Source organism: Ananas comosus, linkage group 6 (genome assembly GCF_001540865.1).
Source record: "Ananas comosus cultivar F153 linkage group 6, ASM154086v1, whole genome shotgun sequence".
Lineage (NCBI taxonomy): Eukaryota > Viridiplantae > Streptophyta > Magnoliopsida > Poales > Bromeliaceae > Ananas > Ananas comosus.
In genome coordinates, this window is record NC_033626.1 from 11,033,506 (window position 1) to 11,153,972 (window position 120,467).

General features: G+C 35.9%; 12 protein-coding genes and 3 long non-coding RNA genes across 26 annotated transcripts; 5 read left to right on the forward strand and 10 right to left on the reverse strand.

The window, feature by feature from the left end:
- On the reverse strand, window positions 1,472–4,528 carry LOC109711986. Its single transcript, XR_002216742.1, has 3 exons — window positions 4,362–4,528; window positions 3,931–3,988; window positions 1,472–1,509 (listed from the first exon to the last, which is right to left on the reverse strand). It is a non-coding gene; the product is annotated as an uncharacterized LOC109711986 (long non-coding RNA).
- On the reverse strand, window positions 5,681–7,656 carry LOC109711837 (blue copper protein-like). Its single transcript, XM_020235115.1, has 2 exons — window positions 7,381–7,656; window positions 5,681–6,100 (listed from the first exon to the last, which is right to left on the reverse strand). The coding sequence occupies exons 1-2, from the start codon at window positions 7,562–7,564 to the stop codon at window positions 5,841–5,843; spliced, it is 444 nt and encodes a 147-aa protein (XP_020090704.1). The 5' UTR covers window positions 7,565–7,656; the 3' UTR covers window positions 5,681–5,840.
- Window positions 13,293–18,470, forward strand: LOC109712063 (armadillo repeat-containing protein 6). The gene is made up of 8 exons (XM_020235492.1): window positions 13,293–13,617; window positions 14,230–14,544; window positions 15,368–15,651; window positions 16,342–16,470; window positions 16,655–16,777; window positions 16,873–16,980; window positions 17,058–17,236; window positions 18,100–18,470. Exons 1-8 carry the CDS (start codon window positions 13,455–13,457, stop codon window positions 18,221–18,223), a joined length of 1,425 nt encoding a protein of 474 aa, XP_020091081.1. The 5' UTR covers window positions 13,293–13,454; the 3' UTR covers window positions 18,224–18,470.
- On the reverse strand, window positions 19,988–27,943 carry LOC109711855 (MADS-box transcription factor 22-like). Of its 3 annotated transcripts, XM_020235164.1 has the most exons (10): window positions 27,800–27,915; window positions 27,562–27,664; window positions 27,213–27,451; window positions 23,357–23,435; window positions 21,975–22,036; window positions 21,769–21,868; window positions 21,643–21,684; window positions 21,235–21,276; window positions 20,989–21,134; window positions 19,988–20,404 (listed from the first exon to the last, which is right to left on the reverse strand). In XM_020235164.1, the coding sequence occupies exons 3-10, from the start codon at window positions 27,392–27,394 to the stop codon at window positions 20,380–20,382; spliced, it is 678 nt and encodes a 225-aa protein (XP_020090753.1). In that variant the 5' UTR covers window positions 27,395–27,451; window positions 27,562–27,664; window positions 27,800–27,915; the 3' UTR covers window positions 19,988–20,379. The 3 variants fall into 3 exon arrangements, with proteins under 3 accessions (XP_020090753.1, XP_020090754.1, XP_020090752.1); XM_020235165.1 differs by lacking the exon at window positions 27,562–27,664 and having other exon boundaries at window positions 20,989–21,125; window positions 27,800–27,943; XM_020235163.1 differs by lacking the exon at window positions 27,562–27,664 and having other exon boundaries at window positions 27,800–27,943.
- Window positions 37,703–39,017, reverse strand: LOC109711861. The gene is made up of 2 exons (XR_002216696.1): window positions 38,931–39,017; window positions 37,703–38,771 (listed from the first exon to the last, which is right to left on the reverse strand). It is a non-coding gene; the product is annotated as an uncharacterized LOC109711861 (long non-coding RNA).
- LOC109711860 (mediator of RNA polymerase II transcription subunit 6) lies at window positions 37,707–46,874 on the forward strand. Of its 3 annotated transcripts, none has more exons than XM_020235176.1 (6): window positions 37,707–37,796; window positions 42,989–43,315; window positions 43,389–43,563; window positions 44,226–44,295; window positions 45,817–45,926; window positions 46,223–46,874. In XM_020235176.1, exons 2-6 carry the CDS (start codon window positions 43,056–43,058, stop codon window positions 46,385–46,387), a joined length of 780 nt encoding a protein of 259 aa, XP_020090765.1. In that variant the 5' UTR covers window positions 37,707–37,796; window positions 42,989–43,055; the 3' UTR covers window positions 46,388–46,874. The 3 variants fall into 3 exon arrangements, with proteins under 3 accessions (XP_020090765.1, XP_020090766.1, XP_020090764.1); XM_020235177.1 differs by lacking the exon at window positions 37,707–37,796 and having other exon boundaries at window positions 42,207–43,315; window positions 46,223–46,411; window positions 46,503–46,874; XM_020235175.1 differs by lacking the exon at window positions 37,707–37,796 and having other exon boundaries at window positions 42,208–43,315; window positions 46,223–46,843.
- LOC109712227 (beta carbonic anhydrase 5, chloroplastic) lies at window positions 47,198–50,341 on the reverse strand. The gene is made up of 9 exons (XM_020235678.1): window positions 50,042–50,341; window positions 49,880–49,947; window positions 49,477–49,632; window positions 49,345–49,393; window positions 48,714–48,827; window positions 48,573–48,626; window positions 48,389–48,471; window positions 48,159–48,264; window positions 47,198–47,704 (listed from the first exon to the last, which is right to left on the reverse strand). The coding sequence occupies exons 1-9, from the start codon at window positions 50,150–50,152 to the stop codon at window positions 47,507–47,509; spliced, it is 939 nt and encodes a 312-aa protein (XP_020091267.1). The 5' UTR covers window positions 50,153–50,341; the 3' UTR covers window positions 47,198–47,506.
- On the reverse strand, window positions 56,097–56,705 carry LOC109712127 (AT-hook motif nuclear-localized protein 17-like). The gene is made up of 2 exons (XM_020235551.1): window positions 56,586–56,705; window positions 56,097–56,396 (listed from the first exon to the last, which is right to left on the reverse strand). Exons 1-2 carry the CDS (start codon window positions 56,703–56,705, stop codon window positions 56,097–56,099), a joined length of 420 nt encoding a protein of 139 aa, XP_020091140.1.
- On the reverse strand, window positions 62,607–67,564 carry LOC109711757 (protein FAR1-RELATED SEQUENCE 9-like). Of its 2 annotated transcripts, none has more exons than XM_020234965.1 (4): window positions 67,361–67,564; window positions 65,757–65,905; window positions 63,089–65,369; window positions 62,607–63,012 (listed from the first exon to the last, which is right to left on the reverse strand). In XM_020234965.1, the coding sequence occupies exon 3, from the start codon at window positions 65,359–65,361 to the stop codon at window positions 63,112–63,114; it is 2,250 nt and encodes a 749-aa protein (XP_020090554.1). In that variant the 5' UTR covers window positions 65,362–65,369; window positions 65,757–65,905; window positions 67,361–67,564; the 3' UTR covers window positions 62,607–63,012; window positions 63,089–63,111. The 2 variants fall into 2 exon arrangements, with proteins under 2 accessions (XP_020090554.1, XP_020090553.1); XM_020234964.1 differs by having other exon boundaries at window positions 63,089–65,366; window positions 67,361–67,563.
- Window positions 70,097–73,454, forward strand: LOC109711430 (peptidyl-prolyl cis-trans isomerase FKBP12-like). Of its 3 annotated transcripts, none has more exons than XM_020234456.1 (5): window positions 70,097–70,239; window positions 70,977–71,013; window positions 71,587–71,648; window positions 72,801–72,853; window positions 73,148–73,454. In XM_020234456.1, exons 1-5 carry the CDS (start codon window positions 70,152–70,154, stop codon window positions 73,259–73,261), a joined length of 354 nt encoding a protein of 117 aa, XP_020090045.1. In that variant the 5' UTR covers window positions 70,097–70,151; the 3' UTR covers window positions 73,262–73,454. The 3 variants fall into 3 exon arrangements, 2 of the variants coding, with proteins under 2 accessions (XP_020090045.1, XP_020090046.1); XM_020234457.1 differs by having other exon boundaries at window positions 70,980–71,013; XR_002216600.1 differs by having other exon boundaries at window positions 70,119–70,239; window positions 71,587–71,736; window positions 73,148–73,171.
- On the forward strand, window positions 76,367–77,786 carry LOC109712095 (mitochondrial uncoupling protein 5-like). The gene has a single exon (XM_020235526.1). It carries the CDS (start codon window positions 76,685–76,687, stop codon window positions 77,669–77,671), a length of 987 nt encoding a protein of 328 aa, XP_020091115.1. The 5' UTR covers window positions 76,367–76,684; the 3' UTR covers window positions 77,672–77,786.
- Window positions 77,791–78,767, reverse strand: LOC109712096. The gene is made up of 2 exons (XR_002216780.1): window positions 78,666–78,767; window positions 77,791–77,882 (listed from the first exon to the last, which is right to left on the reverse strand). It is a non-coding gene; the product is annotated as an uncharacterized LOC109712096 (long non-coding RNA).
- LOC109711558 lies at window positions 88,835–94,010 on the forward strand. 3 transcript variants are annotated; one of them, XM_020234686.1, is made up of 6 exons: window positions 88,840–89,270; window positions 90,754–90,844; window positions 91,159–91,334; window positions 91,955–91,991; window positions 92,118–92,226; window positions 93,608–94,010. In XM_020234686.1, exons 1-6 carry the CDS (start codon window positions 88,971–88,973, stop codon window positions 93,687–93,689), a joined length of 795 nt encoding a protein of 264 aa, XP_020090275.1. In that variant the 5' UTR covers window positions 88,840–88,970; the 3' UTR covers window positions 93,690–94,010. The 3 variants fall into 3 exon arrangements, with proteins under 3 accessions (XP_020090277.1, XP_020090275.1, XP_020090276.1); XM_020234687.1 differs by having other exon boundaries at window positions 88,848–89,270; window positions 91,964–91,991; XM_020234688.1 differs by lacking the exons at window positions 91,955–91,991; window positions 92,118–92,226 and having other exon boundaries at window positions 88,835–89,270.
- Window positions 94,214–104,281, reverse strand: LOC109711557. 3 transcript variants are annotated; one of them, XR_002216639.1, is made up of 24 exons: window positions 104,101–104,281; window positions 103,739–103,847; window positions 102,915–103,664; window positions 101,604–101,794; window positions 101,427–101,501; window positions 101,211–101,345; window positions 100,623–100,741; window positions 100,099–100,401; window positions 99,939–100,026; window positions 99,664–99,769; window positions 99,469–99,582; window positions 98,469–98,632; window positions 98,112–98,232; window positions 97,450–97,674; window positions 97,178–97,368; window positions 96,639–96,806; window positions 96,446–96,551; window positions 96,086–96,226; window positions 95,819–95,983; window positions 95,529–95,729; window positions 95,162–95,356; window positions 95,012–95,083; window positions 94,658–94,873; window positions 94,214–94,578 (listed from the first exon to the last, which is right to left on the reverse strand). XR_002216639.1 is itself a non-coding variant. In XM_020234683.1 (23 exons), exons 2-23 carry the CDS (start codon window positions 103,784–103,786, stop codon window positions 94,721–94,723), a joined length of 3,831 nt encoding a protein of 1,276 aa, XP_020090272.1. In that variant the 5' UTR covers window positions 103,787–103,847; window positions 104,101–104,281; the 3' UTR covers window positions 94,214–94,720. The 3 variants fall into 3 exon arrangements, 2 of the variants coding, with proteins under 2 accessions (XP_020090272.1, XP_020090273.1); XM_020234683.1 differs by having other exon boundaries at window positions 94,214–94,873; XM_020234684.1 differs by having other exon boundaries at window positions 94,214–94,873; window positions 96,086–96,223; window positions 104,101–104,280.
- On the reverse strand, window positions 110,929–119,936 carry LOC109711225 (glucose-6-phosphate isomerase 1, chloroplastic). The gene is made up of 14 exons (XM_020234163.1): window positions 119,339–119,936; window positions 118,436–118,558; window positions 117,318–117,416; window positions 117,107–117,190; window positions 115,724–115,867; window positions 115,580–115,645; window positions 115,414–115,482; window positions 115,199–115,306; window positions 114,378–114,430; window positions 114,160–114,298; window positions 113,000–113,156; window positions 112,790–112,868; window positions 111,852–111,918; window positions 110,929–111,271 (listed from the first exon to the last, which is right to left on the reverse strand). The coding sequence occupies exons 1-14, from the start codon at window positions 119,870–119,872 to the stop codon at window positions 111,146–111,148; spliced, it is 1,848 nt and encodes a 615-aa protein (XP_020089752.1). The 5' UTR covers window positions 119,873–119,936; the 3' UTR covers window positions 110,929–111,145.

A 120,467-nucleotide genomic window follows, 5' to 3' on the forward strand; every position in this document is an offset into this window, starting at 1 on the left:
GAATTATTAGAAATAATCGTTATTTTTATAAAATTATTAGTTTATCTTTTCAAATATATACTTCCGTCGTTACCAAGTTTTTTTTTATTTATCCTTAAGTCAAAAGGTAAGATAGATATTTTAACTTTTTTTTAATTCCGATAAAAATTTAACCTCTGCTTAATTCGAGATAACTTAACTAATACGAACAGCAGGGATATTTTTGAATAATAGAAAAACTTACTAAAGCATCTTTGAAATAAAAAATAGAAACATATCAGATATTTCAAAACTTTTGAAATGTATATAGGCAATTAATTATCCCAAAAAAAATATGGATGGTTTTGATAGAGTTTGCTTTAAACTTAGAATGGATGAGGGGAAATAAATTTATACTTTAGAGCGGGTATGGTTTCAATCAACTAAATTCGAATTTAAAATCAAGCTCGTGAAAGATAAAAAAAAAAAAAAACAAAACAATACTTGATAAAACAAGAAATCTGCGTTATGGCTTGTTTTATAATCTATCTTCTTTTTCTTTTTTTCAAGAGATAGGTAGCACGCTAACCGCTTTATTATTTCATTTAGAAATAAACTTAGTTAGAAATGTGAATCAACGAGAATTCGAACTTGGGTCTCGGGTACCAGCTATCAAACTCTTTGCCACTTGCGCTAGGGACGGTCGGTGTTTTATAATCTATCTTGTCTCACTCATAATACGACTGCTATGAAGAAAAGTCTCAAGGATTCTCCTTTCATTGCATTTAAATTTCCTAGTATTATGACTAGAAAATAATCGGATATAATGCTTTGTTATGATCTACGTTTTATTAAACTAAGATGTAACAAATGACCTAAAAGAAGAGTGGCGGATCTACAATAGTCACCGACTCCTCCCCAATAAAAACTAGTGCAGGAACCGTGCGTTGCTACGGAAAATATTATGAAAGTAAAAATTTATAGAGAATAAAAATATCAAATACAGTATCAATAATTAATTTCAATACTCAATTGACGATCGATTAGATTCAGTCAGATAAAAATCCTTGATATTGTCGTATAATATCATTGATGTCATAGTAATAAATCAAAAGAATTAAGGAAAATAATATTCATGAATCAGTTATAGAAGCCGAAAAAATGACAAAAATCAAAGAAAAGGATTTAAAAATAGAATTTATATAAGTTGGATCCAAAGCATGAGCATGACATGAGCATGAGCATGAGCATGAGTCATGAACATTTTATTGTTTGGATCCAAAGCATACCGAGTGCAACATGGCCATAACATCTTTGACACTACTGTTGCCCAAGAGCATAGTTTGAGACAGAAAAATGTTCAATTGGTATTCCATTGAATATACAAAAAAAACAACCAAAACTTCCTCATATTTCCTCCCCACTGAGAAAAAAAGAGAAATCCTGCGAAAGAAAGAGCATGGATGATGTACTAAGAGAACGGCAAAGTGGGATGACAAAGTGCGCATCTCTACCTCATACATTGTTCAACTTCATTAACAGCAAAATACACTGCACTCACAAATACGCCAAAACAATATCGAAAAGTAAGAAAATAAGACAGTAAAATTAATAAATAGATGTATAGAAAAGTAAATTAGCAAATATTAAGAAATGGCACCTTCAATCTCTAAAATCTCACAACCTAATAAAAATATTAGGAGACTCAAAGATCATTATAGTAAATAATATTTCAATAGACAATGTTAAAGACACCACATGTTAGAATTAAAGCAAAACAGCTCAAAAGAACACAAAAATACCAACAAACATTAAGAAGAATTCTACACTTCACCATATATTTAGAAGAAATAAAGCAAGTAAAGAAAGGTCAATTAAAACACACAAAAGAAGAAATACCAACAAATTAGTAAACAAACATCTTTTCAATGGCTAATATAAAGAGAAAAATCCCCAATATAGTTCTATGTAACAAACCAAGATATAATTTAAAAGAAAAACAATAAAAAATAACACATATTTCCATATGCCATGAACCTAGAAAAGAAAACACATAACTATCAGCACAAATTAATTTATATTTAATGAAAAAAATATTAAAAGCCCCAAAATTTTTTTATGTAAACAATCGCACTCAATTAAAAAAAAAAAAGAAAAGTCTTTTTCTATCGACACATAGCTCAAATTTTGTGAATGTCCAGCAACTACTAAGGATTTTTGTAAGGCGAGCCATCTTCTTATACCTTTCATCAGATGCCTTTCTTGACTGGTAATTCAAAAAAAAGAAAAAATTAAAAGAAAAAATGTGTGAGTAGAAGAAAAAGGTCCTTATTATCACCTCTTATATCAAAGAGTGATAGGGGCCTCAAGAAAACTTATATAACTCAACCCACGAAGGTAGCAGAGAATGGACAGAAGAACAAAAAATGAGCAATCTTTTTTAGAACATTAGCCTCAAATTCATACTTCAAAATATTAGCTCATAACAAAGCCATTTTGCAAAATAACTGAAGCTACAAATAGTTGTTCACAAGGAACAGACAGTCCAAATATATTCAAGCCATCTATTGGATAATTAAAAGTCTGAAATGTATCCTAAAATCAACACTCCCAAATCAGATAATTACAATCCATTTTGAGAAGGGGCATGTCATCATGCTTTAAGAAAGACTATCCAAGGACACAAGATCAAAGAGAAGAGAAAGAAAATTACTTTAGCTTACATCTTCGCTAACAGGAAAAGTCATGTTAACAGAAAAGAAATGAAAAATAATAAATTTCAATATGAAGCATAGAGGGAAAGGTTCACGATTGTAAAAGAGGAACATAAATATTCATTAATAAGGTAGGCTTATTACCCCAAAAAATATAAAAAGAGCTCCAAACTCATTTCAGGATTTGGCTTTCATATAACTTTAATCCCTTCTCTTTCTAACATACTATTGCAAAGTAAAGATTTCATATTTCTATTGCTCAAAGCACTGTTGATTCAAGGGATTGAACAAAAAGGGAGAAAGAAAAGAAAAAGATAATTATAAAAACATTCTAAAACAAAAAATGATCCTTCATTTTTTTAAAAAAAAGAGCAAAAAATATTTTCATCAGGATTATAGATTGAGGAATCGAAATTTTGTTCATTAATTAACCTGCCGAGCATATAAAATGAAGTGATGTCATACAAAAAATATTATATGATGAAAGTTCTCCACCACACATCGGTAAATTGCATCAGTAAATTGCATGTACATCAAAATTAATAACTTTAGCAATTCAGTGCAAACAATTGAGTGAATTGAAATTTCAGCCAGAGAAAAAAAAAATAAATTATTTGCAGCCATAATTAGGTACATTACAAACCAAAAAAGTTAAAAAGAACCCACATCAAGCATAATTTTAACTTCGAAAAAATGCAGGAAAACATAATTGAATAGCGAGAAACAAAATTTTTCGATAGGAATCAGAGAGAATTTGAAAAAGAGCGAGATTTCAACTCTAGGAAAGAAAAAAAATTACTCGAACAGCAATCTATTTTGGCTCCTCCCTTCGTGCTTTTGTGGATAATTTTTTGCGTCTTTGTAGGTTTTTGGTGCTTTAATATTTTTTGTGCTAATTTGGTAGCTTTTGCGTCTTTCGTATGATCAAGAAATTTATGTAGCGAACTCCAAGTAAGACCAAGAAGCTTAACCCAGCCCTCTTAAGCATAGAAATTGTGTGGGAAAGATAGATGTATACAAATAAAAAACGAGGGCCTTCTAAAATATAGCAATTGGATGGTCAAAATTAACACAAATATATGCATGTATATACACATCCATATATGCATGCATGGAATGTTAGTCAAAAGTTGCTCTACAAAGCAATCCCTTAAATGATGAGAAACAACCATTTGAGAGCTGTAATATGCAAATATAGAAGATATAAAAGTACTAATGAAATTTCCTAATGGCTAGAGAGGATGAAATAAAGGCTCACCTCTATATTCTTACTTCATATCTCTTCCATATAAATTTGTTTCCAAATCAATTTGTACCTAGAGAAATAAAATTAGATTAGTATCCATACTCAATCCATATAGTTCATTCTTTCCAGTATAAAATTACCTTCCATCAAATGAAGAAAGAAAAAAGATAAAAAAAAATCATAATAATTTGAAGATAAAATTTTAACTTGTAGAAACAAAAGAATGCTTGTTTAAAAAAATTTACATATAAACCCCTGCAGTTTTATCTACTTATATGTAAGTATGAAGTGCAAAATTTTTCAACTTTATAGTAAGAAAATTTTTATAAAAGAATACTTACCTTCCATCAGATGAGGACAGAAAAAAGATAAAATTCATAATAATTTGAAGAGCAAATTTTAACCGATAGAAACAAAAGAATGTTTGCATAAAAAAAATTTACATATAAACCCCCTGCAGGGGTGGCAGGGCGACGTGGAGGTCGATGGAGGCAAGGGGCGGTGGGACGACGTGCACGCGGTCGAGGCGGAGGCGGGCGACGTGGACACGGTTGAGGCGGAGGCGGCGACGCCGAAGTCATGGTTGCAGGTTAGAGAGGGAGAGGGAGAAAGAGAGGGTGAAAGAGATGAGAAGAGAAGAGGAGGCGAAGGGATCCATGATGAGCAGCCTGAGGGGCAGAGCACCTAAAAAAAAAAAAAAAAAAAAAAAGAAGGCGGAGGGATGCCTCGTATGAATTGGAGTGGAAATCAAAATTAAATAAATTATTATTGTAAATAATTTGAGAGGAGGTGGGTCCCATCTCTTCCTTAAAATAAGGAAAGAGCTTGAATCCCACGGGGATTAATAGATGTTATAGATCCCCACATCTTTGAAGTGGAGCCCATTTTGCCTTTAATTTTACTTTGTTGATTAATTGGCCTTAATTTCTTTTAATAAATGAGTAAAGGCCACTCTTTGCTATCATGTGGGTCTGTGACATATTTTTTTAATATTATAATTTTAAATCCCAAGTAAAAAAAAGGCACCTATTAAAACATTTAAAAATGGTTTTACACTTTTTTTTAAATAGGATTAATTGCTTACAACTTTCTATAAAAATATTGAATAACAAATATATTTCTATAAAATTTAGCTTTTCATATTTTTTTTTATAAAAGTCATAATATTTTTAAATATATCCCTACTGTTAGGATCTGTAAGAAAATAAAGTTAACCATAAGTAAAATATTTAATCTTAATTAGTGAATGAGTTAACTTAGCTTTTTTATCCCTATTATAGTATTAGATAAAATATTTTTTTGGAAGGACATATCTGCATAATTCTAATAGTTGAAACTTTTGGAGGGATATATTTATAACGGCAAAAATATTATCTTACTTATCTGCTATTAAAAAATAAACAGTTATCTAACGATAACAAATCAGATGAACAAATATGAATATTACTGAATTTTTGGAGGGATAAAATAAAATATTAAACTTTGTAGGGATATATTTGCTATTCGATAGGTTTACAATGAGCTATATGCAATTAACCCTTTGAAATAATAGTGGTTTGAGTGGAAAAATAATAATATAATGATACCATCATGCATCTTTTTTAAAATATAAAAATACATTGAAAATATTTGTAATTCAAAATGATATATATTTCTACAATATTTCTTCATAAATATATATTATTTTTATATTTATTATATATTTTTTTATTTTTGACTTCACTAGAAAAAATTTCTAAATCCGCATCCGCTAAAGATTCAATTGACTAAGAACCAAAGCACTTGATTTCACTTAAACACTTGTAACGTGGGATACAAAGGTATCTCCTCTGTTATTTTGGAGCCATACCTGTATAACACTCCTATTACATTCTAACAACATCACAAATTAAAAAAAGAGGAGCTTAATACTTCAAAAAGGTTTAGGCCTCGCAAGGTCGTTTAGGAAGCACGGAGAACTTCATGAGCCCGATTTTGCAATGGGTGCCGTTACTCTCCCCGCACGCAAAGTAGTGAGTCTTCCTCTTCTTCAGCAGAAACTCGAACCCCTGACCGTCCCCCTGCGTCACGTTCCCGACGAGTATGGCTTTGCTGAGATCGCATATCAAAAAGCTACGGAGATTTTTCATCAAGTACACACTGTGTGGAAATGTTGTGCTATTCGGAGGATCATACTTGAACACTGCATTTGTTATTAAGTAAATGTTATATCTTCAACAAATAATTTTTACACCTTACAACTAGAGTTTTCCTCTTTTTTTTTTTTTTCTCTTTCCCTTTTCAGCTTCAAACTTGTCCCAAGACTCCCAACACATACACTTTGGATCAAGAATTTAAATACTCATCAGCACGGATTGTATTTATCGTACCGTATCGTGTCAATAAGATTTCAGCACGATACAGTCCCCGTACCGATGGTACAGTTCAAAACCCTCTATTTTTCAAATTGATAAGCTAATTTTTTTCAATAAAATTCAAAAGTTTTGATGAAGATATATAATAAATCGTTAGAATATTTTATTGCTAAAAAAAATAAATATTAATTTCATACCATTATGTGTCAGCACATATATATTTTTTATAATCGACACGCACCGTGCCGTACCGTATCGGTATGTTTCCAGCACGACCAATGCCACAGGACTAAAATCGATACTTTGGATATATTGAAACGAAGCCACTTATTAACAACTATGTAAAAAGCAAGAAAATTGGGAATTAAAACTGAGTGATTCATTGAAATATGCTAAATATTTATACTATTTTTTTTACCTTTTTTAAAATTTGCATGATAATTTATATATATATATATATATATATATATATAGAGCTAGGCTGGTATACTATCGGTAGCACGGAAGCCTCCGTGCTACCAAGTTGTTTTCAATGATGCGGCTTTCAAATTGACGATCAGCTCCGTTAGACTTGATCTACACTATTAAAAGTATTTGGAAACTAAATTTCATAATTTTTCGACATCATTTGGCTAGTGATCAAAAGGTTCCAAAATTAACAATTTTAATGGTAGATATGATGCGTTTTTAAGTTCAACGGTGTAGAAGTATCCAAATTAGATGAAAATTTAATAGAAAATTCTACTTAACATCAATAGCAAGACCAATACTTCCGATTTGAAATTTGGATTCTTTATCACTGTTTTTTATGAGATTTTCATTTTCAGCCGTTCATTTTTAGACTACTCGTTTGATAGGTAAATGATGCCGAAAAATTATGAAATTTAGTTTCCAAGTACTTTTAATAGTGTAGATCAAGTCTAACGGAGCCGATCGTTGATTTAGAAGCCGCATCATTGAAAACAACTTGGTAGCACGGAGGCCTCCGTGCTACCGATAGTATACCAGCCTAGCTCTATATATATATTCACACTAAATTTGTTTTGAGGATCTCAATAGTTGCCATACCAAAACACTACCCAGTTAGAGAGAGTGATAGAGAGATTACCCAGTGTGTCATATTGAAAGAACGGGGCATTGTTAATAGCCCAATCAGTATAGTTGTAGCCAAAGCTCCAGCGCGCAGAATCACCAACAATGAATCTTGCTGCAAGTGATCCCTCCGAAATATTCAAAACTACGACCAAGAAAATGGCGACTCCTACGATACCAACCCCAGTTCTTAACGCCATCTCAAACTCAAAACAAACACACGCACGCGCGCGCACGCAGACACACGGAGAGCTAGTAACTAATAGATCAAATGAAGCTGAGGTTGGTGACACTAGAGCGAACGAGAGAGGTTTATATAGTGGACGTGAAGGTGTGTAACCGTCGTGTAAAAATGGCTTAAGATGAGGGTTGGTGGGGAGTCGGTTTTCAGTTAAAGTTCCACGCTCGATTTGGACCCGAGAAGCGTGGATTTGGTGCGCCATTAAGGACTAAGCGTGAGCTAGTGGGTCCGCAATTTGGGTTGTTGCATGATGGTCCCGTGGACTTCAAAACTTCGTGCTCGTTGACCTGGGTGATCGTCTTCGTCGTTCGCAAACTTCGCATTTGCTCCTTCTCAACTAGATCGCCCTTTTAAGAGGATAAAAATTCTATGGACACCGACTCCAAATTACTTAGTTTGGGGTCAGTCCCTGATGGGCGCCGCATGGCACAGACGCCATGCGGCGCCCATCAACCACTGCTCTCTCAATATGGGGAGAGCTGTGGACAGTGACAAAGTTAGAACTTGATTGCGATCTTGTGCCATGCGGCGCGTATCAACAACTGCTCTCCCAATATGGGGAGAGCAGTGGACGGTGGCAAAATTAGAACTTGATTGCGATGGGGGCCAAAATACATACAAATTAAAATTTTAACAAGTAAATAAAATATACCTAATCAAAATTTTGATAAAGAAATATATTGACTAAATTGTTAGTATAAAAAAAACATTATCTTTTTTTATTTATACTTAACTTTTAATTATTTTATTTATATTATTTTACTCGAATAACTTTAAAATTTACTAAATCTAATAGTAATTCAGTTAATAATTTAATTTCTTAATTTTTACTAGATACAATTGTGTTATTAGTTGACTGAGCTATTAACTTTAATATAATCCTTTTAATTAAATAAAAAGTTATCTAAAATAATTAGAAATTATGAAAGTATGTACTAAATAACAAAAATTAAAATAAATTTAGAGTTGAGAGAGTATTATGTTCGCACCAAGAACTTTTTTAAAAGATAGGTTGGTCAATATACTTTTGAGATTAAACAAAAATAAATCCTTTATATTTTTGGGGCAATTTCATGGATACCCCTTCCAAAGTCTAAAATATCATAGATGCCCCTATAAAGTTTAAAATATCACCCATACCCCTGTAAACACAGAAAATTATCATCAATACCCCTACTGTTAATTATGTTAGCTTTACCATAGTTATTAAATGGTTAAAAATGGGTTAAATTTTAAAATGACTTATTTACCCTCAAGTTTTTCTTAAGTTAAAATATATGGAGACCCCCTCAACTATATGCCATTTTGAAACAGGTCTCTCAACTTTCATTTTTTTAGTTGATATCCCATTAGCTTTTAGTTTTTTAAAAAATTAACTAATTTCAGTGTATGAAAAAATAAGAAGTTTTTAATTTTTTTTGATAATTTTACCAAATCTAGTGGCTCTATTTATATTTTATCAAATAAATAATTATATATAAAAATTTAAATGAAAATAATGTTAAGGAATTATCCGATCTTTCTTTAATCTTGAAAGCTTAAAAATTTTTTTTAATCAAAATATTCTTGATAATTTTATCTGCATTAAACGCATTAAAAAACTGAAATATAATATATTTTAGCTTTTGAANGAATATAAATTGATAAAGATACGCAATTTTATCTGAACTCGATTTAAAATGAGGTAAGCTTAATTAATGCTGAATAGGAATAGTTTCAGTTATAGATATCGAAAAATAAAATCCCATCTTATGTAAATTCAATTATGCGTTTGGTCTATATTTAAACTGAACTTGAACCGAAATCCGAAACTAAAAACAAAACCAAAATTAGATAAAAACATACTATATATAAAATATAATTTTTATATATTTTTTAATAATTAATATATATTAATGATTTAATTTAATATGTATATATTAAATACTCAAATTTAGATTTACAAAAAATATCTTGAAATACCTATTAGTATTTCTACTATTAATAAGAAATAAAAGGTAAAAATGGTATTTTGAAAATTTAACTCCTTTTCAGATGGGACTTAACGGATTTTAACTAATGAGGGGTATTTATAATAATTTTTGGAGGGTATTTGTGATATTATCAATTATAGAAGGGTATTGGTGAAATTAATAGTTTTTAGAAGGGCATCTATGAAATTATTCCTATATTTTTTATATGAAAATGACTATAATGCAAATTTTGAAAAATTTGGGGGGGCCATGGCCCACTCAGCCCACACATGGCTCCGCCCCTGGCAGTGGAATTTCTGGGTGGACCTGATGCATCTATATTAGGTGCACCATGAAATTAAATTTTTTTTTTGAGAGATAGGTAACTTAATATGTTAGTATATATGTTATGATTTAGGATTATATGTTCTATAATTCATGGTTATTGATTTAGAAAATTGAAATTTTAAAATAAATTTATTTTTGGTTTCATGAATAGCGTGAATAATTTTTATTATTCCTATTTTTTTTTCGAAACCAATTGGAGTTTAAACTTTTAACCTCTACATGATAACTCATAAAAAAATAAATAAATTATTACATAAAATTGTATTTTGAAAAATTAAAAATTAAAAATTAATTTCATGATGCACCCAGTATAAATGCATCAGGTTCGCCCAAAAAATCCCCGATGGCTGCCATGTGGCGCCCATCGATGACCGGTCCCAAACTAAGTAATTTGGGGTTGGTGTCCATAAAATTTTTGTCCCTTTTAAGAAAAATCGGTCATAGGAGATTTATTGGTCCATCCTTTCAAACTTATCTCGACTATCATCTATTTTAATCTAATTATCTAACTTCTAAAAAATTTTGATTTTACCGGCCAATCTTTAATTTATTTGATTTGAGTAACAACAAAATTGGAAAGCATAGGTTATCTTCACGAATTTAATTAATATATATTTTTTCGCAATTCACGTTACAATAAATTTATTAAAGTAAGCAATTAGCGTAAACTTTGTATCCGAAAATTTATCAAATTACTTAAATCTAACAAATTTAAATGTTGAGTACTAAAACTAAAATTTAAAATGACGAGTAATCAAATCAAAATGATCTATTCCGAAAAATTTTATACATTTTTACCGACTTTTACTTAGAACTAGACCTATGCTAAAAAAAAAAAATTTAAAACAATAAAAAAAATTAATTAAAAAAAAAAACTAGTGCGGGATGGTCTCGACAATATTGTTTCCGGGTTGGGAATATTCTGAATGGCCCGACCCGACCCGCTAAAAAATTTTAATACAATATTTTAGGCCAGGCTCTGTGGATTTCAGAAAATTGGGCTGGACGACCCGGATTGAGCTCATCTGATCTGATGAGACACAAATTTGAGCAATCGACCTGACACCTCAAAACTAAATATGGATCCAACATTTTAATACTTTGTAGTTTACAGTGTATCACTTTCGTACCATGTGATTTTATTTTTCTCTTTTTGTTATCCACTTCACTAATTTTTTCGTTAAATCAACGATAAAGTTAAAACTAGAGGGTACTAAAATAAATATTTGATAAATTATAAGTAGGGTATCTGAAATATTTTGTATGTGATTTAATAAAAGGCCAGGAGGGGTTGACAAAAAGAAAAAAAACAAACTATAGAGTACTAAATTGATATACTTTAAACCACGTAGTACTAAAGTGAGAACGTGCGAAACCACAGGAGTTGTATTTGAAGCTTACTTTCTTTTTTTTTTATTTGTTTTAATCAAATTTGTTCAAACTAAACACTGCATAGATTTTGTGACTCCTAGGATACGAGGCGTGTAAATTTTATATTTATATATAAATGTAAATATAATATTTTTTATAAAATCTCTACTGTATTACAAGAAGAAGTGTAGGAGAGCTTTTTTATATTCCCATGATCTCATCAGTGTCTAAAACCTTATAAACGATTCGCTTTTGTAAGTTACTGAAATTTAGAGGTATACTCAAGCTATATTAAATTTTGCAAAGATGTTTCAGTATATATGTTTTTAGAGTTTGATTAATACAACTGAAATTGACCTATTATAGTTTTAAATTTTAAAAGAAGTCTTCTTTTGGCATAGTTGCCCTTTTTTATTTTTTAAAATAAAGTTTCTATGTTAAATAGTACGGAAGAGAATGATAAATTATTTACATTTTTGTATTTAAAATATTCATTTGATAATAAATGATAAAGATTCAAGAACAATATTTCTTTTACTTTTAAAATATTTTGTAAAGGCGTTACCAACCAGTACTTCGCTTAGGGCATGTTTGTTTCGGCAAAAATGGACTTTGGATTGAAGTGGAGTTCGGTGAAAATTACTTTTTCTCCGTTGTTTGTTTTGTAGTTATGGAAGTAAAGTTCCATAAGTTCTGCTGTTTGTTTAGTAAGAAGTGTATAATGTAAAATTATAATTTATATATAAATAATAAATAATTTAATAAATAAAAATAATACAATTATATTTTTATATAATTAAATTTAATTTAAAGCAACTGAATTATTTTTTTATACACAAATTATAGTAATACAATAATAAAATTATAAAGTAAAAAAATTAATATTTAATTAATTAATTTTTACTATATTTTAATTGTACAAACTAAATAAAAAAATATTAAAATTTAACTAATTAATTTTTATCATATTTTAAATATGCCAAATGAATAAAAGAATAATTAGTACCATAATTAAATATATTTAAATATAACTATCTTTACCTAATATATCATTTTATTATTTTTTCTTCACCTCTCTTCACCGTAATTGACTTCGGCCCATGGTCCGTAATTGACTTCGGCCCTTGGTGGGCCGAAGTCAATTACGCTGTTTTAGTTAACTGAAGTTTCGACCGTAACTGTTTTACGACGAATCAAACAACAGAAATAAACAGTTTTTATCGAAAATCTCTTCCTCCCTTCCGCTTCCTCTCCACTTCCTTGCAGACAAACTGGGCCTTAACCAGCCATGCTCACAAAAAAAAAAAAAAATTTCGTCAATATATCAAGTTATATAAAATTATTGTTTATGAAATAAAAAAACAACTACAAAATCAAACAAGATGTAAATTTTTATTTTATACTACAAATAGAAGGGTACAAATTAATTTCACTAAAATTTATCGGCGTGATTACACCGATGCATAGATGCTGTTTGGTGTGGACTGTAGAGCGAGTAGAGAAGGTGAAATTTAAATTTTATCAATTACAAATGTTTGTTATGATTTAAGTAAAAAAAAATAATATAATTCAAGTTACATAAGAACTCCACTTTATCTACTTACTGATTTTCTTCTCTAAAGTTTCAAATTTAAATTCCACCACACTCAACTCTCGCTAAAACAAATTATTAAATATTAGAATTTAAACTCTATTTTTTTTATAATAAGTTAGTATTTCTTTCTTTGCAATAAATTAGGACTACCTCCAAATAATAATAAAAAATTTAATTTTTTAATAGATCAAATTTTATAAAATAAATTTATTGTCGTATTCTTGACATAACAAGAGCTACTTATTTACACCAAAACAAATAATAAAATTTTAATAACTAATTATATTAGCATCAAATTATATAAAAATAAATAAAAAGATGATTGAGTTTACCTTAGACCATATGGATTATATTAAAATAAACAGCGAAAAAATAATTACACTTAAAAAACTCAAACACTATTAAACGTCTTTGAAACATGCTTGGCCGAGTTTCAAATATTACGAGAACAAATAATCCGAGAGCGGCATTGTAGATCCCTCCACTCTTCACAAGTGACGAGCTCAAAAACTCCGTCGCCGAACCAGAGAGAGAGAGAGAGAGAGAGAGAGAGAGAGACGCATCTCGCGGCGGCGGAAGCGATAATGGCGCCCACCGCCGCCGCCGCGGCCTCCGCCGTGCGCGGCATCTCGCAGGAGGCCTTCGAGGCATTGGTGAGGGAGAACATGGAGGATCTCGGCATGGACCCAGACGAGGCCCTCGACGACGCCCTCCAAACCCTAACTCTCCAGGGCGTCGATCTCTCCGGTGACCCCTCTCTCTCTCTCTCTCGATCTCGATCTTTTGATCCCTATCTCGATCTCTCGATCTCTCGATCTCTCGATCTCTCGATCGTGATTTCTTTTTGTTCGTTTGGATTCGATCTGTAGCAGTGGGAGCCGATTCGAGTTCGTTGATAATTTGGATCTAAAACCTCCGTGGAAAGTAGCCTAAGTGTTTTTTTTTTTCCTCCCTTCCGTTTGCTTTATCCAACATTTGAAATGGCTAATGTAGAAGGAGCTAATGATAGATCTTTAATCATATGATACTGATCTTGAGAAAAGAATGTGTGTTCTTAGTGTTTCGATTTGAATTCGCCATTTGTAATCTGGATTTGTATTTTAAGGAAAAAAATTCAGAAGAAAAATGAAGAATAATCGTGAGTTTTTCAATTATCGAAAGTAGTTTAGTGCTTTTGACTCGAAAGGGCATATGTTAGTAATAAAATCAACAAGTTTACTTTATGGTTATGTGCTTGTAGTACGTTTTAACTTGAATTTCTTTAATGCATGTTCTTATAAACTTTTGCCCTAGTGTGGACTGTAGAGAGAATCTGTTCCTCTGATTGATCTTTCCATGTGTGATATGAATCTGTTTTAGGAATCGTCAAGTGCATTCCTGGGGTGACTAGCGTGAAGGATAATCCTGTGATCCAGACGATTGATAGGTTAAAAAGCATTATTACTTCTTTGGTGTCTTCTGAATCGAGCGATTCGCCAGATGAGAAAGTTGATGAAATTGTTGAGCTTCTTGACAAGCTATGCGAGCTATGCTCTGCAGAAGGATCGGACGGTGCATCCATTGTGACAAGGAATGGAGGAGTAGAACTCCTCACCAAACTATGCTCTTCACTTGATGTTAAATCTGAGAGAGCACTTGTTTCAACCTTGAAGTCATTGAATTCTATCATCCGTGGTATGATTGTCGTAATTATAGCTGTTTACTTCAACCGAATGTCTTTGTTCTGCTTTTTTTATATCGTTGTTTATTGTGGTAAATCCCTGTTCTTAAATAAGCTGGGTAAATTTCTGTTCTTAAATGCGTTGTAAACTTTCATTGTATGCATCTGTATAACGGAAACTGTTATATTGCTTATTTCAGAGAAAACAACAGCAAGATTTTCTTATTCTAATGCCTCACAAAACAAATGTTCACTTTAACACAATTAACTGCAAATAGTGGTGGGTCAAGTAGTATATAGTTGTACAAAGTAAAAACATGAATGTAGGAGCTTTCTTTATCGTTTAGCTAGAGATCTCAGCAGAAAAAGTGATAACAAAAGTGGGGTTGAACCTGAATTAATTAAGATATCGAAGATTCACATTCCTCACTCTTATAAACCTACTAGTTCTGTGGCTTCTGTATCTGGATCATACAAGTAATGTTTTCCAGGTAATGTTGTGTTCAATCTTGTTCCTGTATTTACGTAACTTATGAAAGGTGGAGAGTACTTCAACTACATTTCTGTGTATATTGACATAAGATCAATAGGTTAGTTTGTGGTAACTATTTTGTTTAAAGGTTTAGGGGAGTTTATTTTTTCATAAGTGTCTACAGACATAAAAAGAGAAAATCTCTTCTTTGGAATAAACTGGAGCTCAACCATGCAACATGGATTTGACTTTTCCATTATCCAAGTAATTACTTCCCAGAATAACTCCTTTTCCTGAACATGAACAAGGGTAAGTTCTGGTGTCCAGTTGATTGAATGATTTTAATATTTGATTTCATCTAACAGATGTTCAAAGTACAGAAACATTCCGGCAATGTGGTGGGCCCAAAATCGTCATGGATATTCTACATAGGAGCCGTGAATATCCAAACCTCTTGGATAGCGGTTTTGCTGTCGTTGCTGCAGCCTCAAGTGGTAATGAAGTTGTAAAAGAATCATTGATGGACTTGAAAGTGGATGAACTTATTCTAGAGATTCTGAGGGAGCCATCCAAAAATGAACTACGCAGCTTGTATGATGCCATACGCGTCCTTTTAACACCTGATGATAGCCGTGTTGCAGCATCTCAAGTAAGTTAACACATGCATCACAGCATATTTGCATGCCTCTTAGTTTTACATTTTCCTTGAAGTCTTGTGCTACCTCAAATGTTAACACCTGATGATAGCCATGTTGCAACATCTCAAGTAAGTTAACACATGCATCACAGCATATTTGCATGCCTCTTAGTTTTACATTTTCCTTGGAAGTCTTGTGCTACCTCAAAAGTCAATGAACTTAGCATGCTACCAAGAGTGACATCTCCAAGTTATGCATCTTTCAAACAATTTGGAACAATATTAGTATATTGTGTTATCCGCTGTCTCATAATGTGACCAAGTCAGAAGCTATGAATAAATGCATTCTTGGATTGATTATTTTCTTAGCTGCTGCTTGTTAAAGTTACCAGTAATTTTTGGAGAACTAAAGATCTTTGAATTATTCAGTGCCTGGATGGCTTGACAACGGTCTACAGGACCTGTTTGTTGCTTCAACCTCTGCATCACAGAACTTGATATCTCAGTGGATATATACATGTATTTCTGTGCTGATATTGCTATTACTCGATGGGCATAACCAGATTATCTTTTCCAGTGTTTGTCATTTTGGCTATTCACTGACAGATATATAAACTTGCATTAATCTTCTGTCAATGATATCAGGGATTGATAAAGATATGGTTTTAGCAACATTTGTTGTAACCAGAATTTCATATTCAGGTGTATGGATATGCTCGAAGATTTGCAAAAATTGGAATTCCAGATGTTCTTGTGAATGCACTTCGCAAGGGAGTCAGTTCTTCTAGTTTGCCCTCCGCATGTGCTGCTTTAAAGGCTATTGCTGTCAATGTAAGCTTGTAGAATAAAGAACTGGATAGTCAATTTTATATTTCCAAGTATATTATAACATATCCCCGATCCTTATTACGGTGAGCATGAAAAGAAAGCAATATTCAACAGATGGAGAGTCAGATTTGTCTGTGCTTATGATCTCCTCAATGGAAACTTCTATAATCGTCTTTCTTTTCTACAGGATGAGATTTGCTTGTCTATATCTGAAAATGGTGGGATTGAGGTCACTCTCCAGTTCATTGACAAAAGTGGTGAACAAAACAGCAAAGTTGTAGCGAGAGCTTGTTGCTCTCTGTTGTCTAAGGTCTGATGCTTTACTAAATTATTAATTGTGGCATCAAAGGGATTCGTGCTTTTCATTACTTTTGTAACTGACAAGAAGTTTTCCTCTGTTTAAAGCTAGCAGGAAGTGATGCAAACAAGACTGCTATTGTCCAGCAGGATGGTCTAAATAGACTAATTAAGTTATCATCCAGATTTTCTGAAGATCCGTCTGTCATACAAGAGGTTTTATTCAATAAGCATGACTAATTACAATCCTCAATGGAACAATCTCAGCTTTGAAACAACTCTTTATGATGCAGGTTATGAATGTTATTACTGTCCTTTCACTGAGGTTGCCAGAAAATGCAGCCCGTGCTATTGAAGCAGGTGCCGGAGATCTTGCAGTACAAGCGATGCAAAAGTTCCCTGCTTCCAATCAGATGCAGAGGCAAGCTTGTCTCATGATCCGCAATCTTGTGGTTAGAAACCCAGAAAACAGGTGTGCTTTTCCAAACATTAGAAAAATAGTTCGTTAGGCATGCTTGAGAAAGTTTTCCTAAAGTCAATCATAAGTACCGAGACTGTGTTTAGTCCTGATGATATTATAACTGAGGCAAGTAGTTGTCCTTTAACAAGTCACCCATCCTAACCTAACTTTTATAAGATTTTCCCAACTGCACAACGGTTTGAAACCTATAGCTTAGCAAGTGTCAAAATCTTCTTATAGGACCAGCCATGTGCTCCGTTGCTCCTTCCAATTGCTTTCCATTTTACTGTGTCTTTACATTAGGAGCTGCAGATACAAGTTGTCTAAAGATGTACGTGATGTCTCCCTATTAGTTTTCTCCATGGAGGCGACAATGTTACGACTAGGGGCTTGCATTTAGCTCCTCCTTTTCTAGTCAGGTTAGATAATCAACTAGGGAGATTCAAAATAAATGAATGAAACCCTTTCAATGGTTCCAGAGAGAAATCTGAGACGCACACCTGAACACCACAATTGTGGATGTAAGTACGGTAGAAAGTAAAGGATCCTTTTCTGCAGTTCTTACGAATTCATCTTCGTCATGTGTAGTTTTTGACAGTTTTATGGATCTAACTAAAGCAATCTACCTTTGGCTGCAAAGCTGAAATTTCCAACACAAACCATGCTCATGTACTCAATTTTCTTTCAATTTCCAACATAATCCTCGCTCAATTTGGATTCAAGATGGCGGTATTTGCTACACTGGCAGCACAATAATCAGTTTATAATTCTCTAAATAGTAAAGTTGCAGATTTATCTTGATTCATTAACAACACTCACCTAAACTTAAATTCTTCGATATTTTCTTTTTGACCTTTTTTTTCTTGTTGCCGCAGGACGATCCTTCTAAACAATGGCATTGAGAAACTCATTAGGAAAGCAAAGGGGACCCATCAGAGTTGCAAGGATGCTGCAACTGCTGCACTGAGGGATCTAGGGTTGGACGACTACAATGCGTAGTCAAGGTCTTATGCCAAGCTAGATTGTTTGTAACTAGTCGTTTTTGTCAAGGTGTCTCGTTGGTATGTTTTTCGCAGTTTTTTAATGCAGGTTTTATTTACTGAATGATCCCTCAAACACCCTTGCAGGGCCATTGATCTATTCTCCTATTGAGATGGAACTTAAATCTTCAGAGGGAGTATTAGTGCTAACTAAAATTGTCATTACTAACATCTTTTGGAAGCATTTTCAAGCTAGAAAGACATTAGTCAGAACAGGAGCAGTTACAATTCACTCAAATGGAAGAAGGAACAAATGGAAGCAACCGACCGTCCCTAGAGCAAGTGGCAAAGGGCTTGGTGGTCGATACCCGAGATCTAAGTTCGAATCCTAGTTGATTCACATTTTCAGTTAAGTTTATTTCTAAATGAAATAAACGAAGCGGATAGCGTGCTACCTATTTCTCAAAAAAAAAACAAAACAAATGGAAGCATGAAATAAATAGCGACATATTAATTCCCATGTTTCCAAAAGTTAATTTAAGAAGAGTCATTGGTATAGTTCATATATGGGACGACATTTTCAGCTTCGAGCTGGTGTTGTGGCAAAAGCACTGTCGATGGTAATCACGTGAGCATCCCCGGGGCACAGCGCCTACTGTACAAATGGGAATAAAGTGGGACAAAAATTTTATGGACATCATCTCTAAATTATTTAGTTTGGAAATGATACGGATAGAAATGGCGTGGCCCATCCGACGAGCGTCCATGGAACGGAAAGGAAAAAAAAATTTGTGCTACATGTTTTTACAGAGGGAGAGAGAAGGGATACCTTGGATGGGCCACGTGGTGCCCATTCATATTATCCCCAAACTAATTTGGAGTATTTTTTCCAAACTAATTTGGAGACATTCATATTATCCCCAAACTAATTTGGAGCATTTTTTCCAAACTAATTTGGAGACATTCATATTATCCCCAAACTAATTTGGAGCATTTTTTCCAAATTAATTTGGAGACGATGCTCATAAAATTTTTGTCCCGTAAGGAGTGGTGTGGGTTTATTAATTTTGGATGGATTATTTATTAAAGATTTTATAGGATAGGAGATTTTTATTTGTGCTGTGGTAGGTGGACCCCATTTGAGACTGGGTATTTTAAACATTTCGCTAACAATAATAACTAATGATGAAGGTTTTTATTTTAACGTCTATGAAATTATCCATATATAATAATTTAACATTGGAATCAAACACACGCATTTCATATAGCCCTTTCAGTGCGTACTTTGTGACGGCCCCAAAATAATTCCATACACTGGGTCCAAATGTGGGTCCATCTCTCCACTTATTTTTTATATTTTTATATTTTTTTTGTTTTCTAGGGACCATCTCTCCTTGACGTTTCCCTACATTGTGTTCGGGTAAAATGAGGTTGGAGCAGTGCATCATTGAAACTGCTCAAACATGGTTATTGCATCTACGCTAATTTAAACAATGTATATTACAATGAAAAATATAATGCGCTTTGAGTAGCATATTAACTAGCACAGCTTTTACTTTTGTTAAATGGTATATAATTAATCCAAAAAATTAAGCCCAATTTTAGCCCCACCAATCTTTCTGCTTTTGCTTAAAAGAGATATTAAAAACAATTTTAATATTACGCCATTTCTAGAAGTATTACTCAAACAATACTTTATAACCCGTAATAGGAGGAGACCTCGTTCCCAGAACAAAGTAAAATAAGGTTGCATAAAATATTCACGAGTCTATAGGTGTTGAAATAAAGTAAAGCTTTGGCTTAAAAGTCCAGCAACCAATAGTACAATTTTTCTAAAACATCATAGCGCTGGCCAAAAAAATAAAACGAGAAGCAAACATAAAATTCTTAGAAAAAGGAGGATACCAGAGATGATGAAAAGCAAAACACATCAAGTACTAGCAAAGTGTACAAAGGACATAGAGTTACAATATGATCCTGATAGTATAATACTCACATGTTCTAAAGTATCTTCAATAAAGAGAACCAGCATTTGTTGATGTGCATAGTTTGGCGATACAAAGGATGAAGCATCATAATTGTTAAGCCATTAGGATGGCCTCAGCTAACCTCTCAGGCTTCTCAATTTTTTCTGCATTATTTGTAGTCCTCATTTCTTCTCAAACTTAGTCCACATCATTTCCAGCTGCAACAAGCCAACCTGAACAAGGTAGAGACAGTCAAAATATGGCTTCTCTTGTCTTTTTTTTCGTAACCACATTTAAGATGGGTTAATATTAATATAATAAAAAACATATTCAAGATCATAGACAAGGATACTCTGTTGAGATAATCAACTAAAATGATATTCACCGGCTCGAATTGTACCATCAAACCATCTGCAGAACTAAGATTTTATCCTTCGGCCACAAATTGTAGACACGTCGAACATCGACAAATTACAGGCCTCGACAATTGGCAACTTGTGTAGTGCAGATCGTATATCGATCTAGGTGAAATTGGCATGTCTTACAGAGATCGTTAATTCCAATAGTTTCGGTGCATGACAAGCTTTAGCATTTCCATAAGTTTCAGAGACAAGTCGGTGAACAAACATAGAAAGGACCTTGTAAGTTTGTAGGCGATGCCCCTATCGAGAAAGGGGTTGACTAAATCTTACATTAGTGTGAAATAGCACGTGGATTTTGTCTTGTTATGAGAAGCAGCATTAGGTTTTGCGAGAACCCCAAGATCCATGAAGATCAAGTCTAATAAAACAATGGATATCCACAAGCATAAACTTACCCTAACTTGAGAGAAGTGTCGGAACTGTCATCATAATCTAACGAGCCCCCCGACTGTGATGCAGTCATCACTGATTCAGCGGACAGCCCATCTTCAGCGAGAGCATTTTCAGAATGATTTATCCCAACCCCGGATACCTGGAGCATCTGCATATTTTGAATGTGCTCATTTGATGCAACCACATAGGTTGAGAAGAAGACAGAAGAAATAAATTCGGATGAACGAAGAGCATAAACGAAATCTTACTTGGTGTCTCAGCCGCGTATTTTCTTCCACTAAATCCAGCCCCTGTAACCACAGTTAAAAAAAAAAAGAAAAGGAATTGAAAGTAACTTAGGCTATTTAATTTCAATGTTTATCTCTATGATTTTGTCACATTTCCACGTGTTGCTAATTTGCTATACTGCTCAGTTTTGAGCTAAAATCTCTTCCAATCTTGTAAGAGCAATTATTCAATCTCCACACCTCTGAGCAGTTAGCAATCCTTCGACAAAAATATAACAAGTAGCAGGTTTACTTTACTTGTTTTCCTCTTTTTTAGTTTTCAAAAGATTGTTTATATTTCTGGAGGCTTAAATGTGCACCCTCCTGCTCTAAAAGTGAAGCATTTGCAAACTAAAAGTGAAGCACGAAAAGCACTATGTCATTCCCAACCTTTTTCCGGAGATCACTGATCTGTTCCATGATTTTTGCTTCCTGAAATTTATTGACAGAAAACATGCATTAAAACTAAAGCAATTTCCAGTAGAAATAAGGAAGTGAGAGACTTGATTATTCTACCTTCATGTCAAGGACGCGGTGCAGACCTCCTTCAAGCTTCTTCTCTAGCAGCTGCAGCTCTTCAACAGTCAACCCCTCAAGATCCTCTCCTCTCATTTGTCTGAAAATAAATCAAAGATTTGTTTTTTTTTCTTTTTCAATATACGCATTTATGTAAATACATGTAGCTTAAACATAAGATTTAGCAAGCACAATGTATGACAAACCTCAGTTGAAGGCTTGTTTCTGCAACTTGTTTGCTCAAACTAGCATAGTTGCTATCCTCCATCTAAAAAATGGATGAAAATACTCAAATTTATCTTGTACATTCATCAAATTTAGTAAATAATAGCAGCAAAATTTTGTCTTCCCCAATCTGCAACAAGAATCTAACTTATGACAACTCTGCTTGGAAAAATCCAGCTAACTATATAGCAGTTAAATGTAGTTGACTATCAGTTAATAAAAGAGTACGAAGTAAGTTAATTATGTGTAGAAGTATAGAAGAAATTTCAGCCTGTGTGATGAAGTAGAGTTGAAATATGTCTACGGATAAGCCTTTAAGGAGAATGCTATTTGAAACTTCGCAACAAACCATGAAAGTTAGAATAAAACTACTAAAAGAACACATAGACTTTGTCTTAAAAGAAGGTGAAAAATCTCCCATAGTATTCTTGGTTTACCTAGTATTGCAAACGGCTTGACTGGCACATAAAAGGTGCATTTTAAGAGATTTTTTTTTTTTCCTGTTCCATTTTCAAATCAAACAGTGAAAGTACAAATTGAACTATACATACAAATAAAATGGACTAGAACAAACAAAATTCTTATATATCCTAATTTGAGATTGTGTCCCTGTAATATGCCAAGGTCAAATCAGAATATATAGTTGGGTTAGAATACTATTAATACTAGAAAAATAGTTGCTACTATCAACTTTTTGGGTTTAGGCTTTGGTGGTGGTACTATTATGGATCCAAGGGCCAGAAAGTTGATAGTAGCAACTGCTTTACTACTATCAATAGTATTCTCGCTGAACTCTCTATCTCTCTCTATATAGATAGAGATAGAGGCTAGAAAACTTCTAGAAGTATTATAGAAGTAAGGCTAGAACATTGTGTCGCTTTTACTACTAGAAGTACTCTAGCTAGCTCTATATGAGTAACGCTAGAATACTGCTAGAAATAAACTACACCGGTTTCTTGCACGTCGTTTTCGATCATGGGACATCCGAATCGATAATCAATATCATTAAATATGATCTAAACTATTTGAATATTGTAAAAACTAAATTTCATAATTTCTAAACATTATTTATATATAGTGGTCAAATGGTCTTAAATTCACTGTATTGACTCTTAACATTTGTCAATTTTGAGATAGTTTGAATACGAGACAAACACTGTCATAAAACTATAAAATTCAAAAGCTAAGAAGTTTAAATAATGTAGATCAAGTTAAATGGTGTCATTCATTGATTCGGATGCCTCATCGTCGGAAATAATGCGAAAATAAACAGAACCATTTACTACTAGAATACTTAAACCCCCCCCCCCCCNCTCTCTCTCTCTCTCTAGATATATATAGAAGATAAGTTGGAAGTTCTTACATTCAGGTCAAGAGTGGGCTGATCTGATTTCTGTAAATTCTTTGAATGCATACTGTGCCTCTTGATGATCTCCTTCATACTTGACAATGAAAAGAGAACAGATGTTTTAACAAAGAAAAAGATAAAAGAAAATAAAGCATCACAAATAAAAGGAGCCAAGCTCGAGAGAACATATAGTACACAGCTGTATTTTCAAATGAACTATAAAGTTACTCATAATGGTAATTCCTTAAATTTTATAGTATTTTCGTTTTGAAAATTATTTCTAAAGCCCTGGTAAAGCACGATACTACACGACTTGGTAAGCGAGCAAGTAATATGGTGCAAATATATGTTTGTGGTAGAATATGTTGGACTACACAGTTGGACTACATTCTTTACAGTGAAACCTCTGAAAGAAGATGTGAAACTTTTGTAATCAATCAGAAGCAAACTATAAACTTCCTAAAATGGATCAACAATACTAAGTACTAACTATGACCCAAAGCATTTAATCCAGCTAGGAATAAGAAATCATTTGATTTGAAGGTTTTTTCAATATGCGTTTACAGCCTGGACTTAGCTGCGCAGTTAAGCAGGTTCAACCATTGCTTGTTTAATAGCCAAGAACCATCCAAATCTTAACAAGCTACCCGATAAAACGCCTACATCTAATTAATTTTGACTACCTTTTACAGTTCTATGAAATCTTATAAACTTTAGATATTGTTGTCATAATTTGCAGTGTATTGTAAATATGCTATACTTATTACAACATGATGTTATTATTGATTAATCGCGTGTTGCCCGAGTCAAAGCAATAATCATTAAACCGATATGACATTTCCAGGTCGCCAAGAGGTTTGGTAACTTTAAAAAACATTGATTTTGGCAATGCTTCAAGTAGTAAAAAATAAAATGGATGTAATGGTTTGCAAGAGTTTACTAAATTTATGCTCTACAAATATCAAAGCTTTACAAAATTTTGTTAGCAAGATTGTTTAACTAGCAGCTTGATGGCTAAATAGTATAATTCATATATAGTTAATACTATCTAGATAACACATATATGTGTAAGGCCATTGTGTGTGCGTGTGCATGTGTGTCCATGCATGAATATACACGTGCATGCGTGTGTGTGTTTATGCAAATATATTTACGTACTTGTATGCCATTACTTTGTGGAACATGGCCATGCAACTGTACAGCTTAAGTTTAAGTCTTGATAGCAACCCGCTTCGTGCAAAATTTGCTGAAAATGGACAATCTTTAGATACTACCTCGCACGCATATGCATGTGCGCGCACACACACACATGCATATACTAACCCTCATAATACACAAACTGGGCATTGAACTTTCTCGAGTTCCTGACCAACTTATTTTTATTTTGCTTCTTTCAATTTTCTTCACATTGGTTCATTTTACGTGTCAATTGCTGTGTCATAATATAGGCAGAGATAGCAATGAATCAGGTGGCCCAAAAGCTAATTTTGCTGCACTATTCAAGTCCATTTATGAGACTATAACAGTATAAATGAAGGTATATACGTACGACCCTTCTGTTCCTACTAAACCCTTAACATTGAGGTACTATTTTAGTGTTTACCTTTTTTATGATCTTCTTTGGCTTTGTGTTGAATAGATAAAGCCAAATACAGAATAAGGTCTTTGCCCAAGTGATGCTGCTGTTAGCAAGAGGCAAATATAATGGTTAACAAATGGGTTGCAATTTAGTTTGTATTGGTTTCTTATGGGAGAGAACGAGTTCCCTAAGCTTTTTTAATTATTACATTTAAATCCCTAATCTTAATATTTTGTTATAGTACTGCACTTAAAATAAAATTCCACCATCAAGTTGGACAAAATTATCAATAATGCAATCACCAACTGAACTACACTGTTAAAAATAAAATTCCACCATCAAGTTGGACAAAATTATCAATAATGCAATCACCAACTGAACTACACTGTTAAGTTCTCTTGGACTTTCATATGGCGAATTTTGTAGATTTTTTAAGCCAATACAGCAAAGGAGGGTATGGATGCAACAAAATGCAAAAGATTAAGATACAACTAGAATACCGACCGTCCCTAGCGCAAGCGACAAAGGGCTTGGTGGTTGGTACCCGAGCTTTCAAATTCGAATGCTAGTTGATTCATTTCCAGCTAAGTTTATTTTTTAAAAAAATAAACGAAGCGGGTAGCATACTACCTTTCTCTAAAAAAAAAAGAAAGATACAACTAGAAAGATTGAAGCATGGGAACAAAATAAAATTTCTTAAATTGAACCTGAGTTGATTCGGATTTATTAAAATAACGAAAAAATTCTGCTCATTTTGAGAGCATAGAGTAAAAAAATATTTTAGCTCATATTTTGCATAAGAATAATCCGGTACAAGCTAATGAATTACAGAAAAGCATGAAAATAATTGTGCATCATTAAGTTTAAATGATCCAAAAGATTGCATGAAAAAAGGAATAAGCATTACTATAATTAAAATGTTTTATAACGCATGACGATCAGGTTTTTGGGTTGGATTCAACCTTTGTCACCTTACAAGGATTAAAGGTCAACACGATCTTTATTTCAAAAGGCATCTCTAGGGAAAATAAGTAATTAAGGAGGTGATTAATTAAAGGGTAGCATATATTTGTGCACTTGCTCAACTTATGAGGGACCTTAAGCATTCACAATTTGATTCCTTGAGCAATCATTATCTGGTCTGCACAAAGGAGACAATCGAACCAATTGATACGTTTCACAATATTCTGCAGTCCAACTATGCCTTTATTTACAACTATCACATTGACGACGGTACAGACTATCAAATCTTTGGCGCTAACCATTAATGTCAAAAACTTGAGCTGTTAGAAATAAACAATCAATTTATTTAAAGCGTACAGATGCAGCGCCCACGGGTACATTCATTCTAAAGACTCTTTGATACTTTCTAATGCTTGCTTAATCATGACCGCACCTAGCGCTTCTTGGAGTGATAGATTCTCAGATGTGTATCTAGCAAGACATTAAGGAAAATGAATATTTCAAACTAGGCCAATATATATATCTACTGATTTCTAACAGCTTACAGGTAGAGAGGACTCAGCTTCTTTATTTTCCAAGGAAGAGAAAATCGATGTAAACTAACAAGAAACATGATCTTCCTCATATTCAAAGTTAAGAATAACTACTGCAGCTTCATATCTTTACATGCTCAGCAAAAGATAATCATTCTCATATTGTGAGAAGAATAAGTACGAATAGATCTCCTTCATTTATATAGATCATTTCAAATCGTTTCCTACACTACAACCAATACAAGAAATAACAATTACCGACAACACAAATTCATAATCGACAGTTTAATCTGTAGCTAGAAATAAAAACCCGCTAGTAATTTGCACTTCCTATATCGACGGCTTTATTTCTTGCACTTTTTAAAAAAAAAAAAATTTTCATCTTGTTTAATTAGCGGCATCCCCAATAAAAGGCGTCAAAACCCATTTATTCTCCACAGCGATCAAACATATTCTGATATTCCCACAATTATTTTACAAAACATCCCTCCTAAACAAAACCCTAATCACACCAACGCCAACCAAAATACATCGGGTCGCTCACAAACAGTAACAAAGATCAATCTCAGGAACCAGAAACCAAATCCGCACGCATTAATATGATAATATCAGCATATAATAATAGTGGCGACGATGAAAACCGAGAATACTTTTAGAGGCTTGAGGATTTTTATATCTTGAGATTAGAGGAAGACGAGAACTTACAAAACTGGATAGCCAACGTATGCAGAAAACGAAACCGGATCACGGGCAACATCGATTAGCAATACTGTAGTAGTAGTAGTGGGAGTAGTACCTGGAGCTGGAGAAGTGGAAGAGCCTGCCGGTGGAGGAGAAGACGATGAGAGCGACCTCGGCGTCGCAGAGGATGGAGAGCTCCTCCGCCTTCTTGAACAGCCCCCGCCGCCGCTTCGAGAACGTCACCTGCCGCGCCGTCGTGTTGTCGATCTTCCGAATCTGTATCTTCTCCCTCGCCATAATAGTAATAATAATAATACCTTCTCCTCTCCTCCTCCTCCTGCAGCTCCTCCGCAGCTTCAAAACCCCCATTTTTATTTTCCAAATGTCAAATAAATAAATAAATATTTATATATATATATATATAAAAATAAAACATACAAAAATATAGAGAGAGGCTCCGGTACTATATTATATGAGCGGAAAGAATAGGAGCGCGCAAATAGATGCAGCTCCTTTGGGGGTTTGTTTCCAAATTAAGCAGGGGCGTATCGCAAGCCCTAGGTCATTCTAGGGTGAGAGAAAAGGAATAAGTCACCAATCGAAATGGAAAGTGGGTTTGGAACTCGAGATGAGTAGAATAATTAATAATATTATTTTATGCATTCATTCATTTATTTATTTACTATTTATTTATTGGCTCACCTCGTGCTTCTTTGATCCAATGGGTTTCTGAGGAAGTGGAGGAGGAGAACAATGGGGTGGGATTGGGGAGGGGAGAGAAAAAGTGTGAGCGTGGAGGGGGTCGAAGATGCGCCCCTTTTTATGGCTAGGCCCAGGAGGAGCGTCGCCCTCTCTCGCTCAATCACTATTCCCTTTGCCCCCTTTCACCAACAAAGTTTGGGTGCACCGAGTTCATAGACCGCCTCAGATGATTTTTTTTGTTGTTGTTTTTTGGAAAAACTTCAGATACCACCTCCGTTGTTTCACACTTTCTCATGTTAGTATACTGTGATTTAAAATATACTCATTATATTAATTTTTTGTTGATTCAGTGGCAAAATTAAAACTAAAGGGCACTAAAGTAAATATTCGATAAACCTAGGTCGAGTATCTGAAGTTTTTTTTTTACATAATTTAATAAAATATTAATAGAAGAGTCGAAGAAGAGAGAAAAATAAAATCATAGAGTACTAACTGGATACATCTTAAATCACAGGATACTAAAACGAGAAAATGTGAAACCACATAGGTTGTATTTGAAGTTTACTTTTTTATTTTTTTTATTTTTTGTTGATAACATCGCAATGAAAATTGAAATGAAATATTGGAGATCATACATTGAAATGAAATATTGGAGATCTTTGATCGTAAAAATTAATAGTACAGGAAGTAAAATAAAAAAATTTGAATAAAGGTTAATAAGAACTAATTTTGTAATTAGACTAAAAAATTATTAAGAATACAGTCCCTCGCTCTTTACGTACAGGGCATTTTAAAATGACTAGCGCAACTTTATAATTGCCGAACTTCTTTTTTAATTTGAGTTTGTCAAGCACGTTAAGCCGAAAATTTTATTAAATTTTAATTACTCTATTTGTCACTAATTACTATTTTTTTATTTTTACTTACTAAAAAAGTTATTAAATAACAATTATTTATAAGTTTTATAAGCTAAAAATCAGATAATAAGCATACTTGGAAATGTAATTTGTACACCTAAAAAGTTGATGTAGATCTCATGCCCTTTCATCCAAAAGCCTATTATTTTTTTAGGTTGATTTCATATAGATCCCTCTAAATATAGTAAATTACAAATATATTCCTACAAAGGTCAACTTTTATATATTGTTTCTACAAAAATCTAGATGTTTTCAAATATATTCCTACCGTTAGGATCCATTAGAAAATTAGCTAACATAGGTAAAATACTTAACCCTAAGGGTGCGTTTGATTCGCATTATGAAAGATTACTAGGAATAAAAGATATCCGAGAATCTTATTCCTATTCTTCCTATGTTTGGTTCGCACGGTAATATTAATTAGCCATGTTATTTAATATTACAAAAAATATACAATTAATTAATTTATTTAATTAATTAATTTTAGATAATGTTACCAAAAGTTTCAACATCTTTTTATAAAAATGGGAGAGAGAGTATAAGTTAGAGAGAGAGAGCATAATTAAAAAAATAGAAAGAAAAATATAGTCGAAATTAGAGAGAGTGAGAGAGTTGAAATTTTAGAAAGGGAGAGAGAGAAAGCTTAGTTTAGAGAGAGAAAAAAAGTTGAATTTTAGAGAGAAAAATAAGTTTAGAGAGAGATATAAGGTTAGAGTGTAACGAAAAATAATATCAATTAACCGGCGGGTAGAAAAAAAGAAAGATATTAGACATATTATGATTACCCCAATCCATTAATATGAAAATACCCATCCTCCCTCAAGGGAATGAGATTAGTATTTTGGGATGAATCTTATTTCTAAGTGAATCCAATATTACCAACTAGATTACTTAGTGCGTTTAACCAAACACCGTCATATTTTTTTATTCTCATTGGATTACTAGAAATTTTTAAAAGATAGCGCGAACTAAACGCACCCTAATTAGTTAATAAGATGAATTGGCTTTTTTTACCCCTTTTCAATTAATAGTTGGAATTTAGAAAGATATATTTATGTTGGCAAAAGGATCATTTTATTTATAAAATAAACAGTACTTTAACGGTAATAAACTAAAAAAATATATTTGAAAATATTAAAATTTTATATAAATAATACATGAAAATTAAACTTTGAGATGGTCTAAGTACATAAGAAATAGTCCCTCTCTCTCTCTCTCTCTCTCTCTCATGACTTTTACCATTCCGTTGAGCCGCTTGTACAGCAGTAGAGATGGTTACGCGGCGTCAACGGCAGGTGGACGGAAAAAGGACGGCTTTTGAAAAAAAAAAAATCTAGAATGTACCTTTTATATTATTAAAATAATATTTTAAATTAATAAAATTATTTTTTGAATTTATTTGATCTATCATTATTAATAAAAAAATATATGATTCGCTTATTACTTATAATATGGTGTAAGTGTGACCGTAGTTATTATAGTATTATTTTATAGTTTTCATGTTTAGTAGTCCAATGTTTGTCCAAATTTTCAAAATTAGTTTCAAATTAATTTCATATAAATTTCGTACCGTACTTTTGTCGTGCATTATTCTAGGTGAACAAAAATATCTTGCTCTTCCATGTTTCTAAGACCATGTTTGATCTAGAGCTGGATATACAATAAATAGTAGAGGAATAATGCGTTCAATAAATTTTCTTAATTTTTGGGTGCTTGGATTTCACTATTTGATGATGCTAGTCATATTGATCCAAAAACTTAAAAAGTGTATAATAATACATACCATTCTTCTTCTATTTATAGTATAGTAATTCAATATATTCAGATATTCTATATGGAATTAGCAAATATATGGAATTAGCACATACTCAGTAGAATATTGTCATCTTGCATAATGGTGTATAAATAATATTTTATTATTACACTTATATTTAGTTTAAAGTTGATTATTATTCTTTGTTGGATCTACATAAATTTGTATGACGTAATAGGAACAACTAGGTACAACACATCTAAAATACTAATAATAAGGGTTTTTTTTTTTGCATTTAGCCCCCTAATATAAATTTATTTTAAAAATAGTTTCAGCAAATTTATATTTGCACTTTTGGCCCTCATTCTGCCACGCAGACGTCACGTCAGCGCCACGTGAGCGGGGCTAGGTTAGGGTGTTAAGTTGAACGCGGTGAACCATTCACCGTATCCAAATACGATAAATAGTTTACCCTGTCTAGAGAAAATACAAATATATGTATTTTTTGTAATATAAATATCGAAAAGAGAAATAGGGGGTAGGGATGTCAATGGGTATAGATACCCGAAATATTATCCGAATCCAAACTCGAATAAATTATTTATATACATAATTTATTTTTATTTATTTATACAATATATAAAATATTTAATAATTTTTATCCCTTAAATCTTCATCAAATTGTATGGATTTCTAAAACCTGCCAGGTTCGGGTTCGGGTTCGGATTTCGGGTTTTTAGTTAGGTATGGATATGAGTATGAATTTTTAAAACCCACCGGATTCGGATCCAGATTCGGATTTTAATTTGATTTTCGGGTTCGAATTCGGATTTTTGAAAAGGAGAAGAAGATGAATATAAATATGGAACGCGCCCATGTGGCACTTGCGTCGCGCCTGTGTGGCAGAAATAGGACTATTTTTGTAATTATAAATTTATTAAAACTAATTTTAAAATAAAATTGTTTCAGGAGGACGTTTGCAAAAAAAAAAGCCCTAATAATAATAAAGAACACTAAGTCCTTTTGCATTATCATATGTCGACAAATATTATGTGGAGAGCTTTAAATAGTTTATAAATACAACAAAAAGTGCATCGAATGTTTGACGATCGATGCATTAATAATTTATGAAAAAAATTTTACGATTTTATAAAATTGGCCGGTATATTTTTATCATTGAAATTTTTTTTTGGATTTCTCGTAAACTGTCAAATATAACATTCATGAGTTACTTAGCTCTTCCTTTATATCTTGTTTGCTAATTTATTGGCAAATTGTTATGGCCTGCTATGTTAATTTTTATTGGGTTTTTGGTGATGTAAAACTTGTCGGGGCTCTTGGACAGCCCAATATATAATTGATGAATCTTACCTGAGAGTGCAATTAAGATTTTCATATATGAGATTTAGTTCCACATTGAAAACTAAAAGTATAATATTGTTATTTATATACTCCTTTATTATTAAGTTAGTTGATTGGGAGAAAATTAGAGTTATATTTTCGACTAAGGGGCTGTTTGGTTTGACGTAAAATTGCGAAAAATAGTTTTCGATATGGTTATTTGATTGAAAAAAAAAGAAAAAGTAGATGAAAACTTATATAATATATTTTTTATTATATATATTATTATTATATAATAAATAATATACTATATATATTATTATTATAATTTTTATATATAGATTAAATATATTTAAAATTATAATAAATATATTACATAATAGTATATTATATTTAGTACTATAAAATAAATTATTATATATATATATATATATATAAGCACGTATTTCAAATTTCGGTCTGTCGACAGATCCATTTTTTAGCGGGAAAAAAAATTGATTCCTCTTTCTTTACGTAAAATAAATAACAGAATTAAACAAACTGTTATTTCCTCTTTATTTCTACAACAGAAAGAAATTTATGCTTATTCAAATTTTTGCCAATCGAAGAATATCTACTGTGAATTTTTGTTTAATTCTTCTTTATCTCTATCTGTAATATAATATTTATACTATCTATCTATATCTATATTATCTATACTATTTAAAATAAATTAAAATAATTATTACGTGCATTTGCACGTACGCTCAACTAGTATATATATATATATCTCGCACACATAATGAATGAGGGAGAGAGTCCACGGGTCACGTGGACTCTCCCTCACGCGGTCCACGATGTGAAGTTCACCTCGTGGACTGCGTGCTCAAATATCCATGCGTCGCGATTTTTCAGGGTGAGTTTTTCATTTTCCACTCGTCTTGAGCGGAAAACGAAAATCTTTTGTTTTCCCAAAATATGTAAAACAAGTTTTCTGAAAAAAAAAATTTACAGGTAACCAAACAACAGAAAACTTTTTTTTCAATGGAAAAAAATTTTTCGGAGTGATTTTCCGAGGATCCAAACACACCCTAAACACACGAGTACAAGTCGGGTCAGGCGGGCGGTGGCGCGCGCAATCTAGGCACCTGATTCACTTAATTTTTGACTTTATCTTTATCTTTATTCTAACCCTTCACGCAATTGATGCATGGAATGTGAACGTTGTATCACTGAAAATAATGTTTATAAGTCTCGCACGTAAAGGAGCAATTTTGTTTCTAGAACAATACTCTGCACGTCTCAATCCACAGATATTTTCTAATTATTTTCTCTATAGTACTTATTAATTTTTTTTTAATTTTTTTTTTAAATTAAAATTAAAATTTTGAATTATTTTCAAGAATATTTTACTACAAGACCAGAAAAATTTTCCAACATGCTATTTGTCTCCGATAACATTTTTCATATAAGTTGTTAATACATTGGTACTATAATATAAAAAATTTTAATTAATTAATTTATGCCGTTAAAAAAATCACATAAAACAAGTAATACATTTACCTCATATTTGCTTATTGGATCTTCTCAAGTCTACTATAAATTGCGTACAATGCTGAACTTTGGACAATAAAATTTTTATATTTGAATAGAGGTATACGATTTACAGTAAAATAAATTATTCCCTATTAAACTGTCTCAATAACACACTATCTATTTATTTATATTTTTTAAAATAAATTTAATTAAACTGATCGTCCTTAGAGCAAGTGGCAAAGGGTAACGTGCTACCTATCTCTCAAAAAAATAATAATAATAATTTAAAATATCTATTAACATATATAATTTTTCAATAATCTTGCTGATGTGGCACAACCATATTACTTTAGAAGTTTTTTTTTTTTTAAAATTCAGCCCATGTTTCGTTGTAAAATAATTAAACTTTAAAATTAGTCTTTACCGCTCCATAAAATTTCGATAAGAAATTTCTCAACAAATCTGCACTCCAAGTACCACCATCCGATCCAACTTGAGACGAGGCGAAAGCGGAGCCGGCGGACAGCGGGTATTCCCCTCTGAAATTACGGATTCACCTCATTCTCTTTCACTCTAATTTAGACAAAAAATTTTAGTATACAGCAATCATGCTAGATAATTATAATCAGTCAGATATTCCTTTATTTGAAAGAAAAATAATATATAGAACGGATGAATTTAAAAGAAATAATTTAATTGATTGACGATACCACAGTAGCAATATAATTATTGCATTCATTATTATTTATTATTATTATTATTATTATTATTATTATTATTGATCCCAGGCTAGAATTTTGCATGCTGTGCATATTTCAGCTGCTGTACAGTTACTGGGTCGGGCGGCTGCGCGGAGGCGGATAGCCAACTCGTTGTCTGACTATAAGATGCTTGATGTATTGTCGTTGTGGAAATCCTTTCATGACAAGAACGTCCCTTGCGGTTGTTCGGATGATGAAGTTGGTACGCGTGTTTCCGGTGGATGTGAATATTGTTGTCGAAAGAAAGAGTTTGTAAACAAATTGGTATGCTTTGGCCGTATAGTTTTAGGCTTTTGGTTAGAGATAGACTCTCGCTTTTTGAAGAGTTGTCGGCTTTGTCTAGTTTAGGGTAGATGGACTCTAGCCTTGATTTTATTGTAGAATTTTGCAGATAAGTGTTTGACTTGCTTTAGTTGTTGGTTTGGGGGCGGTGCGGAGGCTGATACTTAGCTCTCATTTCTGGTTGTGAGTAAGATGTTTGATTAGTTTGCGTCACGGAAACCTTTTCATGAACAAGAATGGCTCTCACGTACATTTGGATGGTAAGTTGGAATTCAATGCTTTGTGTTGCAGTTGCTCCTGGATTGGCAATGTTTTTTTTTTTTTTTTTTTTTTTTTGAGAAATAGGTAGCGTATAAAACGCTACCCGCTTCATTCATTAGGGAGATGAATTAGGCTTACAAAATGGAGACAGTGAGAGCCTCCGTAAGGGAGAGAGCGACAAAAGCGAAAAACAAAGGCAAAGACAAAGGGGAGAATAAAGAAAAAAGCGAGAACGAAACCACGAAAAAAAACAAACTCAGCGTGGGATATTCCAGGTGGCCAGCAGAAGCTTTATCTGTTCCAAGCACCGGATAGGGTTGGGGGCATAGTCTCGAAAGATAAAAGCATTCCTTTCCGTCCAGACTACCCACCAGATAGCAGAGAGGATGGAGAGGAAAGAAAGTCTCTGGTTGGCATCTTTCAGACCAGAAAGTTTAGACCAGAGATCTCTCACGTCAGTCGAGGGCTCAGCCAGATCCCTTTAGCAGAGAGGATTGGCAATGTTACTTTGATTCCGATAGTTTCATAAGTATTTATCAGTGTTGCCCATTCATGTTAATCTTCTGTGTTGTCTTGATCTTATTCGATCTTCTACACTTTACCGATACACGTGCTGCACTTGATTCAGAGCTACGATTTGTTGATTTATTAAATTAACCAAATGGAATTCTGATGAACTGTAGTAACTAAGGAAGTGTTTGCCTATTATCCTAAGCTTCTTTAGTCTGCTTGTAGTAGTTATAGGTTACAACCACTATTCATTCCTAGTTTTAGTTGATTCTAAAGGGATTACAGTCGGTATCGGCATAAATTCTACAGAAACGAAGATAGCATCATTGCTTATCAGTTCAAGAATCTCTGGGGGGCAGTTTTAACATGATTGTCCCACATTCCAGGTCTTGGCTTGACTAGATGAAATCTAAACAGATAAAGCATGGTCAGGAATCTCAGAATCTGAAAGGCTTGTGAGGATTTAGGCTATCTTTTTGGGCATAAACTCGACAAAAGGCCCTTGGAGCTTTCCAGTTGGTGAATAATCGTGGAGTTGTAGTTGTATGTATCTCCTGGATGGGGCTCTGCTCCGAGGGAACAAATCTGGTTTAGTTGAAGTAGATGTGACCTCAGAGAGACCAAACTTGATTGGGCATAGTTAGAGCAGTTTCAGTATCGTCCCTTTGCGGGAGACCTTTTTATCTTCCTCTCTACTCTCATCTTTTTGCTTTTCCTTGCTCTGTCGTTTCTCAATGCGAAGATTGAGCTTGGTCATCTAATGAGCCCAGCAATATATAGCGACAATTGATGCGCTTGGCTACTGAAACAGAAGACATATGCTCCCTTACTTCTATATTTGTGCCTGTTTAATTCGCTAAACAACTTCTATTTACAATTGTTTAATTTATGGTGTAATGCTACCTTTTTCATATTAGTTTATTCTAGAATTTTTCTGCCATGCTTCTCTCCCCAGAAAGAAACTCGTCTTGTCATACAAAGTTCTGATGCTGTGAGAACCTCTTGGGCAATACCTTGGTTAAATATTTCTATAAGAAGGTAATGATGGATTGCTCATTGAATTCGCCACACATCTAATATGGAAGCTTCTGAGCCACATACATAGAAATTTCTTCTATTTCTGGTTAAAACTAGTATCTTTACGTAAAATGTGGCTCGTCTCTGTTAATGTTCATCTATTGCAGTTCGTTCTTGGAATGTATGTCTTGATTGGTGTTGCACTATGTGTAGAATTTTGTTGAATTCTTTTGTGAATAATATGCAAGCTATTGCAGTCGGATTACAAAAACTCACCAACTGGATTAGTAAGTGATTAGGTTATAATGTACTTCAGCTCTGCATTGTGGGTGTCATCGGTGCTGGATCCTTCTCACATGCAACTTTTGAAAAATTTATCTGATTGTTGGATACATTAACTTTTTAATTATGTATCTTTTCGGTTCAGAAAGTTTAGATGTTGACCTGATACGGTTATTGCTTTACATAAATTTATGGGATCTTTGTAACAACTGCGAGGGTGTGTAATGTGTGTCTTGGTGAATGTTGTTATTTCCTTCACTCCTTATTCTCAGAGTACTTGGTATCATTCACCTCCTTATTGTTGTCTCCCTATTGTTCTTTCCCTTGCTTATGCAGTAAGGGGCCGTTTGATTAAATGTAATTATAATGCAGTGTAGTTAGAGATGCATGCAGTTGGAAATACAGTAGTTATAACTATATGAATCTTGCTAGGTTGGATGTAGTAGAAAGCGCTGCAAGTATAAATAATTTGTTTGGTTGCATGCAGTTGAGAAATAATTTTTAAAATTTTATTATTTTATATATATGATGGTGAGATTTACTCCAATACAAAAAAGGAAAATAATTTTTGTTTTAAAAATATTGAGGAGGTAAGCATACCTTTTATTTAAAGTTACTCTCTCCAATTGCTGTAGTTGGAACTACGGCCAATTTGGGCGTAGTTCGAACTGCTGCAGTTGGGCTTCTTCTTGCAGTTCCTACTACAGTTGTTGAAGTTAAATACATCAAACCAAACACAAAATTTGCATTTACATACAGTTACAACTGCAATGCAATTACAACTACATGTAACCAAACGGCCCCTAAGTGTTGGTTATGTACTGTTGTTAGAGAAGAGCTGACAATTTTTCTCTGAAATCTTGTTAAAATCTTTCTGCTTAAGTTCCTGGGAGCTCTATTTTTTCTTTTTTTATTTTTTGGATCAAGAAACTTTAGTTTTCCTTCTGGTTTGCTTAGCACGTTCAGTGATCAGTTTCAATACTCTTTTCTTTTTCTTTTTCTTTTTTTTTTAAAAAAAGTCAAACGGATTAAGTTGAACTAGTGACTAGTTCAGGATGACGTTTGGAATCTAGTCAAGAACAAGAGTGCATTTCTCAGTTTATTAACTATTTAACCGAGATAACTAGAGTAAATTCCTTTTTTTTGTTTTAATAACCTAAAATCCTATTAATCACTACCATTAATGAATTTTTTTAACGTGATAGAATCTGAAATTTAAAGTTTAATTATTTTTTAAAAAAATAAATAAAGTGGTACCATGATATGAAATATAAATTACAATGACTTCACCAAAAGTGTTGGTTTCGTCTATTAATTGTCGAACCCGAACCGACTCTCGGGCTTTCGCATTAGTAGTTGAATCTGTAACAACCCTGGTAGAAGTAGTAGTAGTATTAGTAGTTAGATGTAGAAGAGGAGTAAAGGTAGCAGCTTTACTAGCTAGAAGAAGAATAAGTGGCAGCAGCAGGTGGAGAGGAGGAGGTGCGGCAGGTGGGCCGACGAGAAGCGTCTTCGAAGGGCTCAGGCGAGCTTGACGGAACAGTCAGGCGAGAGGTGGTCCGGGCGGAGCTCTGGTAGGGACGACGGAGCTAGGGCATCCTCAAAGCTCGGAGAGGGCGCTGGGATGTCCGACGGAGTCCATGGAGTTGGGGCGAAGAAGAGGACTGGCGGATCGAAGCTTCAGGATCTCGGAGCGGAGGCAAAACGCGAACCCAGTACCCGCCGGGTAGCGGATGATGCGGATAAGGTCGAGCCGACGCCCGATTGCCCGTTACAAGCAGCTATGAACCGGAAAGCCCAGAAGAGGGCCCAACTACCCCGAATGGCAGCCCAACCCGACAACATCTTATTTTGTCACTTTGTTGTTAACCCTCAGAGAATATGTAATTTTCATTTCAGTATAGAACCAAAAGTAGTATAAGTACGAGAATGTTAAGCATTACAAGGGTAGGAATGGAAATGAACTAGCTTGTCTTCTTCCCCAATTATCCTCTCTTTCTCATTCCCCAAACCCTATTCTAATTCTTCTAAAACCCTATCCTCTTCCTCCCAATCTCTCGCCTTATCTCTCTTTGTTTTCTCTACCTCTCCTTCTCTTTCACAAACTCACCTCCAAATCACCCCAAATCATCCGGTACATAACAATTGGTATCAGAGCAGTTTCGATCCCAGGGAAGGGATGAAACTGATACTTGCATCATGGTGGGATATCACAAGAATGGAGCAGTAATGGATCTCGAGTAGTACCTGGAGCAAGAACTGAAGCGGCTTGTATATTGCTGTTCTCGGTGCTTCTGGTCGTGGATCCGAGGTAACGTAATCGGTAACCGAGGCTAGAGGGGTAAGAAAATAGAGATAGAAATTGGGATTGAGTTAGAGGGAAGAGAAATAGAGGTAGAGAGATAGACAGATGAGGATTGAGAGGTGAGGGTTAGGGAAAAGAGTTGGGATAGAGATAAGGGATAGAGAAGAAGAAGGGTTTGGAGAAGAACCTTTGGGGGAGAAATAGACTATTTCATTTTCCTTGATGATCTTCTCATTACATTCTGTTAGCTATATATATTCCTCTACAACTGGTATTGAAATTAAAGTAAACTATCCTATAAGGGCTAAACAACAATATGTAAACTGGGTGAGAGCAGGCTGGGCCGCGATTCACTCGCAGGCTGGGCCTCCGCTGGGCTTGTTCGGTCCGAAGTTGTCTGGTAAACGGGCAAGCGGGTTGCGGGTTCGCCTTCTCCGCACTATCCATTGCCGGCGGGTCTTGGGTTCGCGTTTTGCCTCCGATCCGGAAATCTGCCGATCCGACCCGCAAGGCTTCCATCTTCCCCAACCGTAGATGCTGTCGGACCTCCTTCTCCCTTCGCGTTCCTCCCATTTCCCCCACTGCCTCCGTCTACTCGCAGATCGCCCACGCCGCCGATCGCACCATCGCCGCAAGGCTCAAGCAGGCCTGCGGCGGGTTCCAGAGCGCGGCCGGCGCCTTCGCTTTCTTGAGGGAGACAGTCGCTGGGAAGGCTGCCGCGGCCGCAGCGCCACCCTTCCTCGTCGCCCGCCTGAGTTCCGCCTGAACGCCCTTGCCGCCGGTTCACCCCACTGAGCTCGCTCCTTCACCATTCTGCTGCTGCCACTTTTATTCTCCATTTTAACTAGTAAAGTTGCTATTTTTACTATTCTCCCATGCTAACTATTACTACTGCTACTGCTACTTCTACCATTTATTCTCCAGGGTCGTTACAATCCCCTCCCCTTAAAATCATCCTTGTCCTCAAGGATGGAACTTGTTGAACTGGTTTGGGGCTCTCATTTGCTTCACTCGCGGCACATTCTTCTTCTTCAGAATTGTTTCCTTTAAGCCATATTGAAACCTCTGTTCTGTTTTCTTGCGTCACCTTGTGCTGGTGTGAGGTGTTTCCAATTCGTGTCCACACTCGCCTATCATCTCTGGTTGGCAGCATGGACGGCGGTACCTGTTGGGGCGAGGGCTCACCCTCGGGACCTTCAGGCAGTCGCAACCTGCACGCCGCCAGTCTTGTCTGCTCCGAGATGTGGTAAAGTGCAAACTGACTCCATGATACTTATAGCCTCATAGACATTCCCTTCATTTACTTCTTGTGGCTCACTTGCTTCTTCTTTTGCTGTTTCAGATTCAGCACCCATTTCAATCTTTTTCTGGGCTTGTAACATATGCCCTAAACGCCTACGCAGCTTCAACAAAATTTGGAAGTACTACAGAAGCTGCCAAGAACATAGCCCATAATTCTAAAGAAAACATTGATCATGATCTTATAGAAGGGGCTGTTGCAAGTAAGCAGACGAAGACGCAAGAGCTATGCTATGGATACGGAGAGGAGTATATTACAGGAAAGCCAGAAGCAAAGATTCTGGCCCTCAGTTTGCAAGAAGGAAGCCAGGTCACAAATTCTTGGCTGATAACAACCCACTACCTCAACAACCCTGGTTGGATCAAATTCATCATCAGCATCAACAGCATAAGCTCTGGAAGCGATCTATTGGGCGTGGAACCTATCATCATTGTCGCCATCCAGTTCTCAGATCGAAGTCATCATTGAAGGTTACGACTCAGCTCGGAACCAAATCGGGCCTAGATCGACCCTTGGTAGCACCTCAATCATCATCGCAGCCAACCAAATCTCCGAGATTACAATCGGCGATGGATGCTACTCAGATTGGGCTGTTACGAATTGGGTGCTACTCAGGTCGGGCTGATTTGAAGACTGGGTTATTACAAGCTGGAAAAGCAAAGGCAGAAAAGCGAGAAATTGATAACTGCAAAGATAAACCTCCTTGGAAGAAAATTACTGCAGAGAGGTCACAAGGGGTAAGGAGCAGGGGCTTAACTGATGAAAAGCCAGAGAAAGCTTATCAAGCAAGATCTGAGGACTTCAGGGTCCACAAGTTAATCCAAATCTCTAGCCTGGCAGAAGCCAGCATGGTGCGCAGCGTTGTGAATGGATATAAGGAGCTTAGTTCTATGCTTGAAAGGCCTCATCCCTGTTCACTGGCATTGGCTTATGAACAAACCAAACAGAAAGAATCCAATAAAGAATGGGAAATTACACTACTTGCAGAAGGCAAATGCAGGCCAATTACCATTTTTACGCCAAAATGGAAACAGGAAGTGCAGGATGGTGATGAGGAAGGCTCCCAGGTCAAGCAAGTTACCACAGAGCTAATAGTGTATGCAATCTCTAAACCCAATTGTAACACCAAGCCTACCAACACAGCTCCAAGGATAAATCTAAAGCTTATCTCAAAGTATTATGGTCCACTGAAGGTATTAGAGAGGATGGACATGCAGTACAAGGAGCTAGGGACTGTGCTTAAGAGGCCTCACCCATGCTCGCGATTTCTGGCCTATGAACAAGACAAGCTACAGGAATCTGATAGAAATTTGGGTGTTACCTTGCACATAATAGGGGAATGCAAAGCGCTTACCATGATTATATGCAAATGGATGCAAGCTGTGCAAAATCGAAGTGAAGAAGACCATCTGTTAACTGAATTTCATACTCCCAGGGCGTGGCAAGTTGATAAGGGAATTGAACAGTTCACTCGATGGTCAGGAATCGAAAGGGATGTGCATCAGTTAGTGCCAAAATGTGAAGTTTGCTTAAGAGCTAAGGGAGAAAATAGGCCCACACATTGCTACAAGAAGTTGAAACCTGAAGAGTGGTGGTCCTACACCAGATGCCAGTTCTCAACAGGAGAGAGAGTTTTACAGGGTAAATATACCTATTACCCTCCAACTAATGCCTCGATTACTATTGGAAATATTATGAAGGACTCAAATTTGAGTTGGTTCAAGCGAAGGGGACAAGTACTATACATTTTTGAAGGGCAATCAAATAGAGCACAACAGAGAACACATATCATGCTGATAGAAAAAGGAGTAAAAGTCTCTCTAGGAGAAGACATGTACACTGGGAGTCAATATTCCACAAGCAACATAGCGGAGCTGACAGAAGGAGTCCAAAACTCTAGTTGCATTTCTTTGAACCAACCCAGTTTTTTGACGAGGGGAGACCCGGCAGCGCGCAGGTTGCGACATCCTGAAGGGCCCAAGGGTGAGCCCCTGCCCCAACAGGGCCGCCGTCCATGCTGCCAGCCGGAGGAGGTTTCCAAAGGTGGCTTAAAAGAAGCAACTTTGAAGAAGAAGAATGTGCCGCTGGGGAAGCAAATGGGATCCCCCAAACCAGTCAGCAAGATCCATCCTTGAGGACAAGGATGATTTTAAGGGGAAGGGATTGTAACAACCCTGGTAGAAGTAGTAGTAGTATTAGTAGTTAGATGTAGAAGAGGAGTAAAGGTAGCAGCTTTACTAGCTAGAAGAAGAATAAGTGGCAGCAGCAGGTGGAGAGGAGGAGGTGCGGCAGGTGGGCCGACGAGAAGCGTCTTCGAAGGGCTCAGGCGAGCTTGATGGAACAGTCAGGCGAGAGGTGGTCCGGGCGGAGCTCTGGTAGGGACGACGGAGCTAGGGCATCCTCAAAGCTCGGAGAGGGCGCTGGGATGTCCGACGGAGTCCATGGAGTTGGGGCGAAGAAGAGGACTGGCGGATCGAAGCTTCAGGATCTCGGAGCGGAGGCAAAACGCGAACCCAGTACCCGCCGGGTAGCGGATGATGCGGATAAGGTCGAGCCGACGCCCGATTGCCCGTTACAAGCAGCTATGAACCGGAAAGCCCAGAAGAGGGCCCAACTACCCCGAATGGCAGCCCAACCCGACAACATCTTATTTTGTCACTTTGTTGTTAACCCTCAGAGAATATGTAATTTTCATTTCAGTATAGAACCAAAAGTAGTATAAGTACGAGAATGTTAAGCATTACAAGGGTAGGAATGGAAATGAACTAGCTTGTCTTCTTCCCCAATTATCCTCTCTTTCTCATTCCCCAAACCCTATTCTAATTCTTCTAAAACCCTATCCTCTTCCTCCCAATCTCTCGCCTTATCTCTCTTTGTTTTCTCTACCTCTCCTTCTCTTTCACAAACTCACCTCCAAATCACCCCAAATCATCCGGTACATAACAGAATCTAAATAATCTAATCGCCTCAGCAACCCTCAGATTCCGTCCTCCTCCCGCTCCGGCGACGGCGATGGCGGCGACCCCCGCCCCTCCGACGGGGCAAAACCCTAGCCTGGACGCGGCGGCGGCGGCGGCGGCGGCGCTTCCGCCGCCGCCGGGGACGGACATGACGGGGATCTGCTTCCGCGACCAGCTGTGGCTCAACACCTACCCCCTCGACCGCAACCTCGTCTTCGACTACTTCGCCCTCTCCCCCTTCTACGACTTCTCCTGCAACAACGAGACCCTCCGCGCCCGCTCCATCCACCCCCTCGACCTCTCCCACCTCTCGTACGACGCCGATCCCCCTCTCCCCCCTTTCCTAGGGTTTCTTTTCTTAGGGTTTCTTGTGGTGGCGGTGCAGGAAGATGACGGGGAACGAGTACATGCTGAGCGAGGTGATGGAGCCCCACCTGTTCGTGATCCGGAAGCAGAAGAGGGATGGCCCGGAGAAGGTGACGCCGATGCTCACGTATTACATTCTCGACGGATCGATCTACCAGTCGCCTCAGCTTTGTAACGTTTTCGCCGCGCGCATTGTGAGTTCCCCCTTCCTCAAGAGATTTTCTAAGATGAATGTGTAGTTGTTACATGTGTAAATTAATTCTATTGTGTCAATCACAATGTTGAGAAGCTCAATAATTAGGGTAAATGATGAGGATAGAGTATAGGGATTTTCTTTACAGCAGAAAATGGCTTAATTCAGCTAGTGGATTACTTGATTGATACTAGAATGAGTTTTGATTGAAGAAGCTAATAACCTCGTTTTCTTGAGATCTCTACTACAAAAGCTTTTTTAATAAGTTTGCTAGTTAACAGTACTGTCCTTTTTAGAACTCCGAGGTAAAGCAGTTATCTTTTTCCAGTTTGAAAGATGATTGAAGGAAACTTGGGAATGAGCATGACTTGATAGTGTTTGAACTTTGATGATCTACTTACTATGGGAAATGCTGCTAATACTTGGGAATCAACATGATTATGCTTCGATTGTTGTTTCGTTGCTTTTAACTATCACATTATCTAAACTCAAAAAAACTGTGGAAGTCTTCGAGTAAAGTGATGCGATCGGCTGTTTGAGTGTGAGCTGTGGTAGAGTAACAGCGTTACTATGGTGCTCGGAATATCATTTCTTTATTTGTTTGAGCTCACCCTCTGAAATCCTTCCTATTATTTTATGATGATCAGCAATTGCATGTTGCAGGGTAGGGCTCTCTATCACATATCAAAAGCTTTTAACATCGCATCCACCAAGTTGGAAAAGATTGGACACGGTAATTGTTTTCTGAAGTTCTTTTACTTGCGTAGCGAATCTTTTGGGTAATATGGAATTTTTTAGTTAAAATGCCTGGTGCAGAAAATGGTGTGCTATCTATTCACAAGGGGGTAAACTGGCTTTTATGCATAGAAATCTTTTTACAGATCAAGATGAGTGCCCAGTGAACGCTTTAGTGAGAACCTGAAATAAGAGATCGAGAGAGAGATCTAACAAACTATATTATCACTTTGAGCTTCATCTGACATTACTTATTTCAGAGGCTTATACATTATAGGGTTAAATGCATACAGGTCCCTGCAAATATAGTCAATTGCGGAAATATCCCTGCAAAACGGAAATTCCATAAGTTATCCCTGCAAAAGTCTAAAGTTATGCAGATATGTCCCTGCCGTTAAGGACTGTTAGAAAATTTTCGTTAACCACGGTTAAAGTACTTAACCATGGTTAATTATAAGGTAAATTTACGATCCTACCCTTCTTCTTCTTCCTCATCTTCTTCTTCCCTTTTCTTCGTCGCCGGCGAGGGCGGCGGCGGCAGCGACGGCGGCGACGACGGCGGCGACGGCGAACCCTCTCTCTTTCTTTTCCTCCTTCTTCCTCTCCCTCTTCCCTTTTCTCCCTTCTTCTTCCTCTCCCTCTTCCTCTTCCCTCTTCTTCATCGTCGGCGAGGGAGAAGATGCGACGGCGGCCGCGAACCCTCTCCCTCTCCCTCTTCTTCTGCCTCTCCCTCTTTCTTTTCCTCTTCCTCTTCCTCTTCCTCTTCTCTCTTCTTCGTCGCCGGCGAGGGAGGAGATGCGGCGGCGGCGCGCGGCGACGAACCCTTTCCCTCTTCATCTTTCTCTTCCCTCTTCCTCTCTCTCTTCCTCTCCTTCTTCCTCTTCCCTTTTTTTCTTCCTCTTATTCTTTCTCTTCCCTCTTCTTTGTCGCCGGCAAGCTCGACCTGCGCCGTCGCCGCCATCCGCTCCGGCGGCCCGAAGAGGAAGAGGACGAGAAAGAGAGGGGGAAGATGCTTTTGGAGGGATATATTTGTGAGGGCAAAATGGTCATTTCATATGAAAACTGTTAAAAAATAAACAGTTCTCTAACAGATGTTAATCAGAGGGACATATCTACATAAATTAGGACTTTTGCAGGGACAACTTATGGAGTTTCCGTTTTGCAGGGATATTTCCGCAATTCACTATGTTTGCAGGGACGTGTATGCAAATAACCCTACATTATATATTCTAGGCTAATTTTGTTTCATTGTTGCAACTGTATGGCATTAGTGTTGTTAAGATTCATTATTTCTCTGTGACCCACTGGTAATTCGAAACTTCAAAATCCAGTTTATAAGGCTGGGGCGCTTTTAGAAGCACTAAGCCCCTGATATGTTCTACTTAATATTGATGCTAGGATTTTTGAATCCCATTAGACTGGTTTTGTCCTGTCTCCACAACGAACTTGTTTAACTGGTTTTGTAAACTTACAAAACTATTCCCACAGTAGCCGAAAATTTACACTTTGTGTGTCGCAGCTGAAGCTGAAAGTGAAGCAGCCAGCTCGGAATCAAAGACGACGAAGGAGACAATCAACATAAAGGAATTAAAGCGAGTTGATCACATTCTTGCTTCGTTGCAAAGGAAGGTAAAATTGATTTGTGCGACGAAGGTATCTTCAGTTGTGCACAAATAGTTCGGTTGATGTAGGATGATAAGAAAATAGAGGTCCGTACATTCAAAATTGATTGCGGCTCTTGAATCTTACAAAGAAATCCTTTTTACAAAAGAAAAACATTTTCATGTGTACCATGGAAGCTATTGGCGACCGTATGAACTTATTATATTGTTGAAACATTTTTCAATCATCTTGTACTTTACCTAAAGTTTCTATTATCGGGAAGCGAGGATTTTAGTTCCATTTTTTTTTCTCCCTCGGTGCAGCTACCTCCAGCCCCTGCGCCACCACCATTTCCAGAGGGCTACATGCCTCCACCAACGTCCGAACCCGAGAAAGGCCCTGAAGATCAACAATCCTTGGAGACGCAGCTTCCGCCACTGGACCCAATCATCGATCAAGGCCCGGCCAAAAGGCTCAGGATTCAGTAACACATTGTTGTACATGAAGCGGCGATCCATGTTAGAAATTGATTTACCTTGTCTAAGTAATTTCCCTATAACAAGTCTCAGGATTCAGTAACACATTGTTGTACATGAAGCGGAGATCCATGTTAGAAATTGATTTACCTTGTCTAAGTAATTTCCCTATAACAAGTCTCATAATTCATACAAGATAACTTGACATTATCCTAGTGGTCCTCATGTTTGTATATATGTTAGGGTAGACCTCATACATGCATACATATTAGGATGCTGAGTTAAGTTCTATTTTTTTTTTATTTTCCGTTTTAGTGCGAGAAGTTTCTGAATTGTTATTGACGTCCCTCTGCGAGTGGAGAAAGATATAGACAGCAATCAAGTGGGAACTAAACTATAGCTGGTTGTGACCAGTTGTTGCTTTTCCCCTTTCGTTTGTTTTTCTTTTTCTAAAAAAGAAATTGTGCATGCGCTTATGTAAAAGCTTTACTATGGTTGATACGAAAGCTTGATTTAAAGCAGTTCTGACCAACTTCCTTTGCCAAATTATGTTGTGCTCAGCCTAATCGGATGGCAAACGTTTTAATTGAGCTTTGATTTATTCCGTTTGGTTTCTTTTCGCCAAGAAATCTGACTAGGTATACTATACGACCAGGCGGCTGTTTCGATGTAAGATAAATGGATAGAGAAGCGAGATAATTATTGTAATTGACTAAAGAGTTTTAAAAGAGAAATAAAGAGAATCGGAGAACGGGTTAAGGTTACTCCATGAGCGACACGCTATTTGATAGCAGTGGAGACGAACTGAAGGGGGAAAAAAAAGAGAAAAAGAGAATATGCAGGGTTGATTTAAAGAGAAATAGTCCGAAGACATTTACGAGGATTCACATAAAATATACAGGATTACAACATGCAGAATACAAGTTATACAACTGCAAAGGGGATGTTTTAATTTAAACCACAGAATTATACCCAGAACAAATTTTAGAAAGAAGGTATAACTATTGCCCACATCTGGCTGATATCGATCCCTACTCCCGGCAATGATAGAGTCTGGATGAAGATGGGCTGGACAGGTTGGTCAACAGGCGGAGCGCCGGACCCGGTACTGGTGATAAAGTTCTTACATTTTTAGGACCACAAACATCGATCCTTAATGGCATACTTGCTACCCCCCTCTAATCCTTTCCTGTACACGAGGGTCCACTTCTCAAAGTTGCAATTGACAAAGTCATAGTAGCCCCCATGCAGCGCGAGGGCTCCCTCGGTTACCCTTTTCTCAATCCACGGGTATGTTAGCAAGTTCAGCAATGACCCATTGATTGATTCCTGCATAGAGAATAACACTTTTCTGCAAATTGGCACTGAACAGAAAGACAGAGTTGGAATTGCATGCGTAGGCTTAGTTTGGTTGAAAGCATCAAAAAAAGCATTCAGCATAGATGCTATATATTCATAGGAAGTTCCCTGTTTCTCAAATCACAAGAAACATGGACGTTGGCCAACAAACCTAACCAGAAACTGCTTTTATTTGCAAAGGCAACTTGCCACTCTTCTATAGAATTATATTATTATATATATAAAGAGATAAAATATGTGTAGGCAACCATATCTATCTGTGTTCCTCCTTGTTGAAATCTAAACAAATTTAGGACCAAATCTTTATAATACCTATATCCTAGACGAAATGATAAATGAAGAGAAAAATAATACAAGTAACTTGCACCTTTGTGTCGTCATGTTCATACAAACCTATGTCTTAGTAAAGGAAGAGAGGCAATACCTTTTCACAATGCCTGCATTGCATTTCAAAGCTCTGACCCCCTGCTGCAGCTTTGGTGCTTAATCTTGCACTCTTCCCAACTGAAACCCAATCTCTGATGAAGCTCCTGGTGAAATTAAACCACAAATGCAAACTATGAGAATAGCTATAAAAGAAACCAGACAAGGAAAAGCAACGCAAGTGGAACCAAACTACAGAGAAATATGTGTAGGCCTGTAGTTCTTAGTTACCTCGACTCAGCATTCTCTTTCATACTCATGAGAGCCTGAATGCCCCCACAACGACTATGACCAATGACTAGGATATTTGGAACCTACATATAGCAACAATCTTTCCTTCTTCAGAATAAATATTGCCGTATCGTGCAAATCGATAACAATTCAAGTGATGCTATTATCATAATAAATTACTTGCCTCAAGAGAATTTACAGCAAATTCAAGTGCCGCATTAGTTTCTGAGGCCCCATGCTGCAATGTGATATGAGTTCATTATTCAGTGAAATTACACATGCATGATTTTATTGCATACAAGTTCCACCAGCATACACAGAGTACCTCAAACGGTGGAACCAAGTTTGCTACATTCCGAACTGTAAATGCTTCTCCAGGTTGAAACCCCAAAATACTGGTAGGACAGACCCTAGAGTCTGCACATGCAACTACCATGAACTGCACTTAAAAAGCGTTAGTCGGGAAAGAATACTTTATCACTTTAAAGATGGATGGCCAAAAACTTGTGAAATTTAAAAAGTGAAGGAATGGCAACAGATTGTAGTGGTCCTCGCTAAGCTTGTCTTGAACAGGCATTAAATTTTGGATACTTGAAATCACAAACAGCATAACATCTTGTCAGATTTTTTATAACCAATATATATTATGGTTGACTACTGATAATTTTACTCAAAAATGATTGGTTTGGGTCAGGGTATCGAGCTCAATTGCTACTGGTTAAGTTTTAGATCACAAATTGACTACAGACCTCTAAGCGTATTTATAAAAGTAACAGAAATGAAAAAGTCAATACGAAGGTTGGAAATAAGCACCAGGTATACAGTCAAAATAAAATAAAATGTTAATGGAAGATCCGCCGAGGATACATATTAATGACGAAAGTACCAAAACAAGCAAATATGGCTAAGAGGCAATTGGTATCTTTGAGACAAATGATTTTAGTTTGCTATATTACCTTTGGTGCTTGCTGCTGAGCAAGATTTTGATAATTAACCAGGTTTTCCCTGTTCATGATACAATCTCGATTAATCAAGAGAACTCGTGTTTCCTTTTCAAGCAAAATAGGATAGCATGAGACTCATCTTACACATAGTTTCGCCTTTTGAAATCCAGAAACCTGTACTCCAACTCTTTGAATGGATCAAGCACTGTATCTCTCTCAGCAAATCTTTGTTCACTATCTATGATTTCTTGGCTCAAGCCAAAAGGCTCTTCTGAAGCCTCTGTTACATAAACTCTCTTCCTGCAAATAGATATAAATAAATCTTACCTTGTACAGAATGTTCATAACATAATTAAGGAAACAAAATCTCATAACTACGATTCATAATTGCTTCCACATAAATGATGCATCACAGTGTGACAAACTTATTTATTTGGAATCCGCTGAATTCATAGATCCAGCAATTGAGAAATTTATACCATCCAATTCCATCTTTGTACATCAAATTGAATTATTTGTATTTAAAAACAGGAGAGGACAAGCTTACTCATTGGATCTCAGGATCCTGAGATATGCATTTCGTGGTCTCCGCAGAATCAACGGCGAATTGGAGATCTAATATCAAAAGGGAAAGAAATTGAGCTCGACAAAAGAATCGCACCCTCCAAATAAGAAAGAGCGCGAGAACGAATCGATCAGAGGAGCTCACCTTGAGAGCTCTCACAGAGCTCGCGGAGAACCCGGCGAATGCTTCGTGATCGGAGGTCGAAGCGGTGAGGTTGAGGCCACAGGGCAAAGGAGATCGGAGCAAAGACGCCATGGGAGGAGCACGGGGTTAAATTTAGGGTCTGAATCGGATTTGGGATCTAGGGTTTCTGATCCGTACATTTGAGAACGGGGACGAGGAAGAAGAAGAGGAGGAGAAGGGCTTAAAGACATTTACGGCGTTACAAGAGACGGCGATTTTGACGGAGATTACGAGGCGAGCGACGTGCCTTGCAAACGCTCTAATGGCGGAGTCTACGAGGGTGGAAGGGATTCGATTTTGCTCGCATACGAGTTTCTATGCGCGAAATAGATCTTCCGTCCATTCTCTCGTTGAGTTCATCACAACCGTCAATTGTGTCTACTCATAGTTTATGATGGTGGGACTATCCGGATGATCTATATCCGTTCACATCAGACACGTGGCTTCCACTAGGCCAAGCCAAGGAAGCTGGGACAAGTACAATGATTAATCAGGTGTGTTGCACCAAACAGGAAACACTAGTTTCGACCAATAAAGAAGAGCCACGTGGGAGGGATTAATGTCGTGACCTGTTTTGTGCTTTGTACGGATTATTATATACGGGTTTAATGCCAGGATAATGGGAGTGCGTTGTCAATTAATTGTCACCTAGTAAGCTCGATGTTAACGACACGTGTCCGCCAAATTAGTCTTTTATTTTTTTAAAAAAAACTTTAAATACCACCCCCATAGTTTCACACTTTCTTTCTCACTTTAGTACTCTATGATTTAAAATATATCAATTTAGTATTCTGTAGTTTTATTTTTATCTTTTTATTATCATTTCACTAATTTTTTTTGTTAAATCGGCAACAAAATTAAAACTAAAGAGTAATAAAGTGAATATTCGATAAACCTAGGTAGGATATCTGAAATTTTTTGTATATAATTTAACGAAATATTAACGAAAAAACTGTCAAAAAAATAAAAATGAAACCATAGGGCACTAACTTAATACACTTTAAATCACATAGTACTAAAGTGAGAACATGCGAAACCACAGGGATGGTATTTGAAGTTTATCTTTTTTTTTTTAGCCTTTTTAAGAAAAAAATAATATGTCATCATCCTTTTTACCCTTTTTTTATGAATTTAATTAGAAATATAATACAATTAAGGTAAATCTCAAATTTGAAATTTTAGATATTTATTATCAATGTTTTTATTATAATTAGATTTTTAATGTTTGGTATTTATTTTGATCAAGTTTTTATCATTTAGACTACTGTTGATTCTAATAATACACATTATTACTTATTAAAATTTTGAAATTTATGCGGCACCAAAGTAGTTTGATTAGATTAATAATATTTTTAATGATAAAAATTGAACGTAGCTTCGGGTATTATCATACACAAGATTTTTTTTTGCGCCCACTATTCTGCAAATACAATCATATATAATATAATTAATTTATGTAAAATCAGTATATAAGATTGAGCTAGATATAGAAAATGTGAGCTTTGTAGAGGGACATCTAAAATCTAAAATACTTTATAAATGTAGTTTCAAAATCGGAAAAATTTTGAACCCTCAGTCTCTAATCTTCGGTGACTCTTATTCAAATATATTAAAAATAATATTACAAATAACTAGTAAGATATGAAGAAATATAACATTCACTAATAATTGAAACTGTAAATTAATTAACTAATTAGATATTCTAAACGCCACTTGTGCCCCATGTTTGAACGGGGCCAAGTTATTTGAAACGTTCTGTTTTATAGGAGGAATTCTACATTATCACACTTGCACCATGTCATCAATAACAAGCCCATCACATTCCTTCTTTTCAACCAAAAGTATAATAAAAATATTTTTTTACAATCATGATGGGACATATACCTCTAAAAGGAGATATTTGATTGATTTGTTACGCCACGTCACCAATATACCCGTTGCATTCTAGAATTTTTCATTGTATAGAGCTGATGTCTCTTATATACGGTAGATAACTGTACAAAGCAGTTTTGAGAAAGTTATTTTGGATACCGCGGGAGGGGGATTCACCATTACAGAAGTGGCTTGTTAACCGATCGTTTCTAGCGTAAGTAACAAAAATTTTAATAGTCGATATCTGAGATTTCAAATTTAAAATCTAGTTGTCTCATATTTTCGACTAAATTTATTTTTTAAAAAATAAGAAACAGATAGCATAGTATCTTTCTTTCAAAAAAATAAAATAATGGCTTGTTAACGGAAAAAAATCTTTAGTGGGGAGTTCTCTAATGATGCTGAGTTGGGTAACCCAACTTCGTCGTAACGGATTATTCTTATCTCTATCAAAAAATTTAATTTTTTTTAAATTTTTTATTTTAAATTTTGAGTAGGGTTATTACACTTTTATAAGTATATAGCTTTTTCTACTCATAAGTTGTTATTAATTATTATGGAGCTTTCGAATCGACGATCCATATCGTTAAATATGGTTTCGAGTATTTGAAATTTTAAACAAAAAATTTTATAATTTTTTAAAATTATAATAATGTCTATAAAACGGGTATAAAATGAACAGTTGAAATTGAACGACGTCTTAAATATAGATAATTAGATCCTTCAATATAAGGTTGAAGTTCTTGATATTTATCTAGACAATAAATATAATTTTCTATCAAAAATCCAACTAATTTCAACTCTTTTACACTATTAACTTAGCAAGTATTTCAAACCGGCCGCTAAATTTTTTTTTTTTGAGAGATAGATAGCATGCTATCCGCTACCTTTATTTTATTTTTATTAATTTATTAATTTTGAGATCTTATAATTATAAGATAAATGATGTCGAAAAATTATAAAATTTTATTTTTAAAAGTTTCAAATGTTCTAAATTATGATCATTAATTCGGAAGTTCTATTATTGAAAATGACTTATAAATACGAACACGATATATAATAGCCAAACTCTTGAATTTTAGTATTTAAAAACTCTAAATAAATTTTTAATAAAGATAAAATTAATATTTATCAGTGGATCAAAAGACACTATTTGAAAGCTCACCACCGAAAGTTTTATCTTATTTGGCGGCCCTACCGCTCGCCATAGTGGAAATAAGAAAGCACGAAGTTTGATGCAATGTTGGAAGGCAAAATCTTTGACTGTGTGCCATCACCGTACTTCGAGTCATAGGGCCATTTTAAAAATCTAAAACAAAGGGCCTTTTTTGCAAATAGCCCTCTTACAAAAAATTTTTTAAATTTGGTCCTGTCAAAAATTTATTTGCAAAAATGGCCCTGATCTCGCCACGCAAGCGCTACGTCAGCGCCACGCGGGCGGGGCTGGGCCAGATGGTTAAGTTGAACACGGTGAATCATTCACCGCGTTCAATACAAAGTTTTGTATTGGATACGGTGTCCAATACAAAATAATTAAGATCGAAATATTTGTATTGGACACGGTGAACCATTCACCGTGTCCAATACAAATAATTGGACATGGTGAATGGTTCACCGTGTCTAATACAAATACCTCCAACTTAGTCATTGTTGGAGTATTTGTATTGGACACGGTGAACCATTCACCGTGTCCAATACAAAAATCTTGTATTGAACACGGTGAATGATTCACCGTGTCAGCTTAAACATCTGGGCCCGTCCTGCCCGCGTGGCGCTGGCGTGGCAGGGGCAGGACTATTTTTGCAAATAATTTTGGATGGGACTATTTTTGTAAATAAAATTTGTCAGGGGGCTATTTGCAAAAAAAGCCCTAAAACAAAGCAATGTTATCTATACATCTTCTTAAGTATTTATGAGGTCTTTATTGGTTCACTTACTTTATGAAAAAAAATTATTTTACTAAAACTCCTACTAAAGAGTTTTCTCAATATAAAATCTCCTGATTATAAATATACTTATCTATGTGTACACCTAAGAATCCAAAGACTAAGTTATTTTTAAACTTTTTTGGAGTTTGCCTGAACATAATGTGCCAAACTATTTTTTAAAACGAGTAAGATCCTATTGAATAATTGTAAGAGATGTGTCTTCTCAAGATGCATCTTAAGTACAACTACTTTGTTTATGGCATGGTCCAAAAGGACAGCCACTCTCTCTCACAGCCACATCTAGCTTTTATATTTTGTTTTGTATTGTCTTGCTCTTTGAATCCTGCTTCAGCTCTATATTATCTGTGTCTTCATTCAGTCAAATTTATTTTAAAATTTTTTTTTATCTCATCATCATCATTCTTTTCTACAAAATTATTATATTTTTTAAAAAAATAATTAATTTGAGATATAGTAATATATATAGTACCGCAGTAAAGAAAAAAAAAACTTAAAATGTGGCAGTTAGATGGATGATCTAATATTTTTAAACCCATCTCATCATAATTTTTTCAAAAAAATATTTTTATTATACTTTTTAAAATAAAAAATTAATTTAATTGAATATAAATAATAGAAAAAATTTCAAATACCATCCTTGCGGTTTCACACTTTCTACCTTTAGTATCCTGTGGTTTAAATTGTATCAATTTAGTGCCCAGTGGTTTTATTTTTATTTTTTTGTTATCGATTTCACTAATTTTTTTTCGTTAAATCAGTGACAAAGTTAAAACTAAAAGATACTAAAATGAATATTGGATAAACTTAGATGGGATACTTGAAATTTTTTTGTATATAATTTAACGAAATATTAATGGAGAAGTTGACGAAAAGATAAAAATAAAACCGCATGATACTAACTTGATACAATTTAAATCACACGATACTAAAGTGAGAAATGCGAAATTATAAAGATGATATTTAAAATTTATCCTAAATAATATGATATAGTTTCTACATAATACATTTTTTCCACTGCATGCAAGACAACCTCCCCGCCCATCTGACCCTGATTTGGCACACTCCCCGTTAACGCACCATCCAAAACTTTCCACAAAGCTCCTTTAATTAGCTCTTCAGCGTCTTTGCTTGCACGAGCGAAGCAGATGCACCAGAAACCGAGAAAGAGAAAAGATTATTTACTAGATTAGAGGAGCACAGGTGGGACTCAGCAAGGTCTACTGTATCATAGTTACACCATATTATTAATAATAAATTAATTATATTTTTTTTAATTATAATGAAACGGATGAATCTAAAGAGAGTCATCTTATTAGTTACAAACATCAAATCAGTAATATAACTTGCGTATTTTTTATTATTATTATTATTATATATATTTTTTTAGGCGTGGTCTTGCTGTGCTGTACTTTCTCTGCCACCCTACTTGTCTTATCTCTGACCGGAAAACCCTAGCCATTAATTAGCAGAAATTATTGCCTGGACCCGGCAGCACTGGAATTAATGTGTGCTCTACTAAATCCCGACTGCAGTACATAAACATCTCTTAAAATTAGAAATGTTCGAGGCTATTGTTTAACAAAATTTGATACAATCATAAAATTTACTAATTTTTTGTGCGCACATTCTCTTGACTAGAAAACAATTTAATTAGCCATCTTTTTCCATGCACCCATGCACCAGGTGCACGAATGAAATCATAGCCCACCGGGGTTGAATGCGATCAACCATATATATCATCAACATGTGGACCCTTTTTACTTTTAAAAAAGAATAGAACATATATACATGGACCATTTTTAGAAAACGTATTCGACTATGGAGCCATCAATTGCATAATAAACATAATGCACTGGATAACGTATCTCGAATCGCAGTATAAATAGATTCATACTCTAATTATTTTAAATTACATCTAATTCTAATCTTAGTAAAATTTTACTTTATTTTAGATATCTATAGCATGTAAGCCTTTTTTATGGGAACCTTTTATTAGACGGCGAAAAATTGAAATTGAAATTGAAATTGTTCTCGATAAGTTATGAGGATCCGGCGTAGAGAATAAATAATCTTTCAACCATTTGTTTTGATTGCTTCGGTAATTTTCGTAACTCGAGCAAAAGTGAAACATTTAACTAAATGAAAACATGCACAGAGAAAATTAAGCGCCGGAAGAGATTAGCTTTAATTGGCGATCAGTAATGAGGCGGGGGCGGCGGAGGAGGCGGCCGCGCGGTGGGCGCCCAAGCGACCTCCGAAGGGAAGTGGGCGCCGTAAACGGACGTCACCGGCGCCCCCGCAAGCGCCGCCGAGCGCGGCGGGGCGGGGCCGCGGCGCTGGTGGTGGCGATCCTCCTCCGGCGCGGCGGCGGTGGGGTCGTCGTCGTCGTCGGCGGGGACGCGGTGGACGGCGGGGTTGGAGAACGCCGCGGCCACCACCACCACCGTCTCCGCCGCCACCATCGGGCCCGCCACCGTGCCCCCCAGGACCTGCCCCTGCGGCCCCGAGAGCGACACCGTGAGCCCCGCCGCCGCCGCCGAGGACGCCGACGCCGACGCCGACGCCGACGCCGGGGGGAGGAGCGCGCCCGACATCGACAGGACCTCGAGCCGCCCGAGGAGCCGCACCGCCGCGCCGCCCTCCGCCGCCGCCGCCGGCGGCCCGCCGCCGCTGCGGAGGGTCACGTCGGAGACGGCCCCGTGGGCGGAGAGGACGCAGATCCCGACGCCGCGGCCGCGGACGAAGCGCGCGAGGGCGTCGGCCACGTCGTGCCCGGGCCGGATCTCGAGCACGTGCGGCCGCATCGCCGGCGCCGGCGACTGCTCCGCCAGCGTCTGGGCCCGAGTCTCGGCTTGTTCATTGATCCGCGGGCGCCCGCTGCGGCCGCTTCCCCGCCGCCGCCGCCGCCGCCGCCGCTTCCCCGCCGCCGCTTCCACTACCGCCGCCGCCGCCTTCTACCTCCTCATCTCCTCCCTTCGACACGTCGTCGGAGAGGCTCTCCCGCTCTTGGCGGTGGAATCGGGTGGGGAAGCTTCTAGAGAACATGGAGATTTGATTTGATTTAGCTTCTCTATAAATGGTATTTTGGAAGAGTAATATATATATATATATATATATATAATTGGCCTGGATCTGAAGAGGATGCCGCAGCAGGGTGGTGGTGGGGAATGGAATGTGGGGAAGGGGGAGATGGAATGGAGAGTGGGAAGCTCTGCGCTTAATTTGTGGGCCCACTGCCACGAAGCTAAGACGCACACTACTTTCCTTTCCAAGCTAGCTTCAACTTGTTTCAAAGTTGAATCTGTTTGCTTTGAAAATGAGCACCAAACCACTGATGTGTTTGTGGTGTAAGATGCCCAATATCGATTTGGAATGCCGTTACCTAGTATACACCATATTACATTTAAAATTTTAATTTCTTCTATAAAAATTATCTAAAAATAAAGGCCAATTTGCATAAAAAATTTATTAGTTTTAAATTTTTATCAGAATAGATCATTTTTTTATATTTTGGTCCGGATTTTTAAAAAACTGATCAAAATATTCTCTTTTTTTTTTTTTTTCTCTCCGAAGAGGGCGGCACAGGCAGAGGCAGAGGCGGCCCGCCTCGCCTTTGTCCCGCGTGCCCTCGCCCGTGCCCGCACACCCTCCCTTTGCCTTCCTCACCTCCGACCTTGCCCAGGCCGCGCCGCGACCTCAATCGAAATATCGCCGTTCAAAGAGTGCAATTTTCATTCAAAATGTACAACTTTCGTTCAAGAAAGTACAATTTTTATTCAAAAAGTATAATTTTTCTCTCAAGAAGTATAAGTTTTTTCTAGAACAGTGCAATATTCCTCTAAAACAATGCAACGTTCTCTTGAAGCAATGTAACTTCATCATTTTCTTTTTTTCTCTACTTTTTCATTTTTATTGTCAAAAAAAGCACATTTCTTTATATTTTTTTATTTATTCTTTTATTTTTTTTATTTTCTGCATTTTTTTTCCTCGGCTCGACTCTTATCGGCACTCGCTCCGAGTCCTCCTTCTCTGGCGCAGGTGTCGGTGCCCACGTCGGCGAAGACAGAGGAAGAGAATATGGCACTGTTCTCGCTACCGTCGTGGAGGGTCACGAAAACGGTGGAGGAAAGTCGAAGAGAAAAAAAAAAAACGAGAAAAAGAAGAGGAAGAGGACTTGACGCTACTCTCTGTACTATTGTAAAAAACTGGGAAGACGGTGGAGGAGAGTAGGAGAGAAAAAAAAGAAGTCGCAGCATGGTCTTAGCGGGGTCGGAAGCTAGGAAGGCGGAAGAAGAGTGCGCAGGCGCAAGCGAAGGCGTGCAGGAGAAAGGTGAGGCGCGCAGCCTCCGTCTTCGTTGCCCTCTTCGGAGAGAAAGAAAAAGAAAGAACGAGAGAAGAAAAAAAAGAGAAAGAAAATGGAATAAAAATATTTTGATTAGTTTTATGAAAATTCAATCCGAATCTGTAAAATTCAAAAAGATGACCTATTTTTACAAAAGCTCAAAATTAATAAGTTTTTTATACAAATCGGCCAAAAATAGACAACAAAATTACACTTTTGGTTCCCAAACAGAAAGCGTGATATTTTAATACTTAAATTTTAATTTATATAATTTTTTATTTAAATTTTTTAAATTATTATGATTAGATTTTATAATTTATTATTTTAACAAAATATTAATAAATTATTAATATAAAAGTTATGTACTATTTTATTTATTATATTTTTATATTAATAATTAATTAATATTTAATGAAAAAATTATATTAAATTTATTTATAATAGTTTAGAAAGTTCAAACAATTACAATGTCACGCCCTACAGTTTGAGGACCAAAGAAAAGTGTAATTTATTTTAAAAAAATTGATAACTAAAGAGAGTAACTTTAGTCACAAAAAATTCTTGAATATAAAATATATATTTTTATTATAATAAATGTACGACTAGTATTGCTCTATCAATTTTAGTGCAGGAGTTTAAACATCCACTCTAATTTTAAGATTAATATAAATATATGTATTACAAAGTGAAGTATTTTCTCTGTTAATTTTAAGGGTAAACTTCAAATATCATTTCTATGGTTTCACATTTATTATTTATTTTAGTATCTTATAATTTAAAGTGTATCAAGTTAGTGCTCTGTGGTTTTATTTTTATCTTTTTATTATTGATTCTACTATTTTTTTGGTTAAATCCGCGACAAAATTAAAACTAAAAAGTACTAAAGTAAATATTCGATAAATTTAAATAAAATATCTAAAATTTTTTTATATACAATTTAATAAAATATTAACAGAAAAATTGACGAGAAGATAAAAATAAAATCACATGACATTAATTGATATATTTTAAATCACAAAATTTGAAACTAATATGAATGGTATTTAAAGCTTTTTTTAATTTAAATCATGAGCTGGGGAATACATTTTCTGTTGATTTGACGGCGAGATGGTAGTGTGCAGGAGAGGTGGGTGGGAAAAAAAAAAAGAAAAAAGAAAAAAGAAAAACTACAGCAAATGAGTCTTCTTTTTCTGTTTCGTCTTTTCACATCACACTCGTATCTGTTATTTAATGGCATGTCGACGGAAATTATTTCCTACACCCTGTGTATCAACATGCCTCGTGCACCTCACACGACTTTTGATGATTAATTTATTAAAATTTTAATTTAATTCGATAAGTACAGCTAAAATCATCTTAAAAATAAGTAATACGCACCTGCATTCAAAATTTAAAGTCTTTTTTTTTTATGGACACATATCTAATCTGAAAATATTTATCTATTTAGTCAGATTTTGATTGTAAATATTTAATCTGAAAATTATCAACTTTCTAATTTATTTTTTTAGAAGATTAATATTAAAAATATTTTTTTTAACGTTTCAACATATTGCAAATATATTTTTAAAGTTAAATTTTGAGCAAAATAAATGGAATGTACTAAGCAAATTATATATTTTTATAATTTTTATTCTTACTTATTGCTCGGCAAACTCGAATACATTTGCATCCCCTGTAACTTGCATAGAAATTGTGGACACTCGATAGAAAACAACACCATCAATGCATTCGTACCTCTCTGCAGCAACACACCCACCCACCAAACGCTCTATTACATGTCTGACTTTTAACTCAGGCCGATTTGGCTCGCAATTTGCGCGCCCTTCAGTAACGTGGAGGATAGGAGACACAATTGTAGCCAAATAAGCAAATTAGGTACAATATATGAAAGCACTGCAGGACAAATTTTTAGGGCGTGTTTATTTTACCAATAAATAGGGGTGGCAATCCAGCTCGTGGTTCGCGAATTAGCTCGTGTTCGATTCAAGATGAGCTCGAGATTGGCTCGCTCGTTCAGCTCGTTTAATAAACGAGCCGAACACGAGCTGGGATCAGCTCGCTCGTGTTTAGGGGTGGAAACGAGCCGAGCTCGAGCGAGCTTACCTCAGCTCAAGCTTGGCTTGAAATTAATTTCGAGCCTAAATTTAGGCTCAAGCTTGGCTTGAAATTAATTCGAGCCGAGCTCGAGCGAGCCTAACTTCGAGTCGAGCGAGCTCGAGCTCTAAACGAGCTGCTTGAAATTCTTAACATCATGCAATCTATACTTTAATTTTTATAAAATATTATCTAAAATTTGATATAAAAAATATCTAATAGTTTAACATATAAAATAAATGCATGAAATACGATATTATAATACTAAAAAAATTAGGAAAAGCGACTCTACGAGGAAGGGATAAAAGAGAAGAAGAGGGTAATTAGAGTAGGATTTTGCTGGTTTGGTTTTGTGGGCCCAATAATCTAAATTCTATTATACATATAATTAAAATACATAATATATATTATTTTATATAATTAAAATATATATTATATATATTATATATATATATAAGAGTTGGTTACTATATATACTTTTATGAGTATAAATCCCTTTATACTCATAAGTTTTCGACCCGTTAGATCTATTCTTTTGACCATTTTATTCGTTAAATCATACTATTCAACTAACCACCCACTCAATCTTACGGGACACTATCATTCTAATCGCATATTTAACGGCTGAAAATTTATAAGTATGAAGGGGTTATACTTATAAGAGTATAGTAGCACGAGCATATATATATAGAATTAGGCTACCATACTATTAATAGCACAGACCGCTTGCTATTAGGTTTTCGGCCCTTGAATGAAAGAATGTGCGGTTAATATGATAGTAGCCTCTAGGGTTGAGTGGGTGACTAGTTGAATATTATGATCTAACGGATGAAATGGCTAAAGAGATAGATCTAACAGCAGAAAACTCGATAGCACCATATGCTTGGTACTATCGATAGTATAATAGCCGAACTCTATATAGATATATATAGCAGTCAACGGCAAAAAACTCAATAGTACAAAGCGCTTAGTACTATAGATAGTATAGATAGTATAGTAGCCGGACTATATATATATATATTAGAGAGAGAGAGAGAGTCCGACTACTATATTATCGATAATACTAAATGCTTGGTACTATCGAATTTTGTGCGTTAGATCATATTATTCAACTAACCACACGCTCAACCCTAGAGGATCATTTCATTCTAACCGCACATTCCTTCATCCAAAAGTCGAAAACCTAATAGCAAGGTTGGTACTATTAATAGTATAGTAGACTATATAATATATATTAATATGTATATATATTTCGAGCTTTTCGAGCTTAATTCGAGCGAGCGAAATAATACTCAAGCTCGGCTTGAAATTAAATTTCGAGCCTAAATTTAGGCTCAAGCTTGCTCGAAATTAATTCGAGCCGAGCTTGAGCGAGCCGAAATCGAGCCGAACACGAGTCGAACACGAGCCGGCTCGCTCATTTCCAGCTCTATCGTGTTCGGCTCGATGACAGCTCGAATACATAATATTTATATTTATATAATTTATTTAATTTATATTTTTTTATAAAATAAATAATTATATATAATATATTTTTTTATTTTATTTTTAGCAAAATAAAATAATAAATACAAGCTTAATTATAAAAAGACTCATTTATATGTAAAATTTCAACTATTAGATCAAAATCTAATAAATAAGATTTGACCTAAATTTATTTTTTTATATATATTTAATCTAATTATTTTTAATTTATTATTCGTTGGCCAGCTCGTGTTTGGCTCGTTAATAAACGAGCCGAACACGAGCTGAAATTTTCGGCTCGATACTTTAACAAACCAGCTCGTGTTCGACTCTTTTACACGGTAACACCCCTACCAATAAGTGAGGAGGGATGAAATTACCTTCAGTCATAAACATCCACTTCTATAGTTTGATTTCCTGGAACTTTACCTTCTCTTCAAACTCAAAACTCTTCAAAATATCATAAGTTGATTTTGACCCACTCCAGACAGAAGTGACTTAAAAGAAAAAAAAAAGGTTAAGAACAGATTAATAAAATATAAACCCATCTCTCACGCTTTAAATTTTTTATTTTTGTTTTATGCCAAAAAAACAACTGAACTGAAAAAACTTCTGTTCCGTAGCTATACAAACAAATAGCAGAAGAAAATTACCTTTTACCTAAACTCTCACATTCAATCTGAATTTCATCTTTGGTGAAAGAAACAATCCATGCCCTCAATATGCAATGCCAGACTAAACCCTTAACAGCAAGCAAGATGTGATGGAGGGTGAATGACTGAATGCGACTCAGCTTAAAAGTGGATTAAAATATGTCAAAATTAAGCAATATGTATGCTGAATTTCCATAAATGAGGCAAGTGTAGCAACATTACAACTTTCTAAATTACCTCGACCTGCACTATGTTTCTATTGATCAGATTTATAGTGTCGACGCGAGCTCTTACCTGTTACTAACATAGAACCAAATGAGACAACAAGAAATTAGCTTCTATTACAGGCTAAAACAAAAAATTAGTGCATTTAAGGTCCTTCTATCGTGTTCTCGGATATATACACCAAGCCAAACAAAATCTTTATACATCTCACCAGAGTTGCCCTCGATCAAAATCTTTTCGTGAAGCTCGGCACCTGGTAGGAGATTAATGCCATTTAATAAAAGCATCACCGTGGCTATAATCAAAACAAAATCGAGTCCTGAAGCTCGGCACCTGGTAGGAGATTAATGCCATTTAATAAAAGCATCACCGGGGCTATAATCAAAACAAAATCGAGTTGGGAAGTTACCAGTATCAAAAGAAGATAGTCGATCATAGCATCCGAAAGGGAGGGGGTGGAACTTGAGGAAATCCCAGCTGTGTCGCCTGAAAAATGCCAGGACGTGACATTTGAATAAGACCAGGTTGAGGCATTTGAATGGTGGCAGGTTGCGACATTTGACTCGAGCAAGAATGGAGCATTGGGTTGCATCGCGGTTGCAGCATTTGAGTATCAGCAGAGCCTTTCACCTTCTTTTTACTCTTCTTTTCCAATTGATTTTTCTTTCTCCCACGTGTGGGATCGAATACTTGCATATTCTCATCAGACCATTGCATCTCATTGTCAACGCTGGCTATATTGCTTTGAATCGATTTCCCATTAACACCTTCGACCATGTTTAAGTTCCCTAAATCATTTTCGATTAATTCCAATGCCTCCATCAACTTCTCTTTAACAATTTTAGCTGCTCTGGCTGTCGATGATCCTTTCTCGAAAACAAAACGCCCAAAATGGAACAAATCACTAAGCCGAGAAGCGTGAGATGACTTGCTAGCGTAGTTCGATGATTCAGTAGGATAACATATAGCCTCTTTTCTCGCATTGTTAGTCCATCTACGCAATATATACTGAGCCGGTATCTCATTAACATTATTCACAAGAAACACCCTCAAAGCATGGCAACATAACAATCCCAAAGTCTCAAACAACTTACAACTACAAGAGATGGTATAATCAGATTTATCAAATTTCACGGTGAACACCTTTTTCTCACCATGCTTATAAAGCTCGTAGGTGGCTACTCCTTCGCCATTGCCCTCAATGTAACTCATCTCTAAACCTTCAAGAAACTCCTCTCTAAACATTTCAAATAGCCTGGTCGTGTAGACATTAGCTGCATGTTGAAGAATTCCGCCATGAGGAACAACATTTGAAAAGGCGCTGTTCTTGCAATTTAGATCATCATCCCGCTCCCCTTTACGCATATCTTCTGCCTTTCTCTCATAATGTTCGATAACTTGAATGAGAGATAATGATGCGCCTAAAAGTTGACGGAAAACACTATACATACTCTCACTTCTTAGGGTTGTTTTCATTTTAGCCGAAAAAATATCTACTTCAAAAGCAGTACACCATTTTGCTCGAGTCTCGTAAAGTCGATTAAGCCACACATTGTCCTCAAGATTGAATGTCTTGATCATGTCTTCCCAGGTTGATTGGAATTCCATTTCATCCAAACATCCATTAAGGCACTGACTGAATTTTGCACCGAAACTTGGATTGCTGTAAATCTCAGCAAGATGTTTCTTAGAGTTATTAGGAATATGCCAGAAGCATAGTCGATGACGTGACTCGGAAAACACAATCTCAATGGCATTTTCCATTGCCTGATCTTGCTCGGTAAAGATAATTTTCGGTTGCTGGCCTCCCATAGAATCTAAAAATGTCCGAAATAACCAAATATATGACTCTGTGGTCTCATCCAATAGTAAAGCACAACCAAATAATATATTCTTCCAATGATGATTGATACCGAGAAATGGAGCACAGATCAAATTGTACTTGTTAGTTCTATATGTAGTATCGAAAATCACAACATCCCCAAACATATCGTAATCTAGCTTTGATCTTCCGTCTCTCCAAAAGAAGTTTGTCATTCTGTTTTCTTGGTCGACTTGAACCGAAAAGAAAAAGAGGGGGTCCTCTACTTGCCTACGACTAAAATGATTGATAATACCTTGTCCATCCCCAGGTTCAATTGCCACTTTATTCACACTGTGCAAGTAACTGGGCGAATCTTTTTTCACAACATTTTTTGCATCACCAAATTGCTTGTCTGAATGCGGAGTCGATCTTGTATGGGCAACTAGTACTCTCCTACCGGATCTTAACCTATGCCTCTTCTCTTGGCTCGCGAACTCGTGATTGTGCACATCATTAAAATAAGTGACTTCCCAAGTACCATCAGTTATAGTGAACCGGATTCGAGCTGTGCAACCAGTTCTAGTTTCTAAACGATTAACTTTTTTAGGGTTGCATCGCTCATATTCACGAAACCCGGCTTTTGAGCAAACATATTCTCGTTGTCGGAGAGCCCCATCAATAAACCGCCTATTCCCTTTTCTAATGCTAAAGCCCTTTCGTAAAGCATGTAGGTTGTAGAGATCATATGCTTCATCTTCTGAACCCACCTTTATACCAACTTCGAGCTTCTCATCACAATCATCTAGATTTACAACCTCGGCATTATCTCCATTATTGATTTTGTCAGCCAAAACCGGGTTGCCAGCTGATTGAGCCATTCAACCTGCTACAGGAGCAAGGACATGCTTATTCCAGAAGAATGTACAAATACTTTGCAAACCAAAAAAATCAATACATGGGGAGCGGGACGAAAATTGGTCAGACTTAAGTCCATTACCTTAGGCCCAGACATTCAATCAAAACTAACACAGTATCAAAGTTCAAGACAAACAATAATTCAAGGATTTTGTATGCTGAGAAAAAGAAAAGGAAATCAAAATACATCAAATCAAATAATAGCAAACTACAGGAAATCAAATGTACATCCTCATTATCCAATAAAAGATCAGTTTCCGAAGCTGTAGCTTCATTTTAGACCGTTCAGGTTCAGTTTGTTAGAAATAGGAGCTCCGGACAAAAATGTTACCATTTTATGACTTTAGAACATTCTCACCTAGGAAAGTTTTAGGAAAGCACCATGTTCCTTCCTCATTAAGTACTTTACAAGGCCAATCCGGTGCTGAATTCTGAGGACAGCGGTGGATTAACTTGACAAATTTTTAGCAGGTTTGATGAAGCATAAGGTACCAAAATAATGGCCAGCTGCAGAAGCAAAATAATTATCATTAGCACTGGAGAAGGGAGAAAAGAGTCAAAGCAGTATCTAAAGCGTAATCTGGGAATGTTTGCCCAAATGCACCAACTTTGATGCTTTACAAGATATGAAAATTCCAAAAGCACATTAGAACATTCCTTCTCCAATGTTGTGGCAGTTCCTACCACCATTTCATAGAAAGTCTAAAACATTCTGGACTTTTTAGACCCTCTAAAGCATAAAAGCGAGTGTGTTTGAGTAACACATTTCCAAACTAGTCCTGAATTGTAAAAAAGGAGGAGAAAAGAGGAGGAGAAAAGAGGAGAGACGGAAAGAACAATGAGACAACAACGGACAAAATTAGCTAAGTGTAAAATAGAAATGCATAAGCAAAAAAGCAAGAGAGGGCAAAGGTGGCAGGTGTCCAAAAGAAACACTTGAACCAATTGATCTTCGGTCATATAGAGAGAAAAGGAGACTCAGAATAAGTTTCTTGTCGTAAGATCTCAGCCAAAATCAATATGAATTCATCTAGCCCTCTTTGGAGTCTTGACTTAGACGGATATATAAACTTGTAGTTCCTATCAATTCCAGCCCCTAACTTCAAAAGAAATAGTGGTAAATATGCCAGCTAAAAACACGATTTCTGGGAATTTATTCAGAGAATTATGTAACAATTAATTCAAACCGAACTAGTGCCTTCATGCTGCTGGAGTCATATTCAAATTATTACTTCATAAATAATCGGAATATTAGTTTCCCAGGTTGTTTGGTTTTTTTTCTTCGAGGAGAAATTCGGAAACCGCCCTTATTGTAGGGCAAAGTTTCACCCTACAGCTGTGTGTTTCAGAATGTGGCACTTTGCTACCTAGTAGAAACTATTCTAATTCCGTGAAGACTTGCCATCAAATGCAATAGGCGACTCTTTCATTCCCTAATCTGTTAAATACCTAATTAATCTAGTTATGATAAGTAATGTTCTTATCATTTTCTCACTTGTAATGAAAAAACAGAGGCGATAAACACAAGCTAGCAAATTGCTACAATTTGAACCCCCATCCTCTCTCTCTCTCTCTCTCTCTCTCTCTCGCCCCACAATCATAATAGAACATCAAAATTACTATAGTTCTGATAATAAATCTAGCAAACAAAGAGGCCTCGAAGGCCTTTCACTCAGATCCTGATCAAATCCGAATGAAAAAACAGATGTTCTACGCGCTAAAGAAGCCATTAATCGTAAAAAAAAAGAAGTAAATTGAGTGTTGAATCATAAACTCTACTGATAAAAGATGGAATAATTGAGTAGAATAGCTATTAACTGCAAATTGCCCACAACATAACATACAAAAATCCTCACAATTAAAACATCAAAACAACACGGAGGTGCGCTTAATTCACAATTACACAAATTTCCTCAAAAAAAATCACAAAATGTTCGGAAAAATCCCTAAAAAAACACATACCGCAACAGAGAACGGGATCGGAGCTCCGTTTGGATTCCTCTACGCGGCGGCGGAGGGATTGATGATGGGGACGGAGCTCGCGATGGGGAACGGTCGCGCTCCGCGCCGGAGAGGGCGAGAGGGGGCGAACGTCCCGGTTCCAACGTTAGGGTCTCTCCGCTCGTAGCTTCGCCGCTACAAAAAAAAAAAACTCGGACGTTTATTGTGACGACTACACTCGACCGTTGGATCTACGATCTGATGATGTATACATGTGATAATCATCGTACTGGTGGATCAAAAGGAACAAATGCTGAGATAGACACCACTTTGTCCTAAAATTTAATTTTTTTTTCAAATTTTTAGTATTAAAAAAAAAACGCAAGATAAAAATCTAATACGAACCCTATAATTTACATTTTTTTTTTTTGACTAAATTACAAAAAACCCTCCTGTAATAATCCGCTTTTTCACTTTTCCCCCCTGACATTTAAAAACCTACACTTTGCCCCCTTGTAAAATAAAAAATGTGCACTTCATCCCCTATCGTTAGGATTCCGTTATAAAATATTTTTTTATGTCGAAAATATTCCTCCGCCCTCTTCCTTGTTGCTTCGCCTCCCTCCGGCTCGCCGCCGTCTTGACGCCTCGCCATCCTCCACTGCCTCGCCCTCGCCTACATCCCCTTCGCCCTCTTCCGCCACCTCGCCTTCGCCCTCGTTGTCCCTACCTACCTCTCCATCAACACCCATCTCGATTTTCTCCCTATTATCGTCGAAATCGAGGGGCGGCGAGGGTGTAGGAGGAGAAGGGGAGCAGGTGGAGAAGGAAATGGAGAGAAATCGCGGCCGATTGAGGTGGAAATTACGGCCGATCGAAGGGACGGCTGAGAAAGATGAGGAAGAAGACGAAAATGGCGATGGGCAAAATGATCATTTTACACACCGTAATCCTCCTGTAAATATTTTTCATTTTACAAAGGGGCAAAGTGTAGGTTTTTAAATGTCAGAAGGGAAAATTAAAAAAGTGGGTTATTACAGGAAGTATTTTTATAATTTAACTTTTTTTTTTTTTTTNAAAAAAAAAAAAAAAAAAGCGATATTATTTCAAACTCGATGAGTTAGCCTGAATAAGAGCCACTACATTATAAAATAACTTATTAAAACAATTTTTTTGTGTCCATTATAGAATATTATGCAATTTTTGATAAACAATTGATGTATTTCTAAAGACTAATAAGTGGCATATTTTTACTGTAATTTTTTTTTCCCAATTTTGTCCACTGGGGGAGTCCAAAAGAGTAAAATTCAATTTCTTCCAAAATTTAGTGATACATTATTCTATTAGTAAAAGACCACTAGATTAAAATTATAATCTTTTAAGTAAATAAGATATATTTTAAGGCACAATTTGGAAAGAGTTCGTTCTTTCTCTCATATGGGACATATTTAGGAAAGAAAAAAATAAAACAAATAATTGGATCAGCTTAGAATTTTGCTCGAACTAAGTAATTACCTTACTGAATCCACCTCGTAATTCCACAACTTTCATAAAATCACCACCATTCAATCAATTTTACTCCTCAACTGTTTTAGGATTAATTATACAGTTGTCTGTAAATATATCGAATAACAGATATATTCATATAAAATTTAACTTTTTATATTTTTTCCTACAAAAGTCTTAATATTTTTAATATATCTCTATTGTTATGATCTATTAGAAAAATATAGTTAATCATAAATAAAATACTTAATTTTGATTAGTGAATGAGGTAAATTAATTCTTTTACTCATCTTATATTATTTGTCATGGTAGAAAGAAAAAATATGACTGTTCAAAATTTTTGAAAGGATATTTTTGTATAATTTCAACTATTAGAATTTTTAAAGAAACATATTTGTGATAGTAAAAATATCATTTTATTTATTTTCTGTTAAAAAATAAACAATGCTATAACGGTAACAAACTAGATGGACAAATATAAATATCACCGAATTTTTATAGAGATAAATATACAAAATTTAAACTTTGGAGGGATATATTTGTTATTCGATATAATCATGGGAACTATATGAAATTAATCCAAAATTTTAAAATTTCTTATCTTTTAAATGACGAGAATTGAAATAAGTTTATCATTAGGCGGTCCACGGATCCACGTGGTGGACACGGGTGCAAGCATAACTTTCCCCGACCTAGCTGGCAACTATTTACTTGCCTAGTCTCTTTACAAAAAAATTTTCCTGTGAGCCTTTTTGAAAAATATTTCCAATTTAGCCTTATTTTTATATTTTAGAAAAAAATAATAAGTTAATAATAATTTTTATGTAAATTAATATGTTTTTTTCTTTTCTTTAAAATTAAGTGAATGTAATATGATTTTATATATGAACACTTTTAAATTATATTGACTTGTATAATAAAATTAAGTACTAATAGTACTAATAAAAAATTATAATTTAGAAATATTATTATTAATAAATAAATTTTTTATTAACTGTTTATATAAAAAATTACATTACATTTACTTAATTTTAAAGAAAAAAAAAAATAATCTCCACCTACTTAACATATTAATCAATGTAAAAATTATTAATTTATTATTTTTTTTCTAATCTATAAAAGTAAGATTAGATTGAGAATATTTTTCAAAAGAAGAGATTAGATTGAGAAAATTATATATTTTTTTAAAGAGGCTAGACAAGTCAATGAGTCTGCAGCGCACGGCTATTAAAGTGCTTTCCCGAGAAGCCGCGAACAAATAATCTAAAACAAAAAAAAAAGAAAAAAAGAAAAAAAAGATCAGGCGATGGGCGTGGAGAAGCGGATTCTGAAGGCCGGCGAGGGCCCCGAAATCGTGAAGGGCCAACTCGTCACCGTCCACTGCACCGGCTTCGGTTTGCTCACATTTTCTTCTTATTTATTCCCCTTTTTTTTGTCTATCTAATAATAATTTGTGCTATTTTGTAAAAAGAATATTTGTGGCGTAGCACGAATCATCGTTAGCACACAAGATAAAAGGGATTAATGGTTTTTGTTAAAGTTTTTCTCTAGGGTTTGTAATATAGGCAAGGATTTAAGTGCCAATCTATGGCACGATACAGCCTCCGTGGTGACGTTACAGTTTAAAACTTTTTATTTTTTAAATTAGTAAAGTTAAAATGATTTAATAAAGATACATAATAAGTAATTGAGATATTTTGTTGCTAAAAAAAATAAATATTTTATATCATTATTATGCGTTGGTATATTTTTTTTATGTTTTGTTACCGTACTGGTAAATTTTCGGCACGACCTCATTGCCACGGGACTTAAATCCTTGAATATAGGTTTGGTTTTAATTGAAACCCTAGGCTTATACATTGGAAATAATTTGTAGAGGGAATCAACAAATACCTAGGAAAGCTATATAGTGCACAATCTTTGTTGTTTTTTTCTTTTTAAAGCGTAAATCCAGTTACTTCTGATTAATGGTTAAAATTTTCATGTTTTAATTTGTATTGGTTTTGTATTTCTAGAGAGTTCGTGCTATCAGTGGATGTATTTTTGCTGCTGTTTTCAAGTCTTCATCTGAAGCCAATATTTGTAAATTGCGTGCGAAATTCAATTTTGCTAACGCGATTGTGATTTTCAGCAGGAAAGAAGGGTTCTTGCCGAAAAAGGTTTTGGAGGTAAATGTTCTTCTCCGCACGAAAAAAAAAAAGAGAAAAAAAAAATGTGCTAAGACACTTTGAACTAAAAGTACTTTTGCAAACAGACGCCTGAACTTAAGACACTTTGACACTTTGAACTTAGTAAAATGTACTAAGACATACTTTGAAGTTACTATTAAACAGCTGTTTTCGTCGCATCTCTTGCACATAATTTTGTGTGATTTCAAGACACATAGAAATCTATTTTTTCGTTTTATAGTCACGATAATTAAACATCGGGGTTGAAGAACAAAGTGAATATATCGTCTTCATGTGTCAGAATACAAACAAATATATTTCTCTGTCTTTTTGAAGCTTTACAAGATTGCGGAATACAAAGCAATCATAACCGTTGTAGTAGTAACTGCGATTGAGGAGAGGGCCTATTGAGCTATTTGATAAAGTTTAGGGGGATCCAATTGTCATAACTTAAAAGTTCAAGCACCTGTTTGCAAAAGCGGTAATGTTCAGGGGGCATTTGTAAATTTTTCTCAAAAGAAAATCGATCGAGTGCACGAATATGACATTAGTTCCCTCAATTTCACTTTTCAGCACTAGAGATGCCGGGCAGCAGCCGTTCAGGTTTAGAGTCGGTTTTGGTTCAGTAATAAAAGGTAGTCTCTTCACACAGTTTGAATATTGAGGATTGATTTTCTTGCGACTTTGCATGGTGAACCATCCATGTCTTTTCAAATTTGCAAGGTACTTTTTTTAGGAAATTTGTCAGCGTTCAAATTCTTAAGACTTCTTCGTATGTTAGCTAATATGTTCTCCACGAGGTTTTTTCTTGTTTTGCTTTGTCTTTTATTTTTTTACATGCTGCACCACTTATAAATTGTCGTATTATAATAATGAGACGTAAATGTTCTCTAAAGTTGCCTTTTGTTTTCAATTAGTAGAATGTAACTGCAAAATCCAGCCGCCACATTACCAAACGCCTTAAGCATTCTGTGATTTTTTTAATCTGAATCTGAATTTTTGTTTCTTATACAAGGTTAGCTCTTCAAATTGATCTTTAATTAGGTCTTCGATGATCAGATTGTAAAATTGAAAAATAATTGCTTCCGAGTGATGAAAGCAAGTCGGAGTTTTAGAGTGAGCTAGTAGTATAGCAAGGACAAAAGATGATAACAGTGACAATCGTCCCTTGAGCAAGTGGTAAAGGGCTTGATGGTTGGTATCCAAGATTCCAAGTTCGAAGTCTAATTGCTTCATATTTCAAGCTAAGTTCATTTCTAGAGAAAATGAACGAAGCGGGTAGAATGCAACCTTTCTCTCAAAAAATAGATGAAAACAGTGTATTGCGCAACTTAGGTCCAATGCCTAAGCATCTACTGCCTATACATGATCTAACCAGAATTGCTATTCCAAGTGATATTTTGCCTACATATCAGATTTTTCATTAGCTACAGATCTAACTTATTATGGTAGTATTTACAATATTCTTTTGACAGACTTCAAAATGTCAGTTGTGCTTCCCTTGGTGTCTTTATATTCTTGGGTGTTTGTTTATCTTCTCTGTTGACAAGCAGATGAAACTAACTATTCTTTGAAATACTATATGATGTTTAGATAGCTGCTATTTTCGATGTATATAATGATGTCAACAGCTCTTAACATTTCTAGATAAGGTAAGCTTGAACTTTGTAGTAGATTAATGTCATCCAGCTCTTAAGATTTAGGTATTTAACAGAAGATTGTGTTCTGTATCCTTTAAAAGATTCGTAGGCAAGAACGTCAACTAAACTGATACCTTCTCTCTGTAGGATGGGACGAGGGAGTGATTGGCATGCAGTTGGGGGAAATTGCATTTCTTCAGGTAGCGTTCTCAAATACTGAAAAAGCTCTTCCATTTTTGTGCCGCTTTGCATAGACTTGCTAACAGTGTCAATCCATCATCGACCTTTTTGCATTTCGCAAGTGAGCCTGTTTGATGAACATAATTTGCGAAACACACGTCAGTTTTCTGTCTATCTTAGTGCTTGTTACTCTTCTTAATTTGTGCAATGGAACTGCTCCATGTTTTACTCCTGTGACTCCGTTTGGCCTTGTTTATTTCCAATTGTCTAGTTGATTTTAAATCGAGTATTGACCTATTATTCTGATTTCACAGTGCACTCCAGATTACGGTTACGGAGCTAATGGATTTCCATTCTGGGGGATTCCACCCAACTCTGATCTGGCATTCGAGGTTGAAGTCCTTCGAATTCTTAATGTTCATTCTTGAAGTAGTATGCAATTTGATAGGTGGACCTTAAGTTAATAGGTACATGACAAACAATAGTTTTGGCTAGAATGTTAGATGACCTTGGCCATCTTATTTTACCATATCATCTTTTTCTTTTCCTTTTATTCTGACATAATATGTGAACAGATGAGCAAAATTTTATGCATTGCATTTTGCTGCTTTTCTACGGTTAGCTATTTCCTACTTTTCCTCTTGAAAATTCAAGAGTTCACAGGTTTTTGCTGAACTAAATTGCTGCTAAGATTCAGGTAAAGCTGAAGCAAATAAATGATGTGATGTGAATGCTTGTTTTGTAACTTTGCTCTGTAAACTCCAGAAATGCATCTGAATTGGACAAATAATAAGTCAATATTAAATAATTTTATAATGTTTGGAACTGTAAATCTTAGTGAGTTTCTTTTTCTTTTTTTTTTGTATAATAGTATAAACACACAATTCCAATCATCCTCATAATCTCAGGTTCTTTTTAGATTTAGTTTTAAGTGGTACCAGTTATTCATTGATGAATGCGATTCCTTTTTGAACTTAAAATTGTGTCAAAGTGATCTGCTTAAATCGAGGTCCGCCTTGCTGGATTAAGTAGATCCCACTCCTTCATCAGCTGCTTAAAAAAGAACGGTATTTTTATATTTGTTTTATATTTAACATTCTTCCTCACGCGTGCGTTCGAAATTTTTTGATAGACTCAAAACCCAAAATGTGAATTTAATTAAACATGAAAAAGTTAAATAATAGTAGAAATCTGGCGGGACTGTTCTGATACCATATTACATGATATCAAACAATCTTTTTTGATTTTCTAACTTTAGCCGAGTGTTGGTTTATTCCGGCCCCATAGCGCTTGAGATGTTTTATTTTGATATCATGTTAAATTATTTAGAATAATAGCTGGTATTCAGAAACTTAAACAACTAAAGAATAATAATTTTATATTCAACTGATATCCCCTGTTAAGATCAAAATCTCCTAATACTTCTGGAAGAAAGGGTATTGGTCACAAATTTAGAACTAGTCAACTGGTTGGATTTGGACTTGACCAACTTTATACTAATTGCTTGGCTGGGTATGAATCAATTCCTACCAAAACCTATTTCATTTCTATTCCTTTCCACTTAGAAGATTTTTTTTTTTTTTTTTTTTTTTCGTTCCACCAATTCTCGAAAGTTCAGAATTCGAAATTGATAGAAAAGTAAGAATATGGGCCCATGTGTGTAGGCAGGTCGACTCATCAAGTTTCTATTGAAATAGAATCTACACAAATTTATTTCGAAAATTCATTTTTCAATATCTTTCCTATAATATGACACTTGGATTGAAAAGATGTAAAATATCCGACCGTCCTTAAAGCAAGTGGCAAAGGGCTTGGTGGTTGGTACCCGAGACCCAAGTTCGAATCCTAGTTGATTCACATTTCTAGCTAAGTTTATTTCTAAATGAAATAAACGAAGCAGGTAGCGTGCTACCTATCTCTCAAAAAAAAAAAAAAGAAAAAGAAAAAAGAAAAGATGTAAAATACTTGCTCATTTTAATGTTACTGGATGGTGAAAATAATTTATTTAGCAAAATTCCTCAGCATTGGTATTGTAACAGAGCTGCTTCCACTACTACATCAAATTTCCTAACACCTATTCAATTTTAACAGTTGTATGATATTAATTTGAACATTTTAATTAAAAAAAATACACAAAAAATCTCTATTTTTTTGAGAATTTCTTTTTAAAAAAATTACTGAAACTTTAAATACCTCCCGTGGTTTCGCACTTTCTCACTTTAGTACCCTGTGGTTTCAAGTGTATCCGGTTAGTATTCTATAGTTTTGCACTTTCTCACTTTAGTATCCTATGGTTTCAAGTGTATCCGGTTAGTACTCTATGGTTTTGCACTTTCTCACTTTAGTACTCTGTGGTTTCAAGTGTATCAAGTTAGTATTTTGTGGTTTCGCATTTTCTCACTTTAGTACCTTGTGGTTTAATATTTCGTTAAATTATATACCCCGAAGTGGATAATAAAAAGAGAAAATTGAAATCACAGAGTACTAACTTGATACAAAAATAAAACCATAGGGTACTAACTTGATATACTTGAAACCATAGAATACTAAAGTAAAAAAGTACGAAAATATAAGATACTAACTTGATATATTTTAAATCATATAGTACTAAAATGAGAACGTGCGAAATTATAGGAAGGTATTTGAAGTTTTCCCAAAAAAATTTAGAAAATTCTGCGCCACCGTGTATTGTGGAGTCTCACAAATTCTAGATGGCTTGTGCGCGGCGTGGACTCGCGGGATGGTGGAGCCCACACGGAACACCCCCCCTCGGCGACGCGGCGTATTATAGCGATGTGCGCCGGTGGTGATGCTGAGCCCAGGAGGTTCCTTTTATGGGCTTTTTCGCGCGCGCGGGCGCGCTTTTCGACAACGGAGCCACGTGGCGAACGGGTGGAAGGACCATTGACGCGTGCGGGGCCCACATAAGTGAGCGTCCTGTGATCCGGCACGCTTTTGCGTCGCTCTCCCCGCTGATTTGTTGATCCTATGATTCGCAGAACCGAATGGACGGCCCTTGTTGATTCGGGCGATGCTCCACCGTCTCCCCACGTGTGCCACGTGGAGATCACCCGGCGTTTAAATATCTCTACACAAAATTAAATATTGTAACGAAACTTCTGGGCCCCCACCCCGTAGCCCGTGTAACATCGACACGTCATCTGTAGCGGGGCCCACAAGGGTCAATCCCTAGTGGGCGGGGATTCGAACAGATTCCGTGGGGGTACAGAGCCACCCACATCTTGTGGACTTGGGGTCCGGCCGCGGCGCATCGTCAGCCGTCCGATCATCCGAATAAACCAACTCTCAAGATCCGACGCTCCAAAAGCACCGGACCCAGTTATTCGAAACCCTAATTAGGGTTCATGGAATAATCGCTAGGGCATCCGAAGAGCCGCGTCGTGGCTAAGCAAGTAGGGGAGGTCCTCAAAATGAAAAAGCAAAAAGTACGAATAATATAAATTGAGTATTAAATAATTAAATACTACCTTCACCAGGAAAAACCCTCCCTTGGTGTTCCGACTCCATTTCGACTCCCCTTCCTATTAGGATCGATGGACCTATAAATACGGTTCTCTCTCCCTCCTCTCGAACTCGTCTTCAACAAAGAGGAAAACCCTAGCTTATGTCTCAGCGAGCAAGCGTCCCACACTCCGCCTCTATAGCCTTCGCTCGCCATTCCCATCTCCTGGTCTCCAGTGAGATGAACCCTAACTCCAACTGGTAGCGGCAAAGAAGTTTCATTGCTTTGATCTAAGATTTCTCTCGATCCTCTTCGAGAGTTCGAGATCTCCGGTCCCTTTCTTTTGATCACAGCAAGAAGAATATTTTTATAAGAAAAAAAAAGTGAGATGGGTTTGAAGGGTTTCGTCGAGGGGGGCATCGCCTCGATCGTGGCGGGGTGCTCGACCCACCCGCTCGATCTCATCAAGGTGCGGATGCAGCTCCAGGGGGAGACGCTCTCCCCGGCCGTGACCGCCGCGCAACTCCGCCCCGCCCTCGCCTTCCCGAGCGGCGGCGCCGTGGCGCTCCCCCACCACCACCACCACCACCACCTCCTCCCGCCGCCGCCGCGGAAGCCGGGGCCGATCGCGGTGGGGGCGCAGATCCTACGGTCGGAGGGCCCCGCCGCCCTCTTCTCCGGGGTCTCGGCCACGGTGCTCCGCCAGACGCTGTACTCGACGACCCGGATGGGGCTCTACGACGTGCTGAAGAAGAAGTGGTCCCCCGGGGGCGACGGCGCCGCGCTCCCGCTCCACCGCAAGATCGCGGCTGGGCTGGTGGCGGGCGCCGTGGGCGCGGCGGTGGGCAACCCCGCGGACGTGGCCATGGTCCGGATGCAGGCCGACGGGCGCCTCCCCGCCGCGGAGCGCCGCAACTACCGCGGCGTCGGCGACGCGATCGCGCGCATGGCGCGCTCCGAGGGCGTGGCGAGCCTGTGGCGCGGGTCGGCGCTGACGGTGAACCGCGCGATGATCGTGACCGCGTCGCAGCTCGCGACCTACGACCAGGCCAAGGAGGCGATCCTCGCGCGCCGCGGCCCCGGCGCCGACGGGCTGGGGACGCACGTGGCGGCGAGCTTCGCGGCGGGGCTGGTTGCGGCGGCGGCGTCGAACCCGGTGGACGTGGTGAAGACGCGGGTGATGAACATGCGGGTCGAGAAGGGCGCCGCCCCGCCCTACGCCGGCGCCCTCGACTGCGCCCTCAAGACCGTGCGCGCCGAGGGCGTCACCGCCCTCTACAAGGGCTTCATCCCCACCGTCTCGCGCCAGGGCCCCTTCACTGTCGTCCTCTTCGTCACCCTCGAGCAGGTCCGCAACCTCCTCAAGGACTTCTAATGGCGATGATGATGATCCGATTCGATCAGATCGAATGTTTTCTTCTCATTCTTCTTTACCCATGATGATGACGACGATAAAATAAACTTTTAATGAAAAAAATATATTTTATATATTTAATTGGTATTATTATTCTTATTATTATTGGTTTGGTTTAGTGTTGTTGTTACTATTATTGCTTTAGTAAGAGGTTTCCCGTGATCTTGGGCCTCTTAAGGCTGCGTTTGGTTCGGGTATAAGTAAGAACTGCTAGTTCTAGGGATAGGTACAAGTTCAGGTATAAGCAGGAACTAGACCAATTTTGCGTTTGGATGAAAATTGGGTTGTTCCTAGGAATAAGGTAAATAGTGTTTGGATGGTTAGATTGGAACAAGAGGAATAAGAGTTATAATTTGAAATTAAAATTATATTATGTAATTAATAGTAATAAAAATATTACTTAAAAATAAATAAGAAATTAATTATTAATAATTAATTATTAATAATTAATTATTAATAATTAATTATAAATAATAATTATTATTATTAATTAATTATAAATAATAAATTAATAATATGGATTATCTAATTAATTATTATTATTATTATTATTATTATTATTAATTATTAATAAATAATAATAATTATTAATTATTCTTATTAATTAATTATAAATAATAAATTAATAATAATAATTATCTAATTATTAATATTTAATTATAAATAATAAATTATTTAAATTATTTAATTATTAAAGTAATAAATAATAATTTAAATATATTAATTAGATTAATTAATAATTTACTGCCATTAAAATTAAATTTAGATTTTAATTAATCTTGTTCTCATCAAGGAACAAGCTTGTTCCAGGAAACGGGTGGAACAGCAGTTCCAGCCTTATACCAGCTAGTTCCAGATTCCCGGGAACTACTGTTCCCGGGAACCAAAATTGCGTTTGGGAACAAAGGGGGGAACAAGGGCTTATTCCCCCCCTTGTTCCCGAACCAAACACTACCTTAAAGTTTAAAGGCGAAGGACAGTCGTGGCTTAGCTGTTATGCTTTTTCGTTGTTTGTTTAATTGTATCAGTTCTCAAGAAGCCAAAAAAAATATGAACCTGCTGGATTTTGTATTAAATTTCAAATTGTCATTTGAAAAATTACTATTAATTGTTATTATGTATGCTGTACGTTTGATTAATTGAATTGTGGCCAGTTTGTGGAGCACGTTAGAATTTAACGACTCTTTTACGCTTTTTCTAGAAAGTTTTAACTTTCAAATAGTATTGTCCAAATCATGTTTTTTTTTTTTTTATTGTTATTATTAGGAAGTGTGAAAAGGTGACTTGAATGGTATTGTAAGCATTACATCATAGATGCGCGTGTGGCACTGAGATTCTCTCCTTTGCATGTTTTGGACTAATTGACAAAATTTATAGGAATAATTTCATAGATGCCCTTTTAGAAACTATGAATTTCATCAATACCTTTCTAAAAATGATAATATTATGAATGCCCTTCGATATATCAACACTAGAAATACTAATAGATATTTTAAGATAATTTTTATAAACCTAAATTTGAATTATTAAATTAAATTATCAATATATATTAATTATTAAAAAATATATAAAAAATGTATTTTATATATAGTGTGTTTTTATATGATTTTGGTTTTATTTCCGGCTTCGGATTTCAATTCAGGTTTTGTTTGAATATAGACCAACTGAGTTTGAATAAAGAACTATCTCTATAAAAAAAAATAAAGCAAATGTATGTTAAATTTGAAAATCAAATGTATGTTAAATTTGAAAATGAAATCGTATCTTATATTTTGATCAGAAAGAACTAACTCTAATTTGAGTTTGTAACAGATTATTTCCACCGCGAAAAAATAATTCGCAACAGATTATTGCGTATTTCGCAATCAATAATTTTAAATAATTAATTAAACCAATAATTTCAAATAATTCGTAACCAAATATCCATATTTGAGTTTGACACGTGGCAAGCATATAGAAAGCCACGTGTCAGCTTCTCACATAGGGTTCATTACACGTGGCAAGCATATAGAAATATCCATATTTGAGTTTGACACGTGGCAAGCATATAGAAAGCCACGTGTCAGCTTCTCACATAGAGTTCATTAAGGGTTCTACTTTTATATATAGTAATAGATTTGACACGTGGCAAGCATATAGAAAGCCACGTGTCAACTTCTCACATAGGGTTCATTAAGGGTTCTAGTTTTATATATAGTAATAGATAATAGATTTAATTTTTTTCCTATTTAATTAAAAATATATCAAATAACTATATGCATGCATTTTTTGGTCGATTGAAAAAAAGAGAGTTTTGTTCGTCAGCTAAAATATATTATATTTTAGTTTTTTAATGTATTTAATGCAGATAAAATTATTGAGAATAATTTTGGTTTAAAAAAAACTTGATAAATTTCTCATTTTTCAGACACTAAAATTAGTTAATTTTTTAGAAAACTAAAAGTTAATGAGTTGTCAACTAAAAGAATAAAAATTAAGGGAGTAGTTTCAAAACGTCATAGTTGAGGGGGTCTCCATACATTTTTTACTTAAGGGATAGTTAAGGGCAAATAGGTCATTTTAAAAGTTAACCCATCTTTAACTCTTTAATAACTATAGTAAAGCTAACACAACTAACAATAGGGGTATGGATGATAATTTTTTATGTTTGCGAGGGCATATATGATATTTTAAACTTTATAGGGGCATATACGATATTTTAGACTTTGGGAGGGGTATTTATGAAATTGCCCCAAATTTATATACATTTATTGTGTATATCTTTTGTCATTGAACTTATCACAAAGTCTGCTTGAATACGTTGTTGCCACATTCTGTAGAAATCGAATTTGTGATCTCTGACTCTGATGCTATTTGTCTGATCATTGACGCTAATTATTAATCTCTAAAGCTCAAGTTATTAGAAAGATGTAATCAATTCATTCAAAATATATAGACACAATTCTCACGTGTCTTGATTGTGATTCAGCCGAATCAGCCTTATGTCACTTCGAAGATGATCCGATACTATCCAATTTCATGTCATTTTGAGTATAACTTAATCCAATCTGATCTCGCGTTATAAGATAGGATGCTGATCCATTTAAACCAATAAAATTGTGATATTCTTCTTATTTCTCTAATAATAAAAAGGAAACAATGACCGACTTATCTAGAGCAACTCACTCATCAACTTTGCATTATCGTGAATTAATTGTTGCGTTATCTGACCGACCGTCCAGTTGATGCATTATCGTGAATTAATTGTTGCGTTATCTCACCGACCGTCCCTAGAGCAAGTGGCAAAGGAGCTTGATGGTTGGTACCCGAGACCCAAGTTCGAATCCTAGTTGATTCACATTTCCAGCTAAGTTTATTTCTAAATGAAATAAACGAAGCGGGTAGCGTGCTACCTATCTCTTTAAAAAAAAAAAAAAAAAAAAAACTGTTGCGTTATCTCTTGAAAACAAACAAGAGCATGTGAGCCAGTTTCATGCACCTCTCTTCGTAAATTACTACCCAATTTATTAATGTATTAAATTGAAGATTGATGATCAAAATTAAATCTACTGATGAGTTTAGTGGCGAATGATGCAATTTGTTTGTTGAATGCGTTTAGCAATGTAATTTACCAGAATAAAAGGACAGTTATTCTAAAGCTAAAGTAAACACAAAACCACAAAAATAAGACCCATTTGCTTCAGCCGTTTGATTCTTGGGTATCTACTTGTATTATACTACGAGAAGCATCTGGAGAAGTTGATTTGTCGCAGCTCCAGTACCAAAGATCTCCACCATATTCACAAATGTGAGTTCTGAGGAAAGAAGCATCTTATGCTTAGTCCAAAAACGAAATATCTCATTTTTGCACTTCTGGTTAAAAAAAAAAAAACTAGATTTTTTTAAAAATCTTTTAAGATTCCAGGAAACACTATTATTTTTATTTTCTGATTCTTTTTTTCTGAAAGTGTAAATATTATTTTTTTACAAAATTTAATTTTATTTATAAAGCTAATTTATTTTGGAAACAAGTGGAAAACTGAAAAGTAAAATCATAAAAAATCATTTTTTAGAAAAATATTTTTGTACTTTTTCTAAAACCAAAAAGTCTATAAGAGGATTGAATTTGAGACATATGATGACTATGTTAGTTGTCACTTTATTATTTTTGCTCGCGGAATATTTTGCCATAAAAATTTCTATAACAACAATGAACTATTTTACCTATCGTTTTTAATATAATTGGCAAACGATTTGGTGGTTGATACTTGATATAATATATCAAGTTAAAAAACAGTGGACTACTTTAAGCCTCTAACTTTGAGGCAATTTTTTATAGTTTTTAACAAAATACATGTCATTTGGTGAACAAGGTTTTGGTTTTGGCATCATATTTACAACAGAACATGGAGTGACAATTGTCCTGATGCTACGTTACATCATCAAAATATTAGTGGGTGTATCAGGTACCAACACGTTTTTTGGGTGTAGTACGCACCAACACGTTTTTTGGGTGTAGTAGGCATTAATTTTTGGGAAAACTTCAAAAAAACCCCTGTGATTTCGTATTTTCTCATTTTGCCCCTCTGTGGTTTAAAATGTATTAATTTGCCCCTCTGGTTTTTTTTTCTCTTTTTTTTATCAATTTCATTATTTTTTTTTCTTAAATCAGTGGTAAAATTAAAATTAAAGGGTACTAAAGTAAATATTTGATAAATCTAGATGGGTATCTGAAGTTTTTTATATATAATTTAATTAAATATTAACAAAAAAGCTACCGAAAAGATAAAAACGAAACCACAGGGGGGGCAATTTGTTACATTTTAAACCACAGGGGTATAAAGTGAGAAAATACGAAACCACAGGGAAGGTTTTTGAAGTTTCCCTTAATTTTTCAGGCCTCCGTGTTTTAACCCAGTTCACATATGCTGTATCACGTCCTCCTTTTTATTATTTTTTTTTTTAAGAAAAATATAGTATACTATCTATTTTATTTATTTTTTAAAATATGAATTTAGTTAAAATTTAAAAGTGTGGGCAGTTAGATTTCGAATTTGAGATCTCAGATATTTACTACTTATGCTAGGAATGATTAGTATATTCACTACAAAAAATTTTTAAGAAAGCTTTTTAGACGATGCTTGAAGAAAATATTCCTATAATATAATAAATATCGACGTTTCAAAAAATATCGTCATATGAACTCTTTATCAAGTCAATTTATTAAATGATAAGCTTTTCTACTATTTTTAATTTGCCGACGTTTTAAAGTGTATATATATATATATATATATATATATATATATATATATATATATATANATATATATATTACCGACGCTTGGTATAAGCGTCGGTATATGTATGATGATTCTTTATTTATAGACGTTTTAACCAACATTTTCAAATATGACGCTATACTATATTGGAACATTTTTAAGTATCGTTAAATATAAAAAAAGATTTTTAAATGTTAATTTTCTTGTAGTGATTGTATTATGTTATAATGTATTGCAAAAGGGCTTTTAGACACATTTTACTTAGAAGGGATCTATATATATATCTAATTCTATTCATATAAAAATGATGGCAAACTAGGCTTTACAAGTTAGAGCTTTAGCAAAGTGCTTTTTAAGATCATTTGTGACTTTTATTGTTGCACCGAGTTGTCTTATACCATGTTATTAGATCCAAGTTTAAGCCCACTTCTATATATGGGGTGGTAAATTGGGTTCAATCAATCAAATGTCTTCTAATATATTTGAGCTGAGAATTGAAAAGTAAGTCTCACCATCAATTAAGTCCACTATTCGAAGTTTATAAAATGCAAGTAAACTGATCTTAAATGATAAAGTGATTAGTAGTTATCCAGCAAGGTCAGATGGATAGCTCCAAAAAAAAAAAAAAAGATTACTGCAATTGAATTTAATAGAAAATTATAGATAATTTGGGTGCTGACCCTTAATCTTCGGAGGAGAAATAGTCACAAAACATACCATTTGGTTCGGGTATAAGTAACAACTAGCTATTACAGGGATAGGTATAAGTATGAGGATAAGAAAAATAACGTTTGGATAAAAATTGGGTTGTTTCCGGAGATAAGAAAAATAACGTTTGGATAGATAATATGGAATAAGAAAAATATTATGTAGTTTTATATAGAAAATAAAGGTGTTGGTGGGGATAGTTATAACTGATTATTATAGATAATCGAAAATTACTGTTCTCGAATAAAAGCGTTTGGATATAAAGAGGATAAGGGTCTATCTCTATTCCTATCCCCTTGCCAAACGGTGCTTCATGAAGGATCTCAAAGAGCACTTTATATAAATTAATGTTTAGGAAACAACTAGTATCTGACTCTTTGCCACTGCAAAGAGAACAGGTCACGTAAGTTACAAGGTTGAGTGACTCTTCCGTTTATTTAGAGCTCTCTCTCTTGAGGACGTAAACGTACGTGCATGAATCAGAGAGAGAGAGAGAGAGAGAGAGATCAATAAGTAATTAATAATTTTTCTGGGTTTGCAAAGGGTAGAAGCTAGATGATCCAAGGACGATTTAGTACACTTAATATATTGATTATAAAATAGTAATGAATGATTGATTAGACCACTTCTCTACCAAGAGAACAGTAATAAGAGACGCGTATGTTATAATTAATAGGTATCGAATAGTACCGACCGTCTCTAGCGCAAGTGGCAAAAAGATTTGGTGGTTAGTATTCGAGATAAGTTCGAATCCTAATTGATTCATATTTCCAGCTAAGTTTATTTCTAAATGAAATAAACGAAGCGGGTAGCATGTTATTTTTTTTTTTAAAAAAAAATGGTATCGAATAGTTGACATGAACTTAAGTTAAACGGATTCAAAATCACATGCTCCGATATTATGTAAAATACACAATAATTATTATTTTTAAAGAATTTTGGATTAGGAAATGACTAAAATTAAAGAGTGACTTCTTCAATGTATTATGCTTGTTGCATCAGCAATCCGAAGACAGGGCGCCACTGAACTCTGGTCATAAGAAGCTCCTTGTTTTTTTCTATTATCTTTACAGTTGACCAAAAATTTTTTTACAAAAGAATGTTCCATCTTTTAGTAGTGCGTTTGTGCTTGATCCATCAAATTTATGCCAATATGGGTGGTTATTCCCTCGTTGCATACTAGTCTCGACTCCGCGTCCGCACATTTAAATATTTTTTGTTATGGAGTAAATTAAACATGTTTAATCATGTGGTAGGTCCACCTGTTCGATAAAAAAAAATACAATGAAAAGGCACAGAACTTAGATAAACTATAAGCCATTTTGAATCAAATATCTAAATTTTTAAAATTTTGATATAATTATCCAATCATTCAACTTGTTTCATTTGAGTCAGCGAATGATACTTTAATTTTTTAATTTAAGCTAATTATTTACTTTAATAAATTTATAGTTACAAAAAAACTGTATGAAGTATGCTGGTCCCGTAAAGATAACTACGTGATCAAATGAAAAATTAAAGTGTTATTAAGTGACTCAAATCAAACAAATTAAAAGATTAGATAATAAAATCAAAATTTTAAAAGTGATCTTTTAAAAGATTAGCTAATTTTTGTTTGTTTTAATTAAAACAAATTAAAACAAATTAAAATATTAGACAACAAAATTTTGAAGAAAGCTTATCATAATACAGGCCCCAGTAGTCTGGAGCTTGTTATTATTATTAGGGATAATTGCCTATAAACCCTTCGAACGTTTAAAAATATCCGATTTACTGCTACTTTTTTTTTCTTTCTAAAATACCTCTCATATGTTCCACCATTATTGCAAAATACCCCTGCAGTTATCTCCTGTTAAATTAACTTGGGTTAAATATGAGTTAAATATCTATCACAGTTAAAATAAATTAAAATATTAATTTTGCCCTTAACTTAAAGGCAAATAAGAAATGTTGGTGACGGTAAAGAGGTATATTGGAAGAGACCAAAAGTCAAAATACTTTTTGTGCCCCTGACTTTAAGTGCAGATAAAAAAATCAGTGATGGTGGAAGGGTATATTTGAAAGGGCAAAATAGTAATTTTATAGAGATAACAGAGTTCATTAACAGATTTGAACTCTACGGGTATATTAGAAATAGGTTGGAACGTAGAAAGAGTATTTTCAATATTAACCTTCTGAGAAGGGTAAATCGAAAAGTCAGAAACTTTTCAGGAGTATATAAGCAATTGCCACTTATTATTAATTTTTGTACTTATAAATTTTTGCCCGTTAGATGAAGATATGTACGGTTATGATGATAATGATTTTTGGTTAGAATAATAGCGGTTTTCTAGGGTTGAGTGGGTGGTTGGTTGAATAGTATGATTATATGGGTGAAAATAATCAAAAGGATAGATCCAACGATTGAAAACTTATGAATACAAAAAAATTTATACTCGTGAGAGTATAGTAGTCGGACTCTCTCTCTCTCTCTCTCTCTTTATAATTTTTTTCTAGCTTTATTTTGACATTCTAAAAATTTAGAATAGTTAAGGTATAGTAGAATTAAACTTTTTAACCTAACTATAATATTAAAGGTAAGATCCAAATGATTAAAAGGATTGAGCGAGTTCGGAGACAGAGCTGTTTTAGGATAAGTGACTCTCTGAGAAGTGGGTCGTCGCACTTTTTACCGAGTAATATTAAATGCCCCTCAATCTGGGCCAGCCCAACTTGTAGAAGGTGGACTAATCTTGAAACCTTCGAACCAAGCCTACCAATTAAGCCTCGAGCTTAAATTACCTGCTTAGCCCATGAACAGATGTAATCCATGGTGGTTTGCCTTAATACATAGCTAATATACTCTTAAACTCTGAATCCAACCAATAGGATAGATGATATCCTACACTATTTTAAAATATTATTCTATTACATATAATTAAAAATATATCCAAAGAGTGCAGATTGTTAAAAGATTAATGCATATTTCAAATTTCAAATTAAACTATTGAAATACAAAATAGGTAAAAACTTAATTATGGAATTCACTTGAACTATAAAACATTTTAAATCCGCTATCTACCTTTCAAACTTTTGATTTTAATATATTTGTTTGATTTGATAAGTTCTACGTGTTTTTACCTATAATAAAAAGAAACTTGGCCGCCTCTCATAAAATCAAATCGGTTAACCGATTCGCTGGTGAACTACGGGTCTAAATGAGTCAAAATAGGTTTTAAGCCGGTCCAATTTTATAAGTTGAATCTAACTGATTTGGACACCGAATTATGATTCGACTAGTTGGTTCCATCTGAATTAAAAAAAAATAAAATTTTAACTGCATTGAATATTTTATATATATATATATATATATATATATATATATATATATATAATATAAAAATTTAACTATTTACAAAAGTTGCTTTGTAAGAAAGATCTCAAACCTAGATTACCATGTGAACCGACACTGCAGAAATATTCCGATCGTTTCTAGTGCAAATAGCAAAGAATTTGTTGATTGATATTCCAGGTTCCAAATTTAAAAATTAATTTTTTCATATTTTAAAAAAACGAAATAAATAGCATGTTATCTTTTTTCTCTCTAAAAACAAAAACACTGTCTTAAATAACTTTTCAGCAAGAATTTAAGTGTTGTTGTACGGAATCGTGCCAGAAACTTGCTGGTACGGTATGACACGATGTGTGCCGAACGTGTCAGTCATAAATATTTCATATGTGCCGACACATAATAGTATGAAATATTTATTTTTTTTATCAACAAAATAGTCAAATTATTTATTGTGTATTTTTTATCAAATATTTTGAATTTTATTAAAAAAATTATTTACTAATTTAAAGAATAGAGGGTTTTGAACTGTGCCATTGGTACAAAAACTGTATCGTATCGATATCTTGTTAGCACGATGAGATAGATATGACTTGTGTCGATGGACACTTTTTTATCTTTCCGTATAAAATTAAAAAGAGTTTGGCTTAATAATCTCACCATGCCATCATTATTATTAATTAATCATTTATATATCGAGAGTACCTATATAACGTGTTTTAGAAATTTGACACGAAATAGCTGTTGAAAGAAAAGTTATGTTTTTTTTAAATAAAACAATATTTTATAAAATGGTTCATACTTTCATGGAATGCGACGTTATTTAAGCCGACAAATTTGCCAGGTTGGACTTACTACAGTGATAACATTTGCGTGGATTGCTCGAAACATCATTAATAATTTTTATAAAATTATTTCTTCTATTTGAAAAAAATTAAAGTATTTAAGTTGGAATTTTTTTAGGACTTGGAAGTTTTCTTAACTTCCACAAAATTTATAATTTTCTTACACTTTAGTTTGAATCTTAATCAGGCTCTTGCCTAATAACTGTAAGAAAAATACTAAAGTAAGTTGAATATTTAGCTTTAAAATTTTTAAATATTATCATTGCCTTTTGTCCTACAGTAAAAATTTTAATTAATTAATTTTTTTTATCAAAAAATAACATAAAAATAAGAGAAGGTCAAGATACTTAAACATCCAAATCCAGATATGATCCCGATATTGCATTTATTTTGTAAGCATATCAAATCCAACGCATCTAAATATTTATTTTTTTGTTTGAGAGAAAAAATTAGCATGCAAATGCGCCTTATCTTTTTTTATATAAATAAATTTAGTTAAAAATATAAATTAATTAAGATTTAAATTTGAGATCTCGAAAATCAACCATCAATTATTTTGCTATTTGCACTAGGGCCAATGGGTATCTTAACATTCATTGAACATGTGTTTTTGAGAATCTTTTTGTTGGGGGAATCAATTAGCACATTCTATGTCACGACCCGCGACCATCCGCTTATTTGGTCGAGGTCGCGGCGTCGCCGACAGACCGCCGAAAAGATAGAGTCTCCTCTGTACGTCTTAGGCGTCGCAATCAATACAAGTATAAAAAGTTTCAATCAGAAACAGTATTCAAACAAAATTGCATAAGAAATGTATCAAACAACATAACACTCTAAAATAATATAAGTATATATATTATGTTATATTTATTTTTTTATATTAATTTGTTATGTATGTTATCGGAAAAGAAAAGAACAAAAAAAAAAAAAAAAAAGTAAAAAAGAAAAAAAAAATTGTAAGTGCGTGAGGACTCGGAGAAGAGACGAATACGAAACAGCTCACGCCGCTCCATCTTTACGTTTTAGCTACGAACTCCCCGAATTCTTTTTTTAGTACGATATTGTGTCTTCTTTCCTTGTCCCCATCGTTCGCACCCTCTTCCTCCTAGGGTTAGGGTTTCATGGACGCCGAAGCGGCCGCGTCTCCCGGGTCCGCCGGCGGCGACGGCGGCGACGGCGGCGCCGCTCGGAGCCCCGCCGAGGCGTCAGAGGAGGACCAGGTGCGGGTGCGGCGGCGGACGCTCGAGGCGGTGCTCGAGCAGTGCCAGAGAGCGCTCGAGCTTCTCCGGGACGCCGATCTGAAGGGCGATACCACCATGGCGGAGGAGGAGGAGGCGATGGAGGAGGAGGAGGAGGGGATGGTGGAGGGGGAAGGCCCCTCGACGAGCTCCCCGACGGATGTTGATTGTGAGATCGTTGAGGTAAGGGATGGTTTTCTTCAAGAATTTGCACTTCTTGAAGGATTATGCTGATTTTGCGATTAGGGTTCAAGCTTCTGATTCTCGACAATTTGATGTTCGCGTAGTTTTTTTTACTCGTGGCTATATAATCCGTTTTCATTTATGCAATGCAAATAGGAAATTGTTGCTCAGTTGGGATGGAGAAACCTTGTGAATGTCAGATAAATCTTGCTTAATATAGATATGTGAAGCGATTGCTCGTTTCTGAATGCTTAAGATTGTCTCGAAGAATTGAAAAAGACTGTGACCCTGCATGTAACTAGTTTATTGTATGAAATTACTTGTGTTGAGCCCATGATTCTAGATAAGCATATGTGGTCGCATCTGTTCTTCTTCAAATATATCTTGGGCATCTTTTTCTCTATGCCTTGTATGAAGATGTTATTTTCGTCCTTGACGGGAGAAAGTAGAGGCAACTACATGTGAATATTTATAGTTAACATGAGAAATCTAGAGACCAAAATCTATATTAATTCATAGGATAAATGTGTAACAACCTGAAGATTAAAGGAGTCGAGTCCAGGACATTACAAAATGTTGGTCCTCCACTTCAGAAGCTGCACGAAGAAAGCGCCTGTTCTTGCACTTTCCGGATTTCTCATAGTTATCAGCATATTGTGTACTAGAGGAATAAGAAGTCGATAAAATAAAAATAGGCCTATGGCCAGCTCTTTTAGTGCAGTTATATATGAATTCTATTATTTCATTTGGCTATCTTTCAGACATTATGTACGTAACCTAGGTGTTATCATGTTCTGTGCTGCTGCTTTATCCTTTGTCGATCTTGGTCTTACTCTCCCTCTCAAGGCACCTTATCTTTATCATTTGGTTTCTGCCGGAAATGTTCAACCCATCTCAGTCAATTTTCACACAATTTATTCTCAATTTAGTGTTGCACCTAAGCTGTGGACATGTTCAACCCATCTCAGTCAAATTTTACGCAACTTATCCTCTATACGGTGCTACACCTAAGTTATGTGAAGACAGTCTTTTTCCCCCTTGGTGACCACACTTAGCCTCATGTCATATCATGCCTCTTTTCTTTTCTCTTCTTAGTCATTACAGTAGGATACTGGTAATTATGCATTAGCATATAATTTAGTTAAGAGTTTTGGTTTCCAATTTGTTTTTGATTTAGGGTTTAGGCTTGAGTGTGTGTTCTTATTTCGAGGCTAGGTCTCAGTTTCAGGTTTCGATTTAGCCCTAAATCCTTAGCATGTATGAGAAATAGTGATATATATAGTCAAACATTCTTTAATTATTGTTAGATACTTGTGTAGAAAAGCTTGGTGCTCTATATTGCAAATATGATAAGAAGCAAAGATGGCATACCTTCCTCCAAAAATGTTGTTGTCTAGGTTGCTAAATGATATCTTTACAATTTACATCATAATATTGCTTCAGAATTGTGCATCTTTTATCTTAAATATCCTCCTTTTTTCAGCTTTGTGATCTTCTTAAGTCCAAAGTCGAATCGCCTAAGTTTCTTGAAAAGCTTGGCTGCAGTCACCAGTCAGTCTTGCACAATGTTGCTGGTAAGCATAATGCTAAACCAACTTCATTCTTTTACTGTGCTGTGTTTGTTATTCCAAAATCCATTTGTAAAGCACCATTTAAATTGAGCAGATTATCGAATGACTTCCTCTCATCTAATGTTGAAATATATGCAGCATCCACAAGTATCGATGATTACAGTGCCTATTTATTCATAACCTGTTTTGTGTCATCTTATGTTAAAGTAATTGCAGCAATGTACAATGCTAGATACGTACGGTTTACTTTTAATTTATGCAAACCTTTGCACTATTAGTTCTGGCAGTTTGCTGATTGGTATATTTATATGTGGTAGCCGATGACAATGCATCTTGGGATATGGTTACCCAGATGGACCTCTGGGATGATAGACATAATACTGCTGACAATGGATCGGATCAAGATGAATATGTTCTTGTTCGTCAAGAGGATATCGTGGACGGGATCGCCTGCTTCATGGCAACATACTTACTCTCACTGAAAGAAACCAAGGTCAGTGTCTTTCTTTTGCTCTAATATCTACATTTCTCTTTATTGAACTTTAATCATAGTAATTTGCAGAATCATCTTGCAACATATTTAACTTGGAAAAAAACTATGCAAAGTCTAGTCTTATTATGTCTCATCTAATGAAACTATGGTCGAAGTATAGATTTGGAGATACATATATCACTTTGGTGGTGTGCCAACATTTAGTTTTAGATACATATTACTCTCTTATTCACTTTGGTATTATGCCAAATCTTGTTATCGTGGAGCTTCATTTAAGCTCTCATTCTATGAATTTTAAAGTGGGTAATTTAGGCCTTATATGGTTACACTTTTTTTTATTTTTCCTTTTGGAGCCTTGTTATACTTAATTTCCATCCAATTGAATGTGTCAGCGGATGGACTTTGTCATTCTTGTTGTTAGCTTGCATATTCATCTTAAAAAAGAAACAAAGCAGCAAAGAGAAAAAAAAAGAGTTACTACTAACTACTAAGTTTGTGTGTTTTTCACTACATTTATTTTACTCATAGATTGCCAAAAAAAACAAAAACAGCTTGCCTATGGCGTATTTTTTTACTCATAGATTGCAAAAGATAAATATACAGCTTGCTGAAATATTCAGTTTGTGCAGGAAATGAATCCTGATCAACTACAAAAAGGTAAGTTCCTTTAAATTATTTCTCGACTTTGTCACTCGAGTTCTTTTTGTGATGTCTCAACTATTCTGAATCGCTAAAATAAAGTTGCATTCTGATTGTAAAACTTGCCAACCATGTGTTCTACAGCCCTTAGCAAGACGTTTTCCTTAAAAAAGAAGAAAAGTAAGCTACGCAAGGCCTGGGATGGAAGCAAAGTTATCTATAACGTTGTTTCCTGGGGTGCAACTGCTATTGGGTGAGCCCCCTTCCTAATCCTCCTGAATATATGTTTTTGTTCTTTGCTTCACAACATTTAGGCCTAGTTTGCTAATGTCGTGGCTAAAAAAAACATTTTTAAGGCCCAAAAAATTCAAAAGCGATTGCAATCTTTCCTCTAATGCTTTAAAATTGCGGTTGCAACGCGACGAAGTGCTAGTGAAGCAAGCATGCAACCAATAACATTCAAGCAAGCATTATCTAGTTAAAGAAATAGTTATTTCTTTATATAAAACTACAACGCATGGAATATAGACATGAAGCAAGAAGCAATTAAGCATTAAAAAGACGCAAGTGAAAGATAGAAATAATATAGAAAATCAAAAAATGCGATCAAGCATCAAGTTAGTAATTAAGTTGAAAGCCGATGATTTGAAAGGTTAAAGGGGATTCCAGTTTTGGCTTGAATCCGCTTTCCCATCTCCGTCGCCAAGCTGTAAGCATAGCGAGCTCGTTAGGGACCCTAAAATACAAATGGAGTCGCCACCTAAAAAATCAGTGAAAATTGGAATTGTTATATAAAACCAATGGCTATCTTCCTTCAAGTGACAGAGAGAATCGAGAAAGTACCACCCAAAGGTGCTTTCACAGAAACCATTCTCCAGTGGTAAAGAACTTTTCTTCACTCTAGAAGCCTTCAAATCATCCGCTGGATTTTCTTGTTCATAAGGGAGGAATATGTGTGTTGTATAACAATAAAGGACTTTTCGGTGACACGTTGTCATTTTGACGAGATTTTAGATAATCCAACTGCCACATGCTTCTCTGGTGGCGGTTCTAATCATAATTTTGTAGTATAAAAGATGAGAAGATTAAAAGCGCTTTAAATTATTTGACCTTGTATAGTATAAAAATAGTTTTTGTGGCCACAACATTACCAAACTAGGCCTTAGTAGCGCACTAAGCAAATAAACATCAGTTTCTTGTAGGACATTTGAACTTGTCATTGATGCATCATTTTAGAAAATATGGCAAACAAATGCATTAGACAAAATCGTTCAGCACCAAAAAACATACACAACAGCGGACAGATTCACTGGCTTAACTGTTGGATCAATTTTAGTCGAGCTGTGACATCACGAGGTTATGTAGTAAATTATTCATTATTTCAAAGAATAAAATCGTGTATTACAATAACATTTATTCTCTTTTTAGTCATCAATTTCTGTTAGAAAAAACATGTACTAATCGCTAAGCAGAAATCAATAAACACTATATCAAGACAATTGGTGAGACTTTGTAACTATTAGTTAAATCAGCCAAATATGTGCCCTTATAATTTATCTAGTTATGGTAGATGTTTTGTTCCTGATTCATATTGTTCTATTCTTTTCTTCTTCTTCTTTTCCTCCCTTCCGCAGCATCTACCAGAATCCAGCTCTTCTCAGAGCAGCGTCAGCAGCCTTTTGGACATCCTGCCGCGTTATATCGAAGTTAATATGAACTATTCGCCTCTATTGAACTCCCAGTGATTCAGGTGCTTCACAAAACTTGTTGGCTCACAAACTTTGCTGAACCCCCCCTTAACTTGTGCTTTAGATGATTAAAAAAAGACTCCACCGGATTCCATCCATTTTGTGGAGCTTATAGAGATGCCTGTGCATAGTTCAAAGTTTCTTGGTTGTATTAATTCTTTCAAAGTTCTTGTTGTATCATAACCTCTTTGTAAGTGTATATATATCACTCTTTCAAAGTTTCTTGGTTGAGACGTGATGTATCCTTACAATATAACACAAAGTTGTGCTATTTTAACAGCGTTTGCCATCTTCTTGTGCCAAAGATTACTTATCCTACTCCATGATTTTCAACATGATGAGAAAAGGATGGACTGAAATTTAACCAACAAAATAAATTGATAATCCAATAGGTGCCTTTGGATATCAGGCCATATAATGCCCGGTTAAAAAAAGTGTTTAAGTAAGGTTGTTGCCGAGAAGCTGTATTTATTGCTAGTCAACAAATGCTCATCCAAAAATCAATAATCAGACACGAGTATTATATCAATCTGCTAATCTGATTTCTTCATCATCTACACGGGTCCATGACACATTACTATGGAATGATAATAAACTACGATAATTATTGCGTTACATTCTTTGACATATTTATAACAACATTTACGAGTCCCATAATTTCCATTATACTTATATTTCTTATAGTACAAAAAAAAAAAAAAAAAAGAAAAAAAAGAGAAACAGGTGACCATCCAAGAGGAATTGGAAAACGGAGTAAAGTCGAAATCTTCGCAAAACCCAAAAGAAAAAGGCTCAAAATGTGGTCTTTCTCAGCCTTACCCTAGCAATTCTTGCTTTGCATGGACTGACGTTCACTTCTGCATCGAGCAGGTTCAGTTGTGTATATGAATCTTCCTGATCAAAACAACTCCAATATAGTTAATATATATTTCTCACCTCGCCGCTGCATTTCAAGCTTCTGATTCATGCCAAGAACTCATTATATACATTTGCCCACTCTTAATAGTAGAAATTGGAATCCTTCTTAACTGCCGCATCCTTGCAAAGCATCGAACGCACTTCCATGCTTGATCTAGGAGGTTCCAGATCTTTCTCTTGCAGTGCATTGCCAAGCAGCTGTTGCATCTGGGATGCAAATGTATCATCCAATACCTGTACGTGAAAACCTCTAATTAGATCAGTCTTTAGATGAAATAAAAAACGAGTGGCTTGTGTACAGATATGGGTAACTGATCAACTAGCAGTTGAAAGCTATAAAGAGCACTTCTCATCATAGACTAAGGTACTTACAGCAACCGTGACTCTTGCACCTTTATACCAAGAGCGATTCTCTTTCCGGTTCTCCAAGAAACTAAGAACATCCTGTAATTGAAGGTTGATTTAGAATACATTATAAGAACAACAGCGAGAAGCTAGCAAAATAGAAGAAAATCCACGTACTTGACCCAATCTATCCCAAAACCCTCGGCATACGGCCACAAATACATGAACCCCAAATACAGTACGGACATGATTAATAGTTTCTACAAGCTGATCCTTTAACGGTTGCATTCTGCTCCGAATGTCTGATTCCATAATCATGTCCTTTGAGTCCTGAATAATCTTCTTAAGCTTTGTGTTGCTCTGCAAACGAGTCTGCATTCGACAAAATTAAAAGACAGTCATTACAGATATCATGCTATCATTTGTCTTCTAATAATGAAACATTTTCCACTTCTAGACATCTCCCACCCAATTGTTGTACAAATTATAAATATAACTGTCAAAGAGATAATTTAACAAGAAAGAATTTTCCAGATATACTCACATTTTCTGCAAGTTTCTCCACAACAGCTTGCAAGTAATTTCTGAACTTAGCTCTCAGAGTTACCGTTACTTCATTGAGGCAATCTCCAGCAACTGCATTTCCACCATCAGGCATACAAGAACCCCAAGATTTTAATTGGGCTTCTATTTTAGGCCGCAGCACATCAAGCAGTCTTTTCATCGTATTCAAAAGAATACCTAGCTGAAAAGGGAAAAGAAAGAAGATATAGTGGTCAACTTCTACGAACTGCTAGTAAGTAAAATTTCTAGTAGTTCGATTAAACTGCTTACTTCGTCAGGCACAATATAAGGGGATATTGAATTGCGTTTGGCAAGTTTATGAACATATTTGAGGCCAAATTTTTTAGGTGTCATACTATCCTTCAGAGGAGCCAAAACATCTGCATACTGTTTCTCCAGAGCTTCAATCACTGCCTTCTCAACATCTGCAATAGCCTTGAAGTTTGAAAGGCAACAAAAGAAAATCAACCAAGTCAAGTGTTTATTATGGAAAGGAATACACAAACAGTAAGGACAATAGATGACATACAAACATACATTCTCGAGAGCGAAAATGTATTCTGGCCAACGGCAAATGATGACTTCATATTCCAGCAATGTATTCTTTAGTTGCTCGTACATATCATCAACAAATGGTGTTGTCATATGCTGTGTCCGAACTCCTGACCATTTCACCTGCTAATTGAAAAAAGTCACTACTGAAATCCAAATTAAGAAATGCTACAATTTTGAATGAAGAGCTAATGGCATTTCTGAAGCACAAAATTAGAATAATAAATCAGGAGGTCCATCTATTTCTTTATGGAGAAAAAAAGGTAAAAGGAGAAACTCAGCGGATATTATTGAAAATTCAGGAAATAGCTAGTAATCACTCAACATAACTGCAATAAAACTTACCTTATCTAACTTGCAAGACTCAAGTAAACTGAGGCGCTTATCTTGAATCCATAATATAATATACAAGTGGAACAACTCCTTAGCATCAACACCTCCTTTAATGGGGCTGTTAAGATATTATGAAAAATATAACTAAAAGGAGAGTGGCTTAAAGGAAACGAGACATTAGACGAAAAACTGTATAAGAATTTACCATATGTTCCAACTAGCAAGATCCTTCTGAAACTCAGCAGTTGCAATCACAAGATCAGCCACTGGTGACGAAGGGCCAGTTGGAGGACATGCAACTAGGAATGCGCGCAGTCTACTAGAAAGCTCGACACTGTAAATGGATGCAGCTAAATTTGGAAGGTCGACAAAACTGTAATAAGAATAAAATGTGTCAACAATAAGTTAAATAACAATAACATAAACTCCTTTGCATAGTTCTTACAGTAAATTTATTTATGACAGAGCTCTATTTAGAATATATAAGGTTTACAAGTACAAAAGATAGATATCATAGTACTTGTGTAATTCTTTTTCTGGTTTCTTTATTGGCTACAGATAGGGATAAACAAAAAACTACAAGCCACGAAATGCTTTAGATCAGTCAAACAAGACTATCGGTACTTTTAGAGATAAACTTCTAAAGTTTGTCGCAAATATATCGCAAATATATCTAAGTGCAGAACATTCAGCAACTATGAGTAAAAAACTGTGTAAAACAAAGGAACTACAAATTGATCTTACCTAGGAAGTACATGCTGATTATGAATTTCAATGTCAGTAGATATCTCATTTCGAATATTGAAGCACAACGCTCTCATTTTCTGGTAAGCAGTAGAATAAGTCACAACATCCATCAGATTGCATTCAGTGTTCCCTGCAACATACTCATCAGTCTCAAGCAAGTGCCTCCTAGCTCTCTTCTTAGCAGCAGCCTGAGCATATATGGTGTGTTAAATATCACATTAGAAACCCAAATTTAAGCACCAAAAGCAAAATCATTGATATAGATGAACCTGGAAATATTTGCACAGCTTTAGTTGGGCTTCAGGAGATAAAATGTCATAGAGAAGATTATACAACTTCACTGCCGGTGCTAGTGCTGGTGCTGGCAATCCGGTAGCAGGCCTAAAACCTTCCACCATTCCCGAAGGTAAAGACTCATCTAATGACTTGTAATTCTCGAAAAGCATCTCCAAATTATGTTCAATCTGCTCCTTGATTTCTCCAAGAATGCGGTTCTAATAAAGAAGCGTAATTTTACATGTTACTTTAGATAGTGTTTCCAAAACAACAGCTGAGAAAGAACTTGTATAAGGAAAAAAGACAAACACAAAAGTTAAAACCTAAAAAAAGAATCAGCAATATGGAGCTTGACATTACAAGGTGGAAATCATCTTTGAAGAACCACAAGAAAGTAATAAAAAAATTAAGGTGTCAAAAAGTACCAAATTGTTTTGTAGTATATTTTATCATTTACATAGGATTGTATTGTGTATTCACAACCAAACTAATCCCAAAGCAGTGCATCAGTTAATAAGAGCAACAGAATGATTACACCAGCTAGAACTTGATATTAAAAAAAATATGAACAACACCAACAGATATTGTTAATTGAAATACGGACAAAGAATAACTAAATAGAATAGGAATATTTCTGAATATGCTAAATAAGTACCTCTTGATGACTCAATGTATTGTTACTACGGCTCTTCATAACTACCGGAAGCAGCAGATCATGAACCAGCGTAAGACAGTCCTCTGTGGGGGTTGCCACATCCATAACATATGAAAGGTACCTGAGAAGTATTTAACACCACTAGTGACAAGGTTATTTTGATAAATTTAACATGCAACACCCAATAAGAGAAGATCATTAAACTTTAATAGTAATGGCAAACTTTAGATTCAGAGCAAGCCATAAATTGCTCTTAAGTTCAATTCTATATTTATTGGGAAGCTCATGTTGATTTAGAATAGCAGCAAGCAAATAATATCATATCTTTTTTAACAAAATATTATGACAAGAATGTACCTTAATTTGGTGTAAGCATCTGAAACTCCATAATAAGATGCAAATTCTGTCAATAACCATTTCCAAGATCCATGCAACAACAAGTTTCTTTGTTGAAAATGCTGGGTTTTCATAGCTACTTCAAGAACAATATCATATGCCACAGTCTCTGCAACAGAGCCATACTGTAAAGGTAGAAGATATTAGAAAAGCAATTATGGCATATACAACTATCAGAACAAATAGAAGAAACCTCTAGACAACTACATGACCTCAAGCAAACACCAATAGATAGAAAGATCTAAGCCAGAGAATACAACAATTTGTAGGAAAAAATTATACAAGATTAACACAGCAGTTAACGAATGTAGAGATAAAGACTCCACAAAACACAAGTAAACTCTTCCTGAAATCTGTGACATCTAAATCTGCTTGACTTTTTCTTGGTATTGTATAGTTTTTCCTGCTCACAATCTGCTCCCAACTTGAAATAAGCAAGGCAACAGTAGGATAGTCAAGGCTTTCCATGAACTCATTGATTCACGACAAACAGGTCCCAATGAGGCTTATTTTAACTTGAGAATAGGATCCAAAATTAAACGAAACACACTTTCTTTTGTTTTCTTTTCTTTACTTTTCTTTTTAGAGAGAGGCAGCAAGCTACTCGATTTGTTCATTTTTTTAAAGAACTAAAATCCGCTAGAAATGTGAAGCAACCAGGCTTCGTACTTGGAACCCAGGTACCAAACATCAAGCCCTTAACGAATTGTGCTAGGTATGGTCTAGGTATGGTCTGTTAAGCAAAATACACTTTATTACTAAATGATTAGGCAAATGCATTAGAATTTCAAGTTTTATTATAGGATCTCATGACAAATAAAAAAAAATGAAGAATTGGGAATTGTGGGCTGAAGAGTACGTGCAAGATATTGATGCCATTGCCACTGAAAGCATTGGACCTTAAACATGAACAAGATGCAATGAACATCTTAACAGCTTACTATCAGAATGGCTCCCATACCTTCAAATTGCCGTTCTCATCAAGAGTAGTTGTATAATTTGCATACAGTTGTATTCGGCCGACAAGTTCATGTTCTGGTTCACGATATATCGACCACCAGCGAAGTTTGTTTGTCTGCATGGAAGAAATTTTGAGATCACAACAGAAATAAATCCTTTCAGTTCGAATGAATACCAAGGGCTTGGAAACTCTTACCGGATCCTCAGCAATGCTAGCTACTTGACCTACGACACGACCACAAGACTTTCCTTTGGAATCATAGATGTCAATAATTAGATCATCTCCTAAGCTGTCAGGGAAGCTGCAATATCCAGGCAAGTGTGTTAATGCACACCTCAACTATTGCATCAAACTAGTTGAACTACTTGATTTTAGAGAAAATGATTAATTTCTTCTGCAAAGAATACATGTAGAGAAATTTAAGCATCAACTTAGTAACAACTATTTGAAGAAAGGTAGTTTATACATACAAAACATGTGTTTCACCAGATCCAGGTTGCATCCGAACACAGCTATCTTCAGCTGAACTTTTGAGCCTCAACTGGCAAGAGTATGTTTCTGAGAAAACCAGTAGTTCATCAGAGAAGATTGCTAATGCTAAATGCTCTAAAAGAATGTAATATACAATACCTTGTACAATTTCATACGATGAACTGCTGCGCAGAGTAGTGACTCCAACTTTAAGAAGCCCAGATACTTGTTTAATGTACTGAGCACTCGCATGCATATATGCCAAGCTATGCCTTGAGAAGGAACTATTAGCAGGGAGGTGCGGTAAAACACGTACTTTCCGAAGTGACTCCCATCCTGATGAGAGAGTTGACTGTACATTGGACAAACGATACCGAAGTGTCTCAATTTTTACCACTGGGCTTCTCAATGATGAGAAACTGCATCCAGAAGGCATATCCAGCGACATTCTAACTTTACGAACTGATCATGAGCAGAAAATCTTGTTAGAGTCCATTATCTATTTAGATTATAATAATAAAAAAAACAGACACTGGAAGGGGAAAGAGTTCTCAGTGCCCCCATTAACTGTATGAAATATGAGCTGGCCTTATCAGAATTCCAAACATCTCACAGAATTACCAGTTTTCACTAATAAGAACTTAAGAAAGCAAAATATACTGTTAGTGAAATAAGCTGCACACCTTGGACCTTCAGCTTGCCAATTGTTTTCTTGGGCTTTGGTGCAGCTCCTTCACTGCTGAGCTCTGATGTCCGCTTGGCCAGCAGCTCCTCCTCTGATTGTAGCAAGATTTGCTGCAAGCTACAACACGAAGTAGGAAAGACTGAGATTTAGTTTATACTTGACTTAATAAGGTAAAGGTCCAACATGTATATGCAGCATATGCTTATATTTAACTATGAAAACTACCAACAGCTGCAACAAAAACTGATACACCACTAATAGGAGTGCAACATAAATTTTGGCCTCTAATTTTACTTTTTAAAAGAGAAAGCTGAAAGATATGTCTGCATATCCAGTATCTCCAGCAGTGGAATTTGTATCCAGTGGAAAGAATAGCTAGCACATTGAAAATATTGCTATTAATAGCATAGAATTTCAACAATCTAGGAGACTAGGACTAAAGCTAAATTACATGTCAGCAGCATTATAAAACAAAACAATAACAGCACTCAGCACTAAACATTTATTACACTCTTCTCAAAATTTAAATGACCAGGATGATTTAACTAACAAGAATAATGAGTTCCAACTGAATAGACTCACTTACCCAAATGTACTTCGCAACAGTGCACATTCATTTTCCAGAAAAATGGGAGCTTCCATGCAGCCTCTAGCCCATGAATGAAGGCATAATCGAACACATGCATCATATGCAATCACAGAGTGCCAAGGTCCTTGTCCACTAAAATCCAAGGAAACAAATGAGTTACAAAGAAATAAGAAATGTGAATACAAGTTATTAATGAATATCTAACAATTATACCTGGCATGAAAAGTGGGAACTTTAGCAGGTAATGAACTAGAGGATGCACCAACTTCTGCACCACCTAGTGTAGTCCTGTAAAGCGGGAGGAATGGTTTAAATTAAAGAAACAGATAACAGGGTAAATTTAGATACTTTGCATAATGTGTAACACAAAGTCATTACTATATTAAGAACCTCGAATTTTGGTCAGGTATATTGCTTCCTTCATTAACATGAGAACTTGGCTCCTTTCCTAAAGTTGAACTATTAGATCCAATAGTTCGAGTACAGCAAGATCTGGCGGCTGATATTTGATCAGTAGCTTGGGAAATTTCTTCATCACAGCCATGTATAGGTGGTGCACTGGGAACACCAGTAAAACCATTCTGCAAACAAATTTACACAGGTATGAGCACAAGTAAAATGGACTTCATTTGTTGACACAGCAAAAAAATTTCTAACTGTGCAAACTAGCTGAATTAGTGAAAGATGGATTCAATGTCCAATAACAGCTGAAACATAAGTTCACCATAAATTAAAGAATTAGCATCCCCTCCCGTCACCATATTGTTCAATCTCAACTGTTCAACTAAATTATGTAAAGGACAGCAAATTGAGCACAGAAGCAAGAATTTTATTGCATCTGGTATAATTGCCATAAACCTTCAGTCAATTGAAAGAACAGGCGCCCTTTCTAAGTTTCAAGGATAGCCCATAATACTATATCTAAACATTTTAACCCAATAAGAATGTTCTTGTTGTTTGGTATTTGATGTGAGGTCATGTAGTGCATACGCCCGGTGACATCGCACAAGTGAAATTCAAGGTAGGCTGCTCTCTGTACGTGAGAAAGATCCAGGAAAAAGAGAAATAAGGATTTATCTGACAGGCTATATCAACTAAAACTTGCAGTATCCAGCTACAAACACTAGAATTTTGACATTGAAAGCAAAGCCCTGACTTGTAAAAAACTAGCCCTGCAAAGATTAGCGTACTGTGTAAAGAAAAAACCATCTATTCTAAACAGAAGACCTGCAAACAGACAATGTGATGAAAAGGACACTGTATCTGCAGTTAGAAGAGAATTTTATTGGAAATGCGGCACATTTCAGCTATAAATAATATATGTAGAGGTTTGTGATGGAACCAACAAACAATCTATCAGACCCGAAGTTCCTATCGCACCATAGCTCAAACCTGGCTTTCATATTCCAGTCCAACATTATTTTTCTTAAAAGCAATTTAACATAACCTGACTCGTAAAACAATTTACAATCATTCTTCTATTATCTGTTCTCAATTTCCTCAAAACTAAAAAGACTATCTGCAGTATCTAAATTTGGTAGACAATATAATCAATAAAATGTCAACTTCAAAGGTACATCAGTTGAACAATTCAAAAGATAAGACACAGCAATTGTTACCTATCAATCAACTCGGATAAAATAATAAGCTTCAAAGAACATTTAAGGAACTTTGAGGAACATGGAATTTTGAGGAACAAACCATGTTAGAGGGAACTTTCATATTATCTCTGAAGGGAGCGCGGTGAGAGTAGTTATCTGACTGGTAATTCCCTTGTGAAGTAACACTGGCTTTATCAGCTGCAACATTTGCAGCTTCTCTGAAGGGCACATTCCGGTTGTAGTTCTCCGCAGGGTTGATTCCTCGCGAAGCCCCATTTACGCCTCCATGGATCGGACGATCACGAGAGTAAGTCTCCCTAACATAACTGCCCCCATTAGGGACCCTCGCCTGACTTGAAAATTCCGAGCTACCGCCTGAATCCGAGAGCTCCTCCTCCTCCTCTACATACCCATTCACCCGAACCGGCTTCTTGAACTGCTGTGGCTGCTGCTGCCGGGGAGCAGTGTCCCTCGACGAACTGATATCGGAGTACCCATCGCTCGAATAGTATCGCGGCGCTGAGACTGGCCGCACATACCGGTTACCAATTCCTGATCTCCTTGAAGACCCATTAGGGTTATCATCGTCTCGCGAGGATGAGTCAATGGAATACCTCCCAACGTAATTCTCCGCCTCGGTGTCGGAGGACTCATCCATGTCGGATCCGGAGCCGCTCTCGACGTCCTCCGTGCGGATGGCGTGGGAAATGGGCATCGCAGCTTTTGGCAGGTGGCCACTCCGAAACTTCTCTGGCGGCGGGACGCCAAGCCCTCGTCCGCCTCCACCGCCATTGCGGATGCTGCGAAAGGGGTCGATCCGGTTCTGCTGCCTCGAAACCGAACCCTGGCCCTATACATTGCCTCTCAATTAGATCAAGATACCAAAAAATAGAGAAATAGAGCGTGTAAGGGAGCAATGCTCACCTCGCGAACCCATCGAAGCGCGTTTGGATCGAGCCCCTCAGTGAACATGGCGGCCTCCGCCGAGGGTTTCGTTCATAAACCCTTCCCCACCAAAATTCCCAACGTAAACCTAGCATTGTTCAAATTCAAAAAAAAAAGAGAAGAAGATTTGAGCACTATAACAATATTCTAATCAGATCCATTAGGTATACGAGGGTTTACTCCGAACCAAGAGATCAAGAACACAATGCTCCCACTAAATCGCCACCAGAGTATCCAAAAAAAATTCAAAAAAATAGGGTATATCCCTCCGACAGCGACACAAATTCACCCAAAACGATCATGAAAAATCCAAACAAAATGTTAAGAAAAAAATTGCTTACTTTGAAGAAAAGTGCTCCGGATTGGAAATTTTGGAGGATTATCTTCACCGATTAAATCGACAAAAATGCGAACGCGAAGCTCACAGTGAACTCGCTCCTCTCCTCTCTCTTTGTTTTTTTTCAAAAAAATTCAAACAATTAGAGGGAGCATAAGGTGTGAAGAAGAGAGCGATGGGGAGAGAAAGAGACAAGAGACAGAGTCGCGGACGTATGCGGAGAATTATTATTATTATTAAAATTTAAAAAGAAAAAAAGAAAATTTCTGATTCCTTACAATGTTAACGGAAAGGGCCAACCACGTTCCCGACGCCGTTAGATGTCCCGCGCGAGGGTGACGTGGCGGCGCGGCACCGTTGGGCTCCGTAACGGTCGAACGTTAGTGGGAGTGAAAAGACGCGGTCGCCCACCACGGCACCACCCCCACTCCCCCGTTACCGTCGCGGACGGAAAGGACAAGCACGTTCTAGACGCCGTTAGATTCCCAACGGGAGGATGACGTGGCGGGGCCGCGCCGTTGGGGCCTTGTAACGGTCGAACGTTAGTGGGGGGAGAGGAGGAGGTGGGAGCGTCCCACACTACACTCAAGCCGCTATATACACTCGGATTAATTAATTAGTTAATTAATTAATTAATTAGTGTATTTGAGTCGCTTCAGATCGCTCGGATGTGCGACGCGTGTCAGAAGGGACGATTGAGCTCGAGCGAAGATATATGCTAATTTAATTAGTCATATTTGCCTAGATTTCTATTTTTATTTTTTATTTTCCTTTTTAGGTGCGCTCGACCGCTGGATTTGACACTTGTCGAGCATCCGTGGGATCATCCGAATACTTTACATAATTCACATGTGTGATTGGAGTGATGTAGCGAAGTGCTCATCGTAGGACCGGGACCACCACTTTCGAAATTCTTCACGGTCAACAATCTACAGCAGCAGTGTGAACCAGCACATGTTTCAATTTTAAAATTTTAAATTTTAACACACGTTTCAATTTTAAAATTTCAAAATTTAATATCTAGTTAATTTATATTTTTCAATTAAACTTATTTATTAAAAAAATGAACTGGGTAGAATGTTGCCATTCTCTCAGAAAAAATAAAAACTATATATCCTTCTCAGTATTCATGAATAAGGGGTGCATTCAGGGAGAATTATTTGATTGTATGTGGCTTTAACTATATATAGTTATAATTGGATATAGGTTCAAATATAATATTTAATTTGATAAACTACAAAAAAAAAAAAAAACTCAACTGCAACAACTAGAATTAGATTGAAATTAATAGGTTCCAACAACAGCAATCAGAGAAAATAAGTTAGATAAAAGACATGTTAACTTTGCTTATCGTCTTTTAAATAAAAAAAAAAAACTTCCACATTGAGAGATAATCTCACCATCCTATATATCAATTAGTAAAATTTGTCAATGCAAATCACCATTACATGCAATCAAACAAGCTATTTATAACTACAACAGTTTCTATTACATCCAACCAAATATAATACATGCAATTATATACTATTAAATTGAAGTTTATACTGTAAACAATTGCGTTTGCATGGAAAGATGGACTGATTTAGTGCTTCAAACTAGTGTTTTGTATCCAATAAATTCAAGTGAAACAAAGAAATGCCTTTCTAAATTTCTAATTTCACCATTACATGCAATCAAACAAGCTATTTATAACTACAACAGTTTCTATTACATCCAATCAAATATAATGCATGCAATTATAACTATTAAATTGAAGTTTATTCTGTAAACAATTGCATTTGCATGGAAAGATGGACTGATTTGGTGCTTCAAACTAGTGTTTTGCATCCAATAAATTCAAGTGAAACAAAGAAATGCCTTTCTAAATTTCTAATTTCAGCAAATATCGTTTAGAAGAGTTTTTTTTTTTGGGTCTCAGTACCAACCACCAAGCCCTAGACCCAAAAAGAAAAAAGCACTTGCCGTAACTGGTATGTAATGCAATGCATCTAATCATATTTGAAGAATAAGAAGCGCTTGCGGGAGCCGAATAAGCCCTCTATATATCATCTGCGCGTATACGAAAAAAACAAGCAGATGTATACATTAAACATGTACGAGATATTTATATCCGTTGCCTTATAAAGGTTGTTCATGTGTGATCATCCACTACTGAGCAAAGCCCACCATCAAGCAAAAGGAGCATTGATATACTCTATTATTGTTTTCTTGTAATAGTATAGTGCGCCGAACGCTTCGCACACTATTTTTTTATGAATTCGTCTATGAATTTTGTCAAAAAAACGAAAACACTAAAAAGAAAAGTTCTACGTCATATCTATAGTTGTGCACATGCACTTGCTTCCAATGGTGGCCTAGCTTCAATGTATGCACATGTTGGATAAATCTATCAGCAAAAAGTAATACCGACGGTCCGTAGCGCAAGTAATAAAAAATTTGATATCCAAGATATCAAGTTTAAAGTTTAATTACTTTATATTTTCAACTAAATTTATTTTAAAAAAAATAAAATAAGTAGCATGTTATCTTTTTCTCTCTAAAAAGAAAAAAAAAAAATTAAGTTCTACACTAGCGCGCCAGGTCAGCTTGTGCATTGCAACTTTCGAACCAAGGACAATATCTTGTCTTTTTAAGTCCAACTATCCCATCAGCATAGTATTTGATTTGAAATTGAAAGTAAATTTGGACGGCGAGATTGATGCATGCGATGCGATGCAATGAAATAAATAGTTTCAATAGTGTAGTACAAAAGCACATCTTGTAAGTCAAGTTTAGGCAATAAATTTTGCATGGCCTAGCAACAAAATCCAACAGATCAGTGTACAAACGTACGGGGATTTTTAATTAATAGGAAATTTTTGATCTGTAGGCACATGAGTGTGCAGTGAATACTATTCAAATTTTTTTAATATCTTAAATTTAAATAAGTCTAATTAAGAATGGAAAGCAAATGTTTAAGAATTGCTGATCAACGTAAGTAAAACTAGTGTATCTTAATTTCGTTAGCTAAATACTTGATAAATCTGTTTTGTCAATAATGAAGCTAATATTCTTTTAAAGTAACTTACAATTGAGATGAACCTAAATTATTGTAAGATTAGTATAAACCAAGCTCCAATGGGCATCCATGCATGTGCTTTACATGTGGAGTAACATGCGTAATTTGCGGATAACATGAAAGGTACGTAAAGGGCTCATATCCTTCGTGTTTAAGAGATTAATGGGAGACCGACCATCTCTAAAGCAAATGGCAAAGAATTTGATGGTTGGTATCTGAGATCCAAGTTCGAATCCTAGTTGATTACATTTCTAACTAAGTTTATTTCTAAATGAAATAAACGAAGCGGGTAGCGTGCTACTTATCTCTTAAAAAAAAAAAGATTAATGGGAGGATTATGAATTGAAAATTTGCTGGAAAGCTCCTCTAAAGTCTCCTGTGAACTCTCATTTATTCTCACCTCTCTCTCTCTCTCTCTCTCTCTATATATATATATAGAGTTCGGCTACTATGCTATTAATAGCACAAAGCATTTGGTACTACCAAGTTTTTCGCCGTTAGATCTATCATTTTGATCACTTTCACCCATTAGATCATACTATTCAACCAACCACCCACTCAACTCTAGAGGGTCCACATCATCCTGATCACACATCTCTTAATCCAACGGCCAAAAATTTGGTGGCACTAATAACTTGGTGCTATTAATAGCATAGTAGCCTAGTTCTCTCTCTCTCTCTATATATATATACTTTAATTTGAACATAAGACGCGGGAATGGGCCCTACATGTTTGTGTGCTCTTGATAGCTGCAAGTTAGAATTAGCTTGCTCCCAATTCCACTCCCATGGACAAACAGCTAAGTACAGTTACGCATGGGTGATTTTTTAAGATAAAAACACCAAGGTACCTATTTTACCTGATTACACTAATAGTAGATTTTTTCTGATATCAGTTTGTTACAATTAAAGCAGAAAGATTTAGTTCGTCGAGTGTGAAAATATTAAAGAAAAAGGATAAGAAGGAGAAGAAAAATAAAACATACAAATATTTACATATTTCGACTACTGGCCTACGTCCATGGATGAATAAGTGAAAACTTTTATTATAATCAAAGTGGTGCACAAAATATGCTTTTTTTACAAAACCCTACACACATATTTCTCCTCATGCACTAAATTAATAGAACAAAGATATATTTATAGCAATAGCTAAATCTTAATATAATTAGAAATACAAATCTACTAACATTAGGAATAATCTCAATTAGATAATACATAATTTAAACTTAACTTTATAAATAATTAAAACGGAATAGCGTTAGAAAAATCTTATGGCTTCAGAATTCGGGACAACTAACAATGGGGTAGCTGCATAAGGGTGATTTTTCTAGATAAAAACGCCGAGCTAGCTATTCTAACTCCATACAAATAGTCGGCATTTTTGTGTGGCAGCTTGATTTAAAAATCGAGTAACGAATTTACTTTCAAAGGACAAAGCAACCTCCTCACCAGTATTATATCCAGCAATCATACTTCCATTCCGTAAGAATAAATTGATTGTATCTTAACATCCATCTACTGCTCACCCAGTCAAATTTAGGTACGGCTTGAGCCATACATGGCCCCGTGACAAAATTTAAATTCTTAACATGTATCTTAGCAACTCTATGCGCTATAGTTTTTCATTAATTAAAAAACTTAATTTCTCACCTGAAACAATGTTATACGCCATCTTTGGAAGGCATTTTCTAATTTCATTCACTATTTCCAAACGTAGTCATCTATCTATTAATGGATGATTCCCATTTCCCTTACGTTTACACATACATTTACTAATAAAAGGCCTAAAAGGGGCTCCTCACTTGGAAAGAGACGAGAATGAATAGGCAACTTATAGTAGCAATAATAATTCATTAATACGTTGCGTTACTTCGGTAAGAAGGTGACCTGCGACGCGAGGACACCGTGAGTAGAAAGTAACGCGTTGCATTCAGGAATCAGGAGGACTTTTTTCGAAAATAATTTTGTGAAATTTCGTATTTGCCAAATTAACCTTATGAAATTTTTATTTGTGAAACTAATCCTCCTCTCGCCACGTGGGCGCCACGTCAGGGATTCCTCAAAAAAACGGTGAATCATTCACCGTCTTTGATATTTGTTGTGAAGGCGGTGAATGGTTCACCGTCTTCATAAGGCGGTTAATCATTCACCGTCTTTAGTACAAATCCCTACTCTGCGCAAATCTTTCCAAATCCATAATATGGTGTCCTTGATAAGACGGTGAATCATTCCCCGTCTTTTCTAGGGCACAGAAACGGCGGACTTGAAAGGGCGGAAAGGGAAAAGGGCGGAAAGAAAAATTTTGCACTAAAGGCGATGAATGGTTCACCGTCTTCTAAAGGCGGTGAACCATTCACCGTTTTTACAACAAAAATTACAAAGACGGTGAACGATTCACCGTCTTTTTGAGGAATTCCTGACGTGGTGCCTACGTGGCGAAAGGAGGGTTAGTTTTACAAATAAAATTTTGATAGGGTTATTTTGTCAAAATCGAATTTTTGGAGGGCCATTTTATAAAAAAGCCCAATCAGGATCTTGGTCTGACGTGGTAACTCCTTTTTTCTGGGAATTTCTCGTGGGTTGGTCTGAAAAAGTGAACCGCCCAAAGCCTCTTTTCCAGCTGTTCTAGATCACTTATTACTGAACTAGAAAATCCTGCGTATTTAAACATCAGAATAAATTATTTAGCAATTATTTTATTGGATGTGAATTTTTGAAAAAAAATTATAATTGAAAGTTAGAAATATGGTTGTATATTTAGAATGAAATAATATATTCCACCTTCATATTAATTTTTTAGAATAAAATGAATGTAAAAGCCCTTCAAAGAGCAAAATTCAAAGTCCTATTTTCAATTTTAAATAAAAATTTTCATACTGAATAAATTGACATTGGATAACTTATTCCATCAACCAAATAAAACATAGGAGTAAATCTTATGTCCTTCCATCGAAGAGTTTAGATGACCTTTTTTAAGTATTTTAGCATTAAAAAAATAGTAATAGTAAGACTAATGTGAAACTATTAGCTTTTGATGGAAAGCCCTAAAATTTACAGCAGTTGTGGTGCAAGAAGCATTGCACTTTACCATAATATAGAGAAAAAAAAAAAATTATGAGCAATTTCAAGCATACTCCTCAATTCTCGAAAAATATTATGGATGCTCTTTCGAAATTAATTATCCCTCTAAACCCCAAACTCAAAGCCTAAACACTAGAAGGGAATCTGGTTCGGTCCATGAGAAGGGAAGAAACTAGTTAGCTTATAAATAGAGCTAGGAAAATCACCACAATCTCTCAACATTAGGACATAATTGTTTGGCCGTTAACTAATTTTTCATCTAAATATAGTTTTCATTTAAACTAGAATTCAAATAAAAATCATTCTTTTACTATTGTTTGTTTGATGAAAAACCAATAACTTTGGAATTAAAGTTCTCTTACTTTACTTTCTGTATTTGTTTCAGCCCACATTTTCACTCTAGCACATAAAAGGGCGGGCGAAAAAATTTATCAACAGTCGACATTTTATTGTTTCTTTTCCATTTCTTTCTCTTCTGTAATTGACATCGCCACCGATCCAAGCGAAGTCAATTACAGCGTTCTGACGAAGTTGAGTTACGGCCGAACTTAACATATGTTAACATATGGCAAACCAAACGAAATTGAATGTCTCCAGCTAAAAATCACTTCACCATCCCCTCTAGTTAGCGGCAAAACAAACAATCCTAAATTGCTCTAGCAGAAACCATCTAAAAAGCACACTCAGAACCTGATGAACAAATAAATTGAGAGGGCAACTATCAATTAAAACAAATTATTAAGTCATGCCACCGCCAATGGTCACAAAATCCATAGTTTTCTTTTCCCTTTCAGTAGCATTCAAGTGGCCCGTGCCTCATGCAGCATTCCCCGAGTCTTATATTTTAGTGAATCTCTTCTTATTATTTGACTGTTACACACAATAGTGAATGATAAAGCTTTACCATTTTACTCGAGTGCTTCGCACTGTGTATCATAAACAGTGATGCCCTGAGGTGAACCACAGTTGCCGTCCACGATAAGTGCTCTCTCATTCGCAGCCATGTGCGCAATTATCTTGTAAATCATCTCAATCTGATGAGCCGGCAAAAATAAATGTTAAATGAATAATATAGAATAAAGCTTAATGTCCAAGTATGATGCCTAATAATGATTGATAATAAATGAGTCTTTCAGGAATTTTCCTTGTCGTATATTTATGTTCTTCCAATTTAAACACATCACCGATATTTGAATAAATTTTAATCAAAATTATCATGAAGCTTATGCATGTTTGTGTAACTGCACCTATTTTAACCCATCTTCCTCACACCTGCTCCCAGGCATGTATGACAGTCCAAGATTGCAAGTCCTCAGCAAATTGATAAATAGAATGTTTATGGCTTGTCGTCAAGGTTATGGTATGGAAAGCAAAAAATATGAGGCCATGTTTCAAGCACTTCTACGCAGAAGAATGAAGTTTTAGAACATAATCAAAGGAAATTCAAAACACCATACTCTGCGGCGATCGCTCCAACAACCTAGATATGGAAACTGTGAAAACTGTGAATGATGGTTTCGGTAATCCATAAATTATTTTTTAAGAAATCAATGAATATAAAACTACTAAGCAGAAAATTTTCTATCTTGCAAATAACACCGGAAGATCACTTACATCTTCAGTGGCATGGCAACGATCAGCGATTTCCGTGAGCGTCAGCGCCTCAGCAGGCTCTTTGCAGCTAAAAGATAATAAAAAGTCACACAATTATCTAATGTTACTGGAATATACAGATGCACTGAACGATTTTCTATGCCAAGAGCTAATCACAGTATAAGAGAGTTTAAGAGAGACTTGGACCCAAACTGGTTCACATGCTAGATGGCAAAAAACAAATAAAATAAGATAATGCAATAGAAACATTAAAAGTATAAAACTCATATAAGCTAATGCCAGTATTAGGAAACCTTTACGACTAAGTTTGCTTCTGAAGTTCACTTAGTACTGAATCCTGGACTAGTTTATATTTGGCTGAAAGATGGCAACCATTTTGTAAGCATGTGAGACATAGTGAAGATTTTTGCCATCAGCAGCCATGAGATGATTACTGTTACAATTACTTTGAAAGCAATCAGAACTAACAGGTGAACCAAGACAAACAACTTTGCACAGAATGAAGACGTCAAATATAAGAAACTTCAATGCCAATACATTTCAAGAATGATCACTACTATCCACACAACTGAGCATGTTTTTTTTTGGGGTGTGTCACATATGATAAATGCTATCTTTATGTGTAGGCTAAAGCTCTCAAGATAATTTTTATTAGTAAAACCTTTAAGAGTCCAAAATTAGTTGTTATGAGTATGTAGGAAAGTGAAGTCAAGTAAATTCGTTTGAAATAAACATGAAAATAATTATTTTAAATGTTAAAACTCTGTATGCATATTTCTAGCTTCTAAAATAACTAGTTGCAATAGAGATATCCAATTCAGTTCTCAATGGATCCACACACAGAAGAGGTCCAACGAAAAAAACTGAATGCTTTGTATGCGTACCAGTACTTGATGGTGGGAAGTGAAACAAAATCAACAAGCAAACAGAATATGTACCTGGCCTCATTGAGAACAGCCAAGACCCTCTTTTGAAGAGCCAAAACTTCTCCTGCTGCCTTTTTTCCTGCTTCTACGCCTGCAGTAATAACCAAAAAATCAGGCATTGGTGTTTAATATGATAAAGCTAAAGCTTTAAGAGTATGATTATTTACAATATTGCCTTCCTCCTAGTTTATCAAGTAAGCAATAAAATACTAAGTAACATACCAGGCTGATGGTAAGCATTAATGTTGATGAGGGAAGCATATATCCCAACAGCTCGTTCATAAAGTGCAATAAGAGCTCCTACAGAAGTAGGATTTACTTCTTGCACAGTTACTGTAATTGATTCCCTATCATTTGCATAGAGAGCTGAACGGGTACCCTGTACAAAGAGCCTGCTGGCTTTAGTGGTAGACAACAGCAAACTAGTAATAATCCAGAATTCTAGATATTGTTGCCATGTTGCATAGCATAGATATAAAAATCTATATTAGTTGCCTATGCAAGACAGAAACTAGCTTTAGAGCACACAGCTATTAGTACGAATGTTTCTCAAGAACCATACTGAATCATCCTCAAAGAACTCAAAAGTTGAAAGGATCCATCGAATGTCTGAATAGATAACAATTACTCAGTTTGAACGGCAACAAAACATGAGATAAACTCTAATTAAATTTAGGCAAGACAGGACTGGCATCAAACATACTTCAAATCAGTTTCTGGAAGAAAGTCATGGTTGCACATTAGATTCATATGACAATGGCAGGAGTATGTTACCCAGGACGGAATACATGGTGGTACGCTAGTTTCTCAGGGACACGGTAGAAGGGGGGTAACATTAGTCAGAACGTTATTTGAAAACGCGGTTCAGTCGGAACATCAATATGGATCGACATACGTAGAAAATCAATAACTTACCTTTGTTACTGTATAGTTCTTATCTCTCATTAAGGTCAATTAGGTATTCTCTCTTCTGATCAAAAGCAACTCTTCCTTTTTTTTCATATGGGCGTAACTCTTTTGCATTATTTATTAAGGTGGCCTAATAAATTAGATCTAGAAAATTGTAGTTCTTCACTGTTCTCAGTTACCCACTTTTTGTGATCCGGATCAAGAATCCATGACAAATCAGAACGTGCGATCTAGATTGCAGTTTGAAGGGTGAAGGGGGATCTGTGATCATGGTTACTATGGGCACAACCACTAACAAAAAAGGCTACAAAAATAGATGCAATCGACATTTACAGTTTGTAGCAGCTTTCTGTGTACTTCAATGGAAGTAAGAACAGTTAATATTAGACCATGAGCCCGAAAGGAAGCCCAATATGAAAACAGATCGAAAATCATTAGTTTCAGATGTTAAGGAAGAATAGTCGAAACAAGACCTGAAGCATTCCAAACAAGTAGTCACCACATGTAACACCTGGCTCAAGCTCCTCCTCTTGACCAGGATGCCTATCCCGTAATACTTCAATGAAAGTAGCAAAAAAGTTATGGACGCCTTCTCTTAGCTGTTGAATATAGCTGCAATAACAAAATCAAGCTTATAAGCAGACATTCACTGATATCAAGTCAAACAAGAGAAAAAGTTGCAGAAACTCACGCATGCTGATCAGTGCTTCCTTTATTTCCATACACAGTTAACCCTTGATTAACCTGCCAGAAGAAAACAGTCATTGTCAGCGGCAGGAAATCTGCAATAAACCATTAAATATCATCCTACTAAGCTGCATCAGCATAATAGATCCCAAGTAGATGGATCCAGCGACATGCACTGGGCAATGATAAGTACTAAGTACCAAATTCATCCATTTGCTAAAGTGTTTTTCTCTATTTTCTGTTCATGGAAAGCACTCCTTTCGCAATGTACAGCAATACGAAGGATTGAGCTGAATGAGACAAAATCACAGCTCATAAAAATTGATAGAGACAAAACACTTGCTGTTATTGCTGGCGTTGCACAACTGACCTCAAGTAAACAACTGAAAAATGAGTCAGGCCACCTCAGGCTTTGCCTGCTTATCACAAAACAGAACTCAAGTCAACTGATCTAAAGGCACAATTTGACGGTCAAGTGGCAATTAGATCTCATTTGAGCCGCTTATAGATTAAAGTCCTCAATTTTTCATGTATATATACCTTGATTCAATTGCATCCGAAAACGAAGTCCACCTTATGAGAGGTATTCTACATCATGAAAAGTATTTTGTTGCTACATGTATAGTCTGAACTTCTCATAATTGGCACTAACTGTGAGGAGGGATATATTAGCCAATCTAGATAATAAAAATGCAACAAGAAGTGACGTCAAGGTGCCATTTCTCTGTAAAATGAAAGCATTTCTATTGACTGTGTAAACAACATATTTCAACAAATAACCTCAGCTGATAAAAGAATCTTATAAGAAAAATCAGTAATAGATACCCGATTCCCATCAAGATCAAATTCTTTTCCAAGAGATTCCATGACCAATTGTTGCAAATACCGACTAAAAAGTAGTAAACTGTCCTTATAAGGAAGCACAACCATATCCTGCAAGCAGGAAAAAAGCACAGAAGATGAACCAAACACGCTGAACTGAATGAGATGAATGTAGAAACTACAGTTGAAACAAAATTATATGAGTAAATATTGCACACCTTAGATCCCACACCATCAGAAGCCCAGTACCAACACATAGCAAGCAAGGCTGCTGGATTATCCTTAAGCTTGATAAGACGACCAAATCAAAAGTAAGTTATTCTTAATTCGCATAAAGATTAAGCAACATTTGGGGTCAATATACAAGATGTAAAATATCTTTACCACAGTAGTCCGAGTTGCCTCATCCATCAAGGCTGCACCAGCAAGCATTTCTTTGATCTTGATACCCTGTGAAAGTCATTACTGATATTAGTCCAAATGTTCACATTTTGCCTGTAACAACTTTTTAAAATGACAAGACTACACCTGTAGTGCAGCCGGAAGTAGACCAACTGCTGACATCTCTGAGGTTCTACCTCCCACCCAGTCAAACATAGGAAATCTTGCTAACCAACCCTCTATTCTTGCAGTATTGTCTAATAAAGAATTCTCCTGAGTGATTGCAACACCCTGCAGAAGAATTGGTGCTCTAAGCAATGGACCAAATGAGAGTGAAAATAAATGATCATGCATGCTTGACCACCTCCGTATGTATGAATTGACTATCATTAAATCCTCCTCTGTACGTATGAATTGACTATCATTAAATCCTAAGCAAGAAATTACTAGATCTTATGGTAAAAAATGGTCTTGAAGGAAACAACTTGTAGTTGCTAAAGATGGAGAGGATTCTTTACCCAGCGTAGGGTGTTAGGATCCAAATACCATTGCATGAAGCCAGAATTTAGCAGCAAACATGGTATGACAGTTTGAAATTTCACATCTTCTTCAAATAATAAAACAAGTAAAGGTGCTTTCTTTAAAACTAACGTTGTGTAATATACTGAATATAACCATTAATAAACTGTTGTGCCACCAATATAAACAGAAATTAATAAACTGTTGTCAACCTATTTGAGTATCGAGAAATGATGCTACACAGAATTGCGAAAGACAGATCATGGAACTATAATGAAGAGAGACAGTTGCTATAAAATTTACTAGTCATCTACCATGTTATCACTAAAAGATCTAAGCATGACCGCAGTTCCATTCCGCAGCCTTTCTTTGTTCAGTGACATCAGCCTGACCATTTTCTTACCATTAATGTTGACCGTATCATGAACTTTTAACTTGTTTTTGAGAACTAAACATAACTCTTATGCCCCGACTAAAGAAAAGGGGAATATGACGCTGTGAAACGGGATTCCAAGTTCAATAGCTTCACAAATATGCTGAAGGGCACAAAAAAAAAGAGAGCTAGCTAAAGTTAGTTTGTTTTTATTGAATATTGATACTACCGAGTCAACATTTTGAATCCACGACCTCACAAAACTGAAGGGGTTTAGAATTGGTTTTGATACCATATTACCCAAAAGATCGATCTAATAGGAAATAGACTTGGTAATATGATCAACAGCCCTCCACACAAGTGCATGATGATTTTGAAAGGCACGTGGAACTGACATGTGAGGTTAGACATGGGGATTCAATCCATTAGAATATAATGTGGGAATTTCAATCCATTAAACACTGAGGGGGGATAGAACCCATGACCTCATATAATAAAGGGTAGGATTAGTACGTAGTCCTAACATTAAAAATGATGAACAAGCACTTATATTGTCCCGATGTACCCTGAGACATCCATGTCCAACTCTAAAATAGAGAAGATATATATAAAGCAAAAAAAGAACCTGGGATTAAAACCTGTTTTGAGAAAATCAGTCCAGCTTTGCGGAAAGCTCTCTGTACTTCTAACAGACCATTTCGAGTTTCAGGGGTACCTCCGCTCTGAAATTACAAAAACAAAAATGAAACTATACTACATTATGAACAATTACAATTCGAACAAACATTACAATTCCTCAGAAAAAAATGGAACAGACCAAAAGGAAGACAATGGGTATATCTTGCAGACCTTAGATATTACAATTACAAGAGTTGAGGCGAGTTCCGCTCCAAGTTGTGCAATTTGATGATCAATACCGGCTGGGTCTGTATTGTCAACAAATCTTATCTGGCATGTCAAGGAAGATGGAAAGAAAAAATTAACATGTAAGAACAGCATTTACACAACAATTGTCACAGAAATTGTTGAATGTTAATAGTATCTTGGGAAAAATGATTAAAACACACAAGATAATTAGCTACATTGACTAATACCTCCAAACAAACTGAAAAAAAGAAACATAGAAAGACAGTGAGTCAGAACATTTATGGGTAAAATTTGTTGCCATGGTTAATGGCATTGCCAAGAGTAGAATCATCTTAATAGGGGTTTAAACTTTAAACAAGACAAGCCTGAACAATCATGGTGCTTGAAATACCTAAATGACAAGATCAAGCTCTTTTGAAGCTCAATTCAAGCTGGGAATGGTTGAGCTTGAACTTGGCTTGTAACTATTATGGGCCAGTACAAGATCAGCTAGTTAGCTTGGCAAGAAGACTGAATAAACTGAATCAATCTGTAAGCTCAGTTAGGCTTGTTGGCTTGGCTAGCCAGCTCCAAAATGAACACTGAATAAAGTTTCCTTTTTTAGAAAAGAAAAGCTCCGAATGCTATTTGTTGGACAAAGATTCGAATGAGTAGCCTGTGGTTTGTGCACGGAGAAGTTGATTGTTATCCTAGATTGAGCTCATATAAAACTTTTATTGATTATTGTACTTACTGATATATACATATATAATCAAGTGTTTTGAGCTGAGCCCAGTTCAAGCTTGGCTCGTGAAACAAACCAAGCTCAAAATCTTGTCTTGAGCTGGGCTTGTTTAACAATTGAGTGAGCTTGGCTCAGGCAAAACCGAAAATGAGTTGACCTTGAGCAGCTCACAAGCCATGAGGTTTTTTCACACCTTAACTAAAAGGATAAAATAAGACTTTCAGCTGAAGTTAGAGCGATTTTTCACCAGGTAGCGGCAATGAGAAGAAAACAATCCCAATAGACGCGACTTCAATTCATCTCAGTTGCATCAATAACTTGGAGAAAAACCATTGGAGCAGAGTGACTATCATGACTTCGAAGATGCAGGATATACCTTTAGAGGAGGATTGTCAGGAGCCAATGCCTCGGCAACAAACTGCGGCCCTAGAGCTGAACCTCCAATTCCGATAGAAAGTATCTGGGTAAAGCAACCAGCTGTAGAGGATGGCGGCTTAATCTGTTCATATATCAATGGCAGCAGCACAAGAGAAGCAAACTTTAGTATGAAAAAAAGTTGATCGATGCTTTGTGGAACGCATGGCATATCTAGTAAAGTGCTAGCATATAGAGCGGTAAAAGGAAAACATCTAACTAAGAGGGTGAAACAGAGAAAATTCAGCTATGCCAATCAATTATTAACATTAGTCCACTACTTCGATGAGAGGGCCCTTAAAAATTAGAAATAGTTAGACAAAGCAATCCGAGTAGATATGGTTATTTTGATGTATCAGATATATAAACAATTTGTGACTTTTACCCCTTCTTGACATTTAAACTACCAATGTTAAAAATGATACAGAATAAGTAACAAATTGCCTGCAAAAAAAGTCGCCTTAACGAACTAACTAACCAATTCGAAGTCATGATAGTCCCTCTATTCTGTCAAACCTGTAATAGATTTTTCTAGGACATCTTACACAACGGAAGAACCTTTGATGCGTTCAACAGGCAAAGAATATTTTAGCACTCAAGGTGCAAAAAAACGAAATTGTATTTCACAAGAGCAAGATCATGCAATGCCAAGGACCGCTTAAACGCCTTGACAAATGGTGGCGTCCAGAAATCATAGGGATCCCTCAGCCTAAGAGACCGGTTGGGCACCTTGACTACCGTTAATGATAGTAGAGAGTCAAAAACTTCACAATTCCCACTTTTTTTGCCATTTATAGATATGCCTGAAGTTCAGTAGATTAACTTAGCAAAGGAAATGGTATAGAAATATTGTAACTAGCCCTACCTTAGCACTGATGATGTCGTCCGCAAATTTGCAGATGGCATCAATCGTGTTCTCGATCTGCGACCTCAGGATCTCGGTCGGCGCGAGCATAGGGCTCCTGAGCCAGTAGTGGCCCACCATCCGCCCCTCGTCCGGGTTCGAGATCGCTCCCTTCTCGAGCTCCTGCATCGCCCGGAACGCCTCCTGGAACCGCGGCTCCATCCGCTCGACGAACTCGTCGGTGAACCCGATCCGGCTCACGTCCAGATACAGCTTCAGCTCCTTGTGGTGGTACAACCAGCGGACGTAGCGCTTCCAGAGGCGGATCGGGTCCTTGTCGACGCCCCCGGGCTTCTTCTCGATGGGAGCGAAGTTTGACCCGCCGGAGGAGGAGGCGGAGGAGCGGGATAGGTCGGCGACGGAGTGCGGCGGCCGGAACCGGCGGAGGCGGCCGGAGGGGGCGACGAGGAGGGAGGCGGCGTCGGGGCGGAGGGTTCGGGAGGGGCGGGGGCCGAGGGTGGAGGAAGGGGCGCATACCCCGGGGATCGACGCCATGGAAATCGAACGAGAGAGCTCGAGAGCGAGCCGTAGAAGACGATGGGGGGGGGGGGGGGAGGCTGGGGGGGTGTGTGGTGTTCGCTCTCACCAAGTGGGGTCAGTGAGGGAGGTGGCACGTGTGGGAGACGGCGCGAGGGCTTCGCACGCGCGGCGGGGCGTCGCTGGCGGTGTCCCCTAGCGAGAGCGGCGATATTGGAAAATCCTTGTTGGTTGGTGTTCGCACACTATGACGGTCGTTGATTGGACGGAGTGTTCTGTGGCACCAAAGGTAGGTGGCTCTGTGGGCAATTATTTTTCTTTGAATTCCTACATTTTATTCGATAAAATTTAATTATTTAACAAATATGGTTGTAATTTTAACATAAAATTATAGTAAAATAAACAAAAAAATATGATATAAAACTACTTTATCCCTCTATAATATATATTTATTTATTTATAATCATCTTATCTCTTCGGATTCAGAGTAAAAACGGCCGTATACGGAGGGCAGGGATGAAGCCAGAATTTAAATAGTAGAGGAGTCAAAAGCTATAATTTTTAGATATCTACATTTTATAGTGTATAATATATATATATATATATATATATA

Bases quoted from the DNA above. Each gene is read 5' to 3' on its own strand.
- LOC109711837 (XM_020235115.1), bottom strand. From the start codon at position 7,564: ATGGCGTTAAGAACTGGGGTTGGTATCGTAGGAGTCGCCATTTTCTTG. The intron at 6,101-7,380 runs GTAATCTCTCTA...TAACAAATGCAG, and splicing joins CTTTCAATATGACACACTGG to TGTTCAAGTATGATCCTCCG.
- LOC109712063 (XM_020235492.1), top strand. From the start codon at position 13,455: ATGGCGCCCACCGCCGCCGCCGCGGCCTCCGCCGTGCGCGGCATCTCG. The intron at 16,778-16,872 runs GTCTGATGCTTT...CTCTGTTTAAAG, and splicing joins GTTGCTCTCTGTTGTCTAAG to CTAGCAGGAAGTGATGCAAA. The intron at 16,981-17,057 runs GTTTTATTCAAT...TTTATGATGCAG, and splicing joins ATCCGTCTGTCATACAAGAG to GTTATGAATGTTATTACTGT.
- LOC109711855 (XM_020235163.1), bottom strand. From the start codon at position 27,394: ATGGCGAGGGAGAAGATACAGATTCGGAAGATCGACAACACGACGGCG. The intron at 23,436-27,212 runs GTACTACTCCCA...TTCATTGTCAAG, and splicing joins TTCCACTTCTCCAGCTCCAG to TATGAAGGAGATCATCAAGA. The intron at 21,277-21,642 runs GTTGGGAATGAC...CTGTGGTTACAG, and splicing joins TCAGTGATCTCCGGAAAAAG to GGGCTGGATTTAGTGGAAGA.
- LOC109711860 (XM_020235176.1), top strand. From the start codon at position 43,056: ATGGCGGCGACCCCCGCCCCTCCGACGGGGCAAAACCCTAGCCTGGAC. The intron at 43,564-44,225 runs GTGAGTTCCCCC...TGCATGTTGCAG, and splicing joins ACGTTTTCGCCGCGCGCATT to GGTAGGGCTCTCTATCACAT. The intron at 44,296-45,816 runs GTAATTGTTTTC...TGTGTGTCGCAG, and splicing joins GTTGGAAAAGATTGGACACG to CTGAAGCTGAAAGTGAAGCA.
- LOC109712227 (XM_020235678.1), bottom strand. From the start codon at position 50,152: ATGGCGTCTTTGCTCCGATCTCCTTTGCCCTGTGGCCTCAACCTCACC. The intron at 49,394-49,476 runs GTAAGATGAGTC...TATCATGAACAG, and splicing joins TTCAAAAGGCGAAACTATGT to GGAAAACCTGGTTAATTATC. The intron at 48,828-49,344 runs GTAATATAGCAA...TTTTAAGTGCAG, and splicing joins CTCAGCAGCAAGCACCAAAG to TTCATGGTAGTTGCATGTGC.
- LOC109712127 (XM_020235551.1), bottom strand. From the start codon at position 56,705: ATGCGGCCGCACGTGCTCGAGATCCGGCCCGGGCACGACGTGGCCGAC. The intron at 56,397-56,585 runs GTGACCCTCCGC...TCGGGGCCGCAG, and splicing joins CCCACGGGGCCGTCTCCGAC to GGGCAGGTCCTGGGGGGCAC.
- LOC109711757 (XM_020234965.1), bottom strand. From the start codon at position 65,361: ATGGCTCAATCAGCTGGCAACCCGGTTTTGGCTGACAAAATCAATAAT.
- LOC109711430 (XM_020234456.1), top strand. From the start codon at position 70,152: ATGGGCGTGGAGAAGCGGATTCTGAAGGCCGGCGAGGGCCCCGAAATC. The intron at 70,240-70,976 runs GTTTGCTCACAT...TGTGATTTTCAG, and splicing joins CGTCCACTGCACCGGCTTCG to CAGGAAAGAAGGGTTCTTGC. The intron at 71,649-72,800 runs GTAGTCTCTTCA...TTCTCTCTGTAG, and splicing joins TTTTGGTTCAGTAATAAAAG to GATGGGACGAGGGAGTGATT.
- LOC109712095 (XM_020235526.1), top strand. From the start codon at position 76,685: ATGGGTTTGAAGGGTTTCGTCGAGGGGGGCATCGCCTCGATCGTGGCG.
- LOC109711558 (XM_020234686.1), top strand. From the start codon at position 88,971: ATGGACGCCGAAGCGGCCGCGTCTCCCGGGTCCGCCGGCGGCGACGGC. The intron at 89,271-90,753 runs GTAAGGGATGGT...TCCTTTTTTCAG, and splicing joins TTGATTGTGAGATCGTTGAG to CTTTGTGATCTTCTTAAGTC. The intron at 91,335-91,954 runs GTCAGTGTCTTT...TGAAATATTCAG, and splicing joins TCTCACTGAAAGAAACCAAG to TTTGTGCAGGAAATGAATCC.
- LOC109711557 (XM_020234683.1), bottom strand. From the start codon at position 103,786: ATGTTCACTGAGGGGCTCGATCCAAACGCGCTTCGATGGGTTCGCGAG. The intron at 97,675-98,111 runs GTACTTATTTAG...CTTCTTTATTAG, and splicing joins ATACATTGAGTCATCAAGAG to AACCGCATTCTTGGAGAAAT. The intron at 96,227-96,445 runs GTAAGTTTTATT...TTTTTCAATTAG, and splicing joins AGTCTTGCAAGTTAGATAAG to CAGGTGAAATGGTCAGGAGT.
- LOC109711225 (XM_020234163.1), bottom strand. From the start codon at position 119,872: ATGGCGTCGATCCCCGGGGTATGCGCCCCTTCCTCCACCCTCGGCCCC. The intron at 118,559-119,338 runs GTAGGGCTAGTT...ATATATGAACAG, and splicing joins ACGACATCATCAGTGCTAAG to ATTAAGCCGCCATCCTCTAC. The intron at 113,157-114,159 runs GTCTTGTTTCGA...CTCTTTGTACAG, and splicing joins ACTTGTTTGGAATGCTTCAG to GGTACCCGTTCAGCTCTCTA.